This window comes from Akebia trifoliata, chromosome 3, assembly GCF_017979445.1.
Source record: "Akebia trifoliata isolate Shusen 1 chromosome 3, ASM1797944v1, whole genome shotgun sequence".
Lineage (NCBI taxonomy): Eukaryota > Viridiplantae > Streptophyta > Magnoliopsida > Ranunculales > Lardizabalaceae > Akebia > Akebia trifoliata.
The window spans coordinates 53302250-53436998 of record NC_141377.1 but is presented as its reverse complement, the minus strand read 5'-3'; the positions used below and the strand labels follow the sequence as shown (position 1 = coordinate 53436998).

At 32.8% G+C, this 134749-nt stretch overlaps 9 protein-coding genes across 13 annotated transcripts; 6 read left to right on the top strand and 3 right to left on the bottom strand.

Moving 5' to 3' along the window:
• Nucleotides 1–14443: 14443 nt before the first annotated feature.
• On the bottom strand, nucleotides 14444–15176 carry LOC147407955 (uncharacterized). Its single transcript, XM_086432873.1, has one exon. It carries the CDS (start codon nucleotides 15027–15029, stop codon nucleotides 14550–14552), a length of 480 nt encoding a protein of 159 aa, XP_086288999.1. The 5' UTR covers nucleotides 15030–15176; the 3' UTR covers nucleotides 14444–14549.
• A 23223-nt stretch (nucleotides 15177–38399) lies between these two features.
• On the top strand, nucleotides 38400–41766 carry LOC147407954 (transcription factor SPEECHLESS-like). Its single transcript, XM_086432872.1, has 4 exons — nucleotides 38400–38519; nucleotides 38659–39174; nucleotides 40335–40850; nucleotides 41645–41766. Exons 2-4 carry the CDS (start codon nucleotides 38767–38769, stop codon nucleotides 41717–41719), a joined length of 999 nt encoding a protein of 332 aa, XP_086288998.1. The 5' UTR covers nucleotides 38400–38519; nucleotides 38659–38766; the 3' UTR covers nucleotides 41720–41766.
• A 12634-nt stretch (nucleotides 41767–54400) lies between these two features.
• Nucleotides 54401–58477, top strand: LOC147407953 (NADPH HC-toxin reductase 1-like). The gene is made up of 5 exons (XM_086436755.1): nucleotides 54401–54581; nucleotides 54652–54821; nucleotides 56581–56793; nucleotides 57593–57972; nucleotides 58154–58477. The coding sequence occupies exons 1-5, from the start codon at nucleotides 54452–54454 to the stop codon at nucleotides 58284–58286; spliced, it is 1026 nt and encodes a 341-aa protein (XP_086292881.1). The 5' UTR covers nucleotides 54401–54451; the 3' UTR covers nucleotides 58287–58477.
• A 2019-nt stretch (nucleotides 58478–60496) lies between these two features.
• Nucleotides 60497–65605, top strand: LOC147407952 (RNA polymerase sigma factor sigE, chloroplastic/mitochondrial-like). The gene is made up of 6 exons (XM_086436754.1): nucleotides 60497–60641; nucleotides 61904–62628; nucleotides 62830–62976; nucleotides 63568–63804; nucleotides 64494–64760; nucleotides 65174–65605. Exons 2-6 carry the CDS (start codon nucleotides 61945–61947, stop codon nucleotides 65369–65371), a joined length of 1533 nt encoding a protein of 510 aa, XP_086292880.1. The 5' UTR covers nucleotides 60497–60641; nucleotides 61904–61944; the 3' UTR covers nucleotides 65372–65605.
• A 499-nt stretch (nucleotides 65606–66104) lies between these two features.
• Nucleotides 66105–71101, bottom strand: LOC147407951 (pentatricopeptide repeat-containing protein At2g22070-like). Of its 2 annotated transcripts, XR_015176933.1 has the most exons (3): nucleotides 68889–71101; nucleotides 67760–67849; nucleotides 66105–67658 (listed from the first exon to the last, which is right to left on the bottom strand). XR_015176933.1 is itself a non-coding variant. In XM_086436752.1 (2 exons), the coding sequence occupies exons 1-2, from the start codon at nucleotides 70954–70956 to the stop codon at nucleotides 67836–67838; spliced, it is 2082 nt and encodes a 693-aa protein (XP_086292878.1). In that variant the 5' UTR covers nucleotides 70957–71101; the 3' UTR covers nucleotides 66105–67835. The 2 variants fall into 2 exon arrangements, 1 of the variants encoding a protein (XP_086292878.1); XM_086436752.1 differs by having other exon boundaries at nucleotides 66105–67849.
• Nucleotides 71102–73514: 2413 nt separating this feature from the next.
• LOC147407950 (polypyrimidine tract-binding protein homolog 1-like) lies at nucleotides 73515–88632 on the top strand. Of its 3 annotated transcripts, none has more exons than XM_086436749.1 (11): nucleotides 73515–73671; nucleotides 75266–75470; nucleotides 75663–75872; nucleotides 77567–77629; nucleotides 77726–77799; nucleotides 78244–78333; nucleotides 81966–82023; nucleotides 82180–82284; nucleotides 82384–82465; nucleotides 83866–83978; nucleotides 84629–88632. In XM_086436749.1, the coding sequence occupies exons 2-11, from the start codon at nucleotides 75285–75287 to the stop codon at nucleotides 84977–84979; spliced, it is 1332 nt and encodes a 443-aa protein (XP_086292875.1). In that variant the 5' UTR covers nucleotides 73515–73671; nucleotides 75266–75284; the 3' UTR covers nucleotides 84980–88632. The 3 variants fall into 3 exon arrangements, with proteins under 3 accessions (XP_086292875.1, XP_086292876.1, XP_086292877.1); XM_086436750.1 differs by lacking the exon at nucleotides 73515–73671 and adding an exon at nucleotides 74424–74445; XM_086436751.1 differs by lacking the exon at nucleotides 73515–73671 and having other exon boundaries at nucleotides 75288–75474.
• Nucleotides 88633–107520: 18888 nt separating this feature from the next.
• LOC147407949 (F-box protein SKIP23-like) lies at nucleotides 107521–108954 on the top strand. The gene has a single exon (XM_086432870.1). It carries the CDS (start codon nucleotides 107563–107565, stop codon nucleotides 108814–108816), a length of 1254 nt encoding a protein of 417 aa, XP_086288996.1. The 5' UTR covers nucleotides 107521–107562; the 3' UTR covers nucleotides 108817–108954.
• Nucleotides 108955–116834: 7880 nt separating this feature from the next.
• LOC147407948 (F-box protein SKIP23-like) lies at nucleotides 116835–119527 on the top strand. The gene has a single exon (XM_086432869.1). It carries the CDS (start codon nucleotides 118150–118152, stop codon nucleotides 119395–119397), a length of 1248 nt encoding a protein of 415 aa, XP_086288995.1. The 5' UTR covers nucleotides 116835–118149; the 3' UTR covers nucleotides 119398–119527.
• Nucleotides 119528–120359: 832 nt separating this feature from the next.
• On the bottom strand, nucleotides 120360–126815 carry LOC147407947 (Pectin lyase-like superfamily protein). 2 transcript variants are annotated; one of them, XM_086436747.1, is made up of 7 exons: nucleotides 126671–126815; nucleotides 126435–126516; nucleotides 125758–126122; nucleotides 122529–122649; nucleotides 121762–121936; nucleotides 121509–121579; nucleotides 120360–121216 (listed from the first exon to the last, which is right to left on the bottom strand). In XM_086436747.1, the coding sequence occupies exons 3-7, from the start codon at nucleotides 126082–126084 to the stop codon at nucleotides 120582–120584; spliced, it is 1329 nt and encodes a 442-aa protein (XP_086292873.1). In that variant the 5' UTR covers nucleotides 126085–126122; nucleotides 126435–126516; nucleotides 126671–126815; the 3' UTR covers nucleotides 120360–120581. The 2 variants fall into 2 exon arrangements, with proteins under 2 accessions (XP_086292873.1, XP_086292874.1); XM_086436748.1 differs by lacking the exon at nucleotides 126435–126516 and having other exon boundaries at nucleotides 126671–126792.
• Nucleotides 126816–134749: the final 7934 nt, after the last annotated feature.

Here is a 134749-nt window from a genome sequence, read left to right as displayed (position 1 = left end):
ATTTAAAAAAAATTAGGCTAGATGTCATAATCAACTTAATGTCTAATTTCTATTATTAAACAAAGTATTATTAGTGTCCAAAGACTTGTGTGGCCTTGACAAATGCATATGATAAACTAGACATTAATTTCATTGTATTATTACATTCTTGGACAAAAAGGCGTCCAATGACGTTAAAAAGGTCCAAACAAATTTTCATCTCTTCGTATTAGTTATTAAGATATAAGTCATATTTTATTTTATGTTTTCTTTAATATCACCCATTCTTTTCATCGTTAAAATGCTTAAAAGTTAGGTTTGACATCATTTGATCTGGTCAGTCTTTTACGAATCGTCTTTGTTGAATCCATCAATAGTGATTGAGGGTCGGATGTATTGAGGGTTTGGGATGGAGATTCATTATATGTAAGAATTTTTTTTCTCCTTTTTGTAATAATTACATTTTATCATGATGAGCATTTGCAAGCCCTAAAAGAGAGTCAAACATTGTGCCAAACATTTTTTAATACATGGGTTAGAAGTTTCAGAATGGACTGATTTTTTGTGATGATGATATCCATGGTGAGGAGATTATCTTAACAAAAAATCAGTTTATTTTGAAATTTCTAAATCCAGTTTACAAGTTGAACAATTGTGGACTGTCCATTATTTATAAATCACTTTTGATGGGGTTATAAGTTTCAGAATAGGCTGATTTTTTGTGAAGATGATCTCCTCATCATAAAGATTATCCAAACAAAAAATCAGCCCATTTAAAAGCTTCTATCCCACATATTAAAAAGTGTTTGGTACAATATTTGACTTTCTTTACGACCTCGGAATGCTTCCTTTTTATCATTATATTAAATAATTTAATATATATGCGCTATTATCATATATCTTAAAATCACAATAACCTATTATGAGGAACCATAATTGATTATTGATCCAACGCCTACCCCCCCCCCCCCCTCAAAAAATAATAATAATAATAATAATAATAATAATAAATAAATAAATAAAAATCTGATTTGGTAAAAATTAGAGATACCCTCTTATTTTCAAACTTCCCTTGACTTTGATCTTCCATGAGATACCTATAAAATGACTGAAATAACCTCAGTTCCACTCTCTACCCAAAAGTCCTTTCTTTTTTATGTTTTTTCCTCTCACAAGCCCATTCTCAACTTCAACATGGACAAAATCCTTAATTCTAGTTAAAGTCCTGGACCCTTGGATTGGTGGACCCACCACCAGACAATCCTACCGATATGAGATGATTCACGGCTGATAGAGGCTATAAATTTAAGGACTTTTCTAACTTCAAACCACGTGTGACAAGGGTAAAATCATGGACTTTATTAATTGCTCACATGAGATGTAATTTTTTTTTCACAATTCTAAGAAAGTGACGCCTGCCATATCCCTACTTTTCCTCAGGAATAGTACTACTAGGGTACCAAAATTATATAAAGTTTGTTACTCTCTCTCCCATCCGATTTATTTTGAATATGAGAAAAAACCATTTCCATCAACTTAGATTAATGAGAATTTGATCAGATTATTTTGATTAGTCTAATTATTTTATGAAATTCTAGATCCAAAAATTATATAATTATTCCGAGGATTCAAAACCGAACACAGATTTCCTTATGATCATTGCTTTTTTATTTACAACGTGGAACTGAGTTTGCTCCTCAAATCATACTTTCGAGTCTTTACATGTTCTCCACATAAAATGACATATTTAATTGCTGTCATGTGCAAGTGGATGTGGTACGTGCGGCCTAGCAAAGGAAAAAAAAAACGTGAAACTGATGACATATCCTGTTGACTTCAGTCTTCTAAGAAAGACACACAAAATGACTTAAATACCCTACCAAAAAATACCAAGATATCTTTTTCAAAGTCTGGAAAGTTGTATTGGTGGACACAAACGATTTAATCCAAAGGAAACAATAGAGATATGATGTTCAAGACCTACAAGTCAACGTGTCATCATTTCACTCAGATCATAAGTTCAAGATGGAGCATCATTATAGAATCTTACCAATTCTAGGTGTGCATACGTTTGAGTGATGCTTGGCTGACAATTGCACAAGCAATGAATCTACCTAAGAAACCAAAAGTTTTGCAAGGAATAATATATTTTTCCTAGAGATACACTTTCCAATGGAATCTCTTGAAATATCACTCCATCAAACCATATATATATATATATATATATATATTTTTTTTTTTATGATTGAAGACTCATTGACCTCACATCAGATTAAAAACAAATTAATAAATATACTCTTTTGGGATCCACTTGTCTCTATGCCAAAGCCTAAACAAAACCATCTTTCTTGATTGTCCATTTGAACTTTCTCAACATTATTAAATCTCTCTCTTGAAAAGTCCGATGTGATTCTTGGTTTTTTGCAATCCCTTTGTGAAGAAATTCTCAATCAATCTGATCTTAATTTCTAGTGGTTGGTATTTTGTTGATTCAAATTTTTTTTTTTGACTAATATGGCATGTACAAGTTTTGTTCTTTTTAGAGGATGTACTTGACCATTTCAATGGACCTTTAGGATTAGAAAAAAAGAGTACCTCGTCATTTTTATATTTGTTACGGAACATTTTTTTTCATTATTACCAATGACCATGACTCATGTTTAAAAAAAATTTGATTCCAAACTCATTACCAAATTTCTCGAAGACTAATGATAAACTAACGTTCTAAAACTTAACACTTGTTGTACGCTTTCTAACATAATAATGCATATAATCATAGATCCTTTTTATTTGCATATCTCGAAAAAAAAAAATCTATAATTCTATGCACTGTCACATAAAAAAGTATCAATTTTGGAACGTCAATTTATCACGACTCTCAAATACATCATAGAAATCACCTATCAAAGTGATTTTTAGTGCGTGGTCCAAAGTGACTCAACCATGTACAAAGTCCTTCGGTTGAAAATAGTATGCACGTGGCATTTTAAGTTGAATGGAAAAATCTATCAGGACCTAATATTTTTATTGCAGATGTCCCAATCAATTTAGTGTCGTACTTCCATTAAACAAAAAAGTATTATTTTTAGTGTCCGAAGACTAATGTGTGGCCTTGGAATATCTATATGAGAAATCTAAAAATCATTACATCCTTGGATAAAAAAAACATCCAATAATATTAAAATGTCTAAAAAAAAATTTCTATCTTTGTATTTAATTTGAAATAGTCAGTTATTAAGACATAAGTTGTATTTCCTTATAATATCTTCTTTAATATAATCAAATCTTTTCAATGCTAGATGAGCTAAAAATTAGGTTTGACATCATTTGATCTGGTCAATCTTTTGGGGATCTTCTTTGTGGAATCCATCAAGAGTGATCGAGGGCTTGAGGGATTGGACTAAGGTTGCCCAATAGATATGAACCAAAACTTGTTATTAGGATTTTGGACTTTTATAAGTCAATCTTTCTCGATGGAAAAGTATCTTCTAAAAGATATGATTTCAAGAAAATTTCATTAGAGAGAGTTGCTTTTGCCACACCAATTCCTATATAAATCATCAAAGAATTGCACACGGTTGGTGTGACAATAGTAACTCTCTAATTGAATATGTATCTTTTTATCAAACATTGTAAAAGTCATGGCAATCAACTATGAGACCTATAATTGATTTTTAGCGAAACCCCTCCTCCACCCCAACCCAAAAAAAAAAAATTGATTTTGGTGAAAATTAGAGGGACTTAGGAGTTCCAGAAGAGACCTATAAAATGACTAAAAGGCCCTTGGTTTCAGACATGATGTTATAGTCTTCTAGACCTTCATGTCGACCATGAGTTTAAGGGACCTTGCACACGTCACATAGGCGCGTGCGTGTGCAAACGTTTGAATGATGCAGTGCTGATAAAAGCTATAATAGAAGGAATTTTCTAACCTCTCAGCTCCACTTGTAATAGTATTAAAGTGTTGAAATATCTTTTATTGGTTCTACACATACAGTTGTAAAAATCATGGACTTTATTAATTGCTTATTTAAAAATAAGGGTAGTCAAGAATGGAAACAAACCATCCTCACTTTTCTAATCTTACATGCAATGTGATTTTACATAATTCTAAGAAAGTGATGTTTACCACATCCCCACTTTAATTGCATGATGAACAAGAATAGTAGGCTACCAAAATTATATAAAAGTTTATAATCATCTCCCTCTCATCATTTATTTATTTATTTTTAATACGAGAAGAAACCATTTTGGTCAACTTGGATTTTTACTTGTGAACAAGAGGTGCGAGAATCAAATTTTTCGGAGATTGTAATCATATTATTTTCATTAATATGATTATTGAATGAAATTCTAAGTCTTTAAATGATATAATTATTCTTGGATTCAAAACCCAACACAAGTTTCTTAAGGATCATTGCATTTTTTTTCAAAGGATCTTTTCATTTATTGGAGTTTCATTTACCATTAAGCTACTATATAAAATAATGATAATAGTAATAATAAAGTCTTTTAGTGGACAAATCCCAAACCCACGCAAGTCTATTTTACATTTCTTGATATATTACAGTAAAAAAAAAAAAAAAATCTATTCAAATAGAGTCGTGATAATTTGACGTTCTTTGTACACTCTCATCACGAAATCGTAGTAAATCTTTTGCTTTGGGATACATAAGAAAAAGATTTATGATTCTATAATTGTCATGTCAGGGAGCGTCAGATTATCATTAGTCATTCATATACTTTTTCAACTTCATTGCAAATTCTCCTTTGATAAATAGATTCATTTTTAAATGACAATATTACCCTTCATTTTGCACCACAAAACATGCACTAGAAAATGACGATTTTAGTGTCCAACAATGTAGGGGACACACCCATTATATTACCTCTAGCCCCATTAAAATTATGAATCATAAAAAATTAAGTTAATCTTTAAAATAAAAAGATGCCCCCATGTAAAATCATGTGAGATTTACTTCCTCGCTACACCATACAAAAGTTTTTATTTGTTTGACAAGAATTGAGTTTTTTAATTTTTAAGAAATATTATTTTTCAAAAATATGATGTTTAAAAATATTAAATTTTTTTGTTGTAATTTTTAATTTCTCTATGATATGTTAGAGTTTAATTGTGAAAAATAAAGATAGAGGGGTTAAAAAAAGGTGGAACTTATTATTCTTTTAGGTTTTCAATATACATAATAAACAATCCTAACGGTATGTGATGCTTTTTTTATATTTTCAAAATCATAAGCTATTATACTTATGTTGTGGTTTTGTGGTGCCTAATAGTACTGGTCAACAAGGAGGTATTCTAAAACAAGTCACATTTTCACATCAGTCGAGCTAGGGTATTTATATCTAAAGGTATTTTTGTAATTTTACTAATATTACGTAAAATCCTAGTTAGCTATTCTAGGATATTTATATTTTTCATTTTGGTGAAAAGGTGTAATCTGTAACTGCGAGTTTTCTCTTCATAGTGGAATCAGTGTAACCTGTGGACATACATCAATCTTAAGGGAACCAAGTAAAATCTTTGTGTTTCTTTGTACGATTGTATCTTGTATTTATTTTTTTAATTTCATTTTCTTGTTTCAATTGTACCTGTTTTCTTAACGACTTATCATTTTGTATTTTATTTATAAATAAGTAAATCTCACATGTAATTAAGAAATATTTTTATCTTTTTGAATATAAAGAATATTAAGGGATTTTTATGATAGATGTTTCGTGTCCGACATCATTTGGACACTATATTATCTTTTGTAATTTATATTTAATGTATTTTATGAAAGGAGAAATAGTAAGGAAGTTGGAAAAGTAAGGTCTAACCGTAAAGAATCTCATAACTTAAGAAGAGAAAATGTACATAGTACTTGATGTGAAGTCTGCCTAAAATGATGCAACGCACACTCTTTTAGACCCACTTGTATCCAATCCAAAGCCCTTAAAACTATTGGAAGTCCTTAAATTATATTGAAGTGACGTCCAAGGAAGGATTAAGCTTAATGACATCCTAAACCCCCACAAACCAAGCTATTGAAAGTCCTAATGAGTTATATTGAAGTTACGTGTATGGATTGACTAAGCTTACACTATGTGAAAAAAGGGTAAATTTAATATCAAGATCCGTAAATTTTTTTTGGATTTAAACAAATTTGATGGACTTTGATATCGAATTTATCCGTTTTTTTTTCATGTAGTGTTAACAATGACCTATGTTTTGAAAAAAAAAAACCATCTAATTCAAGCCCATAATTAAAATTCACAAATCTAACGGTTATAAATCATTAATCAAAATGATTTTTCGTATGAAACTCATCAAAGGGTGAGCAAAACATTTATGTGGCCAATCAAATGCAAAGAGTACTGCATCATTGTCCTTTTAAATGTTTATTTATAGCAGCTGTACTTAACATGTATCATGTGTAGAATTTGGATAATAATGATGACCATAGGAAAGATGATTAAAAAATGATGAAAGAAGTTTAGGCCACATGTCCTAAATCCTATGAACTTAGGGTTTACTAACATTTTTTATTTTAAAAAAAAATCTTTCACATTTAATTTTACTTTCGAAGAAAGTATGATATGATATAATATAATTAGTGTCCAAAAAGTCACCAACTACGTACTAATATATCATATATATATATATATATATATGGGGGCGGTTCAAGGGCCATCTGAGAAACCGTCTAAGAAAACTTTCGTTTTTCAAAATAAGGGTTAGAGGTTTTGGATTGAGCTGATTTTTTGCAAGGATGGTCACTATGATGAGAAGATCATCCTCACAAAAAATCAGCTCAATCAGAAACTTGTAAATCCATCAAAAGTGATTTACAAATTAGTGATAAAAAGTGGTAAAAAATCGACGGTCCACATTCTAAATCACTTTTAACGGGATTAGAAGTTTCAGATTGAGCTGATTTTTTTTTTTGGATGATCTTCCCATCATAGAGATCATCCTCACAAAAAATCAGCTCAATCCAAAATTTCTAACCCATATTTTAAAATTTTATTTACCGTCGAAAGTTTTCTTAGACGGTTTCTCAGACGGCCCTTGAACCTGACCCTATATATATATATATATATATCTTTTTGCCTGTAATATTTGAACCTATTCAATCGATTGTCCTTATTTAATACATTTATTTGTCACAAAGAGAAAACGATTCTTATGAAGCCCAATGTTTTTTTATTTTATTTTTATAATTGGGTATTCCTGGAGACGGGGGAGCATTCCCATATTTAAGTTTTGCCCAGTTCATAGACCATGATTTTGTCTAAGTATTAGTCCTAGGGCACATACAACGCTTACACATAACACATACTGGGTAAGTGAGGAGCCCAATGTTCTCTTACAACATTTCACATGTATTATTGCTCGTGGTGTCCAACATTATCGAATTCTCGAAAAACCCTAAACAAATTTGTCTGTAGCCCTCAATTCAAGCCTAGTTGATGACGAACAAATTGACTCCAATGAGTAAAATAAAAATATTAATTTATTAAAATAGTTTAATATTTAAAATACTATTATTATTTATTTATTGTTCTTTACACACACACAAAAATAGAATCAAAATCGATTGATTTTTTTTTATCCCTGATTCGAAGCATTTTTGAATTGTCTCAATCAAATTGTTGATATCACTCAAGTTTAGTAACCAAGTTACCTTGAAATCCAAATGATTTCAGTTGACTTGGCCCAATTTTGAGTCGACTCATTAAATTTCAAAATTATGATTTGATTTGGATAGTGTAGCACCTAGGTTGCTTGCATGGATGATTATTGATAATGTTTGTGCTTGGTTTTAGTGGTGTGGCAGTGTAAGGACGTAGGCCTACATCATGTAAATTGGCTAATATATTTTATTAGTTTTTTAATCTTTTTATTTCCTTTAATGTAAGCAACTTTCATTGTTGATTATTTAAATCAAAGTTTGACATCATATGATTGGAAAAATTAATCTTTTAGGGTTCTCTTAGGTGGAATACATCAACTAATAGGTGGGTCCCACACCCTAATAGGTGTACACTACGTATGTGTAATTGTGTAGGCTTTTGGATGGAATTACATTTCTAATTATGAGTAAAACCATAATGACAAAGTCGAGATTTGGAAGAAAAAAAAAAAAAATCGACAATATTCAGAAAAAATTGGAAATAAAATAAAAACATATTGTTACCTAATAGAATATGAAACAAAATTAGAAAATTTCTTATTAAAATATATTTTCAGAGTTTTGTGAATAATTCGGGATTAAATCACCAATTGAAAGAAGTGTGTATCAATCACGATTTTTTCAAAAAATTAGAGAATTTTGTCACTATGCACATGCCTTAATTAATTAAAAAAAAAAAAGTTAAACCTACTTGACTTGAATCACGAATGAGCGATCCACAGTGGATATTTTACTTAGTTACCTTAGATTAGAAATCGAGACGACTCGCTGAGCAATTTTCATCTCGGCCCAAATTTTAAACCATGCATTGTTGGACCCTTAAATGAGGAAGCAATTGGGCTGGGCTTATCATTAGTAATAGGTTTGGAATTTATTGCAATTTCACTCTCATCATGACTCCATTGTCACAAAATTCTCTGAATTTTAAAAACTTCGTAAAATTATCCAAATAAGAGACTAGCCGATTATATCTTTGAATTGAAGAGAAATTTATTTTCTTCAACACTAAAATCTCTAGAATGAGAAAGAATTATTGGGGAGGTTGAAAATGATGTATTTTGGTATATAAAAAAAACCCAAAAATATTATTTATATAATTTCTGATTTTTTCTTTTACAAAATTTTTCCTAGCTTATAGAAATTAACTCCCCCATAACTACCAAATCCAATTAAACTTCCGTATCCTATCCAATATTTAAGAACTAGAAAACTCTACATGCCCATCGAGTTGTCACTCATCCAATGATTTAGATTAGTCAATTTAATAACAATTTAAAATTTAAGGTCATATTTATTTGCTATTTACAAGAACTGAATATCCATTATGATACGTATTACTTTGCTTACCTCTCTAATGCTACTCGTGTTGTCTTGTTTTCCAAATCGTTTGTGCTTTGTACAGTAAGTCGAGTCAAAGTTCCGACTTGGTAATTATTCAGTCGGAGTTCAATTCGGTTAATTCGAAAAGTTTAGTTAAAAAACTCAGATTTTTTTTATAAAGAAAATAAACAAATGTTAACTTTTAGATTTGTTGATCAAATTGGCTAGTACCTTATTTGGTGAATTTTAATCAGAAACACATTATGGTGTCCATGGGCCCTGAATGTCTACCGAGAGTTACGACTGTCAATGGATCATATTTAAGTTGGATTGGTACTAAATTACTATCAATCCGATAAGAATTTTATAAGATCCAAACGTGAACAATCTTGTATTTGGTGTTTCAAATTGGATCTTAAGAGTCATTAATTACATTCTCCACTTAGAAAAAGTATTCAAGTTGAAGATACTTTACAAAAAATAAAGTATGGTAAGAGACTCAACTTTGGACACAATAGCCATATGTAATGAAGAGATACAATTTGTATGGTATCTCACATCGGATCTAGATATGATCCATAAATTATCAAATTGAATCGAAACTTTATTGAAATCAAATTTACCTATCTAAACCCTATTTATGTTTTTTCAATTTGAATGGATTGGATTTTCACATTTGATATGATCTACAAGCAATCAAATGTTGATATCTAAGACAATGGATTGGATTTTCACATTTTCACATTTTCACATTTTACGGGTTTAGACATATAGCTCAGTTGCTTTGGCAGATTATAATTTAAATTTTAGGTCATCCGGTTCGAGTTGAACTTAGCCACAAAGAAAAACAAAATCTTACCATCTATACTATTAGGTTATAATTAAATATTATTTAAAAAATATATATATATTTAAATAGAAATCTTTTATCGCATTAAATAAAATAATATTTATAATTTTTAAATTCTCTGAACAAATAATATAAAAAAATCGCTAAGTGCCTACATTTTTGTCTTTTACATATGCAGCGCATGCATAACTTACGTGTCCTAAAAAAAAAATAAGAGTCGATATTCGGATCCCCCCTCTAACCAATGCCTTCATTACATAACCATAGATCATTAACCTCGGGATACATAGGAAAAAGAGCTATGATTCTGCCTGGGCTTGTCAGAAAATAAATAGAAAAGTTTAGAAAATTAACTTCGTGGGCCTGTTTCTCGTGATGTTGCCTTTTCAAGGCCCACCCACTTCAAATGTTGTAGATGCGTTTAAGAGGCTTGGTAATGTCGTCAGATCACTCAGCATCAATGCACCTACCTACCTACCTCCTTTAAGATACATGTCCTTGGATTCCAATCCTCCATGAATTGAATGGTCGGGCCATAAATTCGATAATGATTTCAGGAAACGTGGCCACTAATTATTCAATGGCCACTCGGACAGAAAACTGCCACGTACCATACAATTTTGGGCCGTCCTCTTCTAGTGGACCAATAGACCAAACATTTGTCTGATCAATGATTCGAGTCATCTAAATCCTCCCAAGAACAAAGATAGTTTTTTTTTTTAGAAGGTTGAAAAACATAAATTTCGATAAACAATTAATTTTTTTTTTTAAATGAATTGTGATAGTCGACTACTTGATTTGACAATTTAGGGAATCATAGATTTATGCTATTTGGGATACATGGTACCCTTGAGATACACTTTTTATAGGGAAAGGCAACTGTGTATTTTGAGGGGTGTAGATCTACAGTTTTCGAACTTGTCACGTCAAGATAATCGATTGAGTTTGCCACGTAGAGTAATTAGATTATCACGGTTCATTAAAAAAAAAACATTATTTTATATTAAAAAAAAATCTATTTCGGTGAAACTCTTACAAATTTATCCGAATTAACCGACTTGAAGCCCCATTGAATAATTACCGAATTGCTTACATTCAAATGATTAGATATCATAAAACAGCTACGTATGCCCATGGAGGGCCATCCAAGAATTCATGGGTCAATGGGCCCAAAAATAGAACCACATTTCATTTTTTACATTGTCATTAAAGATTAATTGTAATTTTTTGTTTCCATTTATTCAAATTTCCAAATGGATGAATGGCTAAACGATTACATTTGTATGTTGAAATAGATATTTTATGGAATAATAAAATATTTGTAATATATTTAAGTAATACCATCCCTCTCTTCAAGGCCATGTCTTCTCTTATTGATGGAGTTGAGAGACAAATGGTTTCCAAAAAATATATGAGAGGATGGATTAAAGATTTTTGGGTTCATCAATCAGAATACACTCTTTTATGAGATGGTAAAACAATCATGGGAAGATAAATCAAATATTTGGGAAAAAAATTACGATCTGACCCAATCACTTATACCTTTTCCTAGATCTCGAGAAACTATCTTAGTGATCCCGTAAGAGCTTCCTTACATCCTTACAAATAATTGCAAAGTTCACCCTACAGTGTCGAACAAGTGCAATTTGTTGCATATTTTTCAGACTCAAAACCTTTTCCAAAAACAGCACCCTTTTTAGTGTACAAACTCAATTGATTATTTCATTAAACGAAAACTTCTAAGGTCCGTATAATTGCATAATTTCAAGAGAAAATCAATTTCCCAACTAAATAGTTTCAAGAAAATGATTTCTCAGAAAAGGTTTTGAGTCAAACTCAAGAGAATATTTTCTTGAACCTAGCATTCTATATCAAATTATGGGTATATATGGTTTACATTTTCATAACTCATCATTTATATCTATTCTACAAAGAGCTTTCTAAATATATTCATTGAATGAGCATAGAAGGGATAATCATGGATAAGTTGTAGAGGTAGATAATGTGACATTAAAAATAAATATATTTGAGAAAAAACGAGGAGAAACCAAAGAAGCTATAACAAGAGGTAATTAAAAGAAAGTCAATCCAAGGCTTCTATCACAAAGAACAATAATAGGACCAATAAAATTGAATGTAATAATGCAAGTTTAATGCTCTTACAAGAGATTCATTTTCAAGGAAATACAAATTCCTTGTGAATTTGACCATGGAAAAATAAATTTTACGCAAAAATCACAGTTTGGTTGAACCTAGGAAAATATCAAAAAGAGAATCGGTTAAAAGCATAGTTTTAAAAGTCATTGACTCGACTCGAGTTAAACTTGTCCATTGACTCCACTAGATTTCGAAGTTATTCATCATAAAGTACGGAATCATACATCAAAAATTTATATTTTTGAAGGAAAATCATTTACCCACCAATCATCCACTCGCAATCATACAATACAGACTTTAAGAAGAATATTGAATGTTGAAAATAACTCGAATTGATGTATTAAAGTAAGATTAATGAAAATAATAATGATAAATTGACTCCCCCCTAGCTCTGACAAACCCCCTCATGTGGTTGTGCATAGACCTACAGATTTTCCTCTGGATACACAATTACAACATATTTAATCAAATGAATTACGGATATGTTTCTTGGCCCGTGATGCACTCAAATTTAGTTTTAATACATTTCTTTCTATCGAATTAGGACTTTTCTATTGAGTATCGTACGTGTTTAAAAATACTTATCATGGATTTTTTGACTTGACAAGATTTTTTTCTTGGACGTTAGTCATGCTTTATGGAACCATTGAATCTTAAGTTTTAAAGCTTTGGTCCAAGTCATAATTGTTGGAAATTTTGAAGTAGTACGCAAGAAGCCAAGTCGAAGAGGTTATTGTATATTTAAACCTTATAACTTATGATTAATATACCAATATAAGTGCTCCTTGATATAATGATATATGAACGTCCTATCAACAATCTTGGATGGGCCATGTACATCATATAGATTATGTGATCATCAAGGGCAGAGCTAGTAAGCAGACTTTGGGGGCAATTGCCCCCGCTCAACATTTTTGAGTATTTTAGATACCCTTAAATTTATGCTTAAACTTGATATATTCTGGCATTTTGAACTATTGACATGTCCCGTTTAACTCTGTTGCCTCCCCTCCTTCATCTCCTTTCATTTTTGCCCTCTCACCCTCCAATGAAGTATAAGTTTGCCCCCACTAAAAGAAAATCCTAACTCCGCCCCTGGTGATCATCCTAGTCATTTGATCATCTTTAATTAAGTGAATTCCACATATAAGAGGATTAATCCAAAGGTTAAAACTTAGGACCCATGGAACATTAAATCATGCTTTAATATTTTTTTGAAATAGTGTGGTTTCTCTACTCCAGGTGTAGGGTAACAAACAACATTGAATAATGCTAAAGTGACTTCTTATGGCACTTGTTGAACATTGCACTGATGTAGAGGTGTGCACACAACTATAGATGTTTTTCCTTGAGATACAATTGAACAACATCTATAATTCCATGCATACCATCGTGTAAGTTCAGTGTCAAACACAGTATCTGCATAGTCACTTTAGCATTGTCCAGTAAAATTTCCCAATTTCATGTCACCCCATTGCCACATGAAGCACTCTTTGTACTGTAATGACCAATTGATTTTTTGAGTTGCACAGGAGTGACATTAGGATTTATTGTGATTCTCACATGTCTGACGTAAGGAAAGAAAATCCATAGACAGTTTTCTTCATATATGATTAGAAAGTATCTATGATTATCTATGCACCCCCATGTCAGAAATGTGAGAATCACAGTAAATCCAATGTCACCCCAGCATTAAATGTAATTTTTTTTTCTCTCTCCCACTCTCATTACTCATGATAAAGCCTTGTAAAAATAAGATCAGATCCAATGGCCGAAGATCACTAATCAAGATTGAAGTCATGGCTCAATGGGTCAAGAAGAAGTCAAGAGAATTGTCACAAGGACGCGTGCAATTGGGGGATAATATAATGAGTCATGATATCTAACTATCCCACATGACACACTCAATCGACTCTCCTGAAAGGACAAGTTTGAAAATCATAGATTTGTGCACCTAGAGATACAAATTTTAATGATGAAGTGCAGTTTTGTATCACAAGATACACAGATCTATGATTCTTGAACTTGTCATGTCAGGAGAGTGATTGAGTGTGCCTCATGGGATGATCAGATTATCACGATTCTAATATTATTATTACCCAAATTGGGGGATAATATAATGAGTCGTGATATCTAACTACCCACGTGGCATACTCAATCAGCTCTCTTGACGTGATAAGCTTGAGAATCGTAGATTTGTGCGTGTTGAGATACATGATTCCTCCGGTTATACATTTATGATGAACTGCAGTTTTTGTATGCCGAGACACACAGATCTAGGGTTCGTGAACTTGTCACATCCGGAGAGTGGTTGAGTGTGCCACGTGGGGGTAATCAGATTATCACGATTCTAATATTATTATTAACTAATTCCAGGTGTAGAGATCAATTTGTTGACCAACGTAGTCAAAGTAAAAAATTTCAAGCAACATGAACATCAGTATTAGGTTATTAGACATAATTTAAATAATAAAAAAAAAACTATGAACACCGGAATCTGACACACAATGAACATAAAATTCCGTTACATACTAAGAAACATAGCAATCTCAAGCACAAGATATACCCATCGAAGTGGCTGTAAATCGTGCCGAAGCAGTTCTCCTGCTCACCATGGAATCAAATTCCAGCGAAACTCCTTCATAGTCCTTACCAATCTCCAGTACCTCAGAAATCGTTGGTAATTCACTCGAATGATTGAAGAAGAACCCATCTTTCGATCGATCTTCTACTCGATAAACCACAGCCGAATTAGGTTTTGATCGAAAAACCGTTCGAAGAAGTTTATTTAGAGATCGAGAAATCTTCGAAGATCTTTTAGACACCGATGGTGGTGGACGTTGTGGTGGTGCAACATGTGGGTCAGATAATCGTGGCATGGAGTAAGTTCTAGAAGCGATGGCTGAGTCAAGTTGGCGATGGAACGAGTTGAGCTCGAATGAGTCGTAGAGTGAGCTATCACAATCCCAAACAAGGGATTTGGGTCGTTGATATTTCTTCTTCTTTTGTTCTTCCTGAGGTTTCTCCATCTCCTTTTTCTTTTTGTTTTGGTTTTAAGAGCTTCAAAGTATGAGAGAGGGTAGAATATAAATATGTGTAGAAGGAAGGAAGGCTTGAGAAGAAAACAATCCTATTTTGTAATGGTTGGTGAAGGTTCAAACGCGTTAACGAAGACCAACTAAGTTCACGTCCTCTTCATATGGACCATTAATTCTCTCACAGTGAATTTCTCATATTTTTTTAGTTTGCATTTATTGATAGAGGTGTTACTTACACCCATATACCATAGTCCCATATTTTAAAGACTTTCCTACAGATTTGTATTTCTTTCTTAGGGATGAACTAATCTTGGAAATCCCAAGCATCTCAACCGTCTGCTTGATGGAGAGCCGCCAGGGTGTTCCAATTTTTAAAAGGGAAAATTACCAAATAGCCCCATAGATCATATTAATTGCGTGACCCATATTTTAAGCAACTAATTCGTTGGCTGCTATTTTTTTTAAGACTAGGTTTGGATTGAGAGAAAACAACTCATTAATAGAAGATAAGAGAAACTCAATTTCTCTCATTAACCGAAGAGAATTTGGAATAATTTTGAAAATTTAAAATTCCTTAAAAGAGATCTATCGGCAAAGTTGGAATTATAAAATATTTTAAAAGGGATTCTCTCCATTTCTCTTATCTTCTCTTTACTTTTGAAGAAAAAGAAAATTGTTCTTTTTTTCTCTCATCTTCTCTCCAATTATTTTTTTTTTCTCTTCCCACTTAACAATCTAAATAAGAGAAATGGAGAGAAACTCGTTTAAAGAAGAAGAAAATAATATTTTGAGGATGAAAAATATGGGTGAATTTTACTTTCCCATTCACATGGGTTGAAAGGTGAAATCCATGTTTTGGTGAACTTTTTAATTGGGGTGAAAAATCAATTTTCATGAAAAAATAAAATCAAACACATGAAAAATGTAATTTTTCATAAAAATTGTCATTTTTCATGAAAATTGATTTTTAAGATTATCAAAGAGTTTAACCCAACCACAACGACCAAAATTACTTAATTTGGACTAACTTGAGCTCCCCATTTTAGAAGATCAAACTCTGGTTGAGCTTGAGTTAGTGAGGTTAGATCCTATAGTCAGGTTGAGTTGAGATCAAGTTGAGGGTTATGCTACTTGGGTTAAGCCTGGGTTTCCCCTCCAACTCACTCAGGTTTCAGTCCTAATCCTCGATGGTACTTTTTTCCAAGTCTTCTTCGATTTCATGGTTGAGAGAGCACCACATGGTATCAAGACCAAAATCCCTTTGTTGAAATGTTGGAGTTCATCAGCGGATTGTTTTCAATATATTAAATCAAGCTTTAAAAAGATTTTTTTTTTCTCAAATAATGATCATTACATGGTTGATGGATAAGATTTTATTTTCCATCATGGCTTCTCCACTATTGAAAGTGCACTACAGGAACTGTAGGAAGACAATACAACATAGGATCCGCTCCCTTTGCAAAAGCAGTTAACTCTCCAAATTTTTTTAAAAAGAAGACTTCATTACAGGATTTATTTTCACGAAATACCCAATATATTAAAATAGTCATTCGAAAACTCAGATGAGGTGGAAAAGGATATGTTTTATGTACTTTCAATTTATTTTTTTTTTAATTAGAGGGAGCAAACGGTTGAAAAATGTTTATTAACTTAATTATTAAGTTACAACCCAAAAATTAGATGGCATTCAGAAAGAAAATCATATATTTACATCAAGTCAACTCAAAACGTGATTGAGTTTTCTCAACACTAGATGATTTTTAAAGATAACCAAGCCAGTTGGTGTAATGATTCTCTGCTAACTCAAGCTGACAGGATGACTCAAAAACTCAACTCATGACTCTATCCTACAAAAACCATAGATTTTTTTCCCTCGGGATACACAACTGCACAACCCAATAAAACAAGTGCAGTTGTATATCCCAAGGGAAAAAATCTACGATTCTTGCACTTGCCACGTCAGTGAGTTTTTGAGTTACCTTATCGGCACTCTTGTAAACAACCTATTTCAAGTCCAAGACGACGCTTCCCAAGTAAACAAAAAATAAAAAAATTGGAATATTCTTATAAATGAATTAATTTTTAAGTACTAAAGTATTTATCACTTATATAATTAAATACTTTGTGATTAACCAACTCTATTAATATAGGTTTTTTTGATAATTGGGTATTCTTGTAGACAAGGGACTGGCCGTATCTAGACTTTGCCTGGTCCATAGACCATGGTCTTGTCCAAGGACTAGTCCTGAGACACATAAAACGCTCACGCATTACACAAATCAGGTAAGTGAGGGTGCACCCTCACAGGTAACCCCTGAGGAATTAATGTTCATACTAAGTATTGAACTCACAACCTACGAGCATTAATCGCTTATCAGTCCAAATTTTCCACTGAGCCAACTCCTCAAGGTTACATAGTTTAAACTATTAATATAGTTTATAACATAAAAGTATATATTACTCAAACATAAATATATGATTTTAAGATTCATTTTAAAGTTTAAACTGATATTAAAGGTCTTGACTCGAGCTAAACTAGATGCCTTATCCACATTAACTCGGTCTACATGAGCATCAAGTTGAGAAACCTAGTTTGGAAACCATTGCTATACTAGTAATTTTATTACTTTTATATATATATATATATATATGTGTGTGTGTGTGGGAAGCATTCAAAGGTTCTAAAAGAACCAAACATTATGCCAAACATTTTTCAAAATAGGGGTAAGGAGATCATCCTCGTCAAAAATCAACTCATTTTGAAACTTCTAACCTTGGTTTACAAGTTGAAGAATCGTGGACCGTCCAATTTTTGTAAATCACTTTTGATGGGGTTAAAAGTTTCAGAATGGGCTGATTTTTTATGATAAAGATCTCTCATCATAGAGATCATACTCACAAAACTTAGTTCATTTTGAAACTTTTAACCCATACATTGAAAAAATGTTTGGTTTTCTTTAGGATTTCTGAATGCCACCCTATATATAACATACCCTTGTATTTTTTATTAAAAAGCAAAACAAGGTGGGGCATTATTGAAAAAAAAATGTTGGACAATGCTAACATCCCCAAGAAGTATTAGACGTTAGCATTCCCCATATATATACGGGGATGATTCATGGGATAACAATTGTAACAACATCTCTGACAATTGTATTTTGTAAACCACTTTTGATGGGGTTAGAAGTTTCAAAATAGTTTGATTTTTGGTGAAGAGATCATTCTCACAAAAAATCAACCCATTCCGAAACTTCTAACCCCAATTTACAAGTTGACGAATCATGGACCGTCAATTTTTTTGTAAACCACTTTTGATGGGGTTAGAAATTTCAGAATGAGTTGATTTTAGGTGAGGATGATCTCTATGATGAGGAGATCATCCTCACAAAAAATCAGCACATTCCAAAACTTCTAATGGATATAAGACAAAATCCATTGTCTTAGATTTTGTTACAATTATTGTCCTGTGAACCGTCCCCTATATATATATATATATATATATATATATGGATGAATGTGGGACATATGTAAAAAACAATGGTTTTTCAAAATATGGGTTATAGATTTTGGATTGAGCTCATTTTTTGTGAGAATGATCTCTATGATGAGAAGATCATCCTAAATTAAATCAGTCCAATCTGAAACTTATAACCCCATCAAAAGTGATTTAGAATGTGGACAGTCGATTTTTCACCAATAATTTGTAAACCACTTTTGATGGACTTACAAGTTTCAAATTGAGCTAATTTTTTGTGAGAATGATTTTCTCATCATAGAAACCACTCTCACAAAAAATCGGCTCAATCCAAAATCTCTAACCGATATTTTAAAAAACCATTGTTTTTACATATGTCCCATGATCTACCCCCCAAAATAGATATATGGCAACGTTCTAAAGACAATATTCTAGATAACGTTTTGTCCTATATGGGAAATAGTTTCGGAATTGGCTGATTTTTTGTGAGGATGATCTCTTCATCCTCACAAAAAATCAACTAATTCTAAAATTTCTAATCCTAAGAAAAGTGATTACAAACTAACAATTAAAATTAACGATCTACGAGTGTTTAACTTGTAAATTGGGGTTAAAATTTTCAGAATGGGCTGATTTTTTGTGAGGATGCTACCCTCATCATAGAGGCCATCCTCATAAAAAATCAGCCTATTCCGAAAAAAAAATTTCCCATATAAGACAAAACACGTTGTCTAGAATGTTGTTTACGGAACCTCATCCATATATATATATATATATATGGGGGCGTTCAATGGCTAACTTTTTGGCAAAACATTTTTCAAAACATGAGTTAGAGGTTTTGGAATGGGCTGATTTTTGGTGAGGATGATCTCTACGGTGAGGAGATCATCATCACCAAAAATCAGCCAATTCCAAAACTTCTAACCCCATCAAAAACAGTTTACAAAAAATGGACGGTCCACGATTTTTCAGCTTGTAAACATGGGTTAGAAGTTTTGGAATGGGCTGATTTTTGGTAAGGATGATCTCCTCACCGTAGAGATCATCCTCACCAAAAATCAGCCCATTCCAAAACCTCTAACTCATGTTTTGAAAAATGTTTTGCCAAAAAGTTTGCTAAAAAATTTGCCATTGAACACTACTCTCTCTCTCTCTCTCTCTCTCTCTCTCTCTCTCTCTCTATATATATATATATATATATATTATATATATATATATATAGGGTCCCGTTCGCCACCCTTAGTTTTACCACACACTTTAACAAACGCGTTTTGTCTTACATGGGTTAGAAGTTTCGGAATGAGCTGATTTTTGGTGAGGATGATCTCTATGGTGAGGAGATCATCCTCACCAAAAATCAGCTCATTCCAAAACTTCTAACCCCATCAAAATTGATTTACAAAAAATGGACGGTCCACGATTTTTCAACGTGTAAACATGGGGCTAAATATTTCGGAATGGGCTGATTTTTGGGGAGGATGATCTTCTAATCATAGAGATCATCCTCACCAAAAATCAGCTCATTCCAAAACTTCTAACCCACGTAGGACAAAAAACGTTTGTTAAAATGTGTGGTAAAACTTAGGGTGCTGAACATTTCCCATATATATATATATAGGGGACGGTTCGAGGGACGTGCTGAAAACCAGCTGAGAAACAGACGGACGAGAGACGTTAGATTTGAGGGAGTGGACGGCGCAGATGGTTCAACATAAATAAACGGAATTTCTTTTATTTAAAAATAACTCCCTCATCTTTTCTATTTTTTTGATTGTTTTTTTTTTTTTTTTTTTTAAACTAACCATCTCTGTTTTTTGGTTTTCTCTCTCGACAGACGTTGCTGTTTCATAAGGTTTTTCAACGAAGAAGACCAACTCAACCTTTGGCTGAAAACCCATTGTTGAATCTTTCATTAAACACCCTTCGTTTTCCTTCGACCCAACCCTTCGTCTTTTCATCTCTTCTGTAAATCCAAATCTCTTCGTTTCCTTCGTCTCTTCGTCTCTTCTGTAAATTTGGTCACTAATCAATATCCAATTTGACGATTGAGCATGTTTAGTATATGCTAACAACTTACTTTCTGAGCTTCTCCATCAAGCCATGTAAATGTCAATCGTTTCTCTTTTAAAGCAACAGAAGCTTGTGGTGGAACTGACATATAATCTCCATCATTAGCAGTTGACTTCCCTCCATTTGATAATGTATCTTGAACCATGCGCATAGTCTATAAGAATATAAAATTGAAGTGAGATGCTAATTGATACAAGAGAATATATACAATTGTGAGAAACCAAATCTTTTTCAAAACATATAGTAAAGAAACTCTAATAATTCGTTAAGTCATAAGCACCCGCCAGATAAGATGCTAATAAAATTTGAAACGAATCTATCACATTCAGACTTCTTTTTAGTGATAGGTAATGCAGCTTAGTTTATTTAACAAATTCAGGCAAGAGCACTTACTTCACGCATTTTGTTAAGTTCCAAACTTAGCCTCCCCGCAAGAATCACACAATACCAGGTCATTGTCTCACTTCCAGCATGAGCATAACCTCGATCATCACAACCCAGCTCCATGGATGTTAAACTCCTTAATTGGGGAAGATCTGGCAAAATGGAAAGAAAAAAAAAGATTATAATAGGTGTAAATAAAGAAGATTCAACCAAGATGGGGGATTATTTACAGAAGAGACGAAGGAAACAAAGAGATTTGGATTTACAGAAGAGACGAAGAGACGAAGGGTTGGGTCGAAGGAAAACGAAGGTTGGGTCGTCCGTTGAGTGAGAAAACGAAGGGTGTTCAATGAAAGGTTCAACAATGGGTTTTCAGCCAAAGGTTGAGTTCGTCTTCTTCGTTGAAAAACCTTATGAAACAGCAACGTTTGTCAAGAGAGAAAACCAAAAAACAGAGATGGTTAGTTTTAAAAAAAAAAAAAACAAATGAAAAAACAGAAAAGATGAGGGAGTTACTTTTAAATAAAAGAAATTCCGTTTCTTTATGTTGAACCATCTGCGCCGTCCACTCCCTCAAATCTAACGTCTCTCGTCCGTCTGTTTCTCAGCTGGTTTTCAACACGTCCCTCGAACCGTCCCCATATATATATATATATATATATGGGTCCCGTTCAGCACCCTAAGCTTTACCACACACTTTAACAAACGTGTTTTGTCTTACATGGGTTAGAAGTTTTGGAATGGGCTGATTTTTGGTGAGGATGATCTCTATGGTGAGGAGATCATCCTCACAAAAAATCAGCTCATTCCAAAACTTCTAACCCCATCAAAAATGGTTTACAAAAAATGGACGGTCCACGATTTTTCAACGTGTAAACATGGGGCTAAACATTTCAGAATGAGCTGATTTTTGGGGAGGATGATCTTCTAATCATAGAGATCATCCTCACCAAAAATCAGCCCATTCCAAAACTTCTAACCCATGTAGGACAAAAAACGTTTGTTAAAGTGTGTGGTAAAACTTAGGGTGCTGAACATTTCCCTATATATATATAAAATAATAATAATAATAATAATTTTTTTTTTTAAAATTTCTAATGATTTTAATATATATTTAATTACTCATCCGAATCAATTTGCAAGCTATCTGGTGAACTCGACTCAGTGGAGCACTCTAGGAGCATCGATGATTATTCTCCCTAACAAAACTTGTTAGGGTTGAGCTTATTGCTGGCATCAAATTTTTTATTTTATTTTTAATTAATGGAGATAAGAAAATTCTTTAATTCTTAACAACTATCTTATTTTATTCATGGAACCCATCGTGTTGGTAAAAAATATTTGTTGCTTATGTAGAATATTCTTCCATGAATTGTTAAAATACAAGATTTTATTTTAATAATAATTTTTTAAAAGTGAATATATAAAAGTTCTCAGCATTAAGGATGAAGGTCTTGATTTATCACCTCATTGAGAATTTTGTACTTTGATCTATCCAAGTGTGTATGCCACGTTGGCATGATTTGAATTGATGATCACATGGACCGTGACAATTGAGTAGAGAGCAAACCTAGATTGCCGACCCAGGAAACCATGCTTAGTGTTTTAAATTTGGTGGTTATATCGCAGAGCAACCCATTCGTGGCAGATTTGTGAAATATGGTGAATCAAGTACTAAAATATTATATTCAAATGAATTTTTTATTTGATTATGCAAATTCAATATATTCAAGTGAATAAAAATGTGAAAATACAATATATTTATTTGAGAAATTCGATGACAATTTTCATTTTATTACATAGAACACAGGGCCACGTAGAGCCTAGACTGAGATCCTCATTTGGATCATTACTCATGTTGACTACCATGTTTGGACAAATGACACCTTAGCCTTCTAGAGTACATGTTCTAATCCTTAATTAGAGGTTCTCAAAATTGACAGTCATTGATCTCCCAAATTTAAAATCCAACCTATTTAAAGATAAAAATAAGAATTTTTTTTTTTAATTTTTTTAAATTTTCTACTCAATGTCATTATGGCACCCAATTTTACTTTCTCTACTCTATTTTTAATTTTTAATTTTTTTTAATATTACCTTCTAAAAGGTAAGTGTACTAATTTGATCTTTGAATACTGAGTAATAAATGATTCTATAATAAATGTTACAAAAGTTTTGCAATTGTTCATAAGATTTTTGATGTTCCAAAAGTCTGATTGCAAGACAACTTTGAGATCGTTGGTTCAAGACCAACTTACCCATAAATAAAAAGTCGTATTGCATAAATATTAAAATATTATCATCTTTTTCACTAAAAGAAAAAATAAGTGATTATTATTATTAAGAAAGATAAACATTAGAAGATGTTAAAATCTTAATTTTAAAATTTTGAATCCTTAACTATATTTTATGGATCAATTGGTAACTCATGTTCATGGAAACAACAGATGATCCCAACCGGGTAAAAACAAGATATAACAGTCAAATTTATCCTTGGAATAATTATCCTTGTGATGTGCATTGTTAGGATACCTATAGTTCTTAATGAGTCATGGGAATCTTACCCATATTTTATTTATGTTTAATTTAGAAAATTTTAATATATTGATTGTACTTGACTTTCACACTTGGATTGTAAATATAAATCAACAAAGCTACTTATGTAAATTTGTGCAAATATAAGAGTTTTGAGAAAAACAAAATTATGACGGGGTGTCCACATTGTATGCCCGACTAAAAAGATGAGGCACTGGCCTCGAAGAGCATCATATCCCACCCAAGTTCACCAAGTACATGCAATACCCTATAAAATATGTGCAGTTGTGTATCCCAATAAAAAGGATTTATGATTTCATGTCCATGCTACGTCAATTGAGTATTGACTGAGTGAAAACCTTCTAGTTAGAAAATCAGCACTTGTATAAAATCTCTCTTGAGTTTAACAACTCCAAGGGAACCTTATTTTATGAAGTCGGTTACCCACCAAATATTACTATGTCAAGTTTGTTACCAGGTCAATTAAATCGATTTGTTACTTACGTTCAAGTGGATCTTAACCACATCAATTTGTGGCATAAAAAATCATGATCTAATATCACAGGATTATAAATGACAAAAATGTTTAAAAATGAAAATCATTGTAAATTTTAATTTTAAATTTGAGGGTTCGATGGCCATCTACGTTCAACAACATTGATCAAGTTAAAAACACAGATTGTTTTATGAATATTTTTTTCATTTGAATCGGAGTTTTACTATGATATCTAGAAGGCTGTGGTGTTGAATTTTCACTTTTGTCATTTATGTGAGCCCAATAGCTTTTTGTAATATTTGAAATTTTACTAAGTTAGTCATGCTAGCCTAATTTACAAAATAAAGGCTGTTAGATAACAAACTTGATAAAATAAAGGATTTTTTTAAATAAAATTGCAACTGATACGTCAGCCTAGTCAATCTCTCATACAAATTTCCCAGATAACGAGGACTACGTCACCTACTACTCCCTAGCATTTGATGGGACAAGTTGAGGTCCCTTAAGCTTACAGCCTAATTTAATTAATAATTTCTAACTCCTCATTGATTAAAGAGAAATGAATATATAATAATTGTAGATGAGAACAAGAGATTAAGTGACAAAGAAAAGAGCTTTATTAAAATTTGATGACCTGTATGAGTTCCTGTTAGAATAGAAGATTAATAGTCTAAAACGTAAAAAAATATAATAAATTCAATCCCATCATTAACTAATCAATCCTTGATTTATACTAATTTAATCCTCCTTTATTGACCAAAAACATGAAATCCATCGGTTGGGATTTATTCTCAGGATAAGTATTTTTTCCGATTTGAATTATCAAGATATGATTAAATCTCAAGCTCTTTAGATTTCATGTTTAACACACAAATACCAAAGTGTTTCTTATGTACTTACAATGAGAAGCGTTGGATCTATCTCATTGCCACCTCAGACTCACGATGGTCAACAATCATCAAACTTATCATCGTGAGTTTGCTAAGATATATAATCTTGATCCTTAAAGTCAAGTTGAATGTGTCTGGAAATTAGATGTTGTTGATTGATGTACCTTTCATCATTCATTTGTTTTTAAGATATTGTTGTCAATGAAGACTTTTTCCCACTTTGAAAACACGATTCGTTCTTGATTGATATTTTCTTACTATTGAAGATAACGATTTATGTTATATCGAAACAAGTTGGATAGAGGCGTTTGACTTGCCATGGAATGGAAATAAGTTGGAAATGTATTTTTTTCCACCACTAAATTTTAAATTTTAATCATTTAAAGTGGAGTGTTATTGTCGATGAATTATTGGATACTCTGATTGATAAATACAAAGGGCAAATAAGTTATTGCAAATATTGTGTACAATATGGTAATGAAATTATAATTGGACCATCACGTATCTTAGGGGAAATTGCTCAATAGACCATGCGGGAAGGAAGTCTTTCTAAATGGACCCTGAGTTCATATCTTTCTTTCTTTCTTAATGGTCCCTAAAACCAAAACCTCAAACCTTTGAGATCAACAAATCAAATTTACGCTCATCCCCGATAGACCTTACGGGAGGAAATTCTTTCTAAATGGACCCTTAGTTTAGGGTAGTAAGTTAACAATCTCATTAGTTCAAAATTTTCTTTCGTAATCTCCACTCACCCCAATCAAACAACGAATTCAAATCTTTGAGATCAACAAATCAAATTGTTGATCTCGAAGATTCATGTTCAATCGTTAAGATTGACAATTTACAATTTCTAATCTCAACGATTTGAACAAATGCTGATCTCAATGATTTGAATTGTCTATCTTGACACCAATTGAAATGGAGGCCAGGGACCATTAAGAAAGATAAAAGTTTACTATAAGTGGACCATCAAGTTAACAAGGAAAAATTAGGGGCAATTTGAGAAGAAGTCACTCCAATAGGGTCTTTTAAGTAATTTTTCTTATATCTTATAAGGCATCTAATGAATTTATGTTTCACTTGGGCTTTTTTCACTCATCCAATTGCGCCTGCTAAAGTTTTTCTGTTGAAGAGAGAGAGAGATCATCCTCACAAAAAATCAGCCCATTAGGAAACTTCTAGCTCATGTAGGACAAAACACATTGACAGCGTTATTGGCACTTGAACCTGACCCATATATATATATATGGGAGCGGTTCAGCAGCCTTAAAGTTTGCCAAACATTGAGATCATCCTCAAAAAAAATCAGCCCATTCCTAAACTTCTAACCCATGTTTTGAAAAATGTTTGGCACAATGGTTGGCAAACTTTAGGGCCGCTGAACCGCTCCCTATATGTATATACATTATTTATTGCATAAGACCATAGGGTCCTCATTGGATCTGAGAATCCTAAAACCATTCCAACTCTAATGATTATAAACATCTCAAGATAAATTCTTGATATCAATGGATATATTTTTCAATCTGGTATTTTTTTATGGTGTAGATTGACCGAAAGGTGGGTCAAGCATACATGGGTCGGTGGGTCTGGTTGGCCTGAAATTTGTAGACCTCAGCTTAGCACACATTACATTGAGTTTATCGGGCCTGGGACTACAACAGACCCAAACTCACTTGACTGGTGGGTTATAAACCAAAACCTAATCCAATGCAGGCTAGGTTCAAAATCCCATTGGGCTTGCATGGACACATCTACTTGTCTTAAGCTTCAGAGAAGATGTGCACAAGGATGGGCTTGATTGATGGGTTTGGATCCAGTCTACCAACAATAAGTGGGCCTACCCTCCAAAAAAACAATAGGTGGGCCTACTTTACAAAAAATGGGCCTCTCTGGGTCTAGCTATGGATTTTTGACAGGCTTGAATCCTTCCAATAGAGGAGAACTAGACCAAAAACTCATTCCCAGTTGGGCCCGGTTCAAGTTGTTACAGCTCATAACAGACCTAATTAAGCCCAGCCAGTTTGTATGCCTAAAGTATGAGAAACTATACGAGTAATAAAGATGAACCATACATAGCCAAAAGAAAACATGAATTGGAATAGAAGAAATTATCCTATCCATGAGTAAATATCTCGTAGTGGCGTTATTAGACCGCACATCACATCTCTCTTCGTATATCTTGAGAAAAATTATTCTAAAGTTACAAAGATAGCAATTAAATCATTAACACCACATAAAAGGATTGAAATTGTTTGTTTGGAAATTTCATGATTGTCTCAATACTTGTACACAACTTGGACAGATAGTACATATGTCTTTTAACGTCTACAAATCAAATTGCTTCTCACACCTTTTGCTCTGGTAAGCGCTTTCGACAGATAAACAACCATTTGTTAATGTGTCCGAGTTGTGATTCTCACTTCCATGAGAAATTGAAAGGGTGATCACTTGAAACTGAGATTTTGAGCTTCATATTCTCATTAATTTCAATAATTACAATTGTTCCTTCATTATTTTACAAAGAGTATGATTTTATAATCACTAAATTTTAATATTCACAACCCTTATTAAATTTTAATAATTAAATCACACCATTCAATAATTAAGTTCTAAGTTTTTTGAGGGTCCATTAGCTTTAATTTTTCCGTATTTTCTTCATGGATCCATTACATTATGATTTTGCAAAAAGAATTGGATTCTAGAATAGAAACTAGTGCAAGCTTGAGAGTTATCTTATTTATCCTAGAAAATCTTTACTTAACCCTCAAAAGAATAAATTTCAACACCATCTCCATGACCAATTCAATGTTCTGGATTTCAACTTTGTTGGTAACTTGGCATTACAGTCAAAATTAAATAAAAATACTCTTTAAATCCAACATTTTTTTTTATTTTTATATCAGTCTTAAATAAATTTGAAAATTTTCTACAAGAAAAAATAAATAAAAGAAACCCTTTTGTCCAGTATCATCTCTTCCTCTAGCTTTCTCTCTCTCTCTCTCTTTTTTTTTTTTTTTTTTTTGAAACCTTGAAATATAAAAAGTCTAATATGACTTATGTTGTTGGGTGTACCATAAAACAAATATCATACATTAGATAGATCCTTATTGCAAAGCGTCTAGACGATTTTACAAAATTCATTTTCCATCATAAGGAAAAAAATCTAATAGATTAATATTTAGGCAGGTTGTGCCTTTCATGGTTGGGATCCGGTGATCGAAATACAATTTGACCGGGGATGTCAATTGGGACCGTTGCTCCGCTCATTCGACCTCTTCGAAAAAACAAGGGTTAAGACCTTGATATTGAGCCCACAAAGTAAGGGTTGGGTTCAAATATTTTCAACCCTTCAAATGCAGACTTGGGGGATGGGGTGATCGAAAGACCAATTTGACTAGGGATATCAATTAGGCCTGTTTCTCCACAAATCCGACCTGCACAAAGAAATTAGGGTTTGGACCTTGATATAGAGCACGCAAAGGTAGCCCGGATTCAAATATTTCCAACCTGTCAAATCTTGACTAGGCTAAGGCTTTATGCTGCCCCAGCGGGCCCTTTACTATGTAATTAATGTCCTATCTTAGGAGACTCAAAATAAAAATGATCACAAAGACCAATACCATGTACGAGCAAACCATGATAGTTCCCTTCTCCACAATATGACTCTATTGTATTTGAAAGTTCAAAAAATATACAGAGTTTATCAAAATGAAAAAGAATTTGAATGAACATGAATGGTCAAATTCTTTTTCATTTTTTTATAAATGGACTGATCCAAGGTGTTGAAAATGGATGGCAACCGAACTCCAAAATTTAAATTAACGTTCAATAGTGAAAAATAAACTTTTTAGTTCTTTTTTCAAGTTCTTAAAATTTTGTGATGTATGTCTTGTGGCATTTGATTATGTTTTGCGAACACTTTCCTTACTCACATAGCATGCTTTTATGCTTTACAAAGAATCTTTTTGCTCAAATGGATTACCACACTACATTCCTCTAAGTTTCATCGAAAAACTCAAATACAAAATAACAAAATTAAAAATAATGATAATAAATAAATAAATCTTTTGAGCTTTGTCCAAGTTTTGAAAATGGATGGCTACTAGACTTCCACGTAACTCCCAAACTTAAAATTTAAATTCGACAGTGAAAAGTAGTTTTTTTTGGATTGTTTTTTAAAGGTAATATAATTTTGTCCTCTACGACCCTAAAGCATCCGATCATGTTTATGGATGCCAATTGGTGAGCCCAAGGACCCTTCGTAAGGGTGAAATCCTTACTTAGTAAGGCTAGTCAGACTCTTATGTTTTTGGATGCCACATGGATGGGCGGTCCCAAGACTTTCCTTGCTATGTTTTTAGAAAAACTATAAGATGTCAAGTATGTTTCGTGATAACTTGTTTTATTTTTTTATTTAAAATATAATTATTTTTTATCCAACCTGAAAAACGTTTGATAGACTTGAAATTCCTTGATAGTCTATTCTCCGGCGTGATTATATTAAATAGAAGAATAAATAAGTTACCAGAGAAGTTACTTAACGACATAAGATCTTATCCTAAGTAATATGATTTAATGCATCTTAATGCACCTTAATATATTGCATCATAACTGATATTCTAACACAACCCAAGCTTGACTTGAACTTGTTACTGTCCTAATCAACTTAGGTTCGATAGAGGTGCAATGCTTGTCTAAGTACAACCCATCTCTTTAGTATCAAATTAGGCCTCAATCGAGCCCACCCAAACCACCCATTACACCCCTAAAAAAAGACTAAACTGGGGATCTTCTAGGACTAGTAACAATGCAAGAATCATAGATTTTTGTCTAGGTTGAAAATGAGGGCATTTAAGAAATTTGTCTTTAATCTATTAGAGAAGATTAAAGTCAAGAAAATCAGTTTTTAACTTTTACATTGTTGGGTATTTCAAATATTCACAAAAACGTGGTGGGATGGATATGTCTAAATCACACAAAAAATTTCGAAACTATAGAGCTAAATATTTGTCTTATGTGATGTCATTTATATGCAAACAGGGCTGGACAGGGACATAGCATTATTGATGGAAATGAGAATCTACTCTGAAATCAAGGATGTGGTCCCATTATGTCCGACAGCCGCCCATCACCGGAACTTCCGGGATTTTGCTCTTTAAGTTGACATTTACCGGTGTGTCAGACGACGGACGAACCGGAAACGAAACAACATAGAGCAGTTAATATTGAGCCGTGCTAAACTGTCTTTAAAAAAAAAAAAAAAAAAAAAAAATACTCAAAAACACTCTGCTGACGTGGAATGTGCATAAAACCAATGATATTTTTCATGTATCACAAGGAAAGAATATTTGATTTTGCTACATTCCACGTCACTTGAGTGTGTTTGAGTATATATTTCTTTTAGTCAGCTTAGTATTATTCATTAATATTTAATAATTGATCACTCATTAGTCATACTTCTTCCATGGTACCATTTAATACACCTTCAATTTTTTAAATCAATGCTCATTATCCAACAAAAGTATAAATATCTATTCATTAATAATGAGAAATTTCTCAAATAATTATCGAAGTTTTTAAAAATATCGAAAGTGTCACATGTGTTGATAAAGTTATCAAATAATGTCAACAAACAATTCTCTAAATGTCAATACTAAGTGATATTTTGTCAAGACTTTTAGAATTAACAAAAATATTTGTAATTATTTGAGAAAGTTCCCTTCATTTGTTTTCTTCTCCAAATAATAAAATATATTTTTTAAATAAATTGTTATATGTTTCCGTGTATTTTGTTGGTGGTGATATTATATTTGCCTAATTGATTGTAAAACAAGAGTAATATTCCATAAGTCTGGCCTATAAATGTACAATGGAAAATGTTGAGGTAACATTAAAATTGACATTGACTCTCACATTACTGACGTGGATGCATGTATAGAATCTTAGATGCTTTTCATCGAGATACGAGTGAAAAGCATCTATGGTTATGTGTTCCACATTATCAATGTGAGAATCGATATCAATTTCAATGTTACTCTGGCACAACTCGTTTACTATTTCTTAACTTTTACCTTAATGGAAATTGTTGTTATAACATACCATTCGTTTTAGGAGTTCTTATAATTTCAATTTTGCTCAAAAGAAGTGAGATTAAAAGATTGAAACCCATATTTTAATGAAAATAGTAAAAGAATCTCATTGCCCGTGGATGTAGGCAATATTGTTGAACCATGTAAATTTTATGCCATGCTCTTTAAACCTTTGATTATTTTTTGATAACAGAGGTGTCCGGACGTACATTCAACTAGGGGAACCGGATGAGCCAGGCCTAGAGCCAAGGCATATGGATCCCTTCCCCCTGGCACGTGCAACACCAACACATCATACACACCAAGCAAGTGAGGGAGTGCCCCGTGTGTTGTCCCCCACTGAGGTCACTCCAACATTAATCTTTATTTAAATCACTGTAAGAAATTAGTGTTCATTATTATTATTATTATTCACAATTATAAATACTTGAAGTTTTAGATTCAAATTTTGAATTTCAACAATTTCACAAAACTTTAGGGAGACAACGTTATTATGACACACACTTCAAATTTGAAGTACTGGAGATTTCTATCCATTTGATTTGAAAATGCTTACCAGCCTATTTTAGTAAAAAAGAAAATATTCGAATCAAAATGCTAGAAATCATGAACTAGAATGATATTTGATGAGTAGATAGACAGGGTGTGGAACAAAAAAATCATGGTTGGGCCCAAAATGTGCAATATCACATTTTTTTAGGTGTAAGGTGCACTAAACATTCAATGATGACAGCATACCCCATCTATGGTACCATACACTGAACTAACCGTTAGGACTAAAAATTTAAAATGAGGGAAGAGACATGTCGATCTTATGGAATCCAATGTTTGGCCTTAAATTTTGTGTCTCCCATTTTTTAAAAATGGTTGGTAGGGTGCTGTTTTTGGGGCGCAGCTTTTAACTTTTCGCCAATTTTTCCGTTTAAAATTTTTGGGTTTTGGATTCAACCAATATCTAAGGGTAGTCGAGGCTACTCGAATTTACTTTTGAATCATGATTTTTTTGGGGGGAGTTTGGATGGAATGTTAGAAAAATGAAAGTTTTTGACTGAAATATCTATAATGTACAACTTAATAACCGAAGTGGCACTTCCAAGATTTAGCCCCACTTCCAAAGGGGTAGGGAGACTAGGAATTATGGCTGTAAAAGCCATTTATTCTTTGGTTAGTGTATACATGTACAAGTGGCAACATGAGATATGGCTGTTGGTATTTGATCCCTTACTAGCATTACAAGATCTTCTAATGTAATGCTTGCTTGCCACAAAGATCTTGACATAATGACTTGTCTAGATGATTTCCAATCAAAATAACGATCCTTAATTAATTTTCATAAAAAAACGAAGCAAAAAAAAAATAAAAAATCCTTACTTCTGCACATACATCTTCAAAATACTTGAAAAAAATTTATTCTTTCTTTTCAAATCACTTACATCGGAATGGAGTCTCCAAAACTCAATTGAGATGTCGGAAATCCAATTTTTTTTTTTAATTTATGAAAATGGTTAGTTCAAGCAGTTAGGACACATTCGACGTTTCAATCATGAGAAATGTGAGGAGTGAGATTTAGAGACTGATAAGAAATAAATTTTCTTTTAAATAGACTATTAAGAGAAATCCTAAAATGGAATAATTAGAAAGAATTTCCTCCGCCAGGGTCCTTCAAGTAATTTTCCCTTTGTTATATGTTTGTTCTCTAAAATAAAAATAAAAACTTCATTTTTATGAATTAGAATCTAAAATTGGAGACAAGAATTGCAACAATATACTCATTCACATGGGCCCCAAGCATTGGGGGATTAATGTAGACATTGATAAGACAATATGATTATAATCAAATTATTAAGTTTGTTTCTTTGTAGCCAGCATGTTGGAGATTTCATAGTTAGACCAATGGCGGGTCCGGTGTTAATTTAGATGTTATAGGTCCCTTAGAACAATACAATTGAACATCAATGGGTCTTCCTAACTTTAGATTCCAATTGTCATTATAGGGGTGTGCCCCCAATCCATGTATCTTTATTTTTTCATTTATTGTTTCCCACCTATTTGTTTATACATACTACCTACATGGACTCGGGTGGCACATATCATATATGGAGGCAGTAAATAAAATTTTATGAATTCTAAAATAATAAAATTTTAAAAAGACATTTTTCACAATTCAATTTGAATTTAAAATTTGCAACCCAAATTAGAACCTCAAACAAGGTCTTGAAATCTATAGATCTGTTACAAATCTTGAGTTTGGATTTAGATGGTGAATGAGCCTTAGTAAGGCCTTTTTTTTTACTTTGGTAAGTTAGTAAGTCAATTTTTTTTAACAAAAATACTGTTACAATAAGGGTTGGGTTCCATTGACTCAAAGAGATGTGATTAGTCAAGAAATAAAAAGATGATCTTATTCGTGAAAACACAAAATCCAATGATTAGAAATTATCTTCAAGATAAGTATTATTGGAATATTTTTATAGGAATACGCATAAAATTCCTATTGTTGGATATTGCACTTACATGACCGAGATAATGTTTAAAGTATTTCTTAAGTTAACAGACCTTTTTTTATTTATGATGGGGGTTTCGGACCAGTAGACCCAAATAATCAAGAGCAAGGTATTTGGCCTCTTAGAGCACCATAGCTTTTTCAAAATCCTTAAATACATGCAATGCCACACAAACCACACATACTGAGTAAGTAGGGATACATCATCGTGGGTGGTCAACGAAGAGGCTTATACTCAAGACCTCTCCTTTTTGAAGGGATGCTTCCTAAGTTATTAAACTTGATAGTTACAATAAATACCTTTATAAAAAGTCGTGTTGGAGTGACCTCGTTTCATACTTTTCTATTGTGGAGGTGTTCACAGAGCCATGGATTCTTTTCACTCATATCTCAATGAAAAGCATCTAGGGTTCCTAAACACTTTCACGTCAGAAAAGTGTGAAATGAGGTCAATCTTAAAGTCACTTCACCATTGTATTCTTTATAAAAATATCCTTATTTTTTTGTATTAAAAAGATAAAATAACAAATGAATCGTGATAAAATGATGTGTTAACACGTCCGTTAACAAATATATATATATATATATATATATATTAAATGGAAGAGAGGTACATACATCAACATTTATTTAGATCATAATCGTGACATCAACCAATAAGACAAAATCTAAAACGTTAAATTTAATAAACCAACCTCATGCAAACATTTGTGAGGGAGAGAGAAGATTTTGGGAGACAAAAAGGGTTGTTGAGATGTAAATGCGAGTTAATGGGAGGTGTGAAACTAAGATGCTAAAAGGTAGAGAGACATATAATAGACAGTCTAACATAAATGAAACGCACTCCCATGCAGAACTCTCATTTACTCACCTTGTCAACTTGGAACACTGTCATCTCTCTCTCATCTCTCTTTCATCTTAGGCACGGAGATGCCGTGTCTGCGCATTGAAAGCATCATTCATAGATTAATCCAATCCAGACAGACATCTTGCAGATTCTGCTTAGTACTAGTCATCGTCACCTTCATCTGTCCATCTTCAACCTTCCCTTTCTCATTTATTTCATTTATTATTTTTCTTCCTCATTTATTTCCTACAAATTAATTTAAAATTTGGTTACTTATCAGTTACCGACTTCAAACAATCCAACATGGTTGGTTTCTAACTAGATGGAATTGTATAAAGGGTCCTGTTAACATGTGCCCTATAATACACCTTGTGAACAAGCACCTGAGGGTATTTTCGTCAAAAAAAATATAAAAATTGAGGGCAGTTTCGGTACAAAAATCAGATTCCAAAGTGTGTTTAATGGACTTTAACGTGTGCTCTTAGGGCACATGTTAACAAAATCCTTATATAAAAATGCAATAAATAAACCGCTTATTACCATTAAGGAGTAAAAGTAACAATCCGAGTTAGAATATCATAATGGGTTTTGTTAACGTGTGCTCTTAGGGCACATGTTGAAGTGAAATAAATACACTTTGGGAATAAGCATTAGAGGGTATTTTCGATACAAAATCCAATTTTCAAAGGGCATTTTGGGAATAAGAATGTTCTATGTATATCTTATTAGGATGGGTTCTTGTAATTTGAAATCTAATAATAATAGAATGAAGGCAAAATGTACAAATTCAATCCACAAATTTGGTTTCATGATAGGGAAGCATTCATGTTTATCGAAGTTGACAATCTATTATATTCCACAAATGATCGATTCAACATTCAGTGAGCGTGGCACAGAGGAAGTCCCAACAAAATTCACATTGACAGAGACTTAGTCAAAAATATTATCTTCACTGATTTCCGATTTTCTTTTTCTCAAATATCTATGGGAGAATCTCAAGACATTTTGAAATATCCCCTCTTGAGCCAATTAAGACTTTTAAACAAACATGTCTAGGTTCAACCAATGTTTTAAAAATTAGATCAAACAAGTGGTCCAATTAAGTTCGACGAGATTTGTACAAAATTGATTCGGTCAGTGAACTAGTTCTTGTTGATGTTACACTACTACACCGTTTAGAATAGGGGTTATGATCAATTTATATACTAAACGATGTATATTCACATGAAAGTTTTGTAGACATTTTCACGGGAAACTAAGACATGAATTTTAACTATTTCTTTATATTTAACAATTAATTTATTTTTTCTCTATAATTTATATTATTATTCTTTGATTTATCCAAGAATTATTTGACCAAGTGAAAAAATTCATGAACTTAATCCAAATCATTGGATTCGTTTGCTGAATTACGTATTTTGTGTGTGAATAATTTGTTTAATTCACAAAATAGTAATCGTGCCTTGAAAGTAGGTATTTTGGAGATCATCATTTAAGTTTAAATGCGTGTGGGGAAGGGACCCACATGCCTTGGGTCAGGGGTGGAGCCAGGATTTTCTTGTAGTGGAGGTAAACTATGGCTAATTGTATAGTTGAAGAATTTGAAGATGAATAATTTTAAGGAAAAATTTAAGGGTTTTTGTTTAGAAATTAAAGAAAAAGACATTTAAATCATTTTCAATTAGTATATGAGAAGGCCTCGTCAAAGAGGCAATGTCATCAACAAAAAATTGAAGGGGAGAGGGGAGGTGAGAGTGAGGGTGGGAGGGCAAATGGGAAGAGAGGTGAGGGAGTGGGGACAAATGGGATATGTAATTAGTTGAAAATATAAGGGTGTCTCAAAAAGTTCTGTAGGGGCAATCATTAAAGATTTTGTTTCGGTTCAAACCAGGGCCGTATGCTAAGATGGATCATAACTTTGTACCCATTTTAACTGCAAGCGGGCCGTCCTAAAAAGAGAAAGCCGTTGCCAACAAGTGACCAATATTGGAATTTCATACTTTGGATTTTGTTTTTTATATTTTTATTATTAGTTTTCGCTCAAAGGAATGACATGTCAGAAATAGCAATAACGACTCAACGAAACGAAATGAAAACTTCAGTGCTCGTTTCTTTTTGTTTTCTTCTGGAAATGCACTCATAAAGAACCACCACTTCTGACCTTTTGTACTAATTTAACAGTCTTAATCTTATCAAATAACCCTGATTGTATCACTAAATTGCAACAATGCCACAGCTGTTAATTTCTCATGTTTCTTCTTTTTCTTGTTAGGGTTTGCAACAACCTTCAAATGCAAACTTTTTCCTATTATCCAACCATTTTAATTAACCAAACATATATGTTTTCTTTTAAGGATGAGTTCATATTTACTATTAGGTCTTGCTTTCACTTTTTAGGTCCTTCACTTTGAATAATTATTTTAAATTCACACTGATTTGATTAACTTAGTAAGATTTCATCATTGGGCCTACATGGATTGTCACATTTGCAATCTAACACTACAAACCTCTTGATTTCATTATAAAACTCATTTTTTTTTTAATTTGATCCAAGATTTTGAAAATGAAAGACCACCAAACTCTCAAATTTTAAATTAAAATTCAATGGTTAAAAATATTTTATTTTTTTTAAGTTCTTAGAATTTTTAGATGCCACAAGGTGGTGCAGTCAAGAAAATTTTTTTACTGAAAAAAGGAACGTGTTTTTCTTTCTTTTAAATGGGATGGCTGGTTTGCACTAAACATGCTGAAATTATTTCAGTTTACTTTTTCTTCATTTATTACTATTTATTATAATTACTTCTACATTTTGTTTTTTGAATTCTTTTATTTCGTTAACTTTATCTTTCATTTGATTTATTAACATGATGCTTCTTGATTGTTTAACGTTTAGTTATATAATACATAGTGTCTTACTGTTTTCTTATAGAATTTTTCTTTCTAATTTAATTGGTATTATGTATATATATCTTGCATGTAACATGTCAAAAGTACAACTATAATCTATGGGAAACATGATCCCTCCATTTCTCCTTCTTTATATATGCAATCATTTTATTCAAAGTGGCAATGCTAAGTACATGGAAGTTGATCCTCCATAGAATTTTTTTTCTATAGTCCTGTTTGATGTTTGAGAGAGTGCTATGTGGTATAAAACCAAAATTTCTAACGTTGAAATGTTAGAGTTCAATTCAATGACCATTCATTTTCAATCCTTTTGATCAATGTTTAAAAATAAATTTTTTTTTTCAAATCCGATCCAAATCATAATCAATACATGGTTTATTTGTTAGATTTTATTTTTCAGCATGGCATCTCCACCATTAAAAGAGTAGTCATGATTTTCTTATGCCCCCTTCGACACACACCACCATATGCCTCTTAACGTGGCATCACCTAGAACCAGAAATTTTTTTCCCTCACGACACATAACTGTATATCCCCATAAATATGCGCATTTGTATTTCTCAAGAAAAAAAAAATATGATTCTAGCACATGTCACATCAGGGGGCGTATGGGGGTGTGTGTTAGACGGGATCGTCAAAAAATCATTATTCAAGTGAGTACTCCAGGAAACTATAAGAAAAAAAAACACTATAGAGGATCCGTTCCCCATTCTAATTCTACATTAAATATGTGTTTTTGAAAAATAAGTTATTCTTTTATTACAAGGTTAAAAGATTATAAGAAAATATTATATCACTGCCCGTTGTATTACTTCGGTGAAATATTATTATCTTATCATTTTAAAAAATAAATAACTATCACACCAGTAAAAAGAATTTGATTTTGGTAAATATTTTAGAATGAATACTGACACAATAATTTCTAGATCTCTCCACCATATGTATTGGTAGATTTTTCTACATTTAAAATATGTCGATGTGACTCAAGTCGAGTTTTAAATCTAAATGATACAATGATCATGACAGTAATGTCCATTTTCAAAATAAATGCAGTGGTAGTATTGTAATTTTTAATCAAGACAAGGGTTCCTTGGTTTTCAAATAATATGACTTTTTTGGAAATTTATATAACCTTTCTTTTGCTCTTCTTGTCTGCTCCTTTGATGTTTGAATTCGAAAAGCTCTAACAGTCTTCGTTTCTTTCATCTTCTTTCGGTTGGTCTTTTGATTCTGTGCTGCCATCTCTCCATGATTTCCGTGCCCCTCATATAATCAAACGGTAAGAACTGATTCCATGATGACACACCAATCAAAACCCAACAGACTTGATGGTGATAGTTTAGTCATTTTCTCATCAATTACTCTTTTTGTAATTCTTTTCTTGATCTCCACAACCTAACATTTTCATGGTTTTCTAGTTTTCTCTCTTTAGTTACAGAGGCTTCACTTCTCAAAAAGCGGTTTTCTGATACCAAGAAGTGGTTTTCGTGTAGTAAATTAAAGGCGGTTTAATTTACGAATGCGATATGGGTGATTGCTTTATAGAACTTTTTGACGATGTCGAATTTAGTGACACTAACATGGCTGGAGCGATTTTTCCCGATGACCTCTTCAGCCTTTTGGAAACCCTAGAGAGTGCACCATTGACACCATTGGATGAAACAATTTTTAGCCCGAAAGGTAGTGATGAAGCATTGGGATTGGTTTCACAGAATTCTACTTCCTCAAGTGCTCAACGTGAATCCGAGACGGAATTGGAAGCTTCTCCAACTTGCAAGAGGAGAAAGCTCTCATCGACGCCTTCTTCCGAGGAAGTAGCCCTAGACGGGCAACAAAGGATGATGCACATTACGGTGGAGCGGAACCGAAGGAAGCAAATGAATGAGCATTTGTCGATCTTGCGGGAGATAATGCCTTCCTTCTATGTTAAAAGAGTAAGCACTCGTATAATCCTTCCCTTGTCTCCCAAGGTAAAATCAAGTCATTGCCATTTTGTAGAGGAAGGCAGTTCCCTCGTCCACAAAATCCGGTTTTTTTTTTTTATACTAATCCATTAAGCTAATGCTAATTATATATGAGGTTGAGATGGTTAGTCCACATTCAAGTATTATTGTGACCGAGTTATTAGTTTAGATTCGAGATTGGATTTGGTTAAGATCTAGATAGTTTTTTTTTTTCATCGTTAGGATTAATTGATCGTTTTCCTATATGGGTTATGGTAAATAGTCAACAAATTAACAAAACTAATCTATTCTAAACACTCTTAATCATCTGAGGGTTTCATCGGATTTGCATATACATCCCTAAATATGTTGTCTTTCTTTCTGGTTGTGTTGCACTGTAGGAAAATCCTTCACTCAAACCCCATACTTTGGATTCTCTTAACTTTAGTGATGGTCAATGAGGTTTTTTGCACATATATCACTAGCATCTAATTTATCCTGGTATGTATGAGTGGGTGGAAATAAATTTTCTGACAAAATAAAATTTTCCCGAGTGGATATGCTTTTCTTATCTGGGAGAAAAAACATTCTCCAACCCTAAGCCCTAGAAAAATGACTTTCTCGTCGGGAAATCCATGTTGTTTTCTCTCTAAAAATAAAAATTATTTCTCTATGTGACATTTTTCTAGCTGCAATCAAAACATTGGTGAACATTTTCAGGGAAAATACATTTTCTGATGACCATTTTTTTAAAGAAAAATTGCATGATATTCCCAAGAAAATGTTTTCTATGCAAGCATACACAACTTACTTGTGTTTCAGTTTAGGGAAATTCTTCACTCCAACTTCATTAATGTCATGAGGTTTTCTCCCTTATTATATCACTATTTATCTAACATTTGTTGTTTCATTAATTATCTCGTCTTTCAATTTGTTCTTTCATTAATTATCTCCAACTTCATTTCTTCTTTCACTATATATCTAACATTTGTCTTTCAATTTATGGAAATCCTTCACTCAACTCCAATACCTTTGTCTGAACTTCATTGATTGTTCATCATGAGGTTTTTGCACATTTAACGCTTAATTTCTAACATTGATTCATTATTTTTCTCTTACACTAATTTCTTTCTACTTGTGTTCGAATATAGGGGGATCAAGCGTCAGTAATAGAAGGAGTAGTCGATTATGTCAAGGAATTACAACAAGTTCTTAAATCACTCGAAGCGAAGAAACAAAGGAAGGTTTACAGTGAAGTTCTGAGTCCAAGGATTGTTTCAAGTCCAAGACCATCACCATTAAGCCCTAGAAAACCTCCTCTAAGCCCTAGAGTAACCTTGCCCATAAGCCCTAGAACTCCTCAACCATGTAGCCCTTACAAATCAAGGATGCAACATGGTTACCTATCCCCAACAATATCTACTTCACATGAACCTTCTTCTTCCTCTTTTGACACCATTAAAGAGCTCTCCGCAAACTCAAAGTCACCAATTGCCAACGTAGAGGTGAAGTATTCGGGACCGAATGTACTTCTAAAAACTGTATCACCTCAAATTTATGGACAAACTACAAAGATAATTTCCGCCCTCGAATGTTTCCCTCTTGAAATTCTCCATGTGAACATTAGAACCGTCGACGATACCATGGTTAATTCATTCACCATCAAGGTAACTATTAACTATTCAAGCTCTTCTCTCCATCTTCTTCTTCTACTTAAAAAGTTTGTCTAGATGGGAGAAAAATGTTTAAATGTTCTTAAAAATAAATAATAGAAGACTCTGGATAAAATTGTATGGAGAAACAAGATTGTTCAACCTACCCAAATCTTTGGAAAAGATCATGATACTTAGAAAATATTTCAAGATTTTTTTTTTGGATGGATTTTTCTATAAAATTTTCTTTTAAAAAGTATTTTATGATGCTAAGTGGCAATCAAGAAGTTATCCAAAAAAAAAAAAAAAATACTGAACCAGACATGTTTTTTCACATGTACATTAAATGATCATATACCCTACTTGGGAATCTACAATCGTTGCAAAATTCATAGCTATCTTAGTTATGTCCTCCCATATAAGATGGGCCGCTCACCCAAAAAAACAAGGGTTAGGGCTTTGATATCAAGCTGTAAAGTTACAATTTAGTTTTTTTTTTAAAAAGGAAAAAAATTCCACCCATTAAATCTTGGTTGGGCTAAGGGCTTAAAAATGCCCTGCCCGATCCTTCCCGTACTAATTGTATACATGTGTTATATGTTAAATAATGTTTTAACCATGATTTGATGTTCATTTGGACAAAATATTGTTGGATGCTCTTAGAAAAAATTCTATAAATTTGTTTAGAAATTCATTATTTGTTTAGATTCAGGGGTATTTTGGTAATATTAGAGGTTTATCTTTGGTAGAGTAGTTAAGTGCATGTTTGAAGTACTGGTTATATTTATGTTTGATTGCTTTTTTGATAGATTGGAATTGATTGCAAACTTAGTGCTGAGGAACTTGCACATGAAATTCAGCAAACATTCTGCCAAAGCTACTAAAGAAGTAGAGATATCTTCACCTCATCAACCTCTCTCTCTCTCTCTCTAACCTGTTTACAGGCAAACGTAACTCACTGATCAGATCATCATAGCATGTAGTTTCTTATTTAACATTTGAAGTTCAGTACTCTCATGATTTTAATTATGTATGAATTTAATTTCAATTTCAAGCTACTTGATTCTCTTCAATCTACCACAGTTCAAAGACTCGATGTGTGATTGACACATTGCTAGAGAATGAGATGCATTGTATTAAGGTGCATAAGATACATTGTATCATTACTAGTGTTGATCATCACAAATCAATTAAGATATTCTATATTAGGAAGTATTGATAAATTATCATTTTTATATCTTGGTTGATGTAATATTTATAAATTGGTTAAGATTTGGAGAGTTCTCAAGAACAATGACTTATAGAAAAATACATGATCCCAACTGTTTAAACACAAAATCCAATGGTTGAGATTTATTCTCGAGATAAGTATATCCAAGATGTGTGTTATCGGGATATGTATAAATCTCAATACCCATTGGATTTTGTGTTTACACGGTCAAGATCATAAGTCATTGGGAGTTGGGACACTTGTTAGCAAAATTCAAAATATGGCAAAAATTCGAGTTATATTCGATTTTGGATTGCAAAAATATGGTCTAAAATCCTGTCAAAAATTCGGTAAATGGAAAATATGCCACATATGCTTTGTATGTGTATTATCCGTTTCATTTCAAAAATTTGGACATATGATAGTGATGGTGATGTTAACGGTGATAGTAGTGATAATGAGGACATTGAGGTTATTGTTCCATTCATTTTTAAAAGAAGACCAAAGTCAAGGGACAAATTCAATTTGAAAAATTAAGGTGTAATATCAAATAAATGTAGAGTGCCATGTCATTATTATTTTTAAAGATAAAAGGGACATTTGTCATGTAAAAAAAGTGGATTCTTCCAAAATTTTGAAGCATAGTCGCTTCAAAGTCGATTTCTATTACACATCACAACTTACAAGTTTACACTTTGCAACATATAACAAGTTATATCAAATAAATGTAGAGTGCCATGTCATTATTATTTTTAAAGATAAAAGGGACATTTGTCATGTAAAAAAAGTGGATTCTTCCAAAATTTTGAAGCATAGTCGCTTCAAAGTCGACTTCTATTACACATCACAACTTACAAGTTTACACTTTGCAACATACAACAAGTTATAGTAGCATTTTTTTTCCACTGAGTTCTATAAAATTCGTAAAAGTTGTAAAATTCGTAAAAAACGGGTTTTATTCTTTTTAAACTTAAGATCCGTGAATTACTCATAATAGTTCAATAATCCGGAGAATAATACCTTCATTGAAAATAATGAAAAATTTGTGAATTTTTCACAAATTAATCGAGAGATTGCTAACAAGGGTTGGGAGTTGACCCTTTATTGGGTTTTATGTAATATTCATCAAATTAAGATTTTCAGAAAATTACTATTTTACCCTTATCATACATATACGTGTCCATTTGATTTATATTAATCACTAAAGCCTCGTTTGGGAAGGTGGAGCATTTAACAAGAATCGTGATCTATTGCAACATTGGCAGTTTGGTAAGAATGTTTAGGGGGTGATTTATGAGAAAGAACTTCTTTTGGAAATTTTGATAATTAATTAAATTAAAATTGAGGAGTGATAATGTGACTCCACGATGTGGCATACTCAAAATACTCTCGTGGCATGGCATATGCTAGAATCATAGATTTTATGTCTCAGGATACACATCTGCACATCCCCATGAATATGTGCGGTTGTTTATCCCAAGAAAAAAAAATTATGTGGTTCTAACACATGCCACATCATGAGAGTATGTCACGTGGGGGAGTTGGAAAATCATTAATCATTAAAATTTATGTCACGCACTTGATATTTTATAAATGTTTTTTGAAAGGTATTTTAGTCATTAAAAAGTAAGTGTATATTCTCATTAGAAAACCCATAACTTTAGTAAGCGATTGGGGGGCAACGGTTGTCAGATCTTTTATCAAATAGTAATTTAAATCCCAATTGAACTTTTTAGCATTAGAAACACTTTCCAAACGCATTCCCAAATGCTACCTTACTTAATATGTCACTTCCCTTATGAGGTATTTCCCAAATATCAATCATTAGGGATCTTGACCTTATAATCTAGTTCAAAATTTGAATTACAATGCTTAATGTGTCAACTTTTCACAAACCTTTTATTAATTAGCATTCCTTAGATATATTTTGTATTTCCCCTTGTAGGGCTCACATGAATATCATGTTGGACAATCCTAACACAGTGGGGTTGGGTTCCATAAACAAAGTGTTTTGTCCTGTATGAGATAAAAATTTCGGATTCAATTTTTTTTTTTTTTTTTTTTTTGAGGATGGCCTCTATTTTTTTGTGAGAATGTGAGGAGATCATTCTCGCTAAAAATCAGCCAATTCCGAAATTTTGTATTCATATCAAACAACTTTGTCTAGAATATTATCTGCAATTTTGTTTGTCCATCATAGAGTAATACAATCATTACTATTAAAAATTAATCTATTTCAACATTATTAACTATATAAAATCAATCTAAATTAATAATTTAAATTATGCAAATTCTTTTAATTTCAAATCAATTTTTATGAGGTTAGAATCTAAGAATTATCAAAATTAATTGAGGAGACACGCATGCATACAGTCGAGTATCATTAAAATTATAAAAGTACTCTAGAGTTAGAGAATTCTATAACTGACCTAGAGCTCTTAATTGCATAACTAATTCCACACCAACTCTTTCCGCACACATATACAGACTTTACTACTTGAATATAGTTAAGCCAATTAAAAGTTCTAAAGTTAGACTAAATTTCTATATTCTCTCTGTCCCCAATGTTTTATGTTACTGAAATAATTTAGTGTAGAGGTCTGAATTCTATAGGTAACTAGGGTCTCTACCATTTTGCACATGAAAAATGGACCGAAAATGAATTTTCCTAACAACGGTGCATGGAAAATTCATTTTCCGAAACTAAAAAAAAATTAGTGAAAAAAAGGATTTCCTAGCGTACCATTGCCCATGGAAAAAGGGCAAAAAATAATATAATTTTTCTTAGAAAATGTGATTTTTAAGAGTATGATTTTGTATTTTTCCTTGAATTCAATTTCCCACCTAGAGTGATTTAACAAACCAGAAGGAAATTATTTTCCTATCCCACTCTTTAGAAAATTATTCTCCAATCTAATATTATTCTCTCACAATTACCTACATCTTAACACTTGAAAAAACCCTAGTTTGGATTTTCATCAAGGTGAGTCAACTCGAACAATTTTTTTTCAAATAAATATTTATTAAATCTATAAATATTTTAAAAATATTTTTTAATATTTAAATAAAATAAAATATATTTTTTGCAATCCACGAAAATGTTATATATAGCCAAATAACCCGGTTGAATTTCTAACCTGATACAAATGAAGCGAAAAATATTTGGTTTAAACTTTTGAACCGAAACGATATATCCTTAGTGTGTTCTTCAATTGTTGTTTATTTCCATTTCTTAATTCTGCATAATTTATCTTCAACAGCGTTTTTACTATTTTTTTAAGGAGGTCATTGCGGAAAATATGATTTCCAAAAATTGATTGTGGAGAGCTGCTATTGGCAGCCCAACTTTTACTAATTACACCACAATTTCTTAAATTATTTATCACACTGATATTAAAAATATGATTATAATACTCTTCAAACATTACGAATGTTTGGCTCAAATTATAATCTCAATTCTCAACATTATAATACTGGTTCAAACCATTTCGGACCGATAAGTGATAAATGCTCGTAGGTCCGGCCAAGTCCGCCCACTAAAACAATGGTTAGGGCCTTTGTATTGAGCCCATGACGGTAGGGCTGGCTCAATATTTTCAGCCTGTCATATCCGGGTTGGGCTAGGGCCAACTAATACCCAGTTCGGCCCGCTATTGTATATTTTAAAACATTTATAAAATATTAAGAGAGTTACTATTTCTACATCAACTTTTACTAATGTCACACCAAATGTTGGCAATTCTTTGGTGAAATACCTAGGGATTGGTGTGGCAATAGCAGCTCTCAATATTAATTAGATAAATATTTTCTAATTAAAAGTAAAATATGTTGTATAATTAGAATTTAACTCTCGTTTACAACAATTATAGGTTAACAGGACATTATTTGTAAATTTGATGGGATAATCTTCAAACACAAAAAATGTTATTGTAAAAATTACATTTTATTCGGCCTGAACCCTGCCCAAATCAAGTTCGAGCTCGTTAGGGCCCGGCTAGGACTTAGGCCCGATATGGGTGGCTTAGGTAGGGCCTGTCTCTTTAGGGCTGGGTTGGGGTTCAATCAGGCCGGACCAAGCCCGCCCATTGATAGCCATAAAAAGCCGTGAACGTAGTGTTTTTTTCTGGCTAATAAACAATATGACCAATTTTCTAATCTTTATTCCATCGGAAGCCAATTTGCAGCAATCATACAGAACCTTAGAGTTAATTGCATGGAACTAGCCACCCAAGTCTTTCACACACACACACACAAAAATCAAAAGATTATAATTTTTAACTTAGAAGTCAGGCATGGACGAGATGGACGGACAAGTCAATTTTTTGGACGAGATTTAAAATCCAACGTTTATTTTTAAATTTTTTTAATGAGACATCTCAAACATATCAGGAAACTTGTCCAAGATGACTCGGCATCTGGCATGGCCAAGACGAGACACAAAACCGAATTTTAAAATCATGCTCTGTAGGGAGTTATATTATGTCACATGCTATATATAGATATATAGCTGCATGTGTTTCATGACTAATAGCTACAAAGATACAAAGCAGGCTTTAATCAATTACTGCAGTATTGGGAGTTATTGCTACTGTAAAGGTAGAGATAAAATGTAGATATGGGGGTGTAGCTTTTTGTGTCATTACTTGTCTACCTCAATCTAAAAGTAGATATTTATATATAAATATATGATGTTAGGAAGGTACATTGGCCAAGGCATCCCCGGAAAAAAAGGGAAGGGAAACGTCTTGAGTTCAATCCCTTATTGGTTTGAGGGAAATTGCATGTACTCGAGGGGATTTGAGTGAGATATGATACTCTAAGAGGTCAATTGCTTCGCCCTGCTAGTCAGGCCTACGGGTCGGGAACCCTCGTCATAAAGATAAAAAAATAATAGGAACAATAATAATTGATGTGACCAACAAAAAAAAAAAAAAACATGTAAATTAATAATATGAGACCCTACTTTTTAATAGTAATTAGTAAGATAGCTTATATATTAAATACAAATTTAAATTTAAAAGTTAAGTTAGGGTTTATATCCATGTAAAAACAAGATGTGACAGTGTATGATCATGTCAATTGGGAGATTCATAGAAATATAGAAGAGTTGTGATTTTTATTAGAAAAACAAAAAACCTAAAATAATAAGAAAATAAAAGATATTTATGTCCGACTATGGTACAACAATCATTGTCAAAGAAAGACACACAAAGATCGAGCTCTCAATAGAGTTTAGGTTCTAATACCATGTAGAAACTATTTTAATTGAGACTTTTGAATGAATATTATAAAAGTCCTAATAGGGTATTTATAGGCATTACATCCATCAAGATAAATGAAAACTAACTAATATAAATATTATAATCTATCTTAATTAATATGTTCTAAATATCAATATATATTCTAGAATATCCTCCGTCACAACTTTTCATTTGTGATAAGATACACTAATAATGATATAATGTATCTTAATACAATGCATCTTATTCTCTAACAATCATGTGTATTAAATGAGAAGAGAAGATTACAAGAGCAATTTAGGTGTTTTATTTTAGTAATTTTTCAGTGCACATGGCATCATGTCATTGGTTTATTAACTTAGCACATAAGTTTGAAAACAGCAAATCTTATCTTTGCTTAAAGTGTTCATCATTTTCAAAACATAAATTGATTATATTAGTCAAGTCAAATCAGGACAGACAAAGCCTTAAATCCATATTTTTTTTTTAGGGCTATGTATTGGGTCTGCTGACCTGCTAACCCGGTCCAACCGATCTCACCCAAAAATTAGGGTCAAGGTCTCCATCTTAAGCTGACAAAGGTCGCTTGGGCTAAACATTTCCCAATCCAGTAAATCCAAGCCTGGTTAGTGAATCTGGCCCACAAATGTTATCTTCATTCGTTTGCTTGGTAAACACTCAACAGAGGACGTCAATATTTTATTTTTCTCTTTTATTAGTAATAATTTGTGGTGCTTGAATTATTGAGAAATTTTTATTTCATTGATAAAAGGAAAGAATCAAAGATAATCAATTATAAAATAATAATAATAATAATATACAGAATGTGGAGGGTCAAATCTGCAAGTCCCAAGACTGGGACATGTGTCACCTCGAGATATATAGAGTTTCGTGGTAGTAAGATGTACTGAGTTCATAGTTTAGGGGAAGACGGCTTAGAGCACCATGAGTGAGGGGCCAGAGCCAGAAGGTTGGTTTGAGAATTATCTCGAATGATGTGTTATCACAGATCATGTCAAATCCTTGATTTCTTTAGATTTGGACCTGAGTTTAGAAGGAATTTTTTAGGGGAATGGATAAGTAAAAAATTCCAAAAACACCAAATAAAATATAATATATATAAAAGATTATTAAAAAAAAGAGGGATTTTATCCCATCTTTATAGAAGGGCCACAACCATGCAATTCAAGGGTATGCAATTTTTTATATTAAAACTCTACTAAAATTGTTCTGTGGATTGACTTGGATGTCAGAGGTTATGTGGTGTACGTACATCTTATGGGTCCTGCTTGTTTGCATCGCAAATCATTATAAACGTAAAATTTTATGGTCAGAGAGTTTTACGTTTACTAGATTTTATATAAATTTTCAATTAGAGTGCTTAGCTGTATCTAATGCAAAAAATTTATGCTTGCTTCATTATTTTGAAAAAAAAAAAAAAAAAAAAAATGTAATTTATGTTTTCTTCGAAAAATCTTATTTTTCTTGTAAAATCCAATTTAAAATTTAAAGAAATTAACATTTGGCTCAATTATTTTTAAAAAAATTAAAAAACTACAAACCAATATTTATCTTCTTAAGGGATTAACATTTGAAAGATGATTACCCATTTAAACCAATCAAAAAGTTAAATTAATAAATAAAATAAATTTCAAACTTACCATTGTCATTAGTAGAAATCAAATACCAACAGACTTTTAACACTAGTAAATGAGTTTATATTTAATATAATCCATATTAGTGGGTTGATATGTAATGTGTCATCTAACTAAGCTTCTTTTTTTTTTTGGCTAAGTAAGCGAGGGGATTATTGGTTAACGAGGATTTGAATCTTAGGTTATGAGATTAACTCTCCTCAAGCCTTATCACTTAGCTAAGTGGTACCTTCATTGACAACTAACTAAACTATTCATATAGGGTGAATGATACCATTAGAGTTAATTAAGATGGTAAGGATATGCTCCCAAGTCACACCTTCGAATCTCTATAGGCATCTCCACTGGACTATATTTAACTATTAACACGTGTTATGATGATTGATGTGTTGTCCACTAAAACAAAACAAAAATATAAGATGAATTACTAATTCGTGAGTTGAAAATGAGTTATTTACGATTTCAACCACTTTTCATTTTAATTACCAAAACGTGAACAATCATGTTGGGGAAGGATAAAGAGAGAGAGAGATGAGCTTGAATTGTTCTTAGATTGTGTGAAAAAGAAGAAAATAAAAACATAAAGTTTTGAAAAAAAATTTGCTCCACAAAATTTTTTGCTTTTTTTGGATGATTTTTTGTAAAATGTCACTGTTATTTATGGTGGGGCCCACAAAAATGTTTACATCCAAACAACATTATTGAAAATTTTCTATTTGTGGGGCAAACAAGTTGGGCCGTAATTGAAAATTAATAATTTGTGTTATCATTTCATTTTATTTTATTTTTCTCTTTTATTAGTAATAATTTGTGGTGCTTGAATTATTGAAAAAAAAATTATTTCATTGATAAAAGCAAAGAATAAAAAATAATTAAATATAAAATAATAATATACAAAATGTGGAGTGTCAAATCTGCAAGTCCCAAGACTGCAACATGTGTCACCTCGAGATATATAGAGTTTCGTGATAGTTGGATGTACCGAGCTCATGGTTAAGGGGAAGACGGCTTAGAGCACTATGAGTGAGGGGCAGAGTCAGAAGGTAAGTTTGAGAATTATCTCGAATGATGTGTTATCACAGATCATGTCAAATCCATGATTTCTTGAGATTTGTACATGAGTTTAGAAGGAATTTTTTAGGGGAATGGTTAAGTAAAAAAATTCCCAAAAAAAAAATATAATATAATATATAAAAAAAAAATTTATTAAAACTAAGAAACGTTTAAAAAGAGGAATTATATCCCAGTCTCTATGATAGGACCACAACCATGTTGTGGACATGGGATTTTCAATATTTTTGAAACATTCCTCCACTTTGGGGTGTTTTGGAGTCGCCACCATTCATTTTCGGAAATGGGTGTGAATGGTCGCTCGAAGTTGTATTTTTGAAAAATATGTCATTTTGACATTTTTTGATGACTCTCATAGGATAAGGTGCATGGTCCAACCTTTGATTCAAAGGTAAGGGGGTCCATTTATGGAGTAGAGAAGGTGTTAGGCACTCTACCCCATCCACGTAATGTGATAACCTCGAATTCAATTTTTTTAAAATAAAAAAAAGAAAAAGAGAATCGAAAAAAAACTTGATGTGTGCCCTCAAGTGTGAGGGACTTTAATGTTAGTTCAAACCATTAAAGGCACCCTTATTGAAGAAGGGGCCCTTTAGTGATTTAAAACATTGTGGTGTGTGCAAATGTGTGGAGAAAGGGAAAGTAGAAAAGGGAAGTTGGGGGGTGTGCCTTTTATTCAAACCCACCTTGACCTTGAGTTGATCTTCAAATGATAAGTCCTTGTCTTGATCTTGATTTGCTTGAGGTTGTAGAAGATTGAAGTTGAGGATTGAAGGTTGAGATGAGTTAAGAGTTGATAGTGGTTAGGGAGTTGAGTGTTGAGAATAAAAAGTTGAGGTGAGTTGTGGTTTTTTAGAGGTTTTTTGTCAAAATTTCATTAGCTGTTGTAAGGGGAGAATGGGTGGATTTTTATAGAAGTTGGAGAGTTATTTTAGGGGTAAAGTTGGATGAAATGATAGAATGGTTATGAGTTTGAGAAATAAGTGAGTGTAATTTAGAGGAGATTGGAGAGTATTTAGGGAAAAGAGGTTAAATAGGTGAATTTTGACCCAAATGGTTTAGATCCTACCCAACCCATTTGGGTGGAGTGTTTGGGGAAGTGAGTTTAAGATGGTGGTTGTGATTAAATGGTATTTGATTTAAGAGAATTGATGATTTAATAAGGTGGTTGATGATATTTTGGGAGGGTGAGGGAGATGATGACATGTGTCAAAGTGGGTGGAAATGAAGGATTGGGATGAGTTGATGGGAAAGATGAGTGTTTGATTTGAAAGAATGGGTGTAGGTTTAGATTGTAGATGTAGGTTTTGTAGGGAATGATGAGGGTAGATTAGGAGGAGATGTAGGTTATAAATGTTTGATTTTAGATAATGGATATGATAGGTTAGGGGAAAGGTGTAGGTTGGAGGTGTGGGTAGATGATATTTAGAGATAAGTTAATGGAGAATTTAATTGTTTAGAGAAAGGTGATGGGAGTTGGTGGTTGGATGAGGGAGGTGAGATGGGGTGATGACATGTGTCACACCTTGATGATTGTGGTGATTGATTGTGATGTTGGATTGGGTAATGAGTTGGGCTTTGGTAATGGATTGGATTAAAGAATGGTTGGGTTTTAAGTTGTAGGTTGGGCTTTGGTGTTTTGATGGGTAAGGTTAATTTAAATGGCCTTAGGTGATGGGTTTAGTTTGGGTTGGGAAGTATAGAATAAGAATGAATTTGGGTTTGTATTGGGTTGAGAGGGTAGTGATGAATTTTTGGTCCGTGGGCCACGTGAGAAGCCTTGGGCCGTTTATTGAAATTAAGATGAAAAAGTTTATTGGATTTTTGTAGGTTTAAGCTTCGGAGCCCATTCCGATTTTTACAATTTTTAGGGCATTTTGCGTCGAGGGTCCGATCAAATTTGTGTGTCTACACATGCAATTCAAGGATATGCAATTTTTTATTTTTAAACTCTACCAAAATTGTTCTGTGAATTTACTTGGATGTAGGAGGTTATATGGTGTAGGTACAACTTGTAGGATCCACAAGAGGAAGGGAGAAATGGTAATGAGGTTGCATATCTCGAGGTAATGAAAAAAAATTATATATGTACGAAATACGAATATTTCCACACACACACGTTGAAAAAGTACAAATTATGGGTCATGCTTGTTTGCATTGCAAATCATTGTAAACATAAAATTTTATGGTCACAGAGTTTTATGTTTACTGAATTTTATATAATTTTTCAATTAGAATGCTAGGCTATGTCTAATGCAAAATTTTGTGCTTGCTTGATTATTTTGGAAATAAAAAAAATGCAATTTATGTTTTCTTCAAAAAATCCTATTTTTCTTATAAAATCCAATTTTAAATTTAAAGAAATTGACATTTGGCTCCATTATTTTTAAACAAATTGAAAAACTACAAACCAATATTTATTTTCTTAAAGGATTAACATTTGAAAGATGGTTACCCATTTAAACCAATCAAAAAGTTAAATTAATAAATAAAATAAATCTCAAACTTATCATTGTCATTAGTAGAAATCAAATACCAACAGTAGAAATCAAATACCAATAGACTTTTAACACTAGTAAATGAGTTTATATTTAATATAATCCATATTAGTGGGTTGATATTTTCATCTAACTAAGTTTTTTTTTTTTGACTAAGTAAGCGAGGGGATTATTGGTTAACGAGGATTTGAACCTTAGGTTATGGGATTAACTCTCCTCAAGCCTTATCACTTAGCTAAGTGGTACCTTCATTGTCAACTAACTAAGCTATTCATATAGGGTGAATGATACCATTAGGAGTTAATTGAGATGGTAAGTGCAATTGGGTATGCTCCCAAGGCACACCTTTGAATCTCTATAGGCATCTCCACTTGGCTATATTTAACTATTAACACGTGCTATGATGATTGATGTGTTGTCCACAAAAATAAAACAAAAATATAAGGTGAATTATTAATTCGTGAGTTGAAAATGAGTCATTTACGATTTCAGCTACTTTTCATTTTAATTACCAAAACGTGAACAATCATGTTGAGGAAAGATAGAGAGAGAGATGAGTTTGAATTGTTCTTAGATTGTGTGGAAAAGAGAAAAATAAAAATATAAAGTTTTGGAAAAAAATTTGCTCTACAAAATTTTATGACCTTTTTTAGATGATTTTTTTGTAAAATGTCACTGTTATTTATGATGGGGCCCACAAAAATATTTACAACCAAACAACATCATTGAAATTTTCTATTGCGGGGCAAACAAGTTGGGCCATAATTAGAAATTAATAATGACAAGTAAGTGGCATGTGCAGACCACATGTACCATAAGGGCCCCTCTATAATTTAAAATGTTAATTATTGGGATTTTGAAAACAAGATTAGAAATAGATATTTTTTGCAATTTTCAAAAATTAACTAGTATGATTGTAGGGCTGTAATTTTAGGGGGTAGATCCTCTGTAGTGATGTATCCCTATAGCCCTATATAGCGTTGTTTCTGTAGTCTAGAGAATGTCACATTTACAACAACTCAAAAAAAAAAAAAAAAACCACCACAATAACAAAAATCAACTATTTTTTAAAAGAAAAAAAAAATACAACATTTTTTTTGTAATAAAAATCGTTGTTATTTATTAATGATTTTTTCCTCTTTTCTTTCACAAGAACAAAAATTAAATAGTTTATCTTTTTTTTTTTGTAAATGTGGGATTTTGATACATAATAAATTTTGATAATTCTTAAATGTAAAAAAAATATGGGATTTAATGATAATAATTTGGTTTTATAAATTTTCATTAGATATATTTATTTTTCCTAATTTTTAATATATTTATATTTTTTTACTTTTATAATTTTTTTTCTCATTTTTTGTGAAAGTTTTTCCTTACCATTTTAAAGCTGTACTCCGAAATCTTAAAAAGTATTATGAGATGATATTGGCAACGAACACTGCAATCTTTTAGATTTCATGAAAAATCTCATAATGAAAATAAATAAAAATTTTCGAGTTTGATTAGTGTTGAAAATAAACAGTTGTCAAGCATTCAAATTTAAAATTAAAATACAGCGGTAAAAAATAACTTTTTTTAATTCTTTTTAAAATTCTTAGAATTTCATCCCTGCAATCCGCAGTACTTTTGTATCAGATCATATTTTTGAATGAGATGATCTTATAGGAAATTTCGTTTTTTTACCATGAGCAGGAGAGAGAAAAAATCTCTTATTATTACTTACGTCATCAATGCCACATGTCAAAATAGTGTCGGTCTGTGAAGAAATAATCGACCAACTCAGCCATCCACTGATGAGGTTACGTAACATTTCTTTTCATTTTTTTAATTTTTTTTGGCATTTAGTGCACAGAGTTCGTGGGTTAGTCTATTATATTTAATCATTAATTTATAAATAAGAGAGTTCCAAGCAAAGAAGAAAGTGAGAACATAGACGTTAGAAATGGAGATGAACAACAACAACAGCTGCAGCAAGGTTTGTGTTACAGGAGGTGGAGGTTATATAGGTTCTTACCTTGTTAAGAAGCTCTTACAAGAGGGTCACATCGTCCATGCAACATTAAGGAACCTTGGTAGCTTTTCTCTCTCTCTCTCTCTCTCTCCTTCCCTCTCTCTCATAAATTTTGCTTGGGTGAATTGCAGATGACCAGTATAAGGTAGGCCTCCTCAAGAGCCTACCTTATGCAGACTCTAGATTACTTTTGTTCAAAGCTGATATTTACGATCCCGAGGAGTTCGATTTGGCAATCAAAGGGTGTGATTTTGTGTTCCATCTTGCAACCCCATTGCAACATAATACCCAAAGTTCTCAGGTTTTTTTTTTTTCTCACAAGTTATTCTTTTCTTTGAACATATCTTCATCAATCATTCTATACCATTTGTTCTATCATCTCTGGATTGGAACCCATCTTAAAACTTGTACAGATGGGAGAATCCCAACCGTTCATCAAAGGATTTTCTTTTTATTTCCAGCTTTTCATTTAAGATTTTTTTTTTTTTTTAAGATGTCTCTTGGGTCTTTGAACTTTGATATAGATCAAAATTCAATGAAAAAAGTGATGTTGAAAATCTCATATTTAGGCAATTTTTTTATGATAAAAGAAAATCCAAGATAAATCGCAAGAACAATCAATGTTTCGTTTAGGGAGAGCTTCATCCAAAAATTTGGGTCAGCTGATATTTCGGTCCAAATCTATGGGTTTTGGAATTTGGAATCTAAGGTATTTTGGTAAAAATAATTTTTTTAAAGGCATTTTCAATACAAAATTCAATTTTCAAAGTGTATTATTGCACTTTAACTAGTGTCCTAAAGCCAAACCTCCTTTTAAGTTCCAACAATTAATCGATTCAAACGCTTATTATTTTGGGAGAATGACTTTGATAGTCCCTTAGTAAAGAATTTGAACCATTTAAGTCTCATTTAATAAAATATTAGTCTGTTAATGATCTTTTGAAGATTAAAAAAAAATATATCTGAAATACCCTTTTAACAACTTTATTTAGTTGTTAATAATTATGTGACAAATAAAAATAAAAATTATATTTATTAAAAATTAAATTCACTATATTTTTATTTGACTCATTTGTATTGAATTGCTAATTTTTGAGTTGAATCAATTCAATGAACATTCAAATCAAGTTTTAAAATTATGTTTTAATTATTTAAAATTATTGTCAAGTTTTAAAATTATGTTTGAATTATTTAAAATTATTTATATATTTTAATAAATCTAATATACATAGATCAAATCCGTTTAATGACTATCGTACTCATCTCCATCATCATCATCATCTATGTGATTTAAAGATTACTAGTTTTGATTAGTAAAACAATTTTTTTTTTTTAATTGATTTATAAGAGATGATCATAGTTAAGGGGCATGTCATTAATTATAAAACATAGGAGTAACTCAAATATTCTTAAATAAACATGGTTCTTAATTATATTATTTAATAATTTGGATACTAAAGATTCCATATTTTTTTAGAAAGAACTTTTTGATACATATTTTCCAAAAATAGGTTTTTCCGATCATTGTCCCTATTAACCTATTATTTTTAGAAGAATCGTGTTATAGTAGCTTTGAAATGTACATTGATTTTGACATTCTGATGTGATGGTGCACACATATTTTTAAAAAGTAGGCCTTTCTGGTCATTGTCCCTATTATTTCTAGAAGAGTCGTGCTGGAGTAACTTTGAAATGTACATCGATTCTGACATTCTAATGTGATGGTGCACACATAACCATGGATGCTTTTCACTCGTATCTCGATGAAAAGCAATTATGGTTATGTGTGCATCATCACATCAGAATGTGCATTTTAATGTTACTTCAGCATGTAAGAAAGTATCAAATGTAAATTTAAAACTTAATTTTTTTTAGATGAAAAGCATCCATGGTTATGTGTGCATCACCACATTAGAATGCGCATTTTAATGTTACTTCAGCATGTAAGTATGAGTATCAAATTTAAATTTAAAACTTATTTTTTTTTAAATTGTTTAAAAAAAATTATTGTTAGAAGCACCGCCATGTAAGTCTCATAATACTCAGAATTTGTACCTCAGTATAAGGATACCAGTGAGGCTGCAATAGGTGGAGTGAGGAGCATTGTAAGATGTTGCATAAGATCAGGAACAGTGAAGCGGCTCATCTACACTGCCTCTGTGGTAGCTGCATCACCATTGAAAGATGATGGGACCGGCTTCAAAAATTCGATCGATGAATCCTGTTGGACACCTCTCCATCTTACATTTGCTCATAGCAACCATCTTTTGAAGGTGAAATATTATCGACAAGTTGATTTTCATGGTGATTGATTGGTGAGGGGCACATGTCATCCATCAACAATGCATGTTCATTGAGATTGATGCACTGCTATTCATAAATGGGTCTGGTTAACATGTGCCCTTAGGGGCGACGTTAAACTGCAATAAATACACCTTGGGAATAAGCATTTGGTGGTATTTTGATTTTTTTTTTAATAATTTTTTTTAATATAAAATTCAATTTCCTGGGTGCATTTATTGCACTTTAACATGTGCCCTTAGGGCCCATGTTAACAAAATCCTATATAAATTAACCTCAAAATTAGCCCTACATGGATCAAAACAGGGCATTCCAGCAAAGAAAAAGAGATCGGTAAGATTCCCTCGAACCAAAAAAAACCCATTTTCCTTGTGTGCAAGGTTTGATAATAATTATTTTAAAATTGAATTTATTTTAGAATTAATTATAACAAAACAAAAAATATTATATCATAATTGTTTTTTAAATGATAAAAATTTAGAAATTATTTTTCTTCTTGCCTCATGCCAACCCCAACACTAATTACCTCTATCTTAGTCCTAAACACCAACTACATTAGTGAATTGTTTTGTGTACAAAAAAGTCAATATGAGATTTTACAAAATCTCAAATTGACCAATTGTAGGATATCGTGTGCACTGAGGGCTTCCCTAACATGGGGATTTATCAATTCGGATTATATGAAATCCCGAATAATTAAATTTTATGTAGGCAAAAAATATTTCTATTTCCATTGCATTACCTTCATTGATGGGTGTTCAAGTTGTATAGGGATACACACATTCAAAAACAGAAGCAGAGAAAGAGTTATTGAGCTATAATAACAAAGGTATCGATGAATTTGAGGTGGTAACCCTAGTTTGTGGACTTGTGGGAGGAGATACAGTTCTGTCCTATCTAGCAGAATCTGTGAAGACGCTTATATCACAGCTTATGACCCATGAGAATGTGTTTCAAGTGCTAATGTTTTTGGAGGGTTTGTTGGGTAAACTTCCTATAGTGCACATCGACGATGTCTGTGAAGCTCACATCTTCTGCATGAAGAAGCCTTCGATTCATGGTAGATATCTATGTGCAAGAGACTATGTTTCATCAAAGGAGATCTCTGATTACTTTAGGCAGCATTACCCGGAACTCCCCATAGAACATGAGTAAGAATTAATATTAATTTTCCATAGATTTTTTTACTTGCCTCCTTTATGAATATAGCTTATTAAAAGTGCATCCTTGTATTCAAGAAAATTATTTAAGATTACCTCCCCTTCCCGTCCATTTTTTTTAAAAAACCCATCTCTCAAAATTTTCATATTTAAATGGGTGATTTTGTTGCAGGTCTTTGGAGGTGGAGAGAGGAATTACGTGGAATTCTACAAAGCTGGATGATATGGGTTTTCAATATAAGCATGATATGAAAAAGATATTAGATGATAGTGTTGAGTCTGCAAGGAAGATTGGTGACCTCTAATGGTCACTGTTTCCATGTGTGCCACCTAGATCTCTCTCTCTCTCTCATAAGCACTTGAAGTTAGAGCAAATTCTAATAGATGTCGAGTTATTAATTTGTTGTTTCGCTGTGTTTGGTTCTCTCTCTCTCTCTCTCATAATTACTTGAAGTTGGACCAAATTCTAATAGATGTTATTAATTTGTTGTTTCGCTGTGTTTGGTTACAAGTTTAAGTCTATTCAGAATGGAATAGAATAGATTGGTTATTTGTTGTGACGAGTGAGGGCTATATTACCTTGATTCGTAATTGCCCCATCATACCTCTCACTTTGTGATTGAGAGAGATTTTTGCTCACAAAAAAAATCAATTCATGATTTCACAAAATTCCAAATGACTAATTGCACAAAGTCTAATGCGGTAATTAATTTTGTAAATTGGGGATTCCCCCTAATACATGCATGGGTTCATGTGATTGATCGATCTGAAATTTCTGTAAAAGTTCAGATTGATTTTTTTATGAGCAAAATATTTTCCTATAATTTCTCAACACAGTAATTAATGGCTTATTTTCCCAATACTGTGTCCGGGAAGTAGTCCTCACGTTGTTTTATGCACACTAAGAGTCCACCTTCATTGAGGTTATCAAAATGTTGGGCATGAGCCAAGAGAGGTCAATCCTTGAAGAGGATCTTTTGCATAAAAATGTGCCTCGTGCAAGCTTTTGCTCCAAAGGAAAAGCAAATAAAATCAAGTATGGACTAAGCCTCACAATGATCCGAAATATATTTAATGTCCAAATTGCTCCAAAAAAACATGTAAAATTGGAATAATCGTAATAATTTTCTTAATTATTCTTAATTTTATATAAATACATATAGATAAAATGTTTCTCTTTTTTATTTCTCTCTATATTTATAATAGGAAAATAGATTTTTTTAACTTTCATATGATTTAATATTTTTAATTTTTTTTAAATATTGATAATTTGAAAATAAGGTATGTGTTCGAATCGGATCGATTTCGAATTAAAGATGAAATGAAATTGCGATGTGATGGAAGCATATGAATCAATAGATTCGACAGGTTGTATTAAATGGAACATTCTAAATCAATTCAAATCAATAAATTCAATTGATAAACAAGTAATAACTTGAAAAAAAATATAATATAAAGTTAAAAAGTAATTAAAAGAGAGAAGATAAATTAAATTGATTATTGATTGATTTTTGAATTTAGAATTCATTATATAAATAACTCTATCGTAACAACTTAAAATTCTATTAAAATATTAAAAATTAACATTCTTAATTTATTTGTAACATAATACTAAATTTCTAATCCTATTAAAATTCAAATTAGACACTCATAAATATTTCTAATTATAATTTAAATAATAAAAATAAATTAAAAAATAATAAAGAATTATACTCATAATATACCTATGAAATAGGAATCCTACAAGAAGTATAAATAGAAATTTTAGTAAAATTCTAACTAGAATTATAGATGTCTTACATTAAATTGATCAGATTAGATCACATATTCATTAATTTGTTTAGATCAGATCGAGTACATCTTTAAAAAAAAAAATTGAATTGATATTAAAATGACACTAATTTAGTACCGAGCCCTGTTTGGAGTTTGGAGCAAGATATTGGGGTCCAATTTGAATCCCCAATACGTTAAAGGCATGGGACCCGTTATCTCTATTTTCTACAAGGTCCACCGATGTGTGTGACCAGATTCATGGAATGTTTGTAAGAAAGGAAGTGCCACTTGGCATTTTTGTTTGGTGTGTTTAATAAGTATGACAGGACCACTGAATCAGTTAGCCGTGCTAATCTGACTCAAACAAAAAGATAGTTTAAATACACTTAACTGACGTGGAATATGCACAGAACTATTGAATTTTTCCTCGAGATACTAAGGAAAAATCTAGGGTTCAGTGCATATTCCACGTCAGTTGCTTATATGTGAGTATCTTTCTATGAGTCCGGTTAGTTTTACCTAAATTCAAATGGTGGGAACGAAGCTACGTAACGACCTATTAAGCTCTCAAATTAAATATGTGGGCCGCTACAAAAGAAATTTCCAATAAGAACCACACACGTGTCACTAAATCATCCACCACTCTAAAGTCTCCACGCCAGACTTAAAAGAGACTTGATTCTCTGCCAGAAAAGTGACCACGTCACCGCAATTTCCTGCATCCAGAAACAACCACGTGTCTAACATTTAATCGCTAGTGCAAGCATGTGGACAACGAAATTCGTCTCTTCGTATATCAACCCATCTCTCTCTCTCGTTCTGTCAGTTTGATTCAACATTATTAGGGAGCGATATCTCGATTTCCAAAACTCGGGCACGATTTAGAGGTACGAAATCGGTGCTGAATTTTTACAATTTCCAATAAAATTTCTGCTACTTAAATTCAGTTTGAAATTTTTATTAAAATCTAAAAAAAAAAAATAAAAAAAAAATTGCTAACATGCACTTCTCGGATGATAATCTGACTTGTGCCCACCGCGCATCTTAGCACGAGTTACTGGAATATAGTTTGTCACAAACCAAGGACCTATATTCATGTGAATTGGAATCATATGAGTTAGTGATCATATAATGTTTGTTCATTCCACTTGTTCTAAAGCCACGTCTTTTGTTATTGAAAATGTTTATATCTGCATCTACTATCTTCCGTACACAATCTTTTAGATCCTTCTACTTCGAAGTTTTTTCTAATCAGAAATATTATCGGAGTTTATTGAACATACGAAATCATATGAGTCAACTTTCTCTTAATTTATTGTCTATTAGGGTTATTCTTACATTTCCCGAATGTATTTATTTCTAACTTTATACATAATTTAACAAAATACAAGGCTTTAAACAAAATTTAATGCAGGAGTAATATTTGTTCGACCAACTGTACAAAAAATAAAAATATAAATTAAGCACTGATGATGGCGAAGAATTAGCATATATGTTGTTAGGTCGGCCAACTTTTTTTTTTTTTTTTTCTGATAACCGGTTATACCTGTAGACAGTGGACCGGGTTCATATTTGGGCATTACCCAATTCACAAACTATGGTGTTGTCCAAGAATTAGTCTCGCGGCACATGCAACGCCCGCACATCACACATACCAAGTAAGTGAGGGTGTGCCCTCACAGGTGGCCCCTTAGGAATTAATGCTCATATTGGGTATCGAACTCACGACCTACGGGCATTAACCGTTTATCGATATGAAATTGCCATTGAGCCAACCCTTGGGGTTGGATGTCAGCCAACTTATTAAAAGTGTGCCCACCCAACCATTTTCTTAACCACTTTTAAAAATAGAGCAATGGGCAATGGTTACCTAAAGGATTTATAGTTGTGATTTCAAGATCATCTTATTGGTGTGATTTTAAGAGAATACCCTACTTGACAAGGACTTTGAGAATGTTGATGTAAACTTCATTGGTAAGAACAAAATATTAGAATAAATCAAGATTTTTTTTATTTAAATGTATTGTTATTTATAAGATGGAGTGTTCTTGTTTCATAGGTGAGGACCCATCTTATCCCGCTCAGGCTATTATTTGATTTGCATTGATCACTTTGCAATTTTATGATGAAAACTCTCTAATGTTTGCAGAAGATATATTACATTGAGAAAGCTCTCATTCATCACTAGACATGGGAGTTGTGACTGTTTCTAGTTCAGCTTCTCAGACTCCATTAGGCTTGAATACAAGATTCTCAACCCGCCGCTCTCCATCGAAAAGACCCTTAATCTTGGCTTTCAAAACTGATAAAGCCAAGAACACGTCTTCGATTACAGCTCATGACCCAATTCCGTTATGTGCAGACACTTCTAAAGAGCATAAAAGACTTAGGAAAGCCAATAAATCTTCGAAAAGAGTAAAAGTTGTTTCTACCGATGATGCTTCTTCTACTTGCACCATAGAGTTGGACTATAGTGAAGCTGCGGCCAAACTCGAAAACATTTACAAACTTAGCTCCCCGAGCGATGTTTCAGATGTCAAAAATGCTGGTCGTATGGTGAGGAGACGTTGTCAAACAAGGAAGAAATTGAAAGGAGGAGATAAGAAGGAACAAAATGTTAATGTGGTGAGGAACCACAAGAGGAAGGTGAAGCCAATGAGCCTCGAAAAGAGAATTGAATTAAGAAGGGAGGAGGGGGAGGACGAAGTGGTAAATTCGAGTCAGGGAAAGGAAAATGGAGATGTTGAGAGACTTGTAAGGGAGTATTCTATATCGACCGATCAAATCAGCTTGGATTGGAAGAAAATGAAGATACCTCCGGTTCTTCCTTCTTCAGAGCATACTTGGCTGTTCAGGTTGATGCAACCCATGAAGGTCAGCTTTTTAAAGCCTCCTCTGATTTTGTTAGATGTTGAGAGACTTGTATCATTTCTGATTATGGGAGAATCTCTTTTATAATCCAAACCAAATGGAGCATTGGATTATAGAATCTGAACTAAATACTCCCTTAGTTGTGTGCTTTGTTCAATGTGATTTGTTATCCTTGATGGCTTATCTATGTTGTTTGAATGTTAGGCACTCCTTCAAGTGAGGGAGAATCTGCAAAATGATTTGGGGAGAGAAACCATTGATGGAGAGTTAGCAATTGTGACCAATATAAGTGTACCGCGACTCAGAAGACATATAGAGATTGGTCAAGCTGCAAGAAACAAGTTAATCAAGGTATTTCTACCTCTATATCGTACTCTCTATTTTACCTACAAAGTAAGATTGTTAAAGGCTCGAGACTGTAAAACCAATCCAGCTGAAACAATCATTTGCACACTCCCAGTTAGACAACTCGAATTTAAAGCCTAAGTTTAATATACCTTATCAAGGTTTAAACTCTCATCTTGAGACAATGTTTTGGTCAGGAGAAAAACGAAGACAATCTCGATTGAAACACTCAGAGAGAATCCAAAAAATTCTTTGAGACATTCAATGTTAATTCTGATCTCGGTCAAAACCAAAATGGCTTGGACGAAACATTCCAAAATGGTACGAAACTTTAAAGCATGCACCCTATTAAATTTCTTTTACGAGTTCCTTGTTGACTTGAAATACAAAAAGGAATGTGGGCAATATTACTAACCTGTATATGGAGGTGTCCTCTAGTTGAATACGTAATGTAGTTGGCCTGTGTTTTCAATCGTAACTAGGAGAATATTTGTCTTGCCACAATGAGTCTTTGGATCTTATCCCAGATAATGGAAAACCAATTTTGTGCTAGTTGTTTGTTTTTTTTTAAACAATCCCTGCTTAAATTTTTTGCAGCACAATCTCCGTCTAGTTTTATTTGCAATCAACAAATATTTTCAAGAGGTTGCCAGCAGTCCAAGATTCCATGACCTATGCCAAGCTGGGACAAAGGGTCTCATCACAGCCATCGATCGCTTTGAACCAAAAAGGAGATCCCGGCTTTCCACCTATGGTCTCTTTTGGATAAGACATGCTATAATGCGCTCCATGACACAATCAAGCTTCACACGCGTCTCCTTCGGCCTTGAATCAGTATGATGATTCTCTCTATACTATGCGGTTTGCTTTTCTTCATTGAGATGGTTTATGATAGAGAGTGCTTACTCACTTACATGAATTATGAAAAATACATGTCAAAAGCATTGAACCAACTCTAATTTCAAGGTTTTCGTAAGATCAGATCTAGAATCAACTCTTAATGCACCTAATTACAACTTAAACTATTTTCTAGTTCTCTCTAGAAATTTGATGAAGCCCAAGTATTGGTCACAAATACCCATCCATGCTTCAAACTTTCATGCCATTTCAGAATATTTCGATGAAATTTGAATGTTAAGGGAATGTTATGCCAAGACCATTTCAATTTTTCTCTAGATCAAAACATTGCCTCAAAACAAGATTTTAACCTTGTACACATCCTGTATATTTGTGAAGCCAAACGTTTTCACGTGCCACATTTCTGGAAGTTATTTTATTTGGAGATTTCTAGCCACCTACATAACAAGATATGGACACATATTAGTGTCGGACCCTGTTACCCTTAGAAGTCGCATCCATGAATTATTATTTTTGTTTTTACAAATTTTGTTGCATGTTACCATACTTTTATATGATTTCGTCTTCTAAGTGTGGTTAGTTTTGTTATTTTTAATTAAAAATATTCGTTAGATGGAAGATTATGGTACGTGGAAATGTAATAACTTCAAGAATTTGTTCTGCAGGTTAGAGTAGAACTACAAAAGGCAAAACTAGAGTTGATGTTTGAGCTTGAGAGGGAACCAACAGAGGAAGAGATAATAGAAAAAGTAGGAATCTCTCCTGAGAGATACCGCGAAGTGATGAGGGCCTCAAAACCCGTGATCTCGCTCCATGCAAGACACAAAATTACACAAGAAGAATTTATCAATGGGATTACCGATGTTGATGGTGTTGGAGGTGATAAGAGGAGGCAACAACCCGCACTGCTCAGGCTTGCTCTTGATGATGTGGTAATCATCCCCATTCTTTAACTTGTTTGCCACATTGACGATAAATTTATATTTTTTGACCATTTATAACGGTTAATCGTTGATCAAAACCACTAAGCTGATCCAAACCAATAAAATTATTATTGGTTAAAAATAATGAGAATATTTGGTAAACGTTCTACTCATGGTTTAAAGTTTTGTACTGCCTCGCAATGTTTTTGCCGAGACATTTTGGTTTTTGTAACATTGACCGCAAAACATTCAGTTTTGATAGAGACAGTCTTGGATTTCTGCTGATGAAAACATTGCCTCAAAGATGAGATTTTAAACGGTCTTTTAATCTGCTACAGTGTTAAACTGTCTTAAATATTTTTACTAAAAATATTTGATACTTGACACTAAGAAACTCTATTTTGTTGTCTATACCTTTCCAGCTTGATTCGCTGAAGCCTAAGGAGAGCTTAGTGATCAGACAGAGATATGGGCTCGATGGAAAAGGTGATAGAACACTTGGAGAAATTGCAGGAAACCTAAATATCTCGAGAGAGATGGTAAGGAAGCACGAAGTGAAAGCTCTAATGAAGCTCAAGCACCCAACTCGAGTCAATTATCTTCGCAGATACATTTTCTAAGCTTGAGAACTTTGATTCGTTGTTTCGACAATTACCCATAAAAGTTTCGTATATAAGTTTTTATTCCATCTGTTTCAAGTCCCCCTCTTCTTTGCTACACTGTTTCTGTATACAAATGATTTGTATCATAGTTCCATCAACTACAAGAACAAAAATAGCTTATACCATGTACTTAATACTTTGGAAGACTAAGATTGTTTGTATACATGATTTATAATATTTTCTTTGTAACAAGATGATGCTCTTAAATAAGAACATCTGAGATATTGAATTATTTTGTTGTAGCGTCTATAAGGTTGTGCAATGTAATTGCTTCTTAAAGTATATTCTTCTAGGAATGTCTAGTATTTAATCCTTTCTGTTTTTGGTGGGAGGGAAATTGCTAAAACAGCTATGTATTTTACTGAAATTACTGCCCCAGCCATGTTTTTTTAATATTTATGAAAATGGCCATTTACCCAATTTTGTATTTTATTTTATGAAAAAGGACATATAGAGACGTAAGGAACACGAATTACTCACTCTGAGCTTTTCTAAGATTAAATTACAAATGACGATTTATACTTTATATCTTCTTTAGAAGTGTCTATAACTCATAAATATCATACAAAATACTGATCAAAAATATATATATATATATATATATATATATATATAGATATATATGTATATCACACAAAACATCTAGAGCTTTTAAAAGAAAATCAAAAGATGTAGATATAATGTATCAAATATAAATTTAAATCACGTACCTGGTTCAAAAATGGAAACCGTTGAATCTGTAACTTCTGATATCCTGAAAACTTGATGAAAGGAGGGAGGACGTCTTCTCTTAGCAATTCTACAGGGCTGTTATGCATGAGTGAGGGGAGGAACTTCCCCCACCCTAACTGTAGGATTCAAGAAATACCTCTTTTGATCACATCTTTAATTAATGAGGTAGTTTCATAATTTTATCACCCCTCCAATTAGGAACCTGTTAAACTCAATTTACTTGACAAAGGCATAATGTGTAACAAACTAATTAATTAATTAACAAAAATATCAGTTAAATAATAAATATATTACAAAATGGTATTCCTTTTGAGTAGATAAAATCAACAAATGAATAAATTAAGAGATGAAAGAGGGGAAGAAACAACCTGTGCCGATAGCTTGTTAATGAGACTTTGGATGATAACTAGTGAATCATCTTCAATCCATAGAAGTTTGATTCCCAGATATGTTGCTAGCCTAACCACTCCAACAAGGGAACAAAGCTTCTTGTTGATTATCAACTATCAATACTTCTCAACCAATTGAGAATCATGAAAGGCTTCCCTAAGGAAGATTGAACCTCCATCCGTCTTCCAAGACAAAGAACGTACCAGAGGTTCAGGTTAGCATCCCCTTCAACTGCTTAGAGAACCAAACTTCTCTCTAAAGTGGGTGAGGTGAAACACAAGCATTATCTTCTCAAAAGAGAGGTTCAAGATCTAGTGAAGAACCCTCACAAGAAAGCTTTTCTTTTCTATTGCACTGGCCTTGGATTCCAGGAAATCAGAATAGAACATCTATAAACTTACATATTTTTCACTCATCTCACCTTTGCAAAGGGTCAGTCACTTGGGTAGCTTTATTGAGGCCTCCGATCAGTTCAACCAGCTCAACATACCAGGAGTGTCTTTGAAAAATTGTATCTGGAATTACTAAAAGAAGTTCAAGATCCATCCAAAATGAGCAATCTTCTCTAAGAGATTCTGATTCTCTAATTACATCATCAACAATTTTCTCAACATTCCAACTGGCCATCTTCATCTCATTCCTCACTTCCATGTCAAAATTTGAACTTAAGTGAATAAAACCCTTCTTCCAAAATCTCAAAAACCGTTGATATTCAGAAAATCACAGTAATTGAGCGACTAACCGATGTTTTCCAGTGTGACTCAATTCCCTTTTGCACCTAACCAAGTCTCTAAGCAATGTTAATTTGATCAGATTGGCTCACTGATATCATCATTGTCTTCAAAACCAGTTGCAGCTTCTTGCTCCTTTGGATTGGATGACATAGTTAAAGGGGAGCTCCTTTCGAGTGTGAAAGAAAATAGGTTTTCTCATGTTCCAAACATTGACAAGCAAAACAAAGTTTTTCCTGTGTTTAGTTTAGGAGAGATGGATTTTAAAAAGAAAATTTGGGTTTTTCAAGAAAAGAAGATGGCGTGAACAGCGAGAAAGGTGTTGAAGACTAGTTTCTTGGCTTATAATACAAGAGTTTGGTATCCATGGAGAGCTTCTTATAATGCATGAGCTGTAATAATAATAGTAATAATAATAATAATAATACATGAATATAAATGACGTAAGTGAAGAATATTTGAGAGAAATATGAAAGGAAAGAAGATCACATACCTGATCAGCTGTGTTCTGATTTGGTTTGAAGACTAAAGCTGCTTGGAGTTCAGCAAGCTTAAGCTTGTCAAGGGTTTTAGACTTTTAAGCCTGAAATTGTAATGAATTATATTTTTAGAAGAGTAATACACAATTAGGTGGTATAGTTCAACATTTTTAGTATTCATGGATGATGCACCAAGTTAACCAAGAGAACTTGAGCTTGAAAAACACAGTCCCTTCAAACATACACAAAACTAGCACCCTGGCCTGGCAAGACTAGGCCTCTTGGACTGCCGCCTGCCATTAGTGCAGAGATTAGATGGAATGTTCTTTTTAAAATAATGGGGAAAAGTAGAAATTTGTAATAAACAATACACAATTAAATTTGGGAACAAAAAGTGTAAATGTTAAATATACCCTCACCATGACTGTAATTTTAGAGAGACGAAAAAGAGAAAACCTATGTGGTCGCTTCTGTAATTGGATAACCAGCACTGACAACCGTCTTTACATTGAATGGTTCACTTAAGTGTGAAAAGTCAACCCCAAATCTTTGGGATAAGATTTTGATTAAATATTGAGGAAGTGTGAAAAAACCATCTTGATCTATTATTTAGCCTCAAGTTGCGTAGCACCCATGCAACTCAACCTCCAAGAATGAGTACTAAGAGTTCCCTCAACTCTCAAACAGACCACTCTTACGAGACCACAAGAGCTGTGTATTGTTCTCAAAACTGATTGGTTTTTTATCCAGAAAGAAGCCCACGAATAGTATACATGACACGAGAAGAACTTGTATTCGAGACTCTTGAGAACACTCGCACTCTTTGATCTTGGATGAGTTCCTTGGTAAGTTAAGGGAACTCCTAGGATTCTTTGGTAAAGGTAGCTTGGGCTACCCTGGGGGATTAGTTTAGGAGCCACACGTGTGCTATGTGAAAAGAGACTTGATCAGTGGAAGGCGTCTGAAAGCTTTATCAAGTATCCAAAAACAAGCATCAATCAGATAGTAACTGTAAATCATTGCGATTGTTGGCCATGATTCATTGATGAAAAAAATCACTAAAATGGTCAATTACACTATCAAATTCAAAACTAGAGTTTACATTAGCTGTTAGATCCTCCAGAATTGCATAAATCATCTTACAATGTGGATGGGTTCTATCTTCTACACAGAACACGTGAACTCTGTTCTTCACTTCAATCCAACTACATCCAGGGTCTTTCTTCACTTCCAATCCTCTCAATTTCTTCCTCACTTTCACAACCTCCTCCCACTTTCCAACTCTTGCATAAATATTCGACATAATTACATAAGCAGATATCTGCTTAGGATCCGAACCAAATATCCTCTCGGCCACCCTCTCGCCCACTTCCATGTCCATCCAAACCCAACAAGCGCTAAGCAAGGCTCCCCATACAACGCTGTCTACTTCAATTGGCATCCCATTAATGAACTTCTCTGCTTCTCGTACATGTCCTGACCGACCAAGAAGATCCACCACGCAAGCATAGTGTTCTAAGGTCGGGACTACCCCATAATACTTCTCCATCGAGTGGAAAAATTCCATTCCTTTGTCTACCATACCCGCACGACCGCAAGCCAATAGAAGCCCAACAAAGGTAACAGCATTTGGGTCTACTCCTTGAACTATCATCTTCTGAAATAGTAAAATCGCCTCAATTCCCAACCCATGGTGGGCGTACCCATTAATCAGAGATGTCCATGCGGCCACATTTGGTGAAGATATGTTCAAAAATGAGTTTCGAGCATCAGTGATGTTTCCACATTTCGCATACATATCGACAAGGGATGTTCCTACATAGACATTCGATTCAAATGGTGTTTTAATCACTTGAGCATGTAGTAATTTTCCTTGTTGAAGAGATCCGAGAGACGAACAAGCATGAAATAAAGTTGAGAACGTTGATCTGTTCCTTTCTATTGGTAACCTATGCATGATCACATATAACTTCAATGCATCTTCGAGTTGATTGTTTTGAATATAACCTGAGATCATCGAGTTCCATGTCACAGTGTTCCGCTCCCCTTTTATTTGTTCAAAAAGCTTCAAAGCCTTGTCAAGCTCTCCATTTCGGGAATATATTGAGACCATAGTATTTGAAGTAACTAGAGTTCTTTGAGGCATTTCTATAAACAACCTTTTTGAATCCTTAATCCGGCCACTCATGGCATACCCTTTGATCATCATATTATACGAGACCGGATTCTTTTCAACCATTTGATTAAAAATCATCTCTGCCTCTTCAATCCTACCCATCAAAAGAAACCCTCCAATTATTGAATTTGACGAATTTAAACATGGGTTAGCTAATCTTGCATAAATCCTCTTGGCATCTTCAATTGCATCACAATTACAGTAAAATTCAATAAGTGCACCATTAATGGATTGATCAAATTCAAACCCGTAAATAATTGAAATCCCATGAACAATCTTTCCTTGATACCAATCACCCAACCTACCACAAGCCCTTACAACACTATCTAACGTATACTCATTTGGCATCGCTTCTTGAAACACTCTCATCAACCGAAATAATTCCAAAGCCTTCCTGCATCCATCGTCACTCCTCGAATAACCCGAAATCAACGAAGTCCACGAGATAACATCACGGGCCGGCATTTTCGTAAATAATTCCATAGCTTTCTTCATTAAATTACATTGAACATAACCCACGAGCATCAAATTCCATAACAACTTATTGCTATCATGCAACACATCAAACAGTTTTCTTGCTTCGTCGATTTCGTAACAATTTGCATAGAAATTCAATAAAGAACTCCCTACGAGCTCGAAATTAGCCGAACCAGATTTCAAAACAAGACAATGGATCTGTTTTCCATCATAAAGAAACTGTGAACGAGCACAAACACTTAGAACAGAAGAAAAAGTGGTCTCATTGAGCTTTGTACCACATCGATGCATCTTCAAAACAACGGAAAGAGCTTCTTTGAATTTTCCCCACTTCGAATACCCAGAAATCATAGTGTTAAAAGACACTACTGTTCTTATCGGCATTTCGTCGAATATGTTTCGAGCAATCTTTAATTCGCCTTTCTGAGCATAACTTGTGATCAAAATGTTCAAAGAAACTACGTGGGGGAGGTGATTTTGTTGAATGATTGAATGGAATTTGAAGAATTTCCATCGTTGATGTTTCCAGTTTGTGAAAAGTGACAATTTTGCCAGCATTTTAGAGAGAGAGAGAAGGAAAAAAAAAAAAACTTTTGCCTATTTGCGCGGAGCGCGGAATGGCTCGTGGACTTCGTTTAAAACTTGGAAACTCGAGTCGAGTCCACTCGATGACCCGCGATTCGAGTGAACGAGTGGAATGACTTCGAAATAAATAAATATTGAAAGTGTTATACATTATAAGAATCTTTTTGTAATTTTAAAAGTCTAAATTTATATTTATTTTCTATTTATAAAACAGGACATTAAAATAATATATCATTTATCTTGGTTGAATTATATTTTCTTTTTATAAAAAAATTTAGTGATTAAGTACTCAAAAAATTGAGAATTCTACTATAATTGTGTAATAACTAATGGAGTCGTGGGGACTTCTTGCGATGACTTTGTTTTTAGATGGTACTCTTTATGTAATCCTTAATGTTGTACTTTTCTTTTCGTTGTTGTTCTTCTTGAGGCTTCCTCGGCCTCCTTGTTTTTGCCTGTTTTTCTTCAATATAATTATACTTTTCAAAAAAAAACTAATGGAGTCATGCGGTCTTGGTAAGGGTTGGATACGCAACTGACATGGCAAGGGCACAATACCATAGATCATTTTTATTGGGATACATAAGAAAAAGATGTGCGATTTTGTACCCATGCCACATTAGTCACATACTCAATCGCATACTAAGACCACGTGCAATCATCATTATTCTAACTAATGTGTGTTTGTGAAAATAATTTTGAGACTTTTAAATGAGAACTGTTGTTGCCCTGCCAACTTTTGCTAACAACACACCATCTATGAGCAATTCTTTTGTGGTTTACATGGGAATTGTTGTGGCATTAACAAAAGATGGTGTGGCAATGGCAATAGCAAATATCCTTTTAAATATTATAATGTTTAATTTATTTTATTTTTTATTTTTTAATATATTGTACAAGCCTCCAATAATCTAAAATATTACTTAATTTTGAAGATAACATAATAAAATGATGAGTCGTGTTGGAGTGACCTCAAGCTGAAATCTCATATCACACTTCTTGACGTGAAAGTGAATATGAACCATAAATGCTTTTTAGGAATCAAAGATACTCTTTCACTCATATCGCAATGAATGCATCTATAGTTCCCATACACTTTTATGTCAAGAAGTACGATATGAGGTTCCAGTCTGGGGTCACTTCAACGTTATTCTAAAATGATATTTCTATAATTTTAGAAGGATACCATGGTTTTAACACCTGGGACAATGGCATTATAATTTTATACTATAATAAACTTTTTATAAATAAACATTAATTAGTACGACTTCAAATATAACATATTAAAAACTAAATAATATGGTGTATGAAGTGTGGGTTTATAGTTTTATTCATTTTGATGAAAATGATATTGATAAATAGTAAGGTTATAAGTAAATGTGAGGGCATCTTTACTCTTGTGAAATTTGATTTTGAAACACTTTACTTCACATCTCTGATTAAAATAATAAATACATTTTTGTGAATAATTCTTTGACTTTTTAATACTTATTACAAAATTACCCCACTATTATTATATAATTTATATAAAATTCTCATTTTTTTAAAATTCTTAAATGATGAAGAGAAACATTTTTAGGGATAAATGAGGAAGGTACATGTTTGTGAAGGTTACTAAAATCATATAAAAAACTTCAATACTATCTATTAACCAACCAACCACTCCAAAAGATTGATATGTTAGAGAAGGGAGAGCTAGAAATATAAAAGAGTCATGAGATTTAATTGGGGTATGACTTATCGAGAGTGGATGAAAACATACACTCAACACTTCCCCTCACCCATAAGAGTGGAAAGATTCTGCTATACAAACCAGTGCATTGATACAATGTTAAAACATTACTGCTAAAAATATTTTTCTATTTTATCTTTACTTCTTAAGATTTTATAATACTTATATTATGCTGTTGTATAATGATAATTTTTTTAAAATATTATATTTAAAACTTAAAATTGAAAATATTTTGAATATTTTAAAGGAATAACCTAAGAAGTAATTGATTTTGGAGTTTGTCAAGGAGTCATTAAAGTCTTGGACATTAAAGAGTTTATGAGTTTCATAAGAATTGATACTGCGGTTTTTAATATAGTTTTTGTGTTTCATCTTGTTCACAAAAGAGATTGAAATGATTTAGTTGAATAATCTCGATCTCGGACAATATTTTTATTCATTTTCAAATTTTTTATTCATTTTCAAATTTGTGAATAAGAAAAACAAAAGAAGAAAAATATGGAAATGCAACTGTCCAAGAAGGATAAGATGAAGAAATTAGAAGAAATTTGTTCCATTTTATATCTTGAAAAAAAGAAAAAAAGATTTACTACTGTCATGCCAACTTTTACTAACGCCACACCAACTATGTGCAATCCTTGGGTGATTTACATTAGGAATTGACGTGGCATTAGTAAAAGTTAGTGTGGCACTAGCAGCTCTCTTTTGAAAATACTTAGGAGTAAAATTCTAAAATACTTGGGTAGGGTGACAAGCACTAATATGCGCCCAATAGTTATATCCATACCATTAGCTATTTGGCGCGGGGTGCGTACGTGCGCCATATCGGGGCGCCAAAATCTCATCATATAAATGCAAAAAAACGAGAACAAAAAACGTTTTCTGTTTTCCCTCTTGGGTCATTCTTTTTGAACCCTAATCAAGGATTCGAACAACTAATCGATTCTGATTTTCAGGTAGCTATGACCTTAAATAATTCTCAAGCTATGTTTGATTTTGCCCTAGTTTCTACGACTGTTCGTTATCCTCCTTGATTTTGTTTTGCAGTTCTGATCTCCGATTCAATACAAAACTAAATCTATTTTTTGTTTGTTTGTTTGAATTCGTGATTGTCTTCAAGTTATGATCGTTCAGATGAGTTTTTGTTTTAATTGTCGTTTGGGATTGATTTCGGATCGAACTGGATGATATTTTTGTTTGAATTGGTGTTGTTTTTTCTTGGTTTGCTTAGTTTTTGAAGTTGAAATGTTGGTGGCAAAGCAATCCTTCTAGTCTGATTCAATTGTTTAGGATGAAACGCTTTTTTTACATTTCTCGGCTTGAAGTGTATGATTTGTGTGGTTTCAATGACAACATTTTGTAGTTCAGATGATGCAAGGGTCAAGAGTCTTGTTGTTCGGCTAGCTTTTGTGTTTCTGCAATTTAGGGTTGTTTTATTTTGATTTAAATTGTACTTTCTGCAATGTTTCCAAACAGCATATGGTGCGATCGCACAGTAGTATTTGCCGTAGGCATATCACCAATTTTTTTTTTTTTTTTTTTTGTGTTTTTTATAATAAAAATACCAAAAAAAAAAAAATGAAAAAAAAAGATTTTTAGAATAAATGTATATATTTTTATTTTTATTTATTTTTCAGTTTCATTATAATTAACGATTCTTGCAGGTTTAACAAGCTTGTAAGAATGCTTAAAGTCAAAAAGGAAAAAACATGAAATCTTGCTTTTAGAAGGTTGCAAAAATCCCTCAATCTTGCTTCTTGAGCTTCGTACAGACAAATTAAGGAATACAAGACGTAGAGAATGTAGTTAGATTGTATATTGCATATGCCATCAGATATGAAATCGTATACTTATGAATACCATGAATAATAGCCTAATTGCATAATTAGGTGTCCAAAAATTGTATATGCTGCCTTTGACCTTTTTAAAAAAAAAAATTTAGAGTGAGAACTTTTGTCTCCACACTCTAATTATAATTTTTGATTCATCGCAAAGAAAAGTTTGTTTGTGTACTTCACCTTTTAACTATTGTTTGAATTTGACCATATAATCTACTAGAGTTTGCTCGTGCCTACAGCATGAACATCCTCTTTGAGTTAAGGGGGTAGAAGAGAGAAGGCAATAAAGTTGTAGGGTATTTTATTGGAAAAGGGGTAATAGATAAAAAACAATGAAGTTAATGGATTATTCTTGGAAAGTGAAGTAGTAGAGGAAAAACAGTAAAGTTGGAAGGGTATTCTTGGAAAGGAAGAGAACAGGAATAATAATAAAGTTAAAAAATTATCATCGAGATTTGTAATAGAATCAAATCTCAACCCCTCTTTATGTGGGGGATAAAGAGAGTGAAACTCACCGTTGTGTTTTACTATAAAGGTGAGAAAAGGTTTTTTGTCATTTCAAAAAGTTGAAGTTGTTTAGGATCTCTCCTCTTGTTTTATTTAATTTAGAACTATGTGGATTTAGCGTGGAGGGCCTGTATATAATTTTTGTTTTATTGCGCAGAGAGTTGTATTGGTAGGGATCTCATACATCAGTTTGTCCTGTTGACAGGAGTGGGTTGGTGTATGAAATGGCATCTGTATCCAGTCAGCCACAGTTCCGTTACACACAACCACCTTCCAAGGTACTCCATTTGAGAAATTGTCCATGGGAATGCACGGAGCAGGAACTGATCGATCTAGGAAGGCCGTTTGGGAAAGTTGTCAATACAAAGTGCAATGTTGGAGCAAATCGCAATCAAGCCTTTATTGAATTTGTGGGTGTGAATCTCGTTTATACTGTTTGGTTCTGTTTTCCCCTTGTTTAATTTAGGGAGATTCTATTGCCACACTTCATTTGTAAATCACCAAAGACTTAACACACATCTTGGGGTGCTGTTAGTAAAGTTTCTGTGGCAATAGAAGCTCTCTTAATTTATGTACGTTCACTCCATTGTGCTTTCTTGTAGGCCGATTTAAATCAAGCTATCGCCATGATCTCTTATTTTGCTTCGTCATCAGAGCCGGCTCAATTGCGAGGGAAAACTGTCTACCTACAATATTCCAACAGGCAGGAAATAGTAAATAACAAACCTACTGGGGAAGCCACTGGAAATGTATTGCTGGTGACGATCGAGGGTGTTGAGCCACATGATGTCAGCATTGATGTTTTACACTTGGTACGTAAACTTCTTGTTTGCATTTGACAATAGAGAGAGAGAGAGAGAGGTAAAACTATCACTAATAGTTCAATTTCCTTTATGGGATGATATGCAATGTGAGTTTAATGCCTGTCTCATTTCATAAAGCTTTTGTTTGACACGAATCTGCATGGCAGCAGGTCCATGTCATGGAAACATCTTTGATGGCAGCCTATTGCATCAGGAGAAAGCTCATGTGTGTTTGTCTCCTCTCTCCTTTGCTCACCACTTCCTCTTCATCCTTACTCCTCCTCTTCCTCTTCCTCTCCTTACCATCTAAAGAATTAGGAATGCTTTCTTTTTTGTCTCTCTCCATCTTCACCCATATTTCCCGTTGTTAAGTCATATGAAATTGAAGACATACATTTATAGTTGTTTTTCATTGCCAATGGAACTTATATATATCATAATCAATAAATTTTGTTCTCTTGTGCAAGTTGGGATCTTGTGATTGTGCAGGAGTCTCAATGCACTTTTTGTATCTTTTGTCTGTTTGTTTCTCAATTTTGTGACAGAGATAGATTTGCTTATGTTTACGTGGTTATATCATAAATTCCATAACTCTATAGGTGCATATATGCACAAACATCTTAATATTAGGATTGATGAGTGAGTTATTCTATTGAAAGTTTTCTGTGTATTGGAAATCTAGCATATTGAAATAGTTTAGAGTGGTGTAGGAACTAGGAATTGGGGAGGAGGGAATGGGGTATTTCTAAGTGCCTTTTCATGTTTCCATTGGTTGTAGTAGAGAATGAGGAATTATCTTGAGTCTTCCAAGATAAGTATCCAAAATTTCCTCCTTAACGTCGATAGATGTGTGGAAGAAATTAATCCTAGACAGGATAGGCAATCTTTGCTTCAATATAGAGACCACATTCATTCTCGAAGTAAAATTAAAGGATGTTTCATCTTTAGACGGAAGACTAGTGGCCTGATTATTCTCTTTCCCCTCTTTTTCAAGATCACATGCAGTGAGCAACCAAATTACACGGAAATTTCACAATCAACCTCACTATGGAGCATGTTGACTATGGATAAACCTGTAGGTCACAGTCTGAAAATTATTGGTCATAGGCCCATTGTATAGAAAATATTAGCATCTTCTTTGCATACTCAAGATTTCCAAAAGACTATATTTATTACTTCATTTAAGAATGTTACTGGTTATTTACAAATATTTCTGCCCATATTTTTCAAAGATCTTCTATTTAGATGGGACGTGATTGTTAGTTTAAGCACCTTGGCTTCTGTTTTCTCTCTCTCCCCCCCCCCCCCCCCCCCCCTCTTTTACTTTAGTTTTGGTTGGTTTTCTCTACCTTGGGGATTTTCATTGTGATTTTCTTTTCGCTGTTCTGAGTAAATTCTTATTTCTATTAAAAAAAAGGTGCTAATCATTATTCTACATTGATGTGTTTGGAATATTTTTTTTGGAGGGATTTATTTCCTATTGAATGATTAGCAAAAAAAATTGCATATAGAATATTATTTTTAGGTTGCACCATTTGCAAAACAAATGGAATGTTCTGGATATTCATTGCTCAGTTATTTTGCAATTACCATTAGTGCGAAAGGGTCTGATGAAAATCGCCACACCAAATTCAAAACATGTTCTTTACTCAAAACTGTATTCATGGAAATTTTTGAGAGAATTTGTGATTCTGGTGATGCAGGTATTTTCTGCTTTTGGGTTTGTATGTAAGATTGCTACTTTTGAGAAGACGGCTGGGTTCCAGGTTTATAGATATTAAGTTAATTCTACTTCTCTCCCCATTTCTGATTTCTTTTTTCCCTTCATATGTGAACTCCTTGTATGATGTCATTCTTTTCAGGCGTTGGTTCAGTTTTCTGATTCTGACACAGCCTCTGCAGCAAAAAATGCCCTCGATGGGAGAAGCATTCCTAGGTGAGACTGAATTGTTGTGATATATGTGTGTATACGTACTTATTGACTGTGTTTGACCGTAACCATGTTCTTTAGGCTTCATGGTCCAAGAGATGATTCTTATACAGCAGAATTAGACCATATGATGGGTTATTGGTGGAAGATGTCTGAGGCCTAAAATTGATCCAATTAGATGATCTTAACCATCTGTGCATATATATTTTTTTCAGGATAACTTGTCTATCCTATAGAATTCTTAAATCTATGATTACAATCAGCCAGACTGGTTAGCTTTTGACATAGAAAATGACGCAACTATGCATGGTTGGTTGTGTTCTCATCATCTGGGCCAAAGCATACATCTGCAGTTTGTAGGCTGTGTTTTATCCCTGTTAGTTCATTCTCTTAGGTGTGCATATGGTATAGCCTATCGATGCATTTTCCTCTTTTTGCTTGTCATTACAGGTATTTGCTTCCAGATCATGCATGTACCCTCAGAATAACATATTCAGCACACACGGATTTAAGTGTGAAATTTCAGAGCCACAGGAGTAGGTAAGCTTATTCTCATATTTAATTTATGGTGTTATGACTTCATGGTCCCCAAATTTTTGGGATAAGGTTTTGATGATGATCATGTTGATGATGACAACATTATGGTCCTGAGATTTCGGTACTCGCCAGACAGTAACATTTGTTATTGCATATTTATTTCTTTCCCGTGAATAGTTATTGATAGCTGTTTAGTCATTTATACATGTTATCCTGTTAAATTTATGTAAATTTTTTTTTTTTTTTTGACCGGTAAGCCTGTTTTTGGTGAGATTGGTAATTTGGTGATGGCGGGAATTGAATCCAGGTGGGAATTGAATCCAGGTCCATGGTATCATCACCCATAGACTTTACCAACTAAGCTAGCTGGCACTTTCTCTTTTGTGCAAAACTTCACCAATTTCCTTGAGTTCTTCCTTTTAAGCTTTGTTACTATTTTTTTTTTGTTAAGTAGGAATTTTACTAGAAAGAAGAGAGAGAGGTCCTCCGGGATACAAAGGAGCAAAGTAAGAAAAGCTAAGAGAGAAAAACAAACACAAGCAAAGAACCAAACCACACGACAGCTCGCAATTACAAAGAGCAAAGCTCAGCTCATCTAAACACACAATCCTCAAAGAACACCCCTCTAAAGTCTTCGTTTAGTTTTCACCACCAAAAGAGGGGCTAAGAATGTCCATAATCACGTCTCTTGTTGACCAATCTTTTCTTTGAAAGATCCTCTTGTTCATCTCCTTCCAAATACCCCAACAAAGGGCAAATGGGAGATTAAGGGCGAAAGGGCACTTAAGGCGCAAGGCGAGGTGCAAGCCTGAGTATAGTTAGACACAATAAAATTAAAAAATTAAATAGTGAAAAATGGATACTAGATATTTTACACTTATAAGTGAGTGAGGATTTTGAGAGAGGGATTAGATTCAAAGTGGGCATGGGAGACAAAATCAGATTCTAGGAAGATAGTTGGTGCGACACATCGCCTTTGGCAGCTCAATTTTCGTCCTTATACGCTTGTTCTTTGAAAAAGAACCGCTTGATCCAGCAGTGTGTGATGCGCAATGATTCTAGCTCTACCTGGGACCTGAGTTTTAGGAGGAACTTCAATGATTGGGAGCTAACTGAGGTAACATCTTTCCTTGATTTCTTGCATTCGTTTCAACTCAACGAGAGCGAACAGGACAGGTGGGAATGGACGAGGGCTAAGGATTTGAGATTCTCTGTCAGATCCTTTCATGGGTCACTCATCCCTTTGGATGAGCGAGCATCTTTAAGGTCCCTCATTTGGTCCAAATCAATTCCTTCTAAAATCTGCTTTTTTGTTTGGTTGGTATCCCTCGGGAGGATTCTTACTTTGGATAACTTGATTGCTCGGGGTTGGATCACTCCAAACTGTTGTCCACTTTGTCTAGGGTATGGGGAATCTGTTGATCATATATTAATTCATTGCTCTTACTCTTATAATATTTGATCATTTTACCTTGATCTGTTTCGAATCAATTGGGTCTTTCCTCGTAAGTTCTCCTCACTGTTAGAAGAGTGGGATAGTAATGTCTTTTCATCCAGAAAAAGATTCCTTTGGGTGATGTTTCCATCGGCTATTGCTTGGGGGGTTTGGACCGAAAGAAATAACAGGGTGTTCAATAGTAAGAGAAGAAGTTCTCACGGTGGTTTTTTGGAGATCTTGGGCCTATTGTACCATTGGTCAAAACAAAACATAGATTTTGCGGGGATTACTTTTGAAGATTTCGTTTTTAGATGGAACACTTTTTCGTGATCTTTGATTTTTCTTTTCCTTGTTTGGTTTCTTTTAGAGGCCATCTCGGCCTCCTTGTATGTTGTTTCCCTCCTTTTTATTAATATATTACAATTGTCAAAAAAAAAAAAAAACATATACAAATGTGAGTTTTTACACACAGGTTGAAGTATTCAACACTTCAAGAAGTAGAACGGTCAAATAATAAAAGAAAAAATACAGAGGAATAAGGAGAATAAAAAGAAGGGAAAAAAAAAAAGTAAAAGTAGGCCAACAACACGTGTTGTTGCTGCTACAACAGAACAACAACTATGGTTATCAATGGGTTTGGGTTCTGTTCAGGTTTGGTTGAGCACTAACTAGACCCTAAAAAGGTTACCCTTGTTAGGCTTAAGTCAACTAAATCCTAACAGGCTTGGGCTGAGTAAAAATCACCAAATGTAAAATTCTATATTTTTAATGATAAAAAATTGACACAACCAGAAATTAGTGTCTTAATTAAATAAATTAATTCATTTTTAGTGAGGCGCAAGGTGCACGAAACGCACGCCTGGTGCACCTTGACTTTGAGGCGTAGTCAAGGCGTGCGTATTGGTGCGCCTCACTTAAACTGCCTCGCCTCACATGTATTAAGGCATCTTCGGTCCGTCCTGCCTTGAGGCGCTTGCCTTGACTACACAGCCCAAACAAATCTCTTCCCTTCTGAGAAATATGTTGTGATTTCAACCTTCACAAAGGGAGATAATAGAGCTATTAAAAATCCAATAAATCTGAAAAAGAGAAAAATGAACTCAAATTTCTGCAACAAAGAGACAATGAATGAGAATGTGGTTACCTGACTCTACACTCAGCTTGCAAAGATGACAGAAAGAGGGACCCTGGAATCGCCTTTTTAATAAAATGTCCCAGGTGAGGATCTTGTCAAGAGAAACCAACCAAGTAACTAAGGTGACTTTGGAAGGAACCAAATTAAGCCAAACGGAAGAAGCCGGGAATCTCTGGTCGAACTGTGGCATAAGAGCAGTGTAGAAAGACTTCACAGTAAAGATTGTGTCCTTGTTTCTGCCCCTCTCCTTTCTTCCACGTCCACTTCGAGATCAAAAGAATTGAGAAGTTGTAGGAAAGTTGTGAACTCGTCAATCCCCTAATCGTTGAAATTTTTTCTAACTCCCAAATCCCAACCAAGATCAACACCACTGTGATTCAGACAATCTTTAGCACTCCAGTTCTTTTTTGAGGAAGCACCATTAAACAAAGAGAACTGATCTGATAAAGGGGCTTTCCCATATCAACTGTCTTCCCAAAAGCCAACTTTATCCCCCCTTTCCTACCTTGAAACTTATCTCCTTATCGAAATTGGGCGAATTGTCTTCCCAAAAGTTTGATTCAGACAAGCTTTGTTACTATGTTCCATGAATGAGCGTCAGAGCATGACACTAGTATGTTGAACACCAAATTTGTTGACTCCACATTATAGTTTAAATAAAATTTGAAACAAACTGACCAATTTTATATATTAAAAGTACTAATGAATTGTGTGATGGGTTTATCTTACTATAAATATCAATTTTTTGGGTGAAATACTATATCATATAGTTACATACAAGAGAATGCACGTGTATAATGTTGTATTTTTCAAAATTATAGTGTAAGATACACTTTACCAATCACCAAAAATAAAATAAAATCTTGTAATAATGTAAAGAAAAAGAGAAGGAGGGTGGCACTTGATTCCATGGAGTGTTGGAATCAGATACTGGTACTTCATCCTTTTAGAAGGGTTTGTGCATCATAGCTCTGTTAGATCCTTTTTTGGTTTTCTTGAACAGCTTATTTGAGTTCTTTATTATGAGTGCTAGTGTTGCTTATTTTCCCTGCTGTGATCCAGGGACTACACTAATCCGCACCTTCCTGTTGCTCCATCAGCTATAGATGGCAGTGGTCAGGTAAATTTCTAGTTATAGGCGATTTCTGGTACTTCATCATTAAATGGAAATCCTTGGACCTGATGAAACACCATTTTAATGGGACTATTGTAGAGTTATCCCCGATGTCATTTTGTTTTTTTCTCATAAAATCTCATGTACTTGTCATTCATGCAGTTTGCTGTGGGTCGTGATGGGAAAAAACAAGAACCAGAGAGTAATGTTCTTCTCGCATCCATAGAGAATATGCAGTATCCAGTGACTGTGGATGTTTTACACATGGTATTTTCTGTTGATCATTGTTCCCTTGTTGAGTAAGTCTGCTTTGTTCCCGCAATTACCTTATTATTATTATTATTATTATTATTATTTTGTGGGTAGGTATTTTCTGCATTTGGACCAGTTCAAAAAATTGCCATGTTTGAGAAGAATGCCGGATTTCATGCTTTGATTCAGTACCCAGGTAGCTTTTTCTTTTACTTAGTTCTTTTTTGTGTTATATTGTACATCAATGTTCAGTCCTTGCAGTTGGTCTTAGTCTTTCCATAACTAATAATATAACTATTGATTGAACACATTGATGACTATCTTTGTGTTGTATTGTAGCATGGCAACTAATCAGAAACCTGGTGTTTTTCTGGGACACAAATCAAGCAACTTTGCCAACACTACGGAATTTTTAACACCCAAGTTTATGTGCCTAACTGCTTCTTTACTAAAACATACATGTTGTACGGTCATGATGATTTCTCTGGGATACTAGGAATGCCCCAATTCGGGTTTTTTTTTTCCCAGTAGTTATTTTCAAAATTTTCTGGTTTATGATAGCAATAAAGTTTGACTTTTTTGACTCTATGATAGCTGGTCTCACACTTACAACTAGAATTCAAAGAGTGTTGGAATAGTGTGGTATAAGATATAAGGATAACAAAGACAGGCACATTGAATGAAAACCAAACACGGTTAAATGAAGCTGAATGAAGCACAATTTTCCCAAGTCTTCAATCAGTACACTTGCAAAGAAAGTAGAAATATGCAGATTTTTGGTTTTTAGCTCTTGAAGACTGGATATCCTGATAACTCACTTACATTTGATAAGGCTTTAGGATTGAGTGATAGCAACAAAATATGGCTTTCTCAGACTTTAAACCAGATAGGATTCAAATACAAGGGGTTTTGAAATTTTATAATAAATATGAACCACCATCCCTTACTTTCTTTCCGGTGACTGGAAACTAGTGACCATCATCTCTTGCTTTCTTTCTGGAAACTGACACGACCAGCATACTCTTCTTCTTACAAGTAGGTCTGATGGGGTATGCAATGGGTTGAACGGCAGGAAGACTCATGCTTGACGTCGAAGAATCATGGAAAGCTACTTATCACACACACACACACACAAACAAAAAAAAAGAAAAGTCATGGAAAGCCATACCTGATGTGCCTGTGACGAGCTTTAATATCTGATCCATGACGAGCTCACTTTAATGGAAGTCCAGCCTAGTCTTACATGGGCCCTTTTTTTTCATTCTGGTTTGGTGTGAGTATAATTGAAGTCCAGGTAGGAAATCTTCTAGGTCAACAATCAACTCATTGCATGACCATTCACACCTCAAGACTATTTCTTCTGAACCATTAGCCATTTTTGTTAAGTTTTAAAGTGTGCGCGATGGTTGGATGTTCTTAACCACCCGATCAGGTTCATTTTTGGAAGAGAAGACCTATATGGTCCTGTCTTTTTCTTCTTTTGTTTCCGCAAGTGATGTTATATCTTTAAGTGAGTGTTTTTTTTGGTTGTGCAGTAAACTTATTGTATACTTCGAAGTTTGAAGTATGTGCATTTCTTGCCTTTCAACGTTTCAGATGTTCAGATGGCCATTATCGCTAAGGAAGCCCTAGAAGGTCATCCGATCTATGATGGGGGGTTTTGCAAGCTTCATCTTTCATATTCTCGCCATACTGATCTGAGTGTGAAGGTAACACTTAGCCTAAGAGCTTGTTCAATTGTTAAGTGTGGCTGCCTGCCAGATGCATGTGACTAAATATGCACCAATATAATAGCAACACATCAATCCACAATGGAGTTCAGTTGCACTTGCAATTTTGTAAATGAGTGGGACCCACATTTGATGAGTTTCAGCTGGTAGATCCCATTTGAAGAAATTAGATCATAAAACTATCCGGTTTGAGATGAATGAGCAGAAAAAGATAAAACTAGGTATGAACGCATTCAAGAAAATTTAGACGATATTGTGATAAGCCGATAGAAAATTAATTTGAGATGGTTTGGGTGTTTGTTTGAGAAAGACTGATTATGGCCCTACTTGAGATATTCAAGTCTAAGGTTCTAAACGAATTAAGAGGAAAAAAACCGAAAAGGATGTGGATTGAGATTGTGAAAGTAGGTTTCAAACACATATTCAATAACATAAAACGTGGCTTTGGATAGAGTGGGTTAGAGGAACAGGATTCATTTAGCCGACCCCAAAACTTTGGGATTGGGCTTTGATGATGATGATGACACTATGTCTGAACATCTTAGATGCGATTGGAACTTACCAACATCTACTTAAGATGTTTGTGAATCCCTGCCATTTTGTGAGCTTATAAACGGTACTTGTTTCAGGTGAACAATGATCGGAGCCGAGACTACACAATCCCTAATGTTGCCGTCTTGAATTCCCAACCATCAATTCTTGGGCAACAACCACTTCCTATGATGGGTTCCACTGCTCCCCTATACAACGGATCTCAGTATGCCATGGCGGCCCACGAGTTCATAGGGCCTCATCCGATTGCAGGATGGGTTGGAACTCCTGCAGGAGTCCCTCCTCAGCACATGCCGCCTCCCCAAATGCCTAATAACACATACATGCTACCTGGGCCAATGCCCCTTGAGATGAGTCCCGGAATGATGCAGCAGCCAGGCCAAAGTGGCCCATCACCCATAACAACCATTCCACCTTATGGCCCATAATCAGCCTAAAAATAATCCCATTCTGTAGTGGCTTCTTTTTTTGTTTTAATTATGTTCCATTATTATTGATTTTCTCTAATGGTTTAGGGTAGTTTTTCACAGAAATTTAGGGAGATGAATATGTATCTTCTCATAATGTCCAGAAGTTGCTCTTGTTTGTTGGTGATGCACAGGATTCAAGATAGTTTTAAAACTCGCTCCAGACAACTTCTCAGGTGAGTTATCTTGGTCTCAATTTGTGCATAACAGAGACTCGGGCGAAAATTGAGTCATGTTGGTCAAATCATCTGGTTTTATTTCTTTCTTACTTTTAATGAAATAATCATGTTTGAAGAGTTCTTATAAAATAAAAAAGTGTCAGACACTTCTAAGCCCAAGCCCACTGACACATAAATGTTTGGTCCACCCATATAATAGAGATTTGAGGGGCTTTTTTTTTTTTTTTTTAACATTTTGGGATCTACACGTGGGCCCGAATCATGGCTAGAAATCATCGCCGCCGTTGCTGTCATCTTCATCGTTGAAGACTTACCTTTAAGATTTGGAATCTTGCTGTGGAAAATATATGGAGACTTGGTTAGCTTTTCATGACTTCTTTTAAGAATACTTTTTCGTCCATCAGAAAGAATTGAGTGGCTGTCACATAGTACCAATTATCTGAGTCTAGGGTTCTTTTCGAACGAGTCAGGACTGAATTACGAGTTCGAAAACATGAAGTCAACGTGGAAAAACTTACAGGTTGTCCTTTTCATTGTGCGTCAGGGAAGTTCCTACTAATTTAAAAACTGAACCACCTTTTTTTTTTTTAAAGGTTTTTTTATACTTATTTTCAAGATTACAATGACCAAAATGTCCTTCGTACACTTATTCGATTAGTTAGTTTGGAGTCCTTGGATTTGTATGTGGGACAGAAAAGATTTAATTTTTTGAAAAAATGTATTAAAAAGTCCCTTTCAAAAAAATATTGATTTTTTAATTTTCTTTTTATTAAATATTAGTCTAAAAAAGATTTTTCAAACAAAAAATATCATAACAACTCTTTCAATGATTTTTAAGGTTTAAAAAAAATGTGTTTATTTAATAATATTTTAGGTACTCTTATGTTATAAAATTAATGATAACTCCCTTGATTATTGTCATCTCTTATAGAACAATTAAAAAATATATATAAATAAAAAAAAATTCTTTGTCTTCTCTTTTCATAATTAATAATTTTTTAATTCACATAGATGACTATAACTACAACAAAGATGGTGATGGAGATGAGTATGGTCATTACCACCATCAAATTGATTTGATCTATGTATGTTAGATTTGTTAAAATATATAAATAATTTTTAATAATTGAAACATAATTTTAGAATGTAACTTGAATATTTTGAATTGATTCAACTCAAAAATTAGTAAGTTGATTTAAATGACTCAAATAAAATTATACTGAATTTATGAATAATTTTTAATAAATAAAAATAAAAATATTTATTATTTATTTTTTACAGAAATGTTAATGATTAAATAAATTAGTCAAGTTTTTTATTTGACTGGGTATATTTTTAGATCAAACCTTCTTGTAAAATAGTTAAAAGGGTATTTCAGGCATTTTTCTTAAAAGATTCTTAGTATGTTTATATTTTATTAAGTGGGATTTAAATAGTACATATTCTCAATAGAATCCTTTATAGATATTGTTCTTAAATACATTTATTCAATAAAATTTTCAAATTGATGACTTATCACTTAAACTCTCGTATTTTTTATGAGAAACTAATAAAATGGCCTTGTCTTGTACCTCTAGGCTCTGGTCAAATCTTTTTTTTTTTAATCTTCAAAATAAATTGCCATTTTAGCCTATTCAAGCATCTTTTTAACCTCTTATCATAAACCCTTCATTCTATTTTCAAAAATATATTATTCTCAACTCTCAAAAAAATTAAATCTCTTATGAGGTTTTTTACAATGATGTAAAAAAAATTTAATGATTCTAAACTTATTCAAAATAAAAAGGGACTCAGATATACTAACTCACTTGGAATGTGCACGGGATCATAGGTTTTTTCCCTTGTGTGTCTGGAGGAAAAAAAATCTATGGATCTGTGTACATGTCACGTTAGTTGAGTTTTTTTTTTCTTAAAAAGAAAAATCAAAGTTTTATCTAGGGGCTCAGCTGGTCGTTTGGCTTACAGCATCAAAACCTAGTTTTGTTAATATTTTCCAAAAAAAAAAAGTCTAGTTTACTTCGACGTTTGATGAATGAAGTCCAACAACATGACCCTGAGATGGGAAAAAATACCTAGAGTCTCAGAAAGTCAGTTCCTAGGAATCAGTTCTTTTCCTTTCAATTCAGCTTTACGTTGGACTCTATGCGTCCATCGTCGATGGAGGCTAGACAGATTCATCAAAAATTAATGGAGATTCTACGAACCAAAAGTCAACAATTTGCCGTATACGTTAAGTGACAAGCCGATCGACTTCAGCACGGCTATTTACAGAGTACCTTTCTTAGGACTTGAGCCAACCAAGCCAAGCTGAGCCGGGCAGTAATATTTCTCCAAACAACTCGATGGTAGCCCACGTTGCCCGCTTCTCCTTCTCTACGCTAAAACAGTACAAAACCACAAACTGCCTGCCCGTCCTGCCCGAAATCACTATCTCATCTATAAGTACAACTAACCTCTTTTAGAATCCGCAACCATCCTTTCTCCGTGAGTCATGGCGAGACTTGCCGTTTATCTAACCGTTATCTTCTCCCTCTTCATCCTCTCGCATGCTCGTTTTCCGTTTAGTATACCGTCAAATCTCGACAAGGAACCTATACCGACAACTACCCTACCGAAATCTGACACCAAGGATGCTCTCCAGACGATCCATCTCCCCAGCGAGAAATCGGGATCTGACGTCACCCAGGTTGAAGTGGTGAAGGATTCTGAAACCATCGCGACTGGAGATCTACCTGAATTTAACACTAATACCATCGGCATCGAAGCTATCGGGATCTCCCGACCGTTAACGTTGACTTACGATGTCAGTTTCCGTCCAATCAACCGTCACTTCCACCATATGCATGGTAAACGCCCGTTCTGGTTCCGTTTCCCTCACCATTGCCGTCATCACGGCAAACCTATTACAGATCCACAGTCCACCACCACACGTGAGATCGTGTATGGTAACGATATGATCATGAGTGACAAAACTGAGATCAATCCGATGTTCGGCAACGACATGCGTAAGTTTCCGATGAGGATTGCTGACTTTCACGGCGGCAAACGTCAGTTTCCGTTCAAGCCCCATAAGGTCAACGAAGGTTGGTTGACCGAGATGGGATTCAAGAGGCCGCGACACGTGGAACATAAGAAGGAAAGAGAAGAGAAGAACGAAAAGGAAGGTGGTTTCTTGAAGCGGTTTCGGAAGTTTTTAAACCGCTTTTGAAGACGTGGACACTGGTTTCTGGTTTTTGAAGATATATTTATTAACATATAGGCTTGGATACTTTGAAGAACCATAGACGCGTACGTATGTAATCGTTCCTCCCTTTTTGTTGGTGTTTTTTTTTTTTTTTTCCGTTACGGTGTTATATGTGAGATATTATGGTATGGGACATAAGCTTTAGAAGCATTAAATATGGAAATAGTGATGTTTATTATCTTTGTACATAACCTTTTGATTTTTGATTTTTGATTTTTGATTTTGGATTTTGGATATTTATGGTACTTTGTAAACATGGTGGCTTCCCTTGGATTCTTATTTCTAGAATGTTTTGAACAGTAAAACAATTTGATGGTTGAGATCATCCGATCAAGTTGGACTAGTCTAAGCAGTGGAGATCAGTTAGTCCAGCGGCATCTATTGAGAAAATTGTTGCTATAGGTTTTATTAGGTGTAAGGGTGTCATGCCATCAGTTTGAAACCACAAGGGGTATCTCTAATATTGATGAAAACATAGGGGGACAATTCTAAATCACCCCTTTTTTCCTTTCAAGACCACAACATATTATCTACAAAAGGATTCACAAACATTTTTAGCGCTACTATTGGCGCACCTATTTTTACTAACGCCACACCAATTCCTATGTAACTACTCAAGAGTTGCACGCAGTTGGTGTGGTAATAGTAGGGGTGTCAATGGATAGCCGAAATCCGAATTCGAATTCGAAAAATCGGATATTATTCGAAATTTTCGGATATCGGATTCGGATTCGGATGTTATTTTAACATTCGAATGAGTTTCGGATACGAATTCGGATATTACAAAATTGAATTCGATAATATCCGCTCCGATTATAAATACATATATTACGTATTCATGTTATATAACAAAACTTATTTATATATATATATATATATATATATATCCTCGTGTATTCAAGTTTTACAACGAAACTTAACTTGAATGATTATCTTCTCAACCAAAACGCAAACCAGCGTGGGTTTCGACTATGCAGCTCCCCATAGCCACCTTCTTCTTCGGCCGGCGAACATGAAGGTTGGTATTTCCTCCTCTCCTCTCTCTCTCACACACACACACACACACACACAGAGTAAAACTAAAACCCTCTTTTTGTCGATTGTGCGAGCTCCATATCCACATATTCTCCGGTCGGCGATCATCAAGTAGATACTTCATCTCTCTCTCTCTCTCTCTCTCTCTATGTAAAACCGTATTTTTTATTCGAATTTTTCATAATTTTTTTTCAAAAATCAAAGTTTATTTGATTTTAAAATCATTTTTTTTTTGTGCAAAAATCAAAGCTTATTTGATTTTATAGACTGAAATACATTGAAGATTATAATTTCCGAAGAAATTAGGAAAATCGATTTGATTTTTGCCGATTGAATCCAATTTTGTTAGGGTTTTATCGAATCGGATATCCGATATGTTTTTCGAATTCGAATTCGAATCTTGGTTAATGATATCCGATCGGATTCGAATTCGAATTCGGATATCAATATTTTTTTTCGAATTCGAATTCGGATATAGCACTATCCGATCGGATAGCTATCCGTTGACAACCCTAGGTAATAGTAATTATTGTTTTCAAAAATTATAATAAATCTTCTTTACAAGTAATAAACGTAGATAGATAGATATTTTTAAATTAGAATAAATAGTTTATGTGAAAAATTAAAAAGCCTTATGCTGATTAGACGGTCAAAACCCACCATCTGGTCTGAGCGGGAGGCTGATTGAAGTCATGTTCTGAATATATATATGGGAAATGTTCAGCACCCTAAGTTTTACCACACACTTTAACAAACGTTTTTTGTCCTACATGGGTTAGAAGTTTTGGAATGGGCTGATTTTTGGTGAGGATGATCTCTATGATAAGAAGATCATCCTCCCCAAAAATCAGCCCATTCCAAAATGTTTAGCCCCATGTTTACAAGTTGAAAAATCGTGGACCGTCCATTTTTTGTAAACCATTTTTGATGGGGTTAGAAGTTTTGGAATGAGCTGATTTTTGGTGAGGATGATCTCCTCACCATAGAGATCATCCTCACCAAAAATCAGCCCATTCCAAAACTTCTAACCCATGTAGGACAAAACATTTTTGTTAAAGTGTGTGGTAAAGCTTAGAGTGCTGAACGGGACCCTATATATATATATATATAGGGAAATGTTCAGCACCCTAAGTTTTACCACACACTTTAACAAACGTTTTTTGTCCTACATGGGTTAGAAGTTTTGGAATGAGCTGATTTTTGGTGAGGATGATCTCTATGATTAGAAGATCATCCTCCCCAAAAATCAGCCCATTCCGAAATGTTTAGCCCCATGTTTACACGTTGAAAAATCATGGACCGTCCATTTTTTGTAAATCAATTTTGATGGGGTTAGAAGTTTTGGAATGAGCTGATTTTTGGTGAGGATGATCTCCTCACCATAGAGATCATCCTCACCAAAAATCAGCTCATTCCGAAACTTCTAACCCATGTAAGACAAAACGCGTTTGTTAAAGTGTGTGGTAAAACTAAGGGTGGCGAACGGGACCCATATAGGGAAATGTTCAGCACCCTAAGTTTTACCACACACTTTAACAAACGTTTTTTGTCCTACATATATATATATATATATAGATATATATATATATATATATATATATATAATATATATATATATATATGGGTCCCGTTGAGCACCCAACCATTTACCCAACAATTTGCCTAACATGTGTTTGTCCTACATGGGTTAGAAGTTTTGGAATAGGCTGATTTTTGGTGAGGATGATCTTTATGGTGAGGAGATCATCCTCATCAAAAATCAGCTCATTCCAAAACTTCTAACCCCTTATTTACAAGTTGAAAAATTGTGTACCATCCATTTTTTGTAAATCATTTGTGATGGGGTTAGAAGTTTTGGAATGGGCTGATTTTTTATGAGGATGATCTCCTCACCATAGAGATCATCCTCACCAAAAATCAGCCCATTCCAAAACTTCTAACTCATGTAGGAACAAAACATGTTGGGCAAATGGTTGGGTGCTGAACATTTCCCTATATATATTACGTTAGTTTTGAACATTTAGATGTATTTTTCAATTTATTTTAATGATTTGTAACAAAACAAAGTTGAGATTTTGTTGTAACATTTCAGTCAAGTGTCCATTTCGAAATATAAAAAGAAGTATTTGGTGAATTTCTATGGAGAACAATATTTTAACCCGAATTATATTATAATAGTCAGAAGTGGGTGTGGTCAAGGTGAAAAGCTCAGGCGCCTCCATGTTGTTCCTCTGTCACCACTCTTCATTTTCTCTATCTGCAAAAGACTTTTCTTGATTTAAAGCGAATTGCATCTAATTTAATGACACGATTATTTTCAACTTGGAAAACGGAAGTATCAAACCATATGGATGCTACACCCCCCATATGGGTCACTCCCTCACTGTATTAAGCAATTTTTATTTAGTAGTTTTGCTTAGTTTAGTTGTGATTCATGGATAATTATTTAATTAAAGGTTTAATTGCTTTTATGATATTTCTTTCTTCTGAAAAGTTTGAAGATTTTTCAATAATTAATGCTCTCAAGTAAAAATTAATTCGTTTCAACTGTTTCAGTTCCAGCACGGAAAGTTGGTTGGCAATTTCAATGTAATAAGTTTTAAATGATGGAAGTTTGCCGGATGTGATCTTGAATAATGGTGATGGGGGTAAGGTAATGGGTCTTCAATTTTACCTTCTCCTCTCACCCATTCACTGTTTGTTGAAGGGATGTAGAGGAGCTTATGTGATACACTCACTCTTACCAAGATAAATTGCTCTTGGGAGCTTGATAGGGGTTCAATGATATTTTTGGGATGCCTATTAAACCCATCATCTTCAGCCGTCTTAAAATCCATATCTTGTTCTTGAAATTTTTTTATATTTTTTATTTATTTCATGTCGTGGGTATCCCCACCCTTCAGGTGGAACTAATCCCACTGTCACATGCACCACCCCCTCGGATAGTCCTACATGCAACAAGTTGAGTCAAGCAATCAGACTCAAGAGAGTGGTCCCAAGAAATTCATAGCTTCCTAGGGTTTCAAACACTTGACCTACTCTTCTTAAGGAGCTTATCAAAGCTCGGTTTGCCACTTGGCCAACCCCTTGGGGTTGGTTCTTGAGATTTGAATGTTAAAGAAAATTAATTTCTAAGGAAGTGAAGTGTAAAAGTGTCACCATATTCAGAGATAATATGATGCTCATTATAGGGATTTTTGCTAACCTCAAATGATATTTGATGCACAAAATCAAACCCAAGATTAGATGGGAGCAAAACACATATTTTCAGTATCAGTTTCACTAGGAATAACCAAGGGACATCTTCAAATATCTGTTGCGGATTTTCCATTATCTTCAACTTTTTTTTCAATAGTCTTCAACCTTTTTGATCAGTTTGGATTGAGAGAAGTGGAGAGAAGAGAAGCTCATTAAGAAAAGAGAAATTTAATTTCTCTCCACCATGTTTGGGTTGACAAGAGAAAAATTAGGACAACTTTGAAATTTTAATATATCTTAAAAGAAATCTGAGGGTAGAGTTGGAATTATAAAATATTCTAAAAGGATTTCTCTCCATTTCTCTCCTCTTCTCTCCATTTTTAAAGAGAAAGAAAACTCACATTTTCTTCTCTTCTCTTCTTTCTAATTCTTTTCTCTTCTTTCCCACTTAACAATCCAAACAAGAGAAATGGAGAGAAATACAATCCAAACACAATGTAAAAGAGAAAATGAATGTTTTTTTTTTTTATTCTCCTAAATATGGTTATTGGTGTTGATTCAAACGAGAGATCGGTTCAAGTTTTTTTGGGATTCAATTGAGATTAATTGAAAACCAATATGAAGTTTAATCGGATCTGTAAACTCTAATCTAAACATTCAAAACCTTAATTTGAACCCTATTCGAACCCCTTACGCCACTCATAATTTAAGAAAACTAATTTGGTCTAGACTATATATTTTTTTTTAAAAGATATTTTTGTAATTTTGAAAACTTACCAACATGATTATAGGATTGCGGGATTGCAATTTTTTATTTATTACCAAAATACCATTAATTATATTAAGTTAAAATATTAAGATTGGGTACTTTTGGAACTCAAAAGTTGGTGTCGAACCATATTAAATTTAAATGTTAAAGGTAAGTGCAGTTTTGGAATCCAATTTTATTTGTGTTGAGTATGCCAATTGAATCCAAATTTTTATTTATTGGAGGACGTAAGGTTTGGGTCGGGCTCAACTGTTTTCAGCCAGTCAAATCCTGGTTGGCTAGGACTTATTAGTGCCCAACCGAACCAATATTATACATTTTAGAAATATTCACAAATTATTTAATTAGATAAATATATTTTTAATAAAACTAAAATAGTTGTAGAATTAGAATTTAAATCTCATTTATAAAGTAGAGGTTAATAAGAATGCAAATTTGGTAAACTTCAAATCCTAAAAAAAAAAATTTAAAATACATTTTATTTTTCTTTACAAAATTGAATTGTAGATATTTTATTAGGCCCAAACAAGGCCCGGATCAAGTTTGAGTCCACTAGGATTGGACTGGGGTTTAATTGACTCAGGCTCGATAGGGGTATAGGGTTGGTTTAAGTAGAGCCCACCTATTTTGAACCTGATAATATTCTATTCTATGGTTTCAATTATAAAACATTGACTATGAGTCAGAGTCCTAATGTAATGGGGACTCCCAAATCCCCATTATTTTTCTCAATTTAATCCACATTATTATTCTCTATTCTCACTTCATACACTTTTAATCCTTAAAAACCAATTTTATATAAAAGAAGAGAAATCTAAAATTTAGATTTTATATAGAAGAAGAGAAATCTTAAATCTAAGGTTAAGGTTTTCAATCTCCAATTCTAAGCAAATAGAGATTTAAGTATCGGTCAATGGATGATTGGTCGAATCTTCCCAACGAATTGTTGGTAGAGATATATTACTGACTTACAATCAATACTGATTATATATGATTTCACACTATTTGTGATCCCTGGGGGACCGTTTTATCACAAAATCCGTCTCAACGGCTATCATCTCTTTTCAAATAAATAAATAGTATAGAAGAAGAGTGAGTCCTCTTAAATTTTTCAAGATTCTTGTTGTTAAGTAATCATTCTCCAAGATCAATCAAAATTAGTGTTGTAAGTAAATTATTTTCTTATTCTTTAATGAATAATCAAATATTAATTCCATTTCTCAAGTATTATTGTATGAGGATTACTGATTCTTGCTACTAAATTAACATTAATCATTGATTAATATGGTATCATCTAATTAAATTCGTGTTGTTGTTGATGATGATCTTGTTAAGGTTATATTCTTTATTCAATATCATAAAAGTCTAAAAAGCTAGTACCATTACTATACGTACATTCCATTCTACACGATCAATTAAAGACTATTGTAGGTAAATTCCATTCTAGGTAATTAAATTCTTGATTATTGACATTAAATTCATCTCCTAAATAATATTCTTCCATTAATAAAATAATAATTTTGATTTAATTTAATTTAATTTAATTATGTATTCTTGATAATCAACAATGATCTGATATACTTAGAATCAGAAAATTAGAGGGATTTGATAGGTATGCAAATATATAAATCTCCCTTGTTCTAAGTAATATTGACGTTAAATTTATCTCATAAATAATAATCTTTCATTAATAAAATAATAATTTTGATTCCATTTAATTTATTTTATATTCTTAACAATCAATAATTATCTGATATTGTTAGAATAAGATAATTTGAGAGATTTAATTATATTAAAACATGTAAATCTCCTATTTTTTAAGTAATATTAACATTAAATTCATCTCTTAAGTAATATTATTTTATGAATAAAATAATAATCTTGATTTCATTTAATTTAATTTTTTATTCTTAATAATCAAGAATGATCTGATATAGTTAGAATAAAAAAATTAGAGGGATTTGATTAGTATTAAAACATGTAAATCTATAATGTTATAAATAATATTAACGTTAAATTCATCTTTTAAGTAATATTCTTCCAATAATAAAATAATAATATTGATTTAATTTAATTTAGTTATGTATTTTTGATAATTAATAATGATTTGATATGATTAGAATACAAAAAATTGAGAATTTTATAAGTATCAAAACATGTAAATTTTCTATGTTTTAAGTAATATTGACTTAAATTCATCTTTTAAGTAATATTCTCCCATGAATAAAATAATAATCACGTTATCATTTAATTTAGTTATGTATTCTTAATCATCAATAATGATTTGATATGGTTAAAATCAGAAAATTTGAGAGATTTCAAAAATATCAAAACATGTAAATCTCTTATGTTCTAAGTAATATTGACGTTAAATTCATCTTTTAAGTAATATTCTTTCATAAATAAAATAAGAATATTGATTTAATTTAATTTAGTTATTTATTCTTGATAATCAATAATGATCTAATATAGTTAGAATCATAAAATTTGACGGATTTAATTAGTAATAAAACATGTAAATCTCTCATGTTTTAAGTAATATTGACGTTAAATTCATCTCTTAAATAATATTATTCAATAAGTAAAATAATAATTTTGATTTCATTTAATTTAATTTTGTATTTTTTATCATTAAAAAAAATCTAATATTGTTAGAATAAGAAAATTAGAGAGATTTGATTAGTATCAAAATATATAAATCTCTAATGTTTTAAGTAATATTGACGTTAAATTTATCTCCTAAGTAATATTCTTATAATCTTGATTTAATTTAATTTAGTTCAGTATTATTAATCATGAAAAATGATATGACATTATTAAAGTAAAAAAATTAAAGACATTGATGAGTATCAAAATATGTAAATCCTTCATGTTAATAAGTTACTTTAATTTAATGATAACTTGAATATATTACATAAACTAAGATATGAAAAAAAAATCATAATAGAGATTCAAGTCTTTAAATTTTCTAATTCATCATCTTTCAAAAGTCCATGGATTTGATATTTATAGTCTTAAATCACCTCATCATATATATCTAAATAATAGCTGACTTATTGTCGTATTTTAATTATTTTAAATATTGATAAAAATATTTATTTTTTTAAAATTAAAATGAATATAATTTTTATTTATTTTTTGTAGGATTTTATTATGACGTATAATTATTACCAATGCAATGAAAATTTTTCACATTTAAATTTATTTTTATCTTCTAATACCGATAATCACAAGTCATAGAAGGTTCGATGCAACATATGTCTTAATATTTATAAGGACAAGAAAGTCCTAACGATCCACAAAGAGGAGAAACGTCATTCATTCTTCGAATGTTATGAATACAAAGTTAATTTTACAGTCCAAAATGCATTATTAACTTACAATGACAATCTGTATAAGTCATTAAAAAGTCAGTGCAAAACATGTCTTAACATTGTCAAAGATAATAAGACTGACGATTCACAAATAGGAGAAATATCTGACTAACAAACTGAGTCATAAAAAATCTAAAAAGTTAAACTAATATGATAATACATATATATTTTAAATAATATTTACACTAAATTCATTTCTTAAGTTATTCTTTAATAAATAAAATAATAATTTTTATTTCATTTAATTTAGTTTTGTATTTTTGATAATTAAGAATATTCTGATTTGATTAAAATCATAAAATTAAAAGAATTTGTAAATATCAAAACATATAAATCTCTAATATTATAAGTAAAATTGACGTTAAATTTATCTCCTAAATAATATTCATATATAAATAAAATATTAATCTTGATTTAATTTAATTTAGTTTGATATTCTAGATCATAAAGAATGATCTGAAATTATTAGAATCAGAAAATTTGAGGGGTTTATGAGTATTAAAACATGTAAATCCCTCATATTCATGGGTTAATTTTATTTAATAATAACTTGAATATATTACATCAAAGAAGATATGAAAAAATAGTCTTAATAAATATTGAAATCTTTAAATCTTCTAATCCATCATTTCTAAAAAATCATTGGATTTGATATTTATAGTACTAAATCACATAATCATATATATCTAAACAAGAGCTGATTTACTATCGTGTTTTAGTTATTTTAAATATTAGTAAAAAAAATTATCCTTTTAAAATAAAAATTAAAATGAATCTAATTTATATTTACTTTTTGTAAGTTTTTACCATGACGTATAAATGTTACTGATACAATGAAATTTTTTTTACAGTTAAACGCATTTCTATCTCACGATATCGATAACCACAAGTCATGTATTGTTCGATGCAATATATGCCTTAATATGTTTAAGGACAAGTAGGCCTTAGTGATCCACAAAGAGGAGAAATATCATTCGCTATTCGAATGTTATTATTGGCAAGCTAATTTTACAATAAAAAATGTATTACTGTCTAACAATGACAAATTGCATAAGTCATTGAAAGATCGGTGTAGAACATGTCTTAACATAATCAATGACAAGAAAGTCCTAACAATTCACAAAGAGGAGAAATATCCGACTAACAGATAAAGACATAAAAAATCTAAAAAATTAAACTAATATAGTAATACATATATGTTATAAGTAATATTGACATTAAATTCAATTTTTAAGTAATATTCTTTAATAAATAAAATAATAATTTTTATTTAATTTAATTTAATTTTATATTCTTGATAATTAACAATAATCTGATTTAATTATAATTAAAAAATTAATTTTTTTTGTTAATATTAAAATATGTAAATCTCAATATTATAAAAAATATTAACGTTAAATTTATCTCATAAGTAATATTCTTATATGAATAAAATATTAATCTTGATTTAATTTAATTTAGTTTTGTATTCTTAAAAATGAAGAATGATCTGATATTATTAGAATTAGAAAATTAGAGGGATTGATAAGTATCAAATCATGTAAATCCCTCATGTTTAAGGGTTAATCTAATTTAATGATAACTTAAATATATTACATCAAACTAGATATGAAAAAATAGTTATAATAAGATTGAAATCTTTAAATCTTTTAATCCATAATCTCTTAAAAGTCCTTCGATTTGATATTTATAATCGTGGATCACCTGATCATATATATCTAAACAAAAGCTGACTTACTGTCGTATTTTAGTTGTTTTAAATATTGATAAAAAATTTTACCTTTTTAAAATTAAAATTAAAATGAATCTAATTTTTATTTATTTTTTACAAATTTTTACTATGGTGTAGTAATGTTACCAATGCAATGAAAACTTTTTACAGTTAAATGCATTTTTATCTTATAATATCAAGAACCACAAATCATTAAAGATTCGATACAACATATGCCTTAATATGTTTAAGGATAAGAAGGCATCACGATCCACAAAGAGTAAAAACATCATCCGCTTTTCGAATGTTATAAATTATAAATAACAAATTAATTTTACAATCGAAAATGTATTACTGGCTCACAATGACAAATTGTATAAGTTACTATAGGTCCGGTGTAGAACATGTCTTAACATGGTCAAAGACAAGAAAATTCTGACGATCCGCAAAAAGGAAAAACATTTGATTGACAGACAGAGACATATAAAATCTAAAAAATTAAACTAATATGGTAATACATATATGTTTTAAATAATATTAATATTAAATTCATTTTCTAAGTAATATTATTTAATAAATAAAATAATAATTTTTATTTCATTTAATTTAGTGTTGTATTTTTGATAATTAAAAATAATCTGATTTGATTAAAATAAAAAATTAAAGAAATTTGTAAGTATCAAAATATATAAATCTCTAATGTTATAAGTAATATTAACGTTAAATTTATCTGCTAAGTAATATTCTTATATAAAGAAAATATTAATCTCGATTTAATTTAATTTAGTTTGATATTCTTAATCTTACAAAGTGATATGACATTATTAGAATAAGAAAATTAGATGAATTAATGAGTATCAAAACATGTAAATCCCTCATGTTAATAGGTTAATTTAATTTAACTTGAATATATTAAATCAATTAAGAAATAAAAAAATAGTCCTAATAGAGCTTCAAGTCTTTAAGTCTTCTAATCCATCATATCTTAAAAGTCTTTAGATTTGATATTTATAGTCTAAGATCACCTAATCATATATATATATAAACAAGAGCTTAAAATAAATCTAATTTTTATAGGTTTTTACCATGGCGTATGAATGTTACTAATGCAATCAAAATTTTTTAAAGTTAAATGCCTTTTTGTTTCACAAAATCGATAATCATAAGTCATGGAGGGTTCGATGTAACATATGCCTTAACATGTTTAAAGATAAGAAGGCCTTAGCGACTCACAAATAGAATAAATATTATCCGCTCTTCGAATATTATTATTGTAAGTTAATTTTATAGTCTAAAATACATTATTGATTCACAATTAGAAACTGTATAAGTCATTGAAGGTCCGGTGCAAAATATGTCTTAACATGGTAAAAAACAAATAAGGTTCTAACGATCTCCAAATAGGAGAAACATCCGACTGATAAGCAGAGGAATAGAAAAATCTAAAAAATTAAACTAATATGATAATACATATATATTATAAGTAATATTGACATTAAATTCATTTTCTAAGTAATATTATTTAATAAATGAAATAATAATTTTTATTTTATTTTATATTTTTAATAATTAAGAATGGTGTGATTTGATTAGAATTAAAAAATTAAATAAATTTGTAAATATCAAAACATGTAAATCTCTAATGTTATAAGTAATATTAACGTTAAATTTATTTCTTAAGTAATATTTGTACATGAATAAAATATTAATTTTGATTTAATTTAATTTTGTTCGGTATTCTTGATCATAATAATGATTTGACATTATTAGAATAAAAAAATTAGAAGGATTGATGAGTATAAAAACATGTAAATCTCTCATGTTCATGGGTTAATTTAATTTAATGATAACTTAAATATATTACATCAAATAAGATATGCAAAAATAATCATAATAAAAATTTAAGTCTTTTAATTCATCATCTATCAAATGTCCTTAGATTTGATATTTATAATTTTAGATCACCTGATCATATATATCTAAATAAGAGCTGACTTACTGTCGTATTTTAGTTGTTTTAAATATTGATAAAAAAGTTTACCCTTTTAAAATTAAAATTAAAATGAATTTAATTTTTATTTATTTTTTGTAGGTTTTTTACTATGACGTATAAATGTTACTAATGCAATAAAAACTTTTCACGGCTAAATGCATTTATGTCTTACAATATCAATAACCACGAGTAATGAAAGGTTCAATACAACATATGCCTTACCATGTTAAGGACAATAAAACCTTAGTGATCTACAAAGAGGAGAAACATCATTCGTTCTTCGAATGTTATAAATGATAAGCTAATTTTACAGTCTAAAATGAATTACTATGTTAAAATGACAAATTGCATAAGTCACTGAAGGTCCAGTGTATAACATGTCTTAACATGGTAAATGACAAGAAAACCCTAGCGATTCATAAAGAGGAGAAACATCTAGTTGACAAGCAAATGTATAAAAAATCTAAAAAATTAAACTAATATGGTAATACATATATGTTCTAAGTAATATTCTTTAGTAAATACAATAATAATTTTTATTTTATTTAATTTAGTTTTGTAGTCTTGATAATTAAGAATGATATGATTTGATTAAATTAAGAAAATTGAAGGAATTTGTGAGTATTAAAACATATAAATATCTAATGTTATAAGTAATATTAATGTTAAATTTATCTCTTAAGTAATATTCTTATATGCATAAAATATTGATCTTGATTTAATTTAATTTAGTTCTGTATTCTTGATAATGAAGAATGATCTGATATTATTATAATAAGAAATTTAGAGAAATTGATGAGTATCAAAATATGTAAATCCTTAATGTTCATAGGTTAATTTAATTTAATGATAACTTGAATATATTACATCAAACAAGATATGGAAAAATAATCCTAATAGAGATTCAAGTATTTAAATCTTTTAATTCATCATCTTTCAAAAGTTATTAGATTTAATATTTATAATCTTGGATCACCTGATCATATATATCTAAACAAGAGCTGATTTACTGTCGTATTTTAATTATATTAAATATTGATAAAAAAATTATCCTTTTAAAATTAAAATGAATCTAATTTTTTTATTTTTTTCATGTTTTTACCATGGCGTATGAATGTTACCAATGCAATGAAAATCTTTCGTAGTTAAACGAATTTCTATTTCATAATGCTGATAACCACAAGTAATGGAAGGTTCGATGCAACATATGCCTTAACATGTTTAAAGACAAGAAGACTTTAATGATCAACAAAGAGGAGAAACATCATCCATCATTTGAATGTTATGAATGGTAAGTTAATTTTACAGTATAAAATGCATTACTGGCTCACACTGACAAACTGCATAAGTCATTGAAAGTCTAATGTAGAACATGTCTTAACATGGTTAAGGACAAGAAGGCCCTACCGATTAATAAAGAGGAGAAACATTCGATTGACAGGTAGATGCATAAAAAATTCAAAAAATTAAATTAATATGATAATAAATATATGTTTTAAGTAATATAGACATTAAATTCATTTTATATGTAATATTCTTTAATAAATAAAATAATAATTTTTATTTTATTTAATTTAGTTTTATATTCTTGATAATTAAAAATGATCTGATTTGATTAGAATTAGAAAATTAAAAGAATTTGTGAGTATTAAAACATGTAAATCTCTAATGTTATAAGTAATATTAACGTTAAATTTATTTCCTAAGTACTATTATTGTATGAATAAAATATCAATTTTGATTTAATTTAATTTTGTTCGATATTCTTGATCATAAAGAATAATATGACGTTATTAGAATCAGAAAATTGTAGGAATTGATGAATATCAAAACATGTAAATCCCTCATGTTTATGAGTTAGTTTAATTTAATGATAATTTGAATATATTATATCAACTAAGATATGAAGAAATAGTCCCAATAAAAATTCAAGTCTTTAAGTCTTCTAATCCATCATCTCTAAAAAATCATTAGATTTGATATTTATAGTCTTGAGTCACCTGGTCATATATATTTAAACAAGAGCTGACTTATTGTCGTATTTTAATTATTTAAAATATTGGTAAAAAAATTTATCTTTTTAAAATGAAAATGAAAATGAATTTAATTTTTATTTACTTTTTGTAGGTTTTTACCATGATATTTGAATGTTACTAATGCAATAAATTTCTTTTTACAATGAAACGCATTTCTGTATCACAATACCGATAATCACAAGTTATGGAAGGTTCAATGCAACATATGCCTTAACATGTTTAAGGACAAGAAGGTCCTAACAATCCACAAAGAGGAGAAATATCATTCGTTCTTCGAATGTTATTATTGACAAGTTAAATTCACATTCCAAAATTCATTATTGGCTTACAATGACAAACTGTTTAAGTCACTGTATTAATATAATAATACATATATGTTCTAAGTAATATTGATACTAAATTCATTTTCTAAGTAATATTCTTTAATAAATAAAATAATAATTTTTATTTAATTTAATTTAATTTTCTATTCTTGATAATTAAGAATGATCTGATTTGATTAGAATAAAAAAATTGAAGGAATTTGTGAGTTTCAAAACATGTAAATTTCTAATGTTATAAATAATATTAACGTTAAATTTATCTTCTAAATAATATTTGTATATGAATAAAATATTAATTTTAATTTAATTTAATTTAGTTCAGTATTCTTGACCATAAAAAATGATCTAACATTATGGGAATCAGAAAATTAAAATGATTGATGAGTATCAAAACATGTAAATCCCTCATGCTAATGGATTAGTTTAATTTAATGATAACTTGAATATATTACATCAATCAAGATATGAAAAAATAGTCATAATAGAGATTCAAGTCTTTAAATCTTCTAATCCATTATCTCTTCAAAGTCCTTGAATTTGATATTTATAGTCTTGGATCACATAATCATATATATCTAAACAAGAGCTGACTTACTATCGTATTTTAGTTATTTTAAATATTGATAAAAAAATTTATCTTTTTTAAAATTAAAATTAATCTAATTTTTTTTTCAAATTTTTACCATAGCATATGAATGTTACCAATGTAATGAAAACTTTTCATAGTTAAACGCATTTCTGTCTCACAATGCCAATAACCACAAGTCATGGAAATTTCGATGCAACATATGTCTTAACATGTTTAAACTAATATGGTAATACATATATTCACTGTACTTTTTTTTTCTTTCATCCCTTTATGCTCTCTTTCTATCTCTATGAATTCTACACTTCAATAATTCAATTTTCATAGTTTAAATATCTTATAGTTAGCAACAAGTTTCTTAAAAAGAAAAAAAAATGACACATTCTATTAGGATGTGTCTAACTATTTAAAATTGTAAGATCTCACATGTTTTTTTATTATTTTGGGGATGGTTCGTAAGGTAAAATATATGTTTCATAATTGGTTGATTTTCTGTGAGGATGATCTCTATGGTGAAAAGACCACCCTCATAAAAAATCAGGTCATTTTGAAACTTCTAACCTTTGTTACAAGTTGAAGAATTGTAGACCGTCTGATTTTTGTAAACCAATTTTGATGGGGTTAGAAGTTTCGCAATGAGATGGTTTTTGGTGAGGATGATCTTCTCATTATAGAGATCATGCTAACAAAAAATCAGCCTATTCTAAAACTTCTAACCCCTACATTGAAAAATTGTTTGACACAATGTTTGGTTCTCTTTAAGGCCTCCGAACACCACCTATATATATATATATATAATCCGTCTATACATACTCTATTATTTTACATCCTAACCTTATTGTTTGTCCAGCATTATCATTAATGAACTCTCTTTATGTTAATATGACAATTTCTCTTCAAAAAAATATTGTATGTTAGTGAAAATAATAAAAAAATTATATTATTACCTTAAAAAATATATATTTTTAATATAAATGAAATTAGTTTTCATAAACCTTCAATTGACCTTGTTAAATTGAGTGAGCCTAACGGGAGTTCATGATTAATAATAATAAAAAAAAATTTTGACTTGATTCAAGAGTTTGAATTTTTATTTACTTTATTTATTATTGTTATAGTTCAAGAAAGCTAGGAAAGTTTTTCAAAATTTGTGTTCTACATTCATATGGAATCCTATATCAGATTTTTAGATGATAAATGGAGGTGTGATCATGGAATCCATTTCTTTTTCATTGTGAGTTTTTTTTTATTGGATCTCAATCTAACTCCCCAATTCAAAGATAAGTTACTACGATAAAGAAAGAAATGATCGGATTCTATTCCTCCAACAACACCCCTATATACAAAATTGAAAGAACTAATTTAAGGAGATTGAGAAACAAATACAGAGGTAACATAATTTACATGTACAAAAATATCTTTATTAAAACATTTTTTTTATTTAAATTATAAATGAAAGTTTGGTGGAGGTTGGACAATACTTCAACAACGTCGGGAGTCTCCGAAAAGCATTTCCAGTAGAGTTTCAATTGTGTAACATAAGAGTGTTGATAATATAACGGACTTTTGATGGACAGACTTGACGCATGTTGATGTGGAAGCATATAACTTATTTAAAAAATAAAAGGAGAAAGTTTCTCTCTCTTACTCGTTCTCTTTATTGTTTTAGATTTCAAATATTAAAAATGATCGTTGGGCCCACATTGATTATAACATTGACAATCCAACAACACAAACATCTAGATTTCGTAAAAATATTCATATTCAAAAAAAAAAAAAAATAATAATAATAAACAATTGTTTTTCGAGCTTAATCCATGGTGTATAAAATGGATAGCTACTGAGCATTCACATTTAAAAATAATATTCAAAGGTGAAAAATAATTATGTTTTTAAAAACTTCATATAATTATTTTTTTAAAAATAAATTATGTGTTTCCACATCACCATGGGTCAAGTCCATCCACCAAAAGTCTGTCACATTATCAGCACTGGTAATAATTTTTTTTTTAAATTTATTAAATTATAAATGTAAGTTTGGTGGAGGGTGAGCAATACTTTGATATACACTTTGGGGGATTATAAATGTAAGTAGGACTTTCCGCATTTTACTGTGGGATTAGTCTCCCCCGAAGGGCGAGGATACATAGTATAAGGAAAAAAATTGATATTTTGTAGCCCACCAGGGCAGTTGGGCTTTTCACCAACCTTTGGGAAGGGTTTAAAATGGCTCAAAAAAGGTCGGGATTCTCAGGAAGTGTGGGAATGATTTGGGATTTTTTGGGAAAGGGTTAAGGTGTTTGGGAAGTACAATGTTGAGCAGTTTCTAGGAAATTATTTCGGTATTTTGGTAAAAGTTTAAGAGTTATCTGAAAAAGGTTTGGGCTTTTGGGGATGGTTTAAGGGATGCTTAAAGGGGTCTGGGGAAGGTTCAAGGATTTGAGTAGGTTTTCAGTGATTCGGGTGGATGATCTTTTACTCCAAATTTTGGCGATACTGCCAAAATACTATATACTTAGTACTGGGAAAGGTATGCGCAATTTTGGGTGTCTACTTGGTTTTGAGGAATGAAAAAAAAATTGTTTTTTTTTTTCATACAGGTTGATGATTATGGGTAAAATCGTGATAATCTGACTACCCATGTGGCACACTCAATCGACTCTCCTAATGTGACAAGTTTGGTAACTGTAGATCTATGCGCCTTAGAATACAAAACTGCACTTACCCATACAAATGTGTATCCCAAGGCATACAGATCTACGATTCCCTGAACTTGTCACGTCAAGAGAATCGATTGAGTGTGCCATGTGGGGTAGTCCGATTATCACAACTCTTATGGGTATTAAGTCATCTTTTATTAAACTACAAGAGTACTATACTAAATAAGATTTTTAAGTCTTACTAAGGTGTTATTTGACGGATCATAGCTTAGACCTAATCGAACCACCTTACATCACTCATAATTTAAGAAAATTAATTTGATCAAGACTATTTAAAAAAATGATATTTTTGTAATTTTGAAAATTTACCAACGTGATTATAGGATTGTAGGATTGCAATTTTTTATTTATTATCAAAAAGACCTTAATTATATTAAATTAAAATATTAAGATGGGGGCATTTCTGAAATCCAAAATTTGGTGTCGAACCATATTAAATTTAAATGTTAAAAGGTAAGTGCAGTTTTGGAGTCCAATTTTATTTGTGCTGAGTATGTCAATTGAACCCAAATTTTTATTCATTGGAGCACGCAAGGTTAGGGTCTGGCTCAATTATATTCACCCACTCAAATCTAGGTTGGCTAGGACTTATTAGTGCCCAACCGGACTGATATGGTACATTTTAGAAATATTCATAAATTATTTAATAAGATGAATATATTTTTAATAAAACTAAAATAGTTGTAGAATTAGAATTTAACTCTCATTTATTAAGTAGAAGTTAATAAGAATGCAAATTCGATAATCTTCATACCAAAAAAAAAAAAAATTATTTTAAAAATACTTTTTTTTTTCTTTACAAAATTGAATTGTAGATATTTTATTAGGCCCAGACAATACCCGAATCAAGTTTGAGTCCGTTAGGACTGGACTGGGGCTTAATTGACTCAGGCCCGATAGGAGTATGTGGTTGGTTTAAGTAAAGCCCACCTATTCTGAACCGGGTAATATTCTATCTATGATTTCAATTATAAAACATTGACCATGAATCAGAGTACTAATGTAACGAGGACTCCCAAATTATAAAACATTGACTATGAGTCAGAGTACTAATGTAACGAGGACTCCTAATGTAACGAGGACTCCCAAATTATAAAACATTGACTATGAGTCAGAGTACTAATGTAACGAGGACTCCCAAATCTGTAATTTAGTTCCCTTATTTCTTATATATATATGTATGATTCTCTTTCTGGCTTTTAATCCACATTATTATCTCTATTCTCCCTTCATAAACTTTTAATCCTCAACAACCAATTTTATATAGAAAAGAGAAATCTGTAATTTAGATTTCATATAGAAGAATTGAAATCTGAAATCTAAGGTTAAGGTTTTCAATCTCCAGTCTAAGCAGATACAGATTCAAGTATTGATCGATGGGTGATTGGTTGAATCTTCCAAACGAATTGTTGGTGGAGATATCTCAGAGGCTTACAATCAATGCTGATTATATACGATTTCAAGCTGTCTGTGATCCCTGGCGAACCGCTTTATCACAGAAGCCGTCTCATCGCCTACCGTGTCAACCCCCATGGTTGATGCTACCCCCTAACAAGGATGTTGATGATGGACGACATCGTAGCTTCTTCAGTCCATCTGATAATAATGTTTATCGGCTGGAGTTACCCGAAGCAGCCTATAATAATTGTGATAGTGTCAGTGGCAAACTATGTTGGGGATCTTCAGAAGGATGGTTAGCATTTGTGGACAGGACTAGTCCCGCAATATCACTACTAAATCCTCTTACAAAAGCCCAAATACAACTCCCACCATTGTCCAAATTTCCAGAGGTACTCGATTTTCGCATATCAAAAGTTGGTATAGAATATTTCTGTAGGTGTAGTCATGGTGGAAATTTCGCTTATAGCCTAAAAGATTTTGCAAACTTTTTCTTGGAAAAGATCGTTTTGTCCAAAAATCCAACTGTGGACAACTATAGTGCAATGGCAATATGTGGAGAAGTATCCAAATTGGCCTTCTGTAAATCGGGAGACAATAATTGGACTGCAATTAGAGAAGGTCGTGGAGGTAGAAGGCATGCAGCCTATCAAGATATCATTTATTTCAAGGGACAATTCTACGCTGTAAATAGCAAGGGAAGGGTTGTGGTTTGTGATATCTCGAGACCTAATTCCGCGAAGACGAGAAGTATCATGCCACAAGCATATTTATGTTGTCTTTATGACAGGAAGTATTTGGTGGATCTATCTGGGGAACTTTTGCTAGTCCTCAAGCACACAAAAACATATGAAAATTATGGAAATGTTAGGGGACTTGATTTCTATCATACAGTATTTTTCGTAGTTTTTAAGCTAGTGATCAATGATAATGGTAAGGAGAAGGAGTGGGTCAAGGTGAAAAGCTTAGGTGACTCTATGTTGTTCCTCAGTCGCAACTCTTCATTTTCTCTCTCTGCAAAGGACTTTTCTGGATGTAAAGCGAATTGCATCTACTTTAATGATGATTTTTTTCCAGGTCCGGGTCATCTATTCTCAGCTAGTTGTCCCGGGGGTCATGATTCAGGCATCTTCAACTTGGAGGACGGAAGTGTCGAACCATATCCATGCTACATGGACAAGTCTATGCTAAATCTTCAACCAACCATATGGGTCACTCCCTCACTGTATTAAGCAATTTTTATTTAGCTGTTTTGTTTAGTTGCGATTTATGGAGAATTGGTTGTTGCTTTTCTAATATTTGTTTCTTGTGAATTTTCAATAATCAATTCTCTTAAGTAAAAAAATTAATTATAGTTTCAATTGTTTCAGTTCCAGCATAGCAATTTCTATGTAAATAGTTTTAAATGACAAGTTTTCTGGATGTGATCTTGAATTATTATTCTTTTAATGTTGAATTGAGGTGATGGTAATGGATCTTCAATCCTTCTGAAAATCCATATCTAGTTCTTGATATTTGAAAGTTAAAGAAAATAAAATTTGAGTAAAAGTGTTACCATATTAAGAGATTAATCAGTAAATATATTGTTGATTGATTTGTTGATATACCAATTTAATCGGAGAATTTTGCACCTGTGCCTCCAATCCATTTTAAATCTTTGTTAAAATGTTACCTATGTCTAAATCAACCCACAAATAAATGTGAACTTTTTAATTCACTGTGGATTTTTTTTAATATATTGGCTTCTGGGAAATAAATGTGTGTATAATAAAAACAACACCATTAAAATGCTCTCATCAAGATATTTACTGCGACGCCACATTAAATTTTTTAAGTAAAATATAATTTTTTAAATAATAGAAAATTTTCAAAAATTCCTATCACATGATCCGAAATTCTGGATATTGTCCACTATAATATACATGCTCAAACAATCAAACCAATTGATCCAATCCTTAGAGCAACTTCATGAGGAATATCCAAAATGACTATCTATACATTTTGGATATTCAAGGGATATGTTCTCCAGCCATGATATAAAAAATTGCTATCTATTAATATTTTAATATTTTTTAAATTCAACGCAAAATAGAGACAGAGAAGGATAGTGCATTGGAGACCCAATCCAAAATGACTTTCCAAAATAAAAGTTGAGGAGGAGAAAAAGGTAGAGAGTCCAAACTCCCTCTCCAAAATGGATATTGAAAATCCCACTATCCGAAATGGAGAGGAGATGAATAATGTGTTGGAGACATATTTTAAATTTAACTCCCCAAAGTGAACATCCACACCTCTCACTATCCTAGACACAAGATGCTTAGTTTCAAATTATAACTTAGGTAGAATCGACCATTCTTAACAGTTAGGAGATGAAATCTTATTCTGAAAATAATAAAAAAATTATTTTTAAAATCAAAAAATTTGCATAGGAACTCAAGTTAATTTTGGGATTTTATAAAGTGAGGAATGGAAACTTAGAACTCTTTTCAAACATACCATGGCCGGTCAAAATAATGGTACTGAAGGTCCTAAGTCTATGGGGGACTATGTTATTCCATTGGTGGATGGGATTCACACTAGTATTCGTCGTCCAGTGGTCCAAGCTAATAACTTTGAGCTCAAGCGGGCTACTATTCAAATGGTACAAGCATCTCAGCTTGAGGGTTCAAATGTCGAAGACCCCAATGCACATTTAACTAATTTTTTGGAGATATGTGTTACTTTCAAGTATAACGGTGTTTATGATGACGCCATCCGGTTGCGAGTATTTCCATTCTCATTGAGGGACATGGCAAAGAATTGGCTGAACTCATTACCAAGGGAGTTTATCACCACTTGGGATGACTTGGCGAAAAATTTCTTTGCTAAATATTTTTCGCCTTCAAAAACTACAAAGTTGAGGAATGACAGCACTACTTTCGTGCAGTGGGACAGTGAATCACTCTATGAAGCCTGGGAAAGGTATAAAGATTTGCTTCAGAGATGTCCTCATCTTGCTCTACCGGATTGGTTGATCATCCAAATTTTCTACAATGGGTTGGTTGGATCTATTAGACGATTGTTGATGCTGTAGCAGGTGGATCTCTTATGGCGAAGACATTTGAGGATGGGTATAATTTATTGGAAGAGATGGCTTCTAACAACTTCCAGTACCATACAGAGAGGATGAATCCAAGAAGAACAGCAGGAGTGCATGAATTAGATATTCTTATTGCTTTAATAGCTCAAGTGGCATCGTTATCTAAGAAATTTGATCCATTTGGAGTTCATGCCATTCAAACTCCTACTGTTACATGCGAGAATTGTGGAAACAATTATTTAGTAGATATGTGTCCTAATAATCCAGAGTCTCTCAATTTTGTTGGTAGCATGCAGAATAATCCATACTCTAACTATTACAATCCAGGCTGGAAAAATCATTTGAACTTCTCTTGGAGTAACAACAATCAAGTTGAGGCCTCTTCATATGCAAAGCCCATGTTTTAATCGAATTATCATCCTCAAGCTCCCCCTAGAGAAAAGAAGCTTTCTTTGGAAGATATAATACATCAGATGGGAACCAACAGTAATCAGTTCATGACAAAGACTATAACTCAACTCCAAAGCCAAGCAGCTTCTATTTGGAATATAGAAATTCAGTTGGGTCAGCTTGCTTCAACAATTAACAATCATCATCAAAAAAACCTTGCCTAGGAATACAAAGACTAATCCAAATATAGATGGCAAGGAGGATTGCAATGCTATCACATTGAGGAGTGGAAAAGAGCTGAATGACGTTGTTAAGGAACCAAAGGAACCGAATGTTTTAGTGGCAGAAGAAACAGTTTCTAAAGAGAATAGTGAACAAGAGAAAGAAACTACAAACCAGGAGCATAACAAGCCAGGCTTAGAAAATATTACTCCCTACAACCCATCCCCATCATTTCCTCAACGTTTCAAGAAACAACAACATGACGAGCAGTTTGCAAAATTTTTTAATGTATTTAAAAAATTGCATATTAATATCCTATTCGTTGAAGCTTTAGAGCAAATTCCAAGTTATGTCAAGTTTATGAAAGACATCTTGACTAAAAGAGACAATTGAATGAATTTAAAACAGTGGATTTAACTGAAGAGTGTAGTGCTATCATTCAAAGGAAACTTCCAAAAAAGCTTAAGGATACAGGGAGCTTTACTATACCGTGTACAATAGGTAACCAATTCTCTAGTAGAGCTTTGTGTGACTTGGGGGCTAGTATTAATCTAATGCCACTGTCTATATTTCAAAAATTGGGATTGGAAAAAGCCAGGCCTACTACTATGACACTCCAATTAGCAGATAGATCACTAAATATCCAAGGGGGAAAATTGAAGATATGCTTGTTAAGATTGACAAATGTATATTCCTTGTGGATTTCATTGTTCTTGATATGGATGAGGATAAGGATGTTCCAATCATTAGCAAGTGATAAATCATAAAGAGAGAGATGAAAATGGAAGGTCAACCTACATAAAAATGAGGGATTTTCTTCTTTAATTTTTTATGTAATTCCACTTAAAATTCTGACTTGGGTATGGAAGTAATTTGAATCTTGAGGTGTTCAAGTGAGCAAAAATTCCCCCACAACAATGTGCAAGGACATGCAGGGGCGGAGCTAGTAAGGGGCATTGCCCCCACAAAAATTTGAGACACCCCTATATTTTCAACTAATTACATGCACCATTTGTCCTCACTCTCTCAATCATCTTCCCATTTGCCTCTACATCCTCACCTCCCTACCTCACCACCACCCCCCTTCCCCTTTCAAGTTTTTGTTGATGACATTGCCTCTTGACCGGACCTTCTAATATATTAATAAGATATGACCTAAATATCTTTTTCTTCAATTTCTAATAAAAAAAACTTTTGAATTTCTCTCTAAAACCATTCAACTTCAAATTCTTGAATTATACAATTAACCATAATTTGCCCCCACTATAAGAAAATCTTGGCTCCGCCCCTGACCACATGGAGGCAAAAGTGGGGAGATTCATTTATTTTTATTTTTTTTCCTTTTGTTTTAGTTTTCACTATTTTTTAATGTATTTAACAGCTTTTAGGCCTCCTAGTGCATCAATGTGTCTAAATCCTATTGGTTAGAATTGTATCATCATAAGCCTCTTATATATTCTTCTCTTCTATTCAACCAATGAGAGTTAGACACGTGGAACATATGAAGGAAATAGAAGAGGAGAACAAAAAGGAAGGTGGTTTCTTGAAGCGGTTTGGGAAGTTTTTAACTGGTTTCTGGTTTTTGAAGATATATTTATTAACATATAGGCTTGGATACTTTGAATAACCATAGACGCGTAAGTATGTAATCATTCCTCCATTTTTGGTGGTTTTTTTTTATTTTTTTTTGTTACGGTGTTATATGTGAGATATTATGGTATGGAACATAAGTTTTTTTCTTTTTTTTTTGCTAATCAGTGTCCAGGCCAACTTGCGCACACCACAACTAATCTCGGGGAGGACTACCACAGCAACCCACAGTCATGATCTCCAGTTAAATCATGAGAAAATCCAAGAGGGGAATCGAACCTGTGACATGCGTCTAACCCACACTTCACATGTTTGCCCTTCCCACTTAGACAACTCATGGGTGGGTGGAACATAAGTTTTAGAATCATTAAATGTAGAAATATTGATGTTTATTCTCTTTATACATAAATTTTTAATTTTTAATTTTGGATATTTATTGTACTTTGTAAAGATGGTGGCTTCCCTTGGATTCTTATTTCTAAAATGTTTTAAACAGTAAAAGAATTTGATGGTTGAGATCATCCGATCAAGTTGGACTAGTTTAAGCAGTGGAGTCAGTTAGTCCAGCGGCATGTATTGAGAAAATTGTTGCTATAGGTGTAAGGGTGCCATGCTATCAGTTTGAAAAATACAAGGGATATCTCTAATATTGATGAAAAGATAGGGGTAATTCTAAATCACCCTTTTTTTTACTTTCATGACCACAACGTATTATCTATAAAAGTATTCACAAACATTTTTAGAGCTGCTATTGGCACACCTACTTTTACTAATGCCACACCAATTCTTATGTGAATACCCAAGAATTGCACGCAGTTGGTGTGGTAATAGTAATTATTATTTCCAAAAATTATAATAAATCTTCTTTACAAGTAATAAACGTATATAGATAGATTTTTTTAAATTAGAATAAATAGTTTATGTGAAAAATTAAAAAACCTTGTGCTGATAGAGGGTCAAGACCCACCATCAGATCAGTGCATAAGCTGATTGAAGTCATGTTCTCGCTGTATATATATAGAGTGGCATTATTTTGACAAAATACTAGGGAATATTTTACACAAAATATTTTGTCTTATATGGATTAAAAATTGCACAATGGGCTGACTTTTTGTGAGGATGATATTTATGGTGAAAAAATCATCCTCACAAAAAATAGTCAATTATGAAATTTATAACTTTTATAAGATAATGAATCGTGAATCGTCAATTTTTACCGTTAGTTTGTAACCACTTTTCATGGGATTAGAAGTTTCAGAATTTGATAATTTTTTGCGAGGATGATCTACTGATTATAGAGATCATCCTCACAAAAAATCAGTCCATTCTAAAAATTTTAACTCATATAAGACAAAATTTTGTCTGGAATGTTGTCTAGAATTTTGTCAAGAAAACACTACCCCCATATATATATAGGGAAATGTTCAGCACCCTAAGTTTTACCACACACTTTAACAAATGTTTTTTGTCCTACATGGGTTAGAAGTTTTGGAATGGGCTGATTTTTGGTGAGGATGATCTCTATGATTAGAAGATCATCCTCCCCAAAAATCAGCCCATTCCGAAATGTTTAGCCCCATGTTTACAAGTTGAAAAATCGTGGACCGTCCATTTTTTGTAAATCATTTTTGATGGGGTTAGAAGTTTTGGAATGAGCTGATTTTTGGTGAGGATGATCTCCTCACCATAGAGATCATCCTCACCAAAAATCAGCCCATTCCGAAACTTCTAACCCATGTAGGACAAAACGCGTTTGTTAAAGTGTGTGGTAAAACTTAAGGTGCCGAACGGGACCCATATATATATATATATATATATATATATGGGTCCCGTTCAATGGCTAACTTTTTGGCAAAACATTTTTTAAAACATGAGTTAGAAGTTTTGGAATGAGCTAATTTTTTGTGAGGATGATCTCTACGGTGAGGAGATCATCATCACCAAAAACCAACCCATTCCAAAACTTCTAACCCCATCAAAAATAGTTTACAAAAAATGGACGGTCCACGACTGTTCAACTTGTAAACATGGGTTAGAAGTTTGGGAATAGGCTGATTTTTGGTGAGGATGATCTCCTCACCGTAGAGTGATCCTCACCAAAAATCAGCCCATTCCAAAACGTCTAACTCATGTTTTGAAAAATGTTTTGCCAAAAAGTTGGCCCTTGAACATGACCCATATATATATATATATAGTACCTTAGTTTTGAACGTTTAGATGTATTTTGCAATTTAGTTTAACGATTTGTAGCAAATCGAAATTGAGATTTTGTTGTAATATTTCCATTTTGAAATATAAAAAGAAATATTTGGTGAATTTCTCTGGGGAACAATATTTTAAGCCGAATTATGATAGTAGTGGATGTGGCCAAGGTGAAAAGCTTAGGCACCTCCATGTTGTTCCTCGGTCACCACTCTTCATTTTCTCTATCTGCAAAAGACTTTTTGGATTTACAGCGAATTGCATCTAATTTAATGACGATTATTTTCAACTTGGGGAACGGAAGTATCAAACCATATTGATGCTACACCCCCCATTTGGGTCACTCCCTCGCTGTATTAAGCAATTTTTATTTAGTAGTTTTGCTTAGTTTAGTTGTGATTGATGGATAATTATTTAATTAAAGGTTTAATTGCTTTTATGATATTTCTATCTTCTGAAAAGTTTGAAGATTTTTCAATAATTAATGCTCTCAAGTAAAAATTAATTCGTTTCAACTGTTTCAGTTCCAGCACGGAAAGTTGGTTGGCAATTTCAATGTAATAAGTTTTAAATGATAGAAGTTTGGTGGATGTGATCTTGAATTATGATGGGGTAAGGTAATGGGTCTTCAATTTTACCTTCTCCTCTCACCGATTCACTGTTTGTTGATGGGATGTAGAGGAGCTTATGTGATACTCTCACTCTTACGAAGATAAATTGCTCTTGGGAGCTTGATAGGGATTTATATTTGGGATTCTTATCAAAACCCATCATCTTCATCCTCCTTAAAATCCATATCTTGTTCTTGAGATTATTTATTTAATATCGTGGGTATCCCCACCCTTCAGGTGAAACTAATGTTGCTCGCACGTACCATCCACACGTAAAGTCCTACATGCAACAAGTTGAGTCAAGGGTCAATCAAACCCAAGAGGGTGGTACCAAGAAATTCATAGCTTCCTAGGGTTTCAAACACTTAACTTACTCTTCTTGAGGAGCTTATCAAGGATCCGTTTGCCAATTGACCAACCTCTTGAGGTTGGTTTTTGAAATTTGAATGTTAGAGAAAATTAATTTCTAAGGGAGTGAAGTGTAAAAGTGTTACCATATTTGGAGATTAATCTATAAATAGTTGATTGATTTGTTGATATACCGATTTAATTGGCTTGTCCCTTATTCGAAGAATTTTGCAACTGCTCCAGGCCATTCTAAAGCTTATTTATAAGCAAAAATATGATGTTTAATATAGGGATTTTTCCTAATCTCAAATGATGTTTGATGCACAAAATCAAACCCAAGATTATATGGGAGCAAAACACATATTTTCGTTCAGTTTCACTAGGGAATAACCAAGGGACATCTTCAAATATCGGTTGCGGATTTTCCATCACTTTCAACTTTTTTTTCAATATTCTTCAACCTATTTGGTTTGTTTGGATTGAGAGAAGTGGAGAGAAGAGAAGCTAATTAAGACGAGAAACTCAATTTCTCTCCATCATGTTTAGTTTGACAAGAGAGAAATTAGGATTAACTTTGAAATTTTAACATATCTTAAAAGAAATCTAAAAGGGTAAAGTTGAAATTATAAAATATTTTAAAAGGGTTAATCTTCATTTATCTCCTCTTCTCTCCACTTTTCCAGAAAAAGAAAACCCAGCTTTTCTTCTCTTCTCTTCTTTCCCTATTTGACAATTCAAATAAGAGAAATGGAGAGACTAAATCCAAGCACAATGTCAAAAGAGAAAATGATTTTTTTGTTTTGTTTTATTCTACTAAATATGGTTTTTGGTTGTTGATTCTAATTAGAGATCGGTTCAAGTTTTTTTTTTTTGGATTCGATTGAGATTAATTGAAAATCAACTTGAAGTTTAATCGGATATGTAAAATCCAATCTAAACATTCAAAATCGTAATTTGAACCATTTTTTTTTATCGGGTTGGATACTAGATTTTTGACAAATCATAGCCAGCCCTAGTCGAACCCCCTTACACCACTCATAATTTAAGAAAACTAATTTGATCAAGACTATTTAAAAAAATGATATTTTTGTAATTTTAAAAATTTACCAATGTGATTATAGGATTGTGGGATTGTACTTTTTTATTTATTACTAAAATGACCTTAATTATATTAAATTAAAATATTAAGATGGGGGCATTTTTGAAATCCAAAATTTGGTGTCGAACTATATTAAATTTAAATGTTAAAGGTAAGTGCAGTTTTGGAGTCCAATTTTATTCGTGTTGAGTATGTCAATTGAACCCAAATTTTTATTCATGGCAGCACGCAAGGTTAGGGTCTAGCTCAATTATATTCAGCCACTCAAATCTAGGTTGGCTAGGACTTATTAGTGCCCAACCGGACTGATATTGTACATTTTAGAAATATTCATAAATTATTTAATAAGATGAATATATTTTTAATAAAACTAAAATAGTTGTAGAATTAGAATTTAACTCTCATTTATTAAGTAAAAGTTAATAAGAATGCAAATTCGATAATCTTCATACCAAAAAAAAAAATTATTTTAAAAATACTTTTTTTTTTTTTCTTTACAAAATTGAATTGTAGATATTTTATTAGGCCCAGACAATACCCCAATCAAGTTTGAGTCCGTTAGGACTGGACTGGGGCTTAATTGACTCAGGCCCGATAGGAGTATGTAGTTGGTTTAAGTAAAGCCCACCTATTCTGAACCGGGTAATATTCTATCTATGATTTCAATTATAAAACATTGACTATGAATCAGAGTACTAATGTAACGAGGACTCCCAAATTACAAAACATTGACTATGAGTCAGAGTACTAATGTAACGAGGACTCCCAAATCTGTAATTTAGTTCCCTTATTTCTTATATATATATATATATATATATATATATGTATATGATTCTCTTTCTGGCTCTTAATCCACATTATTATCTTTATTCTCGCTTCATAAACTTTTAATCCTCAACAACCAATTTTATATAGAAAAGAGAAATCTGTAATTTAGATTTCATATAGAAGAATAGAAATCTGAAATCTAAGGTTAAGGTTTTCAATCTCCAGCCTAAGCAGATACAGATTCAAGTATTGATCAATGGGTGATTGGTCGAATCTTCCAAACGAATTGTTGGTGGAGATATCTGAGAGGCTTACAATCAATGCTGATTATATACGATTTCAAGCTATCTGTGATCCCTGGCGAACCGCTTTATCACAGAAGCCATCTCATCGCCTACCATGTCAACCCCCATGGTTGATGCTACCCCCTAATAAGGATGTTGATGATGGACGACATCGTAGCTTCTTCAGTCCATCTGATAATAATGTTTATCGGCTGGAGTTACCCGAAGCAGCCTATAATAATTGTGATAGTGTCAGTGGCAAACGATGTTGGGGATCTTCAGAAGGATGGTTAGCATTTGTGGACACGACTAGTCCCGCAATATCACTACTAAATCCTCTTACAAAAGCCCAAATACAACTCCCACCATTGTCCAAATTTCCAGAGGTACTCGATTTTCGCATATCAAAAGTTGGTATAGAATATTTCTGTAAGTGTTTTCATGGTGGAAATTTCGCTTATAGCCTAAAAGATTTTGCAAACTTTTTCCTGCAAAAGATCGTTTTGTCCAAAAATCCAACTGTGGACAACTATAGTGCAATGGCAATATGTGGAGAAGTATCCAAATTGGCCTTCTGTAAATCGGGAGACAATAATTGGACTGCAATTAGAGAAGGTCGTGGAGGTAGAAGGCATGCAGCCTATCAAGATATCATTTATTTCAAGGGACAATTCTATGCCGTAAATAGCATGGGAAGGGTTGTGGTTTGTGATATCTCGAGACCTAATTCCGCGAAGACGAGAAGTATCATGCCACAAGCAAATTTATGTTGTCTTTATGACAGGAAATATTTGGTGGATCTATCTGGGGAACTTTTGCTAGTCCTTAAGCACACAAAAACATATGAAAATTATGGAAATGTTAGGGGACTTGATTTCTATCATACAGTATTTTTTGTAGTTTTTAAGCTTGTGATCAATGATAATGGTAAGGAGAAGGAGTGGGTCAAGGTGAAAAGCTTAGGTGACTCTATGTTGTTCCTCAGTCGCAACTCTTCATTCTCTCTCTCTGCAAAGAACTTTTCTGGATGTAAAGCGAATTGCATCTACTTTAATGACGATTTTTTTCCGGGTCATCTATTCACAGCTAGTTGTCCCGGGGGTCATGATTCAGGCATCTTCAACTTGGAGGATGGAAGTGTCGAACCATATCCATGCTACATGGACAAGTCTAACCTAAATCTTCAACCAACCATATGGGTCACTCCCTCACTGTATTAAGCAATTTTTATTTAGTTGTTTTGTTTAGTTGCGATTTATGGAGAATTGGTTGTTGCTTTTCTAATATTTGTTTCATGTGAATTTTCAATAATCAATTCTCTTAAGTAAAAAATTAATTATAGTTTCAATTGTTTCAGTTCCAGCATAGCAATTTCTATGTAATTAGTTTTAAATGACAAGTTTTCTGGATGTGATCTTGAATTATTATTCTTTTAATGTTGAATTGAGGTGATGGTAATGGATCTTCAATTTTACCTCCAAAAACCCATCATTTCAATCCTTCTTAAAATCCATATCTAGTTCTTGATATTTGAAAGTTAAAGAAAATAAAATTTGAGTGAAAGCGATTAATCGATAAATATATTGTTGATTGATTTGTTGATATACCAATTTAATGGGACAATTTTGCAACTGTGCCTCCAAGCCATTTTAAAGCTTTGTTAAAGTGTTACCTATGTCTAAATCAACCCACAAATAAATTAACCTCCATATTTCAACTGAAACATGGATTTGATTCACACTAGAAATATTGAAAGAGTTCCATAAATGTTCTTGGTAGGAAAAAAAAAATATGTTAGTGAAAGATCCACTAAATCGAGTTTGGTCCATATATCTAAGAAATAATGAGAATTCTTCATCAATATGTCATGCATTAAGCAAACTCACCGAGTTGGTTTGTATTTCAAAATAACTTCATACTAAACTCAATTATCTTGCTTAAAACTTTTTTTTTAAAACATCAAAATAGTTTATTGCAAACAATTATATCTATAAATGTCTACTTTTCATTTCTAACTTAAAAATAATATTATTTCAGTGTGAACTGTTTTAAAATATTGACTTCTAGTAAATAAATGTATTTATAATAAAAAAAACATTATTAAAATACTCTCATCACGATATTTAGGGGGGACTCAAACAAGCCATTGGGAAGCCCCAATTCCATATCAAAGACTCACTACTAGCTTAAATTAATTTCATTTGAAAGATGGTCTAAAGATTTAGCATTCTTGCCATGAAAGATGTCTACATGATCACATGACGATACCCATCCGATCAATAAATGCCCATAAAATACATCTAATGATCCTATTAAACATATCGGATGGTTACAATCATCTGATCACGTCGGTTCTCCATGATCATGATTCAAAAATAAAATAAAATACACCTCATTATTGACCTCAAAAAGGGTTAGAACATGAAGCAGACCCATGGGTGCTTGTCAATTGTGAGCACGGCCATGGCTTTACCCCAAGTGCAGCACCACTAACATCAGAACACTTCCACGAAGGAGTCCGAACTGCACCATGAAGGATAATATTTGAGAGACAAATTCCAGTAAAAGGTGAGTTCTTCAAACCTTGTATCAATCCCGGCTGCTGAACCTTCACACCCCATACATTCCTTATCATGACATCCTTGACGATAGGGAGCGCATTCGGATTGAATTTGTTGTCCGGATGGTCTCCAACGTCCCCCGCAATCTTTATCCCCTTTTGTGCGTTCTCTATGTACACATTTGACACAGTTATGTTCTTAATAAAACCTCCCCTACCGATGTTTGTTTTCAAATGGATACCAATGCCCATGTTGAAAAGGTTTATGTGTTCGGCCAAGACATTTTCTACACCACCGGAGGTTTCGCTTCCAATTGCAATTCCTGCAAATGGGGATGACCCTGTCACCCTCCTAATGGTGATCTCACTGCTTTTGCGGCCATATCTGATGCCATACTCATCCCATCCACTCTTCACGGCAACTAGATCATCCCCTGTTGCAATGTAGGAATCTTCTATGCAGACATGGGAACTGGAATCTGCATCAGATGATCAAGTGAATCTCTAAATTTTTGTAATACAGTAATTCAAACTTGAACTGAGGGAGGGAAGCACAAAATGCTTTGGATGGTTAGCCATTGTTCTCGACAAATATAAATGCCCATAACCATCCAATATTGTGATCCAAGATCATTTAATTTCTTGCTAAAAGCAAGACATTGATACTAAGACTAGGACTGTTGAATGGTTCAACTGTCCATGCCATCCAAGATGCAACCCATCTAATTGATTTAATCGTATTCATACCATTGTATGGTCAGTAGTATTTACCTGGATCAATACCATCTGTGTTGGGTGAATCAAATGGAGCTAAAATGGTCACATGTCTAATTACAACATTGCTGCAAAGAAGATAAGAAATATCAAGTCTAATTACTAATACATTAAAAATCTAGAAATGCATTAGAGATTTCTTTTTATGTTTTGATTATGACTGAATTTTCATCACCTTATGTACGAGCACATAGAGTTGGTTTATCAAATATATACACATGTAGATTCAAGTTCAGGGTTCCAGCATTACCTGCAATAAACAGGGTGAATATTCCAGAAGGCAGAGTTCTGGAATATCACATTAGAAATTATGATGTTTCTGGAATTCATAAACTCAATGAGATTCGGCCTAGTGAACCGGAGCGACCTCTGCCTCCACATGTTCCACCACACATTGCCTTGGCCATCAATTGTCCCATTCTCACCTGTGCAAAAAGCATTGATTGAATTATTTGTTGTTTGGTATGAAATGCAGCGCTTTAGGTTGAAGCACACTTGATATATATATATATATATCTTGAGAGGTAATTAAACAACATAATGTGGCACAATATCCATTGATTTTATCTCAAACACTCACAAGCATCACAGAAGTTTTTTGCAGTCGTGCATCCTTAACTCAAGGACCTAGAATATGATCCAATTCGATAATTTAGTTACTGGATTGAGCTTTTTGGATCCCATAAGGATTCGATTGGATAAGTACCATACCCAATAATATATTGAATTGGTTTTGAATCAACCATCCTCCAATTGTATGTGAGAAAGTATGTACATTATTGATTATACTAGCTATATTTTATATAACCAGTGCTAATTGGATCCAACCCAGACCCAATATGACTTTTAAATTGGGTTTGGATTGAGGCTTTGGTATCTGACATAGACCGGATCAATATGAGATTCGATCCGGATCTGGCTGTAATTGGATTGGTTCTGGATACTCCGATCAGATCGGAACCTGATCCACAGATATATTTGGTAAACTAATTGCAAAATAATGGAGGAGGAGTTAACCTGTGATTATCACATCGCCTAGTCCATCTCCATGGATAAAACTCATATATCTCCCACCAGGTCGCTCTCTCCCTCTTCCATAAGATGGCAAAGGAGCTATTAAAGGCCAGTTCCATGTATCCTGCACCATCAAGGACACAAACACACACACGAATGAACTATGGTTTATAAAGAAATATCTCAATAGTTCTACCAAAAAATATAGTATCTTAACATTGCAATTCAAATTTAAGCCAATCTTAGTTTTGCCTAAAAAAATTAGTGTCTGAACATTGCAATTCTAGTTTGAGTCATGCTGGAGTGACTGCGCTGTCGTGGAGGTGTGGATGGAACCATAGAGGCTTTTCACTCGTATCTCGAGGAAAAGTATCTATGATTCTGAGGAAAAGCATGTATGGTCCCATGCACACCTCCACGTCAGTGCAGAGTGAAACATAGTCACTCCAGCATTTTCTTTCTAGTTTAAGCAAATCTTAGGCAAAACCAGTCATTATAAAATGCAAGCAGAAGAGGGCATGGTTTTAAAACTTGTTTTGACGTCTCGTCTCATCCATGAATGAGACCGGGTCGTCTTGGACAAGTTTTGTCGTCTCGTTCAACAATGAGACAAATGAACCATGGTTTTAGATCTCGTATGTCCGATACGTTTGATTTGTCTATCCGTCTTGTTGGTGGACGATACTAAGACATATCGGACAAGTCATCTCCGTCTCGGATGAGATTTAAAACCATGGAATATGCTCAGAGAAGAGTAAAATCAGTGTTTGAAATTCAAGGTGTTAGGGAACTTACTATCTCTGGTTGCATTAAAGACATAACTCAATCATGTAAATATTACCTTATACATCAATGAATTATGCACTATGCTCTACCCTTATATGGAAGGCTTACAAACTCAAATGGGTACTCAAAGCACTCCAAAAATACAGTAAAAGCTTCCAAAAGATCCATGTTTGTGCTCACCCACCAAGTTTCAGCTCAGCTAGAATTCACCTTAAGTAGAGCTTTTAATGAAATTGATTTTTTTTAATGTGCAGGACCACATAGTCATAAACTGAGGGGATAGTTAATCCAAAATAGAGAGCTCACATGATAGTTTGGAAATTTTTGAATGTGGATTCAATGTCACAAAAGATCCATTTTTGTGCTCAACCAACCACCAATTGCTACCATACCATGCACATGCAACTGAGTTACCAACATAAATTAATGGGTCCCACATGGCACCATGAGGACATCTCATCCCAAAAGCTCAGCTAACCATGTGAGCACAAACAGAATCTGATGTTGGTATTAAGCTCCCTAGAGATTAGATACCCCTATTTGTTTTCAAGATGATGACATTAATACCCTGAGCCAGTGAGAAACTAAATGATCCAAATACCCCAATCTTCAATCTCTTGCCATAATAATTCTTTGATATTTTCTTTTTCCCAAGAAAAGCATTTATTTGATGACAACACCAACACTCTATCCCTTCAGAAAAGCATTTATTTTTACAAGAACCTTTATTTTCAAGGATTGATCATAAATCATAAACTATATAAGGATAATTATTTTGTTGAACGATGTCAGGGACAAAATATTCAAAAACATTGAATATTATTTATTTTTAAAGATAAAAATGCCCCACTTACAATGAGGTGTGCTACAATTTTTTTGTAGACGAAATATAAAGGATAATTAGTGTCCAATGGTTAGATGTTAAAAATCTAAAATCATGGTAGGTACAAATACAATTACCTTTTTACAAGTGACAAGCAAAAAAGTTCCAAAAATATCACAAATTGTATTAATATTTTTATAAAGATGGTTCTGAAAAGAATACACTTTTAAATGTTAAACTAGTAAAATTAAGGATGACATACATAACCTTGTTAACTTCCTTTAGACGTTTAGAGTGTAATGGTGAAAAAAGAGAGAAAACAATGATAAAATTTGAGAAATTCTATTGACGCACTAACTTTTGCTAACACCACCCCAATTCATCTGTAAGTCACTAAAGAATTAGCACACATCTTGGGGTAGCATCAGGAAAAGTTGGTGTGGCAATAGAAGCTCACTAAAATTTAGAATATATATATAACGTATTCCTATGAATCAATTGAAAATAAAGAATATTTTTGTCTTTCTAATGGTGTTGATCATTTTATGTTCAACATCATTGGATCATTATTATTCTTTTCTTTTGTGATTTGAAAATAGAGTTATTTCAACTTTAAGGGAGAATATGCAAATGAGAGGTGCTATTGCCGCACCAACTTTTGCTAATACCACCCCAACCGTGTGCAATTCTTCAGTGGTTTACGTGGGGATTGGAGTGGCAATAGCAGTCTATATGCAAATACTTGTTTGAGTTTTGGGTATTCCCTGCAAAAGATCCAATAAATCATTGGCCAAAGACCATGAATCCGTGTGTAAGATTTGGGTTGTCAAGGTTGCCCTCACCACTACTAATCTACATCATAGGCCCCATGTATTAAATACATAGTTATTTAAAGTTTGAACTATAATGGTACTACTACACTAGTGTACTAATAAATCAGTATCAGTCTATTTTCTTGCATAAAGAAACCAAATGAGTAGCACTTTTCCTTACTAAATTAGTAAGATTTCAAATCTTACCATTGATTACCAAATTGGCAATCCAACACCACAGCCCTCAGATTTCGTGGAAAAATTCACAATAAAAAAATTGGAAGCTTGATACTATCAAGGTTTCCGAAATGGACAACTACTGAACTCCCATCAACTCCCAAATTTAAAAATAAAATTCAAAAATAAAAAAAATAACTTTTTTTAATGTTCTTTTTTTCAAACTCCTTAAAACTTTGTCCTTTACATCCCTATGGCATTGAATCGTGTTTTTTTTATGCTTTAAGTTGAGATTCAACCAGTAATTAGTAAGATTTGAAATCTTACTAAGTTAGTAAGGTTAGACTTTACGTAAATCACATTCGAAAAGAATAATGATTTTCTAATTATAAAGCCTTCACTCGGTCAATACTCGGCTGACGTGGCACGAACAGGGAATCATAGATCTTTTTCCTCCGGACACACAGCTGCACATCTTTTATGAAGATTTGCAGTTCCGAGGAATCAGGTCGGTCCTATCGTATCGCGAGGAAGAAAATTATCTCCCTAGTCCTATCTGTCAAACCGTTGGATGGATTATTGGATCTAGAAACAACAGCTCCTCGAGATCTCAACTTCTAGAGAGAGAGAGTACCTGAGTTGCTCTGATAACGGCTCCTTTAGCCAAGAACAATGTCATGTGACTTGTGAGATTAAAGCTTCCTGTAAGATAAACGCCAGAAGGAATGTAAAGAACCGTTCCACCTCTCCTTCTAAGATGTTGAATCCGATATATCGCTTCCCGAAATGCTCCAGTGTTCAATCGACGCCCATCACCAACACCTCCGAAATCTGTTATCGATACAACGTCTTTCCGATACTTCATTGGTACCATCCCGGCACACGTTATCATCTCACCTAAGGCGTACCAGTGTTGTAGATTCGTCGCCATGACGAAGAAGCAAAGAACAAATCGAAGCATTTTTGTTGGAAGATTCTTAGCAGCTTTAATGGCAGAAACTGAGAATCAAAGTTAGTTGGCGATTTGTTAGTGTTTAATAGCAAAATTGAACTCGTTAATGGAGGTTTTCACAGATGAAGTATAAGAAAATTATGAGAATCTGCATTTAGTAAAAGATGAAAGTTCGAAGAAGATCCTTAATGGCAGAAAACAGAGCAAATTCAACTGAAAACCCTAAATTTCTCGAAAAATTCAATAATTTAGTAAAAAATTTCACGGAGAAAGCTCCAAAAACGATCTTTGGAGGAGAACAGTTGTAGTAAATTGAGAGAAAAATCCAAAAGAGAGTACATTAAGCAGGAAAACTTCACCTGACGCAGAGATTTGTCGGTGGCTTTGAAAGAAGAAACAACGAGAAATGACCAAAAGAGATTCAGATTTGCTTTGAAAATCCTAGAAAAAACAAAGGTGTATTAGAGACATAGAAATGTTCCAATGAGAAAGCTCCAAGAAGTCGAAGAAGGTCGTTAATGGAGACTAATCTGCAGAAATATTATTTATATTATAAAAATAAAAATATAAGCAGTAAATTGTAACATTTTAGTACCTGTGATCTTGAGCTTCAATGAACCATCGACGGCTATAATTAATTTTGAGAACAATTAGCAGATCGAAGTTAGAGAGAGAGAGAGAAGATATAAGAGTGACGAGCGACTAATGCTACTCGAGAGAGGGACAAGAGGCACGACACACGGCACGAACATGGAGCTCTTTTTTTCTGTTATTTTTATATTTATTAAAAAATATAGTTTTTTTTTTTTTTTTATAGAGCCCAGCTAGCCTTACTATCTTAAATCCTTACTAAGGGTCTTTGGACTGATCTTGTGACACCAAAAAACATGATTGGATGTTTTAGGGTTGTAAAGGACAAAATTCTATAAACTTCAAAAAAAAAAAAAAAAATTTAATTTTTCACTGTTGAATTTTAATTTTAAATTAAAATTTAATTGCTAATGTAGTAATCCATTTGAACAAAATGACGCTTAGAAAGACTCAAAATCTTTTAAGTTAGTAAGGAAAATGTTTCTCTCTTTTCTATATGGGTCCAACTAGTCTTACTAGTTTAGTAGGGAAAAACATCCACATCAAAAAACAATTTAGAGATTCGTATCAAATTTCATCCATCGTCAATAAAATCTAAGGCTCATCCACCATCAATAAAACCTCAATATTTTTATGAATCTCAATGTTGGATTTTGATGATGGATGAACCTTACTTACTAAGGTCTTTATTTTCCTTACTAAGCTAGTAAGACTAGTCAAACTCTTTAATATATTTTTAAGAATATAACCATGTTAAAATTTGGAAAGAAATAAAAAAATGTATTACTCCTATCATTTTATTATAATATTTCAATAATAAAAGAGTGCTAATTTTTTAACTCAACCTTGCAAGAGGGCTCAAAAACTCATCGACGTGGCATGGGCAAAGAATCGTAGATTCTGTCCCTTGGGATACACAACCGACTTGACCGACCTACCATATATAGTTGTGTATCCCAAACGAAAGAATCTACAATTCTTTATGCATGACACGTCGATGAGTTTTTGAGTCCCACTGTCAAGTTGAGTTCAAAAATCATTAGTCATAATAAAATTAGGGTTATCATATCTTTATAATATGAATATGAATACTATGTGTGATTTATCATAAAATCATGGGATACGTTAACAGATGCTAGAGTCACAAAACCTCGTGTTAATAAAGAGGGAAAGGGAAGCGAAAAATAGAGAGTCCCGTCCATAGACAATTCACCCATGTCCCTTAAATACATGATATTGCAACCACCTTGTTTATTTAAGGTAAGCTTTTACAAAGAGAGTTGTTATTGCCACATGAACTTTCACTAATGCCTTGCCAATTCCTAGGTAAATCACCAAAGAATTGCATACAATTGGTGTGGCGTTAGTAAAAGTTGGTGTGGCAATAGTAGCTCTCTTTACAAATTAGAGAAACGATGCAAAGTTGATTTGTGTGTTCATTGTTACAAGCCCTCTCCCTCCATTATCGTCATTTCCAAATCTACTTGTTCGAATCCTAAATCTCAAAATCATTCCCTTACCATGGTAATTGGCACAGCTTTGACTTCCACAAGTTCTTTATTCATCATTTCATTAGAGTTTGTGTTTGGCTTATTCGAAGAAAGTGAGAATTTGAAAGGGATTTTGAGACGTGGGAATGAGGTTTTAGTGGGTTTGGAGAAGATGAGAGGTTTGACCTGTTTCAAAATTTGGAGAAGTACTAGGGCATAGATTGGTGATGGTTGAGAAGAAAGAAGAGAGATCGGCGCCATAATGATAATATCTTTATTTATGATGTAAAGAAATAATCAAAGTGTGTTATAATTAAAAAAGTGATGTGGGAATGGAATTTTTTTTTATAATGACAAGAGCATTGTTGTATTAACCCCAATTAAACCATTGCCCTAGTTGAAGGTCCTCCATATTCAAAACACAAGAAGCATGAAAGCCTAGACCATCGTTCCTAGGTATATGCGAATCTTGAGGATATCGTGATTTGAAGAAACTCGGGCAGGTTGGGGATCAACATCAACCCATGCCCACGCCTATGTCGCATTCAACCCGACCTCATGCATTAAATGCTTAACCCAAGCCTACAAGTTAGGTTGATTGGGTTGAATCATTCCTCATTAATACTACATGATATAGTAATAATAAAGGCTTTATAAAAATAAGTAATATATAAAAGATTATGAAATATGTCATTTTATTTGTACCCACGATTTATGCTCACTGGACCCACTTACAATTATGCATCCAACCCAAAAATGTGTTTTAAGCGGGTGTAGTGAACACAATGGTGGGTGAAAATAACCTGGTCAATATGAATTTATAATTATTTATCATAAAAATGTGTTTCAATGTTTATTATAAGCAAATTTAACTAAGAAGATGATGATGATGATAACTAAAGTAACCATCTCTATTTATTGTTAATCGCAATTTCTAACAAGACAAAATATTAAAAAAAAACTGCAATATAATCATTATATGGTAATATGGAATGTCGCTTATAAGCATAACAATGGTGAAGTTCACGAAAATGTGTTTAAAAGTTTACCATAAGTTAATTTAGTGAAGAATATGATGATGATAACTAAAGTAATCATCTTTATTTATTATTAATAGTAATTTCTAGTAAAATAAATATCTAAAAAAGTTGGAAAATAATTGTTGTATGACAATAGAGAATGTCATAACAACGATGAAGTATCACAATCACAAAAAATCAAAAAGAAAAAAAATGATAAAGAGTTAGGACTCAAAAAATTTCACTCGATTTGTACTCGACTGATGCGACAAGAGCATAAAATCATAGATCTTTTTTTTTTTTGAGATATACAAGAAAAAGATCAACGGTTCTGTACCCTTGCCATGTCATCCGAGTATAGATAGAATGAAAATTTTCAAGTCAGAAAATCATGAGCAAATGATAAATCATATAGAGAGATCTGAAAATGGAAGGTCAACCTACATAAGGAGGGATTTTCTTCTTTAATTTTTTTATGGAAGTAATTTGTATCTTGTGACCCCCCCCCCCCCCCCCCCCCCCCCTCATGTGAAAGCACATGGAGGCACAAGTAGGGAGATTCATTTTTTGTCCTCTTTTGTTTTAGTTTTCTTGGTTTTTTTTATGTATTTAACAGCGTTTAGGCATCCTAGTGCGTCAACGTGTCTAAATCCTATTGGTTAGAATTGTATCCTCATAAGCCACTTATATCTTCTCTTCTGGTCAACCAATGAGAGTTAGACACGATGACTGATAAATTGTTTCTTAACAGACGTGAAGAATAAAGCTGAGAAAAGCACATTCTTTGGTGCTCACAACTCACAACCACCGAAAAAAAGATCGACTTTTTGAGACGACCAAACAAAAGTATCCAAGCGAGAGAAAAAAGTCTGAGAGTTATCGAAAAAATGACACGTGGTTTTATTCCGTTATGGATTTAATGGTTCTCAATTCTATTACTTTATGTGGCATTCTATTGGCCCGCATTTTTTTGAGCTTTATTGGTGTGGGTATCCTTTTATGGATGGGTGGACACAATTTTAGTACTGTTGGTTGTTCGATAAATTCAAAACCATTTCTTTTTGGAGTTCCGATCGTGTGGTTTGAAACCATTCTTTGTAGTTTGTATTATTTTATGTTAAAAATGATTTTCTTAATCTAAGGGGTTTTGTTTTAATTGTGAATGAGTCTTAGTAAAGTCTTATTTTTACTAAGTTAATGAGACTAGGCTTAGGTGTCGGGTGCAAAGTCACATGAAAATATTAGGATCCTAAATAGTGTCCACTTTCTATAAAATAAGATAGATGTCTACATGACACATTTTGGTTGTACTTCAAAGAATAATGATAAACTGACCCCCACTCTAATAGACTTTCCCTCTATTATCTTGATGTGGCATGAGCATAAAGTCATATCGTTTGCACCCAGGGTGGAGGATTGAAACCCTCATCCTAAAGAAGCGAATCCTTTGTAACACAAGTTCATGTAACCAAGAGTGGAGCTAGGATTTTCTTGTAGTGGGGGCAAACTATGGTTAGTTGTATAGTTGAAGAACTTGAAGATAAATGATTTTAGGGAGAAATTGAGGTTTTTGGTTAGAAGTTGAAAAAAATGATATTTAAGTCATTTCCAATTAGTATATGAGAAGGCTTGGTCAAGAGGTAATGTCATCAACAAAAACTTGAAGGGTGACGGTCGGGGGGAGAGGTGAGAAAGTGGAGACAAATGGGGTATGTAATTAGTTGAAAATATAGAGGTGTCTCAAAGTTCTATGGGGACAATTGCCCCCACCAGCTCCTTACTAGCTCCGTCCTTGTATGCAGCACACTTTCAATAGATAAGAGAGAGTTATACTAGAAAAAAATTAACACCTCAACCCTCTTGTGATCATGACTTAAATCTGATTTAAAATTTAAAAAAATTAAATTTATTTTTATTTTTACAAATGAACGACTACTAAATTCCCGATATTTTAAGTTTGGGATTTAATTGCATCGTCAATGTGGCGTTCTTTCAACCGTTGAAAGAATGCTACATGGTGCTACATAAGATCTGCTTCCCCTCCCACACCTCAACACATGTCACGGAAGTCACAATCCAAGGAAATTTTGAAAATGAGAGATTTTAGGCATTACTTCTTTGGATTGTGGCTTACATGGCAATGTTGAGGTGAGGGAGGAGGGCTTCAATCCTCCACCCTGGGTGCATATGATCCAGTCTCAATAAAGAATTAGGATCCGATAAGGTTTCCCATTCCTATGGAATAAGAACGATGTCTATGTGAGATAGTTTGATTGGAGATTAATACACATCAAACTGCAAACCAAGCCATTTAGCAATCTGGCATGCTTTAATCTCCAATGAAGTTGTGCCATGTAGGCATCATTCCAGGTTATTAGAATGGTATATTTTACCAAATCACGACTCTTAAATTAAATCCAAAATCTTCATTCTATTATGAGAGACATCCCAAATTGATTTTTTTATAGGTTTAAAAAAGTTTGTATTAAATTAAAGAGTCCTTGATTGAGATAACTAGCCAAAGTACAGTGAGAAGAAAATTACAATATTAGACAGAACACAAAGCCTCCCACCTAAGGACAAATTCTTCAAAAAGTACCCCTTTAAAGTTCGGGTATAGTTTACTTCAATAGAAAATCATACCTAAAATCTCCAGAACGAATCGATCTGCAAATGAGGGAAGGATAGAGTAAGCATCTGATCCCTATCCCGGTCTCCCTGAATCTCCAGGGGGAGCGGAGTCAAAAGTAGAACTATGGAACCCACATTTGTTAATACTTCTACAAGTAGTAGTTATGTTAAGCCATCAATGACAAATGAAAGAAGATAAGTAGGAGAGTCGGGTGCTCCTTGGAAGACCCTTCGATTTCTTTCTTGCCACATATCTCAACAAATTGAAAAATGAATGAAGGCCCAAAGAGTTATTTTTCTACCCAAGAATACATTATGGCTCCAAAATTGGAAAAATGATAGAATCGAAGTAGGGAGTACCCAAGACAATTAGAACAAGCCCAAAAAGTGATCCCACAGCTTTGCCCCAAAGGAGTAATAAACTAGAATGTGATCGACTGACTCTCCATATACAAAATACAAAAGTTTGACATAATAAAGCCTCTGTTAATTAAGTTATCAAAAGTCAAGATTTTCTCTGAAGCAATCAACCAAATAAAGAAAGCCACTTTAGAAGGCACTTTTTGCTCTCAATTCCCTTGGAAAAAGAAGCAAACCTTAAGGTTTCAACGCTAATTGAAAAGAGCTAACAAAAAAAAGTATATCCTTAATACATATCCACTCCCTTTTATCAACTCCAAAAGACTTAAAGGGAACCTGATCAAGTTTGTGATTCAAATCTACAAGTTACTGGTCTCTCAATTATTAAAATCCCTTCTAAAGCCTGAATCTCATGAGAATCTGCTATCAAACTATTAAGGAAAACAATAATATTCTTTTTCAAAAATAGAAACACTAGGAATTGCGAAGAAATAGGTGAATTCACCCAAAAATGAATTCTATGACAATCCCCAAATTTGAATTCAACCAATTTCCTAAATTCGAGACCTACATTCATAATACCTCTCCACATGCTACACCCAAAAGAAGACTTCACCTCCTTACTTCCCCAACCGTGTACTTTTTCATCATACTTTGCCTTTGATTACTTTCCTTCACAAACTTGTCTTCTCCTTACCAAACATCTACAACCACATGCCTAGAAAAGTTACATATAACAATTAAAGACATTTAATCTCTAAACCCCCATTCTTTTTTGGGGTACAAATCACCTTCCACTTCACTAAATAAAATATCTTGTTCCCATTATTAGACTTCTATTGAACTTGAATGGCTTAAGTTGAAGACATTATATCGGGTTTGGATGGGATTCAAACTCAACTAATCCGCCCAAAATTGAACCTTATTATTTTGAATGCGATCAACTTGCTTCTTCAATCATGGGATGAATAAGTTGAAAGTAAGAAAAATATAAAGAACATAGATTGAGATAGTGAAAGTTAACACAAACACTCTTTAGCTATTAGAAAACCAAGATGTAATTTTATAAAACATAAAACGGAGGAAAGAGATTCTTTTATTTGGAATAGAACCGTGATAAACTAACGGAGAAAAAACTTACACAGTCTATACATGATTGACATGACAAGTGCACAAAACCATAGATCTTTTTCTTTGAGATACACAAGGGAAAAATCTACAGTTTTGTGCACTTGCCACGTAAACCACATACAGATCGCGTCAGCTTAAGCACATCATTTAATCATTAGTCTTTGGAATAAGGTGTTAAGGCATTGATAGAAACGAAACGAAACAAAACAAAAAATAAAAAGGAAAAAAATTAGTGAGAAAAGAAAAGAAATAGAAACTACCATCGAACACAGGGACAAACCTGAACGTGCAATCTAAGATGAGGGCTAGAAGTTTCCTTGCATAATTTATGGTGATTATATAATAAGAGTCGTGCTGAGGTGACACACGATGTACTGTGATTCTCACAATTCTGATCTGGACATGCATATACAATCATAGATGATTTTTTACTCGTATCACGAGGAAACACATCTATGGTTAAGTGCATATCCCAAGTCAGACTTGTGAGAATAGCAGTAAATGCTCTATGTCATTTCAGCATTTTACATATAATAATAAGTACTTAAATAGTAAAAAAACAATTTCCTCAAACGTGATTAATGACGCGTTAAAGCGGACGCGATCTGTATGCGGTTTACGCGATCTGCATTAAAAGAACATCTATTTCCACACTAACACCTTTACTTATAACAAACCGATATAACCCTTCTTAAATAAGGATTGCATCTCCCTTTCTCCAAAGATAACACACCTTTTTCCCTTCTCCAGATGTGTTTTTTTTTTTTTTTCCTTGTGTAGCGAAAGTAAGTCACCATCAATGGAAAGAAGGATACTGTTGGTGGCCAACTTTATTGCCATCTAACAGAGAACCTTAATAATAATAAAAATAGGAGGCAAGATTCGACTCCCTCGGCGTGGCCCCCCGACATTAGGGCGTTAATCCAGACAAACCGTTTCTCAAAAGTTAAGTTTTTTTTTTAAACCAAATAAAAGATGTTTTTTTAGGATGAGAGGTCCTCCGAAAGCAACAAGATAAAGAAAAAACAAACCATCGAAGGAAAAGAAGAAAAAAAAAACCACCTTACAAGATGGGGCTCCACCAAGGAACAAAGATCATCCCATCTAAATACAAAATCCTCAAAGAACATCTTTTCAAAATCTTTATTTAGTTTTCACCAATAGAAGAGAAGACCTAGAATCTCCAAAATCACGTCTCGAGTCTATTGTTCCTTCCCCTTAAAAATCCCTACGTTCCTTTCCTTCCAAATACCCCAAGTTATGCCAAAAGAAGGATGACTCAGAGATGTCTCCCCATGTTAGAAAAGATGTTAAGATTCCATCCAACAAAAGAGAGATTCCACAGACGACGGAAAGACCCAAACTAAATGAAAAAAGAGAAAGAAAGTGACCCAAATTTTAACAAAATATGCTGGAGGAAAGCAAGTGAAAACCACAAAACAAGTTAGTTTG

Coding starts and splice junctions, on each gene's coding strand:
- LOC147407951 (XM_086436752.1), bottom strand. CDS start 70,956: ATGCTGGCAAAATTGTCACTTTTCACAAACTGGAAACATCAACGATGG.
- LOC147407955 (XM_086432873.1), bottom strand. CDS start 15,029: ATGGAGAAACCTCAGGAAGAACAAAAGAAGAAGAAATATCAACGACCC.
- LOC147407954 (XM_086432872.1), top strand. CDS start 38,767: ATGGGTGATTGCTTTATAGAACTTTTTGACGATGTCGAATTTAGTGAC. Junction 39,175..40,334: donor CTTCCTTCTATGTTAAAAGA/GTAAGCACTCGT, acceptor GTTCGAATATAG/GGGGATCAAGCGTCAGTAAT. Junction 40,851..41,644: donor TTAATTCATTCACCATCAAG/GTAACTATTAAC, acceptor CTTTTTTGATAG/ATTGGAATTGATTGCAAACT.
- LOC147407950 (XM_086436749.1), top strand. CDS start 75,285: ATGGCATCTGTATCCAGTCAGCCACAGTTCCGTTACACACAACCACCT. Junction 78,334..81,965: donor TTTCAGAGCCACAGGAGTAG/GTAAGCTTATTC, acceptor GCTGTGATCCAG/GGACTACACTAATCCGCACC. Junction 83,979..84,628: donor ATACTGATCTGAGTGTGAAG/GTAACACTTAGC, acceptor TACTTGTTTCAG/GTGAACAATGATCGGAGCCG.
- LOC147407953 (XM_086436755.1), top strand. CDS start 54,452: ATGGAGATGAACAACAACAACAGCTGCAGCAAGGTTTGTGTTACAGGA. Junction 54,582..54,651: donor TGCAACATTAAGGAACCTTG/GTAGCTTTTCTC, acceptor GGTGAATTGCAG/ATGACCAGTATAAGGTAGGC. Junction 54,822..56,580: donor ATAATACCCAAAGTTCTCAG/GTTTTTTTTTTT, acceptor TTTGTACCTCAG/TATAAGGATACCAGTGAGGC.
- LOC147407952 (XM_086436754.1), top strand. CDS start 61,945: ATGGGAGTTGTGACTGTTTCTAGTTCAGCTTCTCAGACTCCATTAGGC. Junction 62,629..62,829: donor GGTTGATGCAACCCATGAAG/GTCAGCTTTTTA, acceptor TTTGAATGTTAG/GCACTCCTTCAAGTGAGGGA. Junction 63,805..64,493: donor TCTCCTTCGGCCTTGAATCA/GTATGATGATTC, acceptor TTTGTTCTGCAG/GTTAGAGTAGAACTACAAAA.
- LOC147407947 (XM_086436747.1), bottom strand. CDS start 126,084: ATGCTTCGATTTGTTCTTTGCTTCTTCGTCATGGCGACGAATCTACAA. Junction 122,650..125,757: donor CCGTTATCAGAGCAACTCAG/GTACTCTCTCTC, acceptor TTGATGGTGCAG/GATACATGGAACTGGCCTTT. Junction 121,580..121,761: donor ATTCACCCTGTTTATTGCAG/GTAATGCTGGAA, acceptor TCTTCTTTGCAG/CAATGTTGTAATTAGACATG.
- LOC147407949 (XM_086432870.1), top strand. CDS start 107,563: ATGGGTGATTGGTTGAATCTTCCAAACGAATTGTTGGTGGAGATATCT.
- LOC147407948 (XM_086432869.1), top strand. CDS start 118,150: ATGGGTGATTGGTCGAATCTTCCAAACGAATTGTTGGTGGAGATATCT.